The sequence below is a fragment of the Pristis pectinata genome, chromosome 5 (assembly GCF_009764475.1).
Source record: "Pristis pectinata isolate sPriPec2 chromosome 5, sPriPec2.1.pri, whole genome shotgun sequence".
NCBI lineage: Eukaryota > Metazoa > Chordata > Chondrichthyes > Rhinopristiformes > Pristidae > Pristis > Pristis pectinata.
The window spans coordinates 109,422,973-109,567,151 of NC_067409.1; the positions used below are offsets into that span (position 1 = coordinate 109,422,973).

The window sequence follows — 144,179 nt, forward strand, 5'->3', positions numbered from 1 at the left end:
CAAGTTCCTGGGAGTGACCATCACCACCAGCCTGTCCTGGTCAAATCACATAGATGCCATGGCCAAGAAAACTCACCAGTGCCTCTACTTCCTCAGGAGCTGAAGAAATTTCATTTGTCCCCCTTGACACTCACCAACTTTTATCCATGCACCATAGAAAGCATCCTATCTGGATGCATCACGGTTTGGTACAGCAACTGCTTTGTCCAGGACCACAAGAAACTGCAGAGAGTTGTGGACACAGCCTAGTGCATCACAGACACTAGCCTCCCCTCCTTGGACTCTGTCTATACCTCTTGCTGCCCTGGTGAAGCAGCCAGCATAATCAAAGACCCCACCCACCCGGGTCATTCTCTCTTCTCTCCTCTTCCATTGGGTAGAAGATACAGGAGCCTGAGCTCTCAACCTCACACTCTACCTTGTTATGACCTTGCACCTTATTGCACTGCACTTTCTCTGTAGCTGTGACACTTTACTCTGTACTGTTATTGTTTTTACCTGTACTACCTCAATGCACTCTGTACTAACTCAATGTAACTGCACTGTGTAATGAATTGATCTGTACAAACAGTATGTAAGTCAAGTTTTTCACCGTACCTCGGTACAAGTAACAATAGTATACCGATACCAATATGATGATGTACATACATCCCAATATCTAAATTGTACTTCAGATCTGAAGTACATAACCCTTGTAATTCAGGTGATTTTATTTTTTGTTTCAATTTAATTTACCCAGCTTCACTGATACCTTGCTGGATCGATGGATTTTGGTTTTGATTTTCCTTCAGTCCCCATTCTCTGTATATCAGTAAAGTCCTATAACCAAACCAACTATGGGGCTCTGGTCAGACACATTCTTGGAGGAGTCATCCATATCCTCCTGTTTCTAAGTACTTTATTCCCTGTTCTGTTGTTAGCTACCTAATGTGTTTATCACTGCATTGCACTGATCTACCCCATCCATTGGAAAGCAATTAAAATTTTAAAAAACTACAGGCAGGCACGGTAGTGTAGCAGTTAGCGTAAAGCTATTACAGTACCAGCGACCCAGGTTCAATTCCCGCCGCTGTCTGTAAGGAGTTTGTACATTCTCCCCGTGTCTGCGTGGGTTTCCTCTGGGTGCTCTGGTTTCCTCCCACATTTCAAAGACATACGGGTTAGGAAGTTGTGGGCATGTTATGTTGGCACCAGAAGCGTGGTGAAACTTGCGGGCTGCCCCCAGAACACTCTATGCAAAAGATGCATTTCATTGTGTGTTTCAATGTACATGTGACTAATAAAGAAAACTTATAAAAGAAATAGTGGGATCTTTTGTTTCCTGACGTATGTTTAGACAGTCCATGGGATCATTGGTGATCTTTTACCTCTACACTTTCTGCTCATCAAACGTATCCTTTGATTCCCTTAATATCCAGAAATATATTCATCTCAGTCTGAAATCTACTCAAGGACTAAGCCTCCAGAGCTCTTTTGAATAGATAATTCCATCACTGTGAATAAAATTAGTTCTCGATGTTCTAAATGTATTTTTCTCCAGTGTACTTGCAGCAGTGCAATGCAGACTGTCCTTAGTTTATGAAAAACTCCAGGACGATTGTAGGGAGCTGGGAATCCTGGCCTCACAACAACAGATTCCATTCTTGTTCACCCTCAAGGGCACATTAAGCAGGGATTGCTGGACACTAAAACTAAGCATGGAGCTCCCACTACCGTCCAAACCTGGAACAGCTACCTCTGCACAGTTTTCCTTGCACCCTGTGCCTGGGTGGCTTAACTGTTCAGTGCCTTTAAATAGCTCCAAAGATTTTATTTTAAATGTTTCTTTCCATTTCCCGAGGAAAACGTAATCTAACACTTCGTGGAGTGCTGAAGGCATTAATTTCAATAACGAAAAAGTGCTTACGAATATCACCTTAGCCAGTTTCATTTCTCTACCAAGCAAAGATTTTTTTTAAACTTCATTTCTTTTTATTTTTATATATAATGGATACTGCCCTCACTCCAACTGGGGATCGCCATTTGCTTCAGTAGTTCAATTTTTTTTAAGGAAGTGAATTATTTTGCATGAACAAGGTATTTTTCCTTTAGCAGTTTTTTCTTATTTTGGTTTACTGAATTGCTGCCGTGTCTCTGGCCTCTCTTGAACAGGTCCAACAATGAAAGACCAATCCTTCTAGCCACCAGTATTAAAGCAACTAGCAGGTACACATTTCGGTTACTGCTGTCCAGCCAATTATTCTACAACGATATGCATTTGATGCCTGCGACGCTGTAAAGTCCTGAGGTTCTTATTGGGAGCACAATCAGTCAAAGTTTTCAGTGAGCCAAAGGAAGTGACATTAAGTCTGATGACGAAAACCATTGTCAAAGAGACAAGATTTAAGCAGCACTGTTAAAAAGGAAGATGCAGATTGGGGTGGGAATTCCAGAGAGTGTCAAGATGAGTGCTGGGTGTAGTGGGAGGTGGTTGTTGAAGGAAGTTGGGGGTGCACAAATTGCTAAAGTATTGGTATTGGTTTATTATTGTCACTTGTACCGAGGTACAGTGAAAAACTTGTCTTGCATACTGATTGTACAGGTCAATTCATTACACAGTGCAGTTACATTGAGTTAGTACAGAGTGCCTTGAGGTAGTACGGGTAAAAACAATAACAGTACAAAGTGTCACAGCTACAGAGAAAGTGCAGTGCAATAAGGTGCAAGGTCACAAGGTAGATAATGAGGTCAGAGTCCATCTCATCGTATAAGGGAACGTTCAATAGTCTTATCACTGTGGAGTAGAAGCTGTCCTTGAGCCTGGTGGCAGATGCCCTCAGGCTCCTGTATCTTCTGCCTGATGGGAGAGGAGAAAAGAGAGAATGACCTGGGCGGGTGGGGTCTTTGATTATGCTGGCTGCTTCGCCAAGGCAGCGAGAGGTATGGACAGAGTCCATGGAGGGGAGGCTGGTTTCCGTGACGCGCTGGGCTGTGTCCACAACTCTCCAGTTTCTAGTGGTCCTGGGCAGACCAGTTGCCATACTAAGCTGTGATGCATCCAGATAGGATGCTTTTTACGGTGCATTGATAAAAATTGGTGAGTGTCGAAGGGGTCATACCAAATTTCTTTAGCCTCCTGAGGAAGTAGAGGCGCTGGTGAGCTTTCTGTTATTGTTGTACTACCTCAATGCACAAGTTTTTCAAAGTTGCAGGAATGCAGAGATCTTGTTGGTTTGCAGTACAGCAGAAGGTGTCAGAGTTTGGGGATGTGGGGATTGAAGACAGTAGACAAGTTATTTGCACACAGCAAATCATCGGTAAATTGGTTTATTATTGTCACATGTACCGAGGTACAATGAAAAACTTGTCTTGCATACCGTTCGTACAGGTCAATTCGTTACACAGTGCATTGAGGTAGTACAAGGGAAAACAATAACAGAATGCAGAATAAAGTGTTACAGTTACAGAGAAAGTGCAGTGCAGGCAGACAATAAGGTGCAAGGTCATAACGAGGTAGATTGTGAGGTCAAGAGTTCATCTACCATGCCCGTTCCGCGGCACGGTAGTGTAGCAATTAGAGTAACACTATTACAGCGCCAGTGACCCGGGTTCAATTCCCGCCACTGTCTGTAAGGAGTTTGTACGTTCTCCCTGTGTCTACCTGGGTTTCCTCCGGGTGCTCCGGTTTCCTCCCACATTCAGGTTAGGAACTGTGGGCAAGCTATGTTGGCGCCGGAAGAGTGGTGACACCTGCGGGGCTGCTCCCAGCACATTCTCAGTAATGCAAAAAGATGCATTTCACTGTGTTTTTCAATGTACATGTGATGAATAAATAAATACCTTATCTTATCGTATTTGCACACAGGGAGTCAATATAACTCACTGAACATAAGATTAATGGTCTGAATTAAGATATATGCTGCAGACTTTTGAATAGCTTTATGGATGGTGGAAATTAGGACACAAGATCTTAAGAAATCAGCGTAGATATGGCCCTTTGAGCCTGCCCCACCACTCATGAGGATTCTGGCTGATTTTATATCTCAATGCTACTTTCTGTGTCCATTGCTTCCCTTAATGCAGTTAAACTTTGCTATCAGACCATCTGAAAATCCTGATGTTTCCAAACTTTACAGATGGACAGAGACAGGCAACAGAAGTAGATGGTCTTGGTGTTGAGGTTGCAAACTACCTTGAATATCCTGAGTCTGCCGGCAGCGAGGGGAATGACATCAGAGAAAAGGGAATGAAGACGTGGTTTCGCTCCTTCCGATGCTTAATTGGAGAAACTGTTGGCTCAACAAGCAGTGGAGAGGCAGTGATGTGGGAGAGGGAAGTCAGGTCAGCACCCATGTGGAACCTGCCATTGTGTTTCTGCAATATGAACAACATCGGTCATGGACACACGAGAGAGACCGCAGATGCTGGAAATCTGGAGCAACACACAAAAAGCCGGAGGAACTCAACGGGTCAGGCAGCATCTGTGGAGGGAAGTGGACAGCCGACGTTTCGAGCTGAGACCCTTCATCAGGACGGGAAAGAAAGAGGGGAGATGGCTGGTATAAAAAGGTGGGGGGGGGGGGGGCGCGGGAGAGGAGAGAGCAAGAGCTGGCAGGTGATTGGTGGATCCAGGTGAGAGGGGGAGGGGGAGAGTGGGAATGATGTGAGAAGCCGGGAGGTGACAGGTGAACGTGACAAAGGGCCGAAGAAGATGGAATCTGATCGGAGAGGACACTGGACCATGGAATAAAGGGAAGGAGGTGAGGAGGGGAGCTGGCGGGAGGAATGTGTGGGGGGTGTGGTTACATGGTTATAGGAATACGATGATAAGGTGATGTGGGCATTGGTAATAACTTTTGCAAAACATGAACTCCTAGATAAAAGAGAAACAAAGGACTGTAGATGCTGGAATCTAGATGAAAAACAATATGATGCTCCACAGATGCTGCCTAGCCTGCTGAGTTCCTCCAGCATCGTAGTGTTTTTCATTCTTCATGAACTCTTGGATTATGGAGAGCAAAATGTAGTTAATCTCTCTCTCTGTCTCTCTCTCTTTTCCTACGTTGTTCTCTTTGGTTTCTGTGTACACCCCACTCAGACCTGTTCAACTTTGTTTCAAATGTCCAAATGATCAGAAATTAACAATAATCTTCCGAATAGCCAGAATCATTTAGAATCATTTGTGAAATGGAAGATATCTCATCAGTGCACCTTTGAGGTAGAGTTCGACGGAGACTAACTGAGTCACCTTTATTTTACCAACATTAAAGCCAAGCCCAGTACTGTCCTCGTCTGATATACATTAATATGTATTCACCTACCCCCAGTTGTAAGATCCTGAAACCACAGTATATCTCACTGCCTCAACCTCGATTATCAAGCTTAGCATAGGACAAGACTTAAACGGACAGCTAAGTGATTGGCAGCCTATTGAGGAGATGCTTTATCTTACAAGCTCCCCTAACCTGGAAAAGCTCATTGCAAAAATGGCCGGCTTCTCAGAACAAATATCCCTCAATAATTTTAATAAAACAAATTCATAGGATACCTATCAGTATATACTCTTTTTACATTTGTGATAGTAAGCTTGTTGATGTGTACTATCCATTTTTTTGCTGCAACCAACCTTCTTTACTGCCATTCCTGAATCATTTGTACACAAAGATTCTTTGTTAGTTGGCCTTTCAGTAAAAATTGGTACCCCACATATCATAATTGCGTGTTTCCCAGAAGGAACCAACTATGTTCATTTGCACTTTATGTAGGTACATAATTTTAATGACAATAATTTTTAAATTAGTGAAGTTCTAATTTGAGTTGAGAGCTTCAAGTTCCTAGAAGTGAACCTCACCAATAGCCTGTCCTGGTCCATTCACGTAGATGCCACGACCAAGAAAGCTCACCAGCACCTCCACTTCCTCAGGAGGCTAAAGAAATTTGGCATGTCCCCTTTGACTCTCACCAATTTTTATCGATGGCATCATAGAGTGCATCCTATCCAGATGCATCATGGCTTAGTATGCCAAATGCTCTGCCCGGGACCGCAAGAAACTGCAGAGAATTGTGGACACAGCTCAGCACATCACGGAAACCAGCCTCCCCTCCATGAACTCTGCCTATACTTCTCGCTGCCTCAGTAAAGCAGCCAGCATAATCAAATACCCCACCCACCCCAGACATTCCCTCTTCTCCCCCCTCCCATCAGGCAGAAGATACAAAAGCCTGAAAGCACGTACCACCAGGCTCAAGGACAGCTTCTGTCTCGCTGTTATAAGACTATTGAAAGGTTCCCTAGTCTGATAAGATGGTCTCTTGATCTCACAATTATACCTTATGACCTTGCACCTTATTGTCTACCTGCACTGCACTTTGTAGCTGTTACACTTTATTCTGCATTCTGTTATTATTTTACCTTGTACTATCTCAATGCACTGTGTAATGAATTGACCTGTATGAACGGTATGCAAGACAAGTTTTTCACCGTACCTCGGTACATGTGACAATAATAAATCAATTTACCAATTTAGTTGATAAAGGGTAATTGGGAGGAAAACAGGTTTGGAAAAGGGACCTTCTACAAAATACATTGAGGGTGAGTTTTTTTTATCCATTCAAGGATGTTGATGTTGTCTGCATTTATTCCTCGTTCCTAAAATTGCTCCTGAACTGTGCAGGCAGTTAAAAGCCAACCATGATGTTAAACCCAGTGTCATAATAGGTTGGACTGGGTAAGGGTGACGGATTTCCTTCTCAGAAGGTTATTGGTAAAAGAGATGGGATGTACTCAAAAACTTAGAAATTCCGCAGCACCAGGAACAGTGATTTAATTGTTCGACTGTGGTAACTACAGAGGGACCCGCTGCAGGAGAAATCATTGCCAGGGTTCCGAACCACTTCCAAATGAAGAGTGGACGTGAGACCATCTAACCGTTCTAGCCTATCCACCCATCATCAGATCATGGCTGATCACCTACCTCAGCATCACCTTCCACCACTGTCCCCAGAAAATGATTTGTATTTTGTATTTTGAATGAACACAATGGATGAAACTCTGGGCTAGAGAATTGCAAAGCATCACCACACAGCCCAGTGCGTCACGGAAACCAGCCTCTCTTCCTTGGACTCGGTCTTTACCTCTCACTGCCTTGGTGAAGCAGCCAGCAGAATCAACGACCCCACCCACCCGGGTCATTCTCTCTTCTCTCTTCCATCAGGTAGAATATACAGGAGACTGAGGGCACGTACCACCAGGCTCAAGGACAGCTTCTATCTCACAGTGATAAGGCTATTGAACGGGTCCCTTATACGATGAGATGGACTCTGACCTCACGATCTACCTTGTGGCCTTTGTACCTTATTGTCTACCTGCACTGCACTTTCTCTGTAGCTGTGACACTTTACTCTGTACTGTTATTGTTCTACCTGTACTACCTCAATGCACTCTGTACTAACTCAATGTAACTGCACTGTGTAATGAATTGACCTGTACGATCGGTATGCAAGACAAGTTTTTCACTGTACCTCGGTACAAGTGACAATAATAAACCAATACCAATACTTGATTCCAGTCCTTAAGTGTTTTGAAACTGTAACCCCGGTCCTGACTTCTCAGCCAGGGGAAAGTATCATTCCTGCATCCAGCATTCCCAGCTTGTCGAATTTTGTATGTTTCAATGAGATCTCTTCTCACTCTTCTAAACTTTAGAGAACACAGCCGGAGTCCTGATGCAGGGTTTCGACCCGAAACATCGACAATTCCTTTCCTCCCACAGATGCTGCTCGACCCGCTGAGTCCCTCCAGCACATTGTTTGTGGCTCCAGATTTCAGCATCTGCAGTCTCGTGTGTCTCCACAGCCCGAGTCTACTCAATTTCACCTCGTACAGCAAACCTGTCATCCCTGTCTCCAATCTAGTAAATCTTTGATACACTCTCTCAATGGTAGCTGCATCCTTTCTTAGACAAAGGGACCAAAACTACAGGTGTGGTCTCACTAAAGCTCTGTTCATTAAGACCTCCTTACTCCTGTATTCAGATCCTTACCTATTAAAGGCTGATGTGCCTTTCGTCCTTTTAATTGCTTGCTGCAGCTCTTCAGTGATATGTATACAAGGAACACCTGGGTTCCTTTGACTATCAACACCACCATTTAACAAAAATTATGATTTTTCTTTCAACTTCAGCAACGTCAAAGTGGATAATCTCACATCTTTCTCCTCATAACTTTTACCACTCAACAACTCCAAGGAAAATGCCAGAAGCAGTACTATCCACTATACATGTCCTTACTCAACCTCACAAAAGCCTTTAACTCCATCAGTTGGGAGGACAGTTAAATGTCTTTCTCAAATTCTGCAAAAATTCATCTCCATCTTAAGTTTGTTCCAAAGGGCACACAAACCATGATACTAACCAATTGAGCCAACCTCAATGAAGTTCGGTGTTAAGCAAGGCTGTGTCTCTTCCTTACACTTTTCTCAATCTTTCTCACTGCAATGCTGCACCTCCCTTCCAACAAACTTCCTGCAGGGGTGGAGCTAATCTTCAGAACTAATGGGAAACTTTTCTACCTGTGGTGACTGCACTCCAGAACCAAGGTTACCCAAACCTCAGTGGTTCAGCTGCAGTATGAAGACAACACTTGTATTTGTGCATGCCCAGAAGCGAAGCTCCATGCCATCATTAGCTTGTCCGCTGAAGCATACCAGGTTCAAGAACAGCTGCTTCCCTTCAACCATTCGGTTCTTGAACCAACTGGCAAAACCCAAAATACTACAGTTTAGCAACACTGTGACCACCTTGATCACTTTGCACTAAAATGGACTTTGTGCTTTTTTTGTTCTAATTGTGTTCTTTCTTGTAAAAATTGTGTATAATTTATGTTTTTCTTGTGAATGCTGCTTATCTGATGCTCTGTGCCTGTGATGTTGCTGCAAGTAAGTTTCTCATTGCACCTGTGCATACATGAATTTGTGCGATATAAACTCGACTTTGACTTTAACTTTGAATGGGCCTCAAGACAATGTCTGCAAATCAAAGGCCTTCCATCAACCTGTCCCCACCTCACCACAAAGGTTCTAGTGTGGGCAGGCACAGTAATGTAGCGGTTAGCCTAACGCTTTACAGCGCCAGCGACCTGGGTTCAATTCTGGCTGCTGTCTGTAAGGAGTTTGTACGTTCTCCCCGTGTCTGCGTGTTTTTCGTCCGGGTGCTCCGGTTTCCTCCCACATTCCAAAGATGTACAGGTTAGGAGCTGTGGGCATGCTATGTTGGTGCTGGAAGTGTGGCGACACTTGCGGGCTACCCCCAGAACACTCTACGCAAAAGATGCATTTCATTGTGTGTTTCGATGTACCTGTGACTAATAAAGATATCTTAAAGGTATCTTATCTTAGGATTCTGGAAAACCTGGACAACTTTCCTTTTCGCGGGAGCCACCTTCTAGTGAAGGTAGACATTAACGTTGAAAGTCATCACCAACGTTCAATGCACCAGCACAACCTTTGGTCAATTGAGGGAAAGGGTACTTGGGGATCAAGACCTCAGGTCTGTTACAAAACTCATGGTCAATGGGGCAGCAGTGATCCCTGCTGTCCTGTGTGCTTGAGACCTGGACTACCTGAAGCAAGCTCATTGAGGCTCTGGAAAGGAACTACTGATGCTCTCTCCGCAAAATCTTCTGAATTCACTGCAAGGAAAGGTGAACTAACATCAACGTCCTCTCCCAGGCCAACGTCCCCAGCACCGAGGCCCTAGTTACTCAGGCCATGGCACACCCACCCATCAGATAAGCAGCATTCACCAGTCTCCCACAACAGGCTCTCTACTTCACACTGTGTCATGGGAAGAGATTACCAGGCAAACAGAGGAAGAGGTTTAAGGACATGTTCAAAGCTCTTTGAAGTGGTAGCACAGTGGTGCAACTTGAAATGCTGGTATCTCCCAGCTCCAGCAACCCAACTACCATCCTGACTTCTGGTGCTGTGTGTGTGGAATTTGCACGTTCCACCTACCACTGTGTTCCTTTCCCCTGGGAGCTCCGGTTTCCTCGCATATCCCGAAGGTGTGCTGATTGGCTGGTTAACTGTCTACTGAAAACCATAGGTTGTAGGAGATTCAGGGCAGAGATGATGGGGACATGAGAGAGAGCGTGGAAATAAGTGGGGGGGGGGGGAGAACAGCCTTGCTCAATGAGCTGGCACAGGCATGATGGGCTGAATGGCCTCCTTCTAAGAGAGAATAGGAGAAATAAGAAATGCAATATCCCCACTGGCTTCTGGAATCTCTGACCCATGACAATCCAAAGTGGTGGAGGTTTCAGGATGGTGTTGAGAACCTCGACTTCTGTCTGCATCAGGAGCACACAGAAGCCCTGCATAAGCAACAGAGAGAACACACCAGCTCACAAGCTGCCTACCCACCTCAGGTACCCTCAGGCACCTCCTGATCCCATCTGTGGAAGTAGCTTGTCCTCATTCCCCACTGCAGATCCCCCCCAACCACCATACTGGAGTGGAAGCAAGCGTCCTCAATCCTAAGGAATTGCCCAAGAAGTAGAAGACATCTTACGTGTAGTTAAAGGCAGCCCCATATAAGTTTGCTTTGCACAAGTATCATGCTCAAAGGCCTTTTCTGCATTTGGGGCGGCACAGTAGTGTAGCGGTTAGCGTAACGCTTTACAGCACCAGTGACTCGGGTTCAATTCCAGCCACTGCCTGTAAGGAGTTAGTACACTCTCTCCGTGTCTGCGTGGGTTTCCTCCGGGTGCTCCGGTTTCCTTCCACGTTCCAAAAAGACGTACGGGTTAGGAAGTTGTGGGCGTGCTATGTTGGCGCTGGAAGTGTGGCGACACTTGCGGGCTGCCCCCAGAACACTCTACGCAAAAAGATGCATTTCACCGTGCGTTTCGATGTACATGTGACTAATAAAGAAATCTTATCTTATTGTGGAATGGGAACAATAATGAAGGTATGGTCTGGGTCCTGGGTTATCGGTAGAGGTGGATTGGGTTGGGATTGTGACCTGAAGAATCAGTGTTGGGGTTGGGCATGGAGGGTTCAGTTTGATGGTTGATAGAGGGAGGATGGGTTTGTGATATTGTTTGGAAAAGGTGGGCTACCTGGGTTAGTGATGTGGTAAGGGCCAGCACTGGACTCCATAGGCTGGATCATCTTCTGGCCGAGTCCCTTTGAAGCAGGCATTGTTTTGGCTGTGACGGTCTGCTTCCACATGAATGCCCCTCACCGGCGAGGCACATGTAAGTAAAGTTAGTGGAAGTGGTCCCCTGACAATGGGGTCTGTTCTGGCTCCTCTGTGATTCGCGTGGAGGACCCAGAAGCAAATTCACAGACTTTAAGATCAATGCCGCAGTTTTATAAAGAAATTCAACCAAAAACCACACATAAATATTGCACATTGAGGTTGAAGTGTCAAGCCATTCATTTTCCTTCTTCTAGACTGTTGGATTCGACTGTTTTAAGTAGTTTTTTAACATGTATAGTGTTTAATACGCCTCAAGTGCTAGGCCGCTTCCTAGCTTATTGGTTTGTCCATCAGGTCAATATGTGTTTTCTCATTGGTTGGTTTTGCCACAGGTATCTGATGGGGTTTCCTGATTGGACTATTGTTTTTGGAGTTGTAGATACAGCAGGAAACAGGCCCTTCAGCTCACTGAGTTGCATTGGTCATGAAGCACCTAACCAAACCCCATTCATCGTTATACCAGGGGCAATTTACAGTTGTCAATTAACCTACCAACTTGCAGTTCATAAGGATATAGGAGGAAACCAGAGCATCCAGAGGGAATTCACACTGTCATGGAGAGAACGTGCAAATTCCATGCAGATAGCACCAGAGGCCAGGATTGAACCTGGATCATTGGAGCTGTGAGACAGTGGATCTATAATCTGTGTTGCTGTGCTGCCCCAGGCATTTCACTGGAGTTTATCTTCTCTCTTATGTTTTTCTTCTTCTCTGTGTTGTGTTCCTATTTAAAAGCATGTGCACTAGTACTATCTTCCAGCTTTGACCAAGGCTCTGCTTCCAAAACGTTAAAAACAAAATGCTTCAAATGCTGGGAATCCAAAATAAAAAAAACAGAAAGAGCCGGGAGCACTCAACAGGTCGGGCAGTATCTATGGAAAAAGGGAAACGTGAATTAACCTTTCAGGCCATTAACTTGAGACATTGACCCATAAAGATAAATTGCCCCTTCTCTCCACAGATTAATATCCTGACTGCTTCCAGAGTTTCTGTGATTGTTTAGGATTTTTTTTTTGGCTTTTTATCTGTTGTATAAACTACGTGTTTTAGAAATTGAAGACTAATGATGAGAGCGATTGATTTGCTCTGGGTTTTTTTTTGAAGTCAACATTCATGACTGAGGCACTTGGCCAAAAATATTTAAACTGACTTAGCACCTGTTCGTGCTCGTGCTGTCAGCTCATTTGAACTCATCGGAGGGCAACGTGCTTCACATAGTTTCCTATAGGTCACAATTTTCCACTTTGTTGCACTTAACAGCTGGTACCCAGTCCTCTTCCTGCAAATAAGCTGCTGTACATCAATGTAACCCTGAGCCTCTCCCCTCCTCAGTAACTGCATTTTACAATCAGTCATATGACATTTAAAACGGGGACTCTGGCATACAACACCTTCCTAAGCTTTACACAAGAATACTCTCCGACATCCACCAGTTGGCTCTATATTCTGATTTTATTACAGTTCAAGGCCAACTGGTCAGAAGTTAATCTTCCTCACAGAACAGATTGAATCATTTCAAATGCATGTAAATTCATCATTTTTCCTGCAAGTTCTAGCATCTTTAGGTTAGTTGCTCAAACCTCTTATGCTCTGATGAGAATTCATTACCAGAGCACATTGGTCCAAATGCATTTAGATCATTTCTCTCATGATATAGATTTACTGGTAATTGTTCAATGTTATTTCACACACTCCCAGGATCTTATATCAATGTCAGCAATGAATCAAAAGACATAATATTAACCACTATAATGCATCATTGTGTATTACTGTTTTCTCTTTTCTCTGAATTTTGTCTCTTATTAAGATAAGGTAAGATATCTTTATTAGTCACATTGAAACACACAGTGAAATGCACCTTTTGCGTAGAGTGTTCTGGGGGCAGCCCACAAGTGTCACCACGCTTCCGGCGCCAACATAACATGCCTACAACCTCCTAACCCATACGTCTTTGAAATGTGGGAGGAATGGGAGCACACAGAGGAAACCCCCACGGACATGGGGAGAACATACAAACTCCTTACAGACAATAGCTGAATTGAACTCGGGTCGCTGGCGCTGTAATAGTGTTACGCTACCCTTACAATGATGAAGTCTATACCCGTTTATTAAACAATGCATTCCTGAAAACAGCATTGCTATACAACCCACAGATGTTGAAAGACCTGGATAGAGTGGACGTGGAGAGGGTGTTTCCAGTAGTGGGAGAGTCTAGGACCAGAGGGCACATCCTCAGAAAAGAAGGACGTCCTTTTAGAACAGAGATGAGGAGGAATTTCTATAACCAGAAGGTGGTGAGTCTGTGGAATTCATTGCACAGACGGCTGTGGAGGCCAAGTCATTGGGTATATTTAAAACGGAGGTTGATAGGTTCTTGATTAGTAAGAATGTCAAAGGTTACGAGGAGAATGGGGCTGAGACGGGAAAATAAATCAGCCGTGATCGAACAGCGGAGCAGACTCCATGGGCCGAATGGCCTAATTCTGTCCTACGTCTTATGGTCTTATAACAAAATACAAACTGCTGGAGGAACTCAGGCAGCGTCTGTGGAGGAGAAGGAATGGTCAACGTCCCAGGTTGAGACTCTGCACCAGGACTATGTTTTCCACTTTGCCTTCTGTGCCTGTTCACGAAGGATTAACTTTGAATGAGGAAACCCTGCTCCTGACACGCTGCTGCCAGCTTTCCCTTTGCCATGTGCACAGTACACAGGAGTTTTCCAGTCCGATCTACTTACGTAGCTTTGTGGACTAAACTTAGAAAACACCCAGTCTCTCATACTAATTAACTATTTCTGGACTATAGGTTGAGCATGGTGGTTTTAAATGGATTTCTTTTTTGTTTTCTAATTGCAATGTAAATATTCACTTAAATTATGTGAAATATTTTAATTGATGAATTAATTTTAAGTATTCAGTGGAGAGAGAGCAGGAATATTCATAAAGAATCAATTAAATATTTATCAGTTATTCTAGCTAATTTTCTTGAGACTTCTTTATGAAATTTGCATATTAGCAGTTGCAGTACAAGAAATTTACTGTAAACCTAATTAACATTGTGCCCAAAAATTATAAAGCTTCAATAGATCATATCTGAATTTTGAACTTTAAATCGAGGATAACACTATCACTTGTTCAGAATCTGTAATTATAGTCTTGTTTATAATGGCTCCCTTTGGGATAGAGTTAAGGTACTGACAGTTCCCTTCTCAATTATTTGTAACTGATATCAGATAATCTTTTTGCATGTTCCTTAGATTCAACAAGTCATGTTACAGAAAGAGATCATAAACTTTGTTGGGTCTGTGCAGGCTCTTTAAAAAAGCTGTCTGACTTAGTCCCATATTCCAGTTTTACCTCCTGAAAATCCTACAAGTCAATCCTCTTCAAATACCCGTGCAATTGCCCTTTGAAAATCACTGCCAAATCAAATTTCAGGTAGGCCATTTCAGGTAAGAATAACCCTCTTTTGAACCATATTTACAAAAGGGAAGAATCCCATTTGCTTTCTTAACTGTAACAACATTGTCCGCTATCTTCTAAGGATTCATGGGCAGCCATCCCAAGTGCCCTTTGCTTTAGAGACCACAAAAGTAATACCATTTAGATTAAACCTCCCAAATACCCCATTTCACACTCATCTACATAAAACTATACCTGCCATGCATCTGCTACTGTCCTGCTCACAACCTAACTCTAGTGCTAACACCTGCAAAATTCAAACTGTATTTCCTAAACCCAAGACCATCTTATAGTCACATAGGAAGGAAAGGAAGGTTCCTAAGAACAAGTCTCTGAGCACCCTTGTATATTATTAGAACCTCAAACATAGAACATTATAGTACAGTACAGGACCTTCGGCCCACAATATTGTGCCGACATTTTATCCTGCTCTAAGATCTATCTAACCCTTCCCTCCCACGTGGCCCCCCATTTCTCTACCATTCATGTGTCTACCTAAGAGTCTCTTAAATGTCCCTAATGTATCTGCCCCCACAACCTCTGCTGGCAGTGCGTTCCACACACCCACCACTCTCTGTGTAAAAAATCTTACCCCTGACACCCCCCTTATATCTTCCTCCAATCACCTTAAAATTATGTCCCCTCGTGTTAGCCGTTGTCACCCTGGGAAAAAGTCTCTGACTGTCCACTCGATCTATGCCTCTTATCATCTTGTACACCTCTATCAAGTCACCTCTCATCCTCCTTCTCTCCAAAGAGAAAAATATTCTCTTTAATAAATTAAATATATAAATTTAAAATATACAAATTCTCATAGAAAAATATATTATACTATCTTCTTCAGCACTTTATCATCTCCACCTATCATCTCCCAGCTTCTTACATCATTCCCACTTTCCCCCTCCCCCTCCTGCCTATCACCCCCCCACCCTTCATCTGGACTCACCCATCACCCACCAGCTCTTGCTCCACCCCCTCCCCCTACCCTTTTATACTGCTCGCTCCCCTCTTTCTTTCCAGTCCTGACGAAGGGTCTCAACCCGAAATGTCGGCTGTTCATTTCCCTCCACACATGCTGCCTGACCTGCTGAGTTCCTCCAGCATTTTGTGTGTGTTGCTCCAGATTCCAGCTTCTGCAGAATCTCTTGTGTTCCCCATTTATACTAATCCTATTTTATTCTCCTCACATTCCCATCAATTTCCCACCACCACCACGGCCAATTAATCCACTACTCATCACTTCCTTCAGATCTGGATGGAAGCCAGAGCGCCCGAGGAAAATTCACACAGTCATATAGAGAACCTGCAAACTCCGCGCAGACAGCACTGGAGGTCAGGATTGAACCTGAACTGCTGGATCTGTGAGGCAGCTGCTCTACCAGCTGTGCCACTGTGCCAGAACTTTAGGGTCAATTAGGGGAAAGGGAAGAAAAACCTTGTGGAGGTTGAGGGAGTGCCTGAGGTCTTGAGTGAATTCTTTAAATCCAAACTCATTTTCTTTTCAATACTTAATACATGAAATTTGCATATTGGCAGTTTCAATACAAGATATTTATTATAAACCAAATTAATAAATCAACGTTTCAGGAACAGCTTCTTCCCCTCCGCCATCAGATTTCTGAACGGTCCTTGAACCCATGAACACTGCCTCATTATTCCTTTTTTGCACTATTTATTTTTCTAACTTTTATGTAGTTATGTCTTGCACTGTACTGCTGCTGCAAAGCAACAAATTTCACGACATATGTCAGTGGTAATTAACCTGATTCTGATTCTGATTAATTTAGAGGCTGGACATCAAAGTTTTAATTGGTTCTTTTTGAATTTTGAACTTTAAATAGAGGATAACACTATTACTTGTTCTGAACCTGTAATTATCACCTTGTTTGTCATAGCTTCCTTTGGGATAGGGTTTAGGTGCTTACAGTTCCCTGGTCAATTATTTGTAACTGATATTAGAGAATCTTTTTGCAAGTTCCTTAGATCCAACAAGTTACATTGAAGAAGGAGGTCATTCACCTTGTTGGGTCTATGCTGGCTCTTTAAAAAGGCTGTCTGATTTAGTCCCACATTGCAGTTTTACCTCCTGAAAATCCTGCAAATTAATCCTCTTGAATTACTTGTCCAATTGCCCACTAGTCGTAAAGAAGAGGATGAGGGTAGCAGAGGTTTTGGCAAGAAAGAGGTATTAACTAGAGCAGCATCATTCAAAGACCTCCAGACAAGATGGAGTGTATCCTAGGCTGCTGGAGGAGGAACAACTCTGAGTGCATTATAAAGGTTCTGATTACAATTTTTCAATCTTCTCTAGAAATGGGAGTGGTGCCAGAGGACTGGAGGGGTGCAGACCCTGCCCAAAAAACTCAGAGAGCTAAGTTCAGATCCATCTCTCAAGAATGATAACAGATCATTATCAAGGACAAAGTTTATTGTTCACTGATGGATGCAAAATTTAATAAGGAATAACAAGCATAGATTTCTAAAGGCAAATCTTATTTTATTAACCTAATTGACTTATTTGATAAAGTGACTGAGAGGATTAATGAAGGCAATGCCATTCTCAGTTTATCCTCTGGTGCTTTTAACGTTATAGAGTTATACAGCATGGAAACAGGTCCTTCAGCCCAACTGGTCCATGCTGACCAAGATGCCCCATCCAATCTAGTCCCATTTGCCAGCATTTGGCCCATAACCTTCTAAACCTTTCCAATCCATGTACCTGTTCATCTGTCCTTTAAAAGTTACCTTGAAACTTTCAGCTCAATTTTTTTTTTCCACAGCTTGCTAGCAAATGGGAACTTAGCAAGTGTTGGGACCAGGTATTTACCTTCATAACAAACAAAAGTTAACAACTGCAAATGAAGCAGGGGATTGATAGAGAAGAAACGTGAAGTGGAGCTGAATTAGATGAGATTGACAGAACAATTAGAGGAATGAAGATAGAAAGTAAAATTATGAAACATTAAGTTAATGTAAATTTATCTTTTTACTACAGGCTACAACGAAATTAGACAAGAGAGGTTTTCTGGGAATGCATTAGCAATTACTGTGTTACTAAAAAGGTATCTGTGTTATTCAGCCCTGACTTTCAGCAGTTAGGTTATTGGAAAACGCCCAATTTTTTCAAAAATGATACATAAGCTAAGGGTGAGATACTGAGATACTGACTATGTGACGCAGAGAGTAGGGTATCATAAATCAGCTCGCAAGTCCGAGAGTTTTTAATTCCATAAATTTGCCAAGGTTCAGTGCTAAATTATTGGTATTGGTATTGGTTTATTACTGTTACCTGTACTGAGGTACAGTGAAAAACTTGTCTTTCATACCGTTTGTACAGATCAATTCTTTACACAGTGCATTGAGGTAGTACAGGGTAAGATCAATAACAAGGTGCACGGTCAAACAAGATCAAGAGTACATCTCATTGTACAAGGGAACTGTTCAATAGTCTTATCACCATGGGATAGAAGCTGTCCTTGAGCCTGGTGGTACATGCCCTCAGGCTCCTGTATCTTCTAGTTGGGATTTTATGGAGTGATGATGGTGAAGATGTCATTGTTTGCAGCCGTTATCATGCATAACTCTCAGTAAATTTTGGAAATCTGTACGTTATTGTCAGGTTTCATGCTAGGCAGCAAGCTGTACTCTGATGCAGGACTCCTGAGGGAAATGGAGATTAGGGCAATTGCCCAATACATTTATTATGAGATTGCTGGAGAAATTTATGTCAAGTTCAAGGAGCAACAAGGCATTGATTACAATGGAAAGGAATAGCTGCTGAGGTAAGAATCTGATCATTTTAAAAAAGACTATTGGATATATTATTAGCTTTAAAAAAAGCACCAAATTTTACGTATAAGTGTTAAGAATATTACTAAACTGAGACATCATTGAGGCAAAATTATGTCCACTGATAGGATGATCAGTAAACAGATGACATTGATTTCAGAAAACTGGCAAAAGATCCAAAGGGGAGATGAGGAAATGGTTTTGTATACAAGCTCCTACAATCTAGAACAAGATGCCTGAAAGAGAGATAAAAGTAAATTCAGTAGAAACTTCCAAAAAGAAATTTTGTACTGCTTAGAAAAAGAAAAGGTAATTGCAGAGCTTTGCGAAGATGTCAGGGATATGCAACTAATTTGATCAAAGGTCTATCGCATTTATGAATGATCTTTTGTTGTATTCAGTCTTGTCATAGCTCCACATAGTATGCTCCTAGCTTTTAAGCTATGTTCCTTCTTTCCCATCAATGACACGTCCGCAAAGCACTTTTGTCCCAAGTTAGTAGTGGGATGAGATTGGATGCTTAGTGAAGTTTATGGTGTCAACCAAGTGTACTCTGGAATACTTGAGCACCAATCCTCCTTAATGTAGCCATTAAAAATTCCTTGTTCCAGATAATTATTGTGAAATTAATTTGTTTTCTTTTAACTGTATAAATGTTCTTTCTTGATATAGTGTATAATGCCCTCATTGATCCACTACTTCCATTTACTTTCATAATTCATAAATACAAATGAGACTACAAAACACACTTCAGGTTTTTCAGGAGAGGCATATTTAATTTTCACTGATTATCTACTTAAGAGACCTTAATACAGAAGATTAATGGAGGAGTGGTAAAAATAATGATTTGCAAGTCAACAGCAACATGACAACCAGACTCAGGCAACTTCAACGTGGACCATTTTCCTTGTTGACATTCAGGAACTGGTATTCGAATGGAGGAACTGCCCACAGAGTAGTCAAGCAACAGCTTAACCTAAGTGTACTCATGGAAATGTATGAGCCAATATCCCAGACTCCTCCAATAGCCTCCCTGGGTGTGTTATAGCCCAACAATGGAGAGAATCCTGAAATGAGAGGAGTGTGGGATATTATTAAATGAAGTGGGGCCCCAGAAGTTCTCAGTGTTGAACATTCAGATAAAAATGTTGAGGGTTTCATGTTATTTGGCGTCTTCAAAAAGTCTCCACTCACGTTGATGTTCAGCACTCAGCTGTGTATCTTGACCTTGAGAAGCAGTTCACTGCCCTGACATGGCAGTCTCCTATCTATAACACTGAAGCCTTTACAGTGAATGATGTACATACAAATAAACAATTTAGGAGCAGGAGTAGGTTGTTTGGCACCTCAAGACTGCTCTGATATTTAATAAGATCATGGCTGATCAGATTGTGATCCAACTCCATATTTCTGTTTACGCACCCAATGTTTCACCCCCTTGCTTATCAAGTGTCTATCTACTTCTGCCTTAAAAATATTCAAAATCTCTACATCACTGCTCTGTCAGGAAGAGAGTTTCATGAAAAAAAATATTGCCTCATCTGTCTTAAACGGACAATCCTTTTTTTTAAAACAACATCTAGTTCTAGAATCTCCCACAAGAGCAAATATTCCCTTCACGTCGACCTTTCATAATCCCTCAGGTTCTTGTGTATTTCAGAGGATTGGAACCTGCATTTGTAATGATGGTGAAGCTAAGACTGCATTTGTTCCTCTGTAAAACAGAGCAGCTTCTGATATGTACCACACAGCAAAATCCAAGTTTTACTCTCAGTGATGCCTTGTTCTTTCACAGGTTGCATCACTGCAGTCTTTGCAGATGCACTCACTACAGAATCTGTGCTTTAATGTGAATTTTTACTTTTTGTGATTTATTTTCATTATTAAAAAACATTTGAAGAGTTGAATGTGGTTTAACTGAGTTTTTATCAAGGTACATAGAACACTACAGCACAGTACAGGCCCTTTGGCCTACAATGTTGTGCTGATATTTTATCCTGCTCTAAGATCTACCTAACCCTTCCCTCCCACATAGCCCTCTATTTTTCAGTCATTCATGTGTCTATCTAAGAGTCTCTTCAAAGTCCCTAATGTATCTGCCCCCACAACCTCTGCCGGCAGTGCGTTCCACACACGCACCACTCTCTGTGTAAAAAAACTTACCCCTGACATCCCCCTTGTACCTTCCTCCAATCACCTTAAAATTCTGTTAGCCATTGTCGCCCTGGGAAAAAGTCTCTGACTGTCCACTCGATCTATGCCTCTTATCATCTTGTACACCTCTATCAAGTCACCTCTCATCCTCCTTCTCTCCAAGGAGAAAAGCCCCAGCTCGCTCAACTTATTATGTACAAAGACAATTATTATTGAGCATTCTCTTTAAATTTATCTACGTGGATTATTATTTACTTTGAATAATAGTTAAAAATGCCATGGCTTTACAAATAATAAACTTGTCCATGTACTTCAAGTACTAACTAAACCTCATGTACCTATCCCCATCTTTCTTTCAGTTTGTGTAACATCTAAACACTGCAAAAATAAAGAACTTTATGAGGATTTTTAACATCAGCCTGAGACAGCGACAGAATCTTAGTTTTATGCAAAGATCTTCTATAGATTTTGCCAGGCTGCACACCGCAGTAGAAAAGGAGGAGAGTTTGCTTAATTTTTGGACAAGTTTTTCCTTGGTCAGTGGGTTTGCTGCCCTTCACTGATATGTTGTAGTCAATGAAGCCTGATGTTAGCAGTACAGTCAGGGCTCAGCTTTCTTGTCTTCTTGTGTGTGCTAACAATCGGTGACACATTTCCCTCCCAGTGGAGAAAGAAAAAAACCTCTCTCCATTTGCACAGCCTGACCTGTTGGAGATGTTCTGCATTTCACAGCTTTATGTTCCTTTCACTCCCTAACTGCTCTCATTCCATTTTGTTGGTACTGTGGTGTGACGTGCCTAAGGAGAGGAGAAAATAATGGTAGATCTGAATGGAATCGCAGACTGCAGTGGCATTATTCGAAGCTATTCAACCAATCTGCAGAATGCTGCAAAAGGGAACACCATTTTATACATGTCAGATTTAGAACTTGCATCTTTGACACAAAGGTCATTCATGACCAGTCAAATTTCTGGATTGGCTTGACTTGTCCTGGGGGGGATGCACCATAGAAAGCATCCTCTCTGGATGCATCACAGATTGGTATGACAACTGCCCTGCCCGGGACCGTAAGAAACTGCAGAGAGTTGTGGACACAGCCCAGTGCATCACGGAAACCAGACTCCCCTCCAAAGTATAGACTTTGTCTATACCTCTCGCTGCCTTAGTGAAGCAGCCAGCATAATCAAAGACACCACCCACCCGGGTCATTCTCTCTTCTCTCCTCTTCCATCAGGCAGAAGATACAGGAGCCTGAGGGCACGTACCACCAGGCTTAAGGACAGCTTCTGTCCCACTGTGATAAGACTATTGAACGGTTCCCTTATACGGAGAGATGGACTCTAGACCTCACAATCTACCTTGTTATGACCTTGCACCTTATTGTCTACCTGCACTGCACTTCCTTGTTGCCGTGACACTTTACTCTGTATTCTGTTATTGTTTTTACCCTGTACTACCTTAATGCACTGTGTAATGAATTGAACTGTACAAACAGTATGCGAGACAAGTTTCTCGCTGTACCTTGGTACAAGTGACAATAATGAATCAATACCAATGCCAATGATTACATTTGTGTTCCACTCTGGGAAACAATATCAAACGCACGTTGCTAAGCAGCCAAATTTCTAAGCCATCTTGATCAAGAAAAAAAGATGTGGTTGACTGGTAGAAATAATCTTCAGGGATAAATAGTTATGGGAAATTTTAGGTCAGTAATGTAAGAAATAGCCAGCAGGGGGAGTACTCAGTGATTGTAAAGAGCTATTTCATACCACAAAGGATTCAGCATGGTCACCGTTACATCAACAGCGAGGAAGGAAGCAGGGGATACCGGCCTTGGATTTTTGGTACAGGCCCAGTACTCTAGAAGTCATGTACTACATGACCATTATATTTAAATTAATTTCAATAACTCTATTAATTTGAAGCAGGCACTTGGGGTGAAAAAAAAACTTCCTGTTCTGTTGTAAAAGCCAAAGTGATTCACTGATGTTCTTCAGAGAGGGACCTGTTACCCGAATTCAAATGTGGCTTACATGCGAGTTCTATCCCATATCATGTGGCTGACTACTAATACATGTAGGGCACAATGGATGTAAACTAAATACTGCACATCAGTGTTGTCCATTATACAAGAAAAAAGAACAAACTTCAGGAGTTGGAAACTGTTTGAGAGTAACTTTGAAGAGCACAATTATAGTTGTTGACACTTAAGATCAATTCTAATTACAAAACAATATGCTGCATCTTTAGAAAGAGTTATTGATTTATTCAGCGATTCTGATCTGCCTCTTTAGTACAATATTAGTCTATATATCATTTTAACTGTCAAGTCCTCCTTGTAATTACTGTTCATACTGAAAGTAATATCCAATGGAGTTATAGTTTATAGTTTGCAAGGAAAAAGATCAAGAGACTGTAACATTAATTGCAGGATAGAAAATGCAGCATGGTAGGTTTTTATTATTCTTTATGCTGAGCTTAATTTAAAATTTTAAACCCATATTTGGCACTACAATAAGTTTTTCCACCTCCTGAAATGAATTGCCACACCTTATCTTACCTTTGATATTTATGGAGCTGACATTCCTTAACTTATATGATGAATTGAAGCATATGTTATGTTGCAGTTTCATCACAGATAGTTTTCTAATTCAAAATTTTCACTCTTAAAAGCTTTCTCCTAATGCACTTTGACACAACATTATAGTAAAAAAGCAGTTTTCATTTCTCACACCAACATTTTTGCCCTGGACCATTACACAATGTCTTGCAGGATCAAGATAAGACTTCAAATCTTGTGCATGCTGCAGCTATGTGGCCCTGCATTGATTCATAATCTTGCTTAAGTTTACACAGTGCACATGGGCAATCTAATGAAAAACAAATTCTTTATCAAATCTAAGAGGTGCTCAGAAAAAGGGAGAAAGTGTTTTGGCCTTTGTCTAATCCTGTGATGAAAGGGAAAAATGAAATGTTCTGTATGCCTCACCTTGTCAGGGCCCTCAGCAATTATCACCTTTTTCCACCATAAATCAGTATCTCCAACTCAAACTGGGGCTGTTCTTTATAACAGAACTGAATACAGATGCTGGTTCCCTATTGCACAAGTGTGCTGGTGTAAAACAGGTGAGCTCAGTGAAACTAACACCACAATTATTCCTTGAAGCAATGAGAATCTCACTGCACACCAATTATTTTTGTGATCATAGCCATTCAGGTCAAAGGAACATGTCACGTGTGGCCTTAGGAGGCATTAGCTATCAGACAGGCAGACGATTCAAAAGGGACACACATAGAGTGACTTATTCAACCTTAAGTTTGGCAATCTACCTCTCACTTTATATCCATTGATAAAGCTGTGGTCCATGCCCAACTCTTGTGTTTCACTCTAATCCAGGAGTAAATATAAAGTTTTCTCAGTTATCTTGTATGAACAAAAGGCCTGAAAGAATGACTATATGATCTGTTGCACAAATATTAGGAAATTGCCTCCTTCCGCCTGGAAATGTGCAAACTATCTATGTCAACATGCAAGTGGGATAAGTTGTAAATGTGACATTGTCTCACTGTTACTGTCTGAAACAGTATTAATCACAGTGGGATTATGATACCCATAAATGTCAACAGTGTCTCTGTTGATTTCCTTGTAGATCAGGTCCATATTCAATTCTTATAATGAAATGTTAAGAGGCTTTCAAATGAGCATAGATTATTTACACTCCTGGAAGCCTATAATTCAAATCATGCCTGATTTAAAATCATGCCTTTAATTTAAAATGCACATTATTGGCTCTAAAATATTATGGACATCCTGAGGTCATAAAAGGAGTTAAATAAATCCACAGTCTTTCTCTCCTTCTTAAAAAGCAAATGAGTTTTACACTTCTCCATTTTCATTTAGCAGACTGCATTGGTTAGCGACACAAGACATCTCCAGTTCCCATCAAATGGTGACTTAACCTGTCAAAGAGATGGATGTGCCTTATGGAACTTTAACTCTTAAAAGTTTAGGGTAAAGAAGTATTTCATATTTATCAGTGTTTATATTTGCCTAAATAAGTAATTTCAGACTGAGCACCATAGACCGAGGCAGTAAGTAAAGGTCAGTCAAATATAATAGCCTTAGCTTTAATGTAATTTGCACACAGACTTTCCCCAGCCATGTAATATTGGATAATTGCAATGCTTTAGGCATATCAGCTGAATAGATTCCATTAGCTTAACTGCCTGGGCTCTACTTCCTTAACTAGTTCTCTAATCAATTTCAAATGCAATCACATGTATTAGGAGACCGTAGCACAAGACAATTTCATTCTAGTGTCCATTGCATGATAAATAAGATGAGTTTTAACCTGTTCGTTTTTATTGGCATGTTCGATTAATTTGCTTATTTGGTTATTTCTGAAGCAGTTTAATAAACCATTCACAAACCTGTTGAACAGCCTTCACTGTAAACCGAATGGATCTATTTAAAATAAGATAAGATCTTTATTAATCACATGCACATCGAAACACACAGTGAAATGCATCCTTTGCGTAGAGTGTTCTGGGGGCAGCCCGCAAGTGTCGCCACGCTTCCGGCGCCAACATAGCATGCCCACAACTTCCTAACCTGTACGTCTTTGGAATGTGGGAGGAAACCGGAGCACCCGGAGGAAACCCACACAGACACAGGGAGAACGTACAAACTCCTTACAGACAGCGGCCGGAATTGAACCTGGGTCGCTGGTGCTGTAAAGCGTTACGCTAACCGCTACACTACCATGCCTGCCCTATTTGTTAAATAACTAAGCAGTTTTATTGGGGGCCAAGAGAAGTTTCTACAGTTGACAGATACAACTAAAAGTACTGTGTTACAGGACATAATTTATATTATGAAATTGTATTACCCTGGCAAAATCCACAACTAAATTAACTCAAAGAAATCCTTGAGATCAATTTATTTTCTTGAGAAATCGAAGTGAAGGGTTAAGGCCCAGAATATAATTACCACCAATGTAAGGGGATGAATCATGCCAACTGTGTTTGGCCGTTCCAATAAGACCTGCCAGAGTTCAGCCGTTTAAACTTCAGACATCCGCATGTACATTTTCAATGCAGGAGCCTGACTTTCTGACTGAGAAACAGCACTGTAATTGTCAACAAGCACTGTTGCTGCAGACACATGGAGGCCAACTTTAGAGTCTAGGTTGGCTGAGATTGTCCTGCATCAGATCCATTGTCATATAATCAGAATCAGATTTATTATCACAGACATGTGATGTGAATATATCATATGACATATATCTGAAACCCCTTTGGTCTGCAGAGAAGGAAGCAAAGGATTAAAATGGTATTTATTTTCAATTTACTCTAGTTTAACATTTTTATTATTTCAAAGTTTTTAACTATCTACTTTTATTTAAAAATAACTCATTATTAATTATTACTTCAGTTTTAATAATTGTCCCTGGATATTAAAAAAAACTTACTCTGTGGTGGCACTGCTGAGAACACTCCGTAAGTGAGGATTTGCTTCAGCCATAACTGGCCATTCTAAGTTGGCAGGCAATCACGGCATGAGGCCAGGACTTGTCCTTCCACAAAGATCCGATGAACATAGTCCTCAGAGACTCCACATCCTATCTTGCCCTGCCTGAATGATTCCCATGTTCAGAGATCCAGAGGCAGTCGTCACAGAAATTGGTGGGACAACCTTCAGGAAGCTCTCATGCTTGTTCCTTAATATCATCTACTACATTCGGTGCTCCAAGTGTGACCTCCTCTACCAAACGCAGACTAGGTGACCGTTTCGCAGAACACCTGCTCTCTGTCCGTAACCGTGATCTGCATCTCCCCGTTGCCAGTCACTTCAACTCCCCCTCCCACACTATCATTGATATGTCAGTCCTCGGCCTCCTCCACTGCCGGGAGAATTCCAAGCGCAAACTGGAGGAACAGCACCTCATTTTCCGTCTTGGAACCTTGCAGCCTAACGGCATGAACATTGAATTCTCCCACTTTAGGCAATCCCCACCTCCCTTCCCCACACACACACCCCCACCACCACGCTTCTTCTCTTCTTCCTTTTCCTAGCCCTTTTTTTTCCTCTCTCTTCTTACCTTTGCCCCATCCCCCGGTGGATCTGCTCTCCCCTCCTCCCCCGCACCTGCCTATCACTATCTCTTACCTGCATCTACCTATCACCACCCTGTGCCCACCCCGCCTCCCCTCTTTTGTCCACCTATCACTGCTCTGCTTTTCCCTCCTATATATCGGGCTTCCCCTTTTCCTATCTTCAGTCCTGAAGAAGGGTCCTGACCTGAAATGTCGACCACCTGCTTTTCTCCACGGATGCTGCCTGGCCTGCTGAGTTCCTCCAACATCATCGTGTTTTTCATCTAGATTCCAGCATCTGCAGTCCTTTGTTTCTCTAGTTCTCATGCTTGGGCTCCTTGGAGATCAAGGTGACAGTGAATCCCAGCATCCTGCTTGTTGGGCCATTCCAGCAGCAGCAGATCTCCACCCTATTTCTCAATTTGCTGTTCAGTGAAGCATGAGAGAGGTCACTGAGCTGCTGCTCTTTGAAGAGAATGATTTCATCACTGTGCGTCCATGGCTGCAGTGGGGACTGTGTCTTTAACGCCTGATATCCTTGAGTCCCCATCGGGCGTCACGCAGGTCATGTTTAACATTTCTTTCTGGGTGCAAAATATCTTAACGCCATTGTGCACTTGTTATTGACTAATCTTGCAATATTCAGAGGGAGAGTCAGATGAGGCAGCAGCACAATAGACAAGAATGTCTTAGTGCATTGGAAGTAGGTGGAATTTCTAGGCACTAGAAAAAAAAACACAGAAACCTCAGTGGAGAAGAGGGTTGGATGAGCTCACAACGATAGGGATGGGGGGATCATTGAAGGGTTTGGGAAACTGGATGAGCTCTGTAAAATGGAGCAGTGGTGCCTGCAGATCAGCGAGCACTGAAGTAGTGGATGAAAGGGGTTCAGTATGGGTTGGGGGCCTGATAGCTGAGAAGAAGAGGAGTCTTGTGACATCGATGAAGCTGAAAATAGACAGTCTAAGAGATGGTGTGATGGTATGCAGCTTAACACAGTATGGTATCAAGACTACAAACAGCCTGATCCAACTTCAGAAAATGATCTAGAAGTGGGATGGAGTCAGTGGTGAGAGAATAAAGACTGTGGTGAAACTGAAGTCAATGGGTTTAACCTTGCAGATGTTTAGGTGAGGGGAAAATTCAGTACATCCAATATCGGATGTCGGACAAAGAGCCTGACAATTTAGGGATAATGGAGGACTTGAGAAGAGAGGTGTTGAGGTAAAACTTGAGCTCATCGTCATAGCTGATAGTATGTTTTTGGATGACATCACCAAAGTGGTACCAGGTGGATTAGAAATGGGAGGAGCTCAAGAGTAGACCTCCCTTGGGGCAACAAAGGTTGAGGTTAAGGAAGAGAAGCCATTGCAGCTAATGGATAAAAATAGAACCAGGTGATTACTGTCTCACTTGGATGGACAATAGTAAAGAGGTGTTGGTGGTCATACTGTTCCCTTTTTAGTTATCTTTACAGAAAGTGTGGTCATCAGTGCAAGGCCAACCCTTGTCACTGAACAATCTGGCAAACTTCTACAGATGTACTGTTGAAAGTATCCTGACTGGTTGCATCATGGTCTGGGACGGCAATTCGAATGCACAGGAACGTAAGAAGCTGCAAGAGTAGTGGACTCTGCCCAATACATCACAGGCACATCCCTCCCCACCATCGGTAGTATCCACAGGAGGTGCTTCCTCAAGAAAGCAACATCTATCATCAGAGATGCCCACCATCCAGGCCATGCCATCTTCTCACAGCTGCCATCAGGCAGGAGGTACAGAAGCCTGAGGTCCCACACCACCAGGTTCAGGAACAACTATTTCCCTTCAACCATTCTGTTCTTGAATGAACTGACACAAACCTAATCACTACAGTTTAGCAACACTATGACCACTTTGATCACTTTGCATGAAAATAGACCTTGTATTTTTGTTCTAATTGTGTTCTTTCTTGTAAAGATTCTGTATAATTTATGTTTTTTCTTGTGAATGCTGCTTATCTGATGCTCTGTGCCTGTGATGCTGCTGCAAGTAAGTTTTTCATTGCACCTGTGCATACATGTACTTGTGCATATGGCAATAAACTCGACTGACTTTTTGAATTTGAACCCTTCATGCTCATCCTGAATTTCCTTTGAATAGGTGGTGAACTTTCTCCTGAAACGACTGCAGTCCGTGATAAACGATACTTCTGTAGTGCTGCCCAGGTTTTGATCCAGCACCAATGAATGACAATGAATTTCAGAGTCAAGATGGCGTGTTAGTTGGAGTGGAACATGGAAGTGATGGTGATCCATGGGCCAGATACCCTTTGTTCTTCTAAGCTGTTGAGATCATGACTTTATGAAACATAATTATTTTTGTAACACTTAATAATGATTATTTCATAATTGGATGTTTTCAGCCATTATAAATATAAGTATTATTCTATTAATATAATAAATACCCAAACATAATGCATGGAAACTGTAATAAAATTGAAGGTAGATTTTAAAGGGATAAGATAAGTTTGTTAAAACAATACAACATAATTGTAACTTTAAAGCATAAGTGTCCATCACATGAAACTTCACACTGCAACGTTACCCAGGCTGCTGTACTTACTTCAGGGGCTGGTTGCTGTAAAATTAATCTATTCATAAAATGTGCCATCCCTGAGGGATTTCATAGACCTCAATTATTTCCCTCTGAGTCGTGGCAATGTTGCACTGTCTTTGTGCTTATCTTCACTGGTTTATATGCTTTCAAGATCCACATTGTACTTACCATGTCCAAGGTCGATAAGCTCCCACGGGCACCTGACTTTTAGGCTCTTTGAAATGGATACAACAAAATGAAAATTTATCTTTTTTGGGCCACTCTGTCATCTACTGGCAAACCTTCCGTCTTCATGACAATAAATGATCAATTTCAGTAAAATAATGATATCAAACTTTGTACAAAGTGTTATATAAAATAGGCCCAAGATGAGAATACAGTAATACAAATGGGAAAAAGAATTGGTAATGGTAGGTAATAGATAAAGCTCAATGAGGAAAGAATTAAACCAGCAACAAACTCATTTATTTGTGACGTTTACATGAATGGTGACTTCGAACGCACCACAAAGATATATTCATTGACAATAGCTAAAAATGCATTTAAAACAGGAGAAAGTGTACGAAACCTTCCCCACAATAACACCCTCCCCACCCTGGCGTTGTGTATAAATGTTTGGACGTACCATTAGAATGTAGAGGTACGCTTCCAGGGTTTTAGAAGTATTACCAAATGACCACACACCATTAACCTCAGCAAGCTTTGCTTTCAGATGCCTCACTACACCCACTGTTATTCAAAAAAAAAGACCTGCATGTTGCACCTTTCACAACCTCTGGATATCCTAAGGTGCTTTAAAGCCCATGCAAACTATTGAAGTGTGCTCACTGTTCTAATGTAAGCCAAATCAGCAAGGCCCTACATGAAGCTACATCATGATCAGACAATCCAGCCTAATCCTTCAGTACCACCCTCTTCAACTAAGGAGCATTGAAGTAGAATGTGTGGGAAGAGTTCCATGTGAGATGTTTGGCAGAAACACAATACAATTAAAGGTCTCCTTTCATACTCTCAGATCCTATCATCTGGTGATAGCAAGCTGATTCAAGTAAGTTAGGCGTCACTTAATCATGTTCTTACCCAGATATGAGAATCTCTGTGAAAAAAAATAAATTAGTGATTTGGACAAAGGAAACGTCCACACATTTACAAAAAGCTGTTCCAACATAGTGCAAGATCCTTGCTAGTGCCACTAGTCCCTGAATGTGTAGCTGTTAGGGAGGTGGGAGCTTCAGGTTTCAGTAAAACCAGCAGTGGGAAGACCTGGGATTTAGTCAACCTTGCGCGCCACTGGTTTTAAAGAGATCTTTCACCTTGCATGACCCCTGAAATAACTAATGAATCATTCATATCATTTCTTTACTTTGGTATTAGTATTGGTATTGGTTTATTATTGTCACTTGTACCAAAGTACAGTGAAAAACTTGTCTTGCATACCGTTTGTACAGATCAATTCATTACACAGTGCATTGAGATAGTACAAGGTAAAAACAATAACAAAATACAGAGTAAAGTGTCACAGCTACAGGGAAGTGCATTGCAGGTAGACAATAAGGTGCAAGGTCAAACAAGGTAGATTGTGAGGTCAAGAGTCCATCTCATTGTATAAGAGAACTGTTCAATAGTCTTATCACAGTGGGATAGAAGCTGTCCTTGAGCCTGGTGGTATGTGCCCTCAGGCTCCTGTATCTTCTGCCTGATGGGAGAGGAGAGAAGAGAGAATGTCTGGGGTGGGGGGCTCTTTGATTATGCTGGCTGCTTCACCAAGGCAGCGAGAGGTATAGGCAGAGTCCATGCAGGGGAGGCTGGTTTCCGTGACGTGCTGGGCTATGTCCACAACTTTCTGCAGTTTCTCGCGGTCCCGGGGAGAGCAGTTGCCATACCAAGCCATGAAGCATCCAGAGAGGATGCTTTCTATGGTGCATCGATAAAAGTTGGTGAGTGTCAAAGGGGACATGCCAAATTTACATGCCTTATACTTTTCATAAAAGGCTAATGATTTTAAGCCTGCCTTAATTCCTAGCTGGCCTGAGAAGAAGGTGGAACTTCTCCCTGAACTGCTACAATCTTTGTGGTGATGGTGCTCCTTGAAGGGTTATAAGTAGTGAACGCTAGGTTAAGTTTTAACTACTAAATTTTATGTGGTTAATGAACACTGTGGAAATCGTACTCTGTTGTTCTTGGAATATTTGTTCTTGGTTCTGCATAGTGGTTTTACACAAATGTTGACCACTGTGTGGAGATATAGAGTACTTTTAATAACTGGTAAAAGACTCTTGATACATTATTATACTTAGACACTGTGGTTTAGCTGTAAGTAACTGCCTTCAGTATAGTTCCACTCACGCAAGCAGCAACATGGAAGAATCCACAGACATTACACTGAGCAAGACATACAAGCTTCCTGACATTTCCCTTCCCAATTACAATTCAATCTGCTGTTTGTTCCATCAGCTGCTGGGCAGCAAGAGAGACGTACATGCTCAAGGAAAATGTGATCATAAGGGAAGTGTACTTGGTTCCTTAGGTGAGACAGTGCAGAACAAAAGAGGAGAACCTCAAAAATGGAGCTGTCATTCAGAAGTGAGGTCAGGAAGCCCCAATTTACACAGACTGAAGTGGCAAATTAGGAAGTCTCTGCTCTGAAAGGTAGTTGATTCTGGGTCAAATGGAAAATAGTTAGGTCATGTGGGTCAATGGAGTTAAGATAGACATTCATCAGTCAGGGCATTGAGTATAGAAGTTGAGACATTATGTTGTAGTTGTATTAGTCGTTGGTGAGGCAACACTTGGACAGTGTTGGTCACCCTGTTATAGAAAAGATGTGGTTAAACTGGAAAGAGTGCAGAAAAGATTTACGAGGATGTTGCCAGGATGAGAAGGCCTGAGTTCTAGGGGGAGGTTGGCCAGGCTGGGTCTTTATTCGTTGGAACTTAAGAGAATGAGGGGCAACGTTATAGAAATGTTTAAAATTATAAGGGGCATAGATAAGGTGGACAGTAACAGTCTTTTCCCTAGGGTAGCGGAGTCCAAAACTAGGGGGCATAGGTTTAGGGTGAGAGGGGAAAGGTTTAAAGGGGACCTGAGGGGCAACTTTTTCACGCAGAGGGTGGTGAGTATATGGAACGAGCTGCCAGAGGAAGTGGGTGAGGCAGGTACAATGGTATGAGTTAAGAAGCACTTGGATAGGTACATGGAGGGGCGGGGCTTAGAGGGATATGGGCCGAACACAGGAAATTGGGACTAGCTGGGTGGGGACTGTGGTTGGCATGGACTGGTTGGGCTGAAAGGTCTGTATCTGTGCTGTATTGCTCAATGACTCAGTCATTGGGCTCCATATAGTTAGATTCAGCTGCTACGCACGGTACGGTAGCGGTAGGCACAGTACGGCATGGTAGTGTAACACTATTACAGCGCCAGTGACCCGGGTTCAATTCCAGCCACTGTCTGTAAGGAGTCTGTACGTTCTCCCCGTGTCTGCATGGGTTTCCTCTGGGTGCTCCGGTTTCCTCCCACATTCCAAAGGCGTAAGGGTTAGGAAGTTGTGGGTGTGCTATGTTGGCGCCGGAAGCGTGGCGACCCTTGCAGGCTGCCCCCAGAACACTCTACGCAAAAAAAGATGCATTTCACTGTGTGTTTCAATGTACATGTGACTGATAAAGATATCCCTTATACTTCCACAATCAGAGTATTAACAGAAACAGAGTCTGCATCAAGAAGACCGTTGGGATTATCCAGCACTACTGTTAATGTGTGTTTCTGTGTCCTCTGTGGTGGTCATTTGTGGTACGTTGTGTAACGTTGTTCTGCAAAGGAGATCGTGGAGTGCACGACACCGTCCTGGGATGAGTGACTTGTGTGATGGCTGATATGACAGAAATGGCACCTGTGGCCAGATCTGTTTGGCAGCAATTCACTGAAGACCATTTCAGCATCAACAGAGTGGATTAAAATCCTGAATCAAGATTAGATTTGGGAGTTCTCTGGTCAAAGCCTGAGGGGTGGTCCCACAGCCCCCCCCCTCCCTACGCCAGCGTTCCCCAACTCTTCCTCCCCTGGATGGCTTCTTCTATAACTTTGTGTGGGAAAGGCCATTCACTAAATAAATCACGGAATAATGTGTATGTTTTAGTAACCGAAACACACAAACAAAATCCCATGCATTTTGGCATCATACTTAAAGGCTATCTGAGCCAGACCATTAAGACATGCTTTTGCTAATATTTGTTCAAATAGAGTAGAGGGCAGGCACGGTAGTGTAGTGGTTAGCGTAACGCTATTACAGCGCCAGTGACCCGGGTTCAATTCTGGCTGCTGTCTGTAAGGAGTTTGTACGTTCTCCCCGTGTCTGCGTGGGTTTCCTCCGGGTGCTCCGGTTTCCTCCCACATTCCAAAGACATATGGGTTAGGAAGTTGTGGGCATGCTATATTGGTGCCGGAAGCGTGGCGACACTTGCGGGCTGCCCCCAGAACATTTTACACAAAAGATGAATTGCACTGTGTGTTTCGATGTACATGTGACTAATAAAGATATCTTATGTGAACACCTTACTCATGATGGCACAACTGTAGGCAGAGTCATAAGCAGAGGGTATGCCAAACACCTGCTTCATTGCTTCAGTCCTGGTTACTGTACCTCAACAAAGCTTCTGCTTTGCAATAGCATCCTGATGCACTTCTTGTCTTATGAAAAATGTTTTGGCATTGTTTGTGTGATTGGGACTGTAGCAACATTTGAAATAATATCCACCACCTACAAAATACCTGTTGTTTACTGCTGCCTGGCTGAGTATCATTTTTATTTCTTGTGTTGGTGCCAGGTTCTATTTTAAGGGTAAACCAGTCACTGACTCCCACAGGCTCTGTGCATCCTCTTGTGTATTGTTTCTCTTATGACGTAAACACATTTCGCAAACATTGGCTTCCCTTCATTACAATCTCATGTAAATCAATCCTGATGAATTCTCTGAAGAATTGGACATAATACAGCACCAGGGATTGAATGAGAAACTATTGTAGCCAACAAAAATAGCACAAAATTTCAGTTTCCACTTACTCTTCCGGATACTGCGAATTTGTCACAGAAATTGAGACTCCACAGTACAAACTTTAGAGATAGACTCCACAGTAAAAACTTCAGGGATCAAAAGTCCAGAGTACAATATATAGGGCTCAAACCCAATGTACAAACTCCAGGTGCATTGGATGTTTAACCTTATGTCATGAGGCTTTTTGGGGTTTGGGGTCAAATGTTGGGGAGTCCAAGGGATACTCACTTCCTCATATACCTTAGATCTGGCACCTCTGATGGGTCTACAATTCTACAGACTACATTGCTCCAAATAAATTCATCTTCTGAGCTGATAGCTATATCTTGACTAGTTCACCAAGCAATTCATCTCCAATTGGAAGCACTATATACTTTCAAAGGTAAACTACAATGTGTAAGGATGTGTCCAAGGAACAGCTTAGCATGCTGCCTATAAGGTATGATCCCATGAGGATGGATGTGTCAGGCTGTTGCTAGAGCAGTCTGTGAAGTAGCTCTCTCAATACAGAGACCAAACCTCAGGACTTGCAAGGTCAACTGGGCTGAATGCAGTGTCCAAATGACGTGCCCAAATTGATTCCAGGTCGTCAATTCAGTTTCATTCTTATTCAGTTTTAACACAGCAATTATTATAAAACTGAACATCTGCTAGAACATTTCCGATATCAGTTAGCAGCCCGGAGTCTAGGGTCAAAATAGGCCAGACCAGGTAAGGTTGGCTGTTCTCAACCCCAGGCATGAGTGAACCAGATAGATTTTATGACAATCCACTAGTTTCATCGTTTCAATCCATAGTTTTACTGAGCCAAGATTTTTATTTAAATTCCTGATGATTTTTATTAAATAAATTTAATTTTCACAGCCGCTACAGTGGGATTTAAACTCATACTCCTGGATTATTAGTCCAGGTCATTGAGATAGTGGAAAGTCTAATAATTAAGCCACTAAATCACTGTACCCACATTATGAAATTGTGAGAGACTATCTTTATTAAAATTCTTCCAGCAACTGCTGCTGACTGTACACAGAATTACGGAATAATGCCCAAGGGAGATTTGGTGCAAGATAAGATAAGATTTCTTTAATAGTCACATGTACAGTACATCGAAACACACAGTGAAATGCACCTTTTTGTATAGAGTGTTCTGGGGGGCAGCCCGCAAGTGTCGCCACGCTTCCGGCGCCAAAGTAGCACGCCCACAACTTCCTAACCTGTACGTCTTTGGAATGTGGGAGGAAACCGGAGCCTCCAGAGGAAACCCGTGCAGATACAGGGAGAACGTACAAACTCCTTACAGACAGCGGCCGGAATTGAACCCGGGTCACTGGCGCTGTAATAGCGTTACACTAACCGCTACACTGCCATGATCAGTGCACATATCATGCTTTACCTAAGTGGGGGCTTCACCCATGCTAAACAAATCAGCTCTCAGCAAATCATCAACAAACTTAAAATCAACCAAACCACTGCTTACTACAATTGTACAGAGCCTTGATGAGACCATACCTGAGTATTCTGTGTAGCTTTGGTCTCATTCTCACAGGCAGAGTGCAATAATGGTTTACCAGACTGAATTCTGGGTTGGCAGGACTGTCAGATGAGATTGAGTAGATTAGCCTGTATTCACTAGAGTTTAGAAGAAGGAGAGATCTTATTGAAATACATAAACTTCTGACAGGGCTCAAAAGGCAGAGAGGATGTTTCCCCCAGCTGGGGCAATCTAGAACCAGTGATCACAGTCTCAGGACGTGGTCGAGAGATTTAGGACTGAGATGAGGAGAAATTTCCTCACTCATGCAGTAGTCAACCGGTGGAATTGTCTGCCACAGAAAGCAGTGGAGGTCAAGTCACTGAATGTATTTAAGGAGATGGATGGATTTGTAGATACAAAAGATATCAAGGGTTTGGGGTGAAAGTGAGAATATCAGTCATGAACGTACTCAATGTCGGACCAGCCGGAAAGGGCTGTATGACTTACTCCTTCTCCTATTTTTTTTAATGCCTTCTCTGTTTCTACTGCTCTGCGTGCAGCCTAGTCAGCCTCCAGAATCATTACTGAAGTGCTATCGGTGGGCGGTCTGGGAGTCCACCTGTCACCTGCCTTTGCGCTGACAGGAAATGCAGTGGTTCTGAACTGCCAATTATCTGTACATCGTTTCCATCACACTGTTGAACAATGTGAACTGGTTCAAAGCCTCACCACTGTCCACGACATCCCGAGCAGGATGCCTTCTTTTGTAATTCTCTATGGCATTATTGTCTGTATGTCACTGATCATCTAGGTCCTAGAGAAGGCCTTGCAGCATAAGGTTTTACTGAAGGGAAGTAAGCTATCTTTTCCAAAATGTGGAATGCAGTGAAAAGCACTACTAGTGATTCAGCTGCGTGTCTGAAAGGTAAATGTTAATTAGGACGCCCAGGATAACTTTCTTGGAATAGTTTTACCAAGCTAAAGGACAGCTTCTATCCCACTGTTATAAGACTATGGAATGGTCCCCTAGTACAATAAGATGGTCTCTTGATCTCACAATCTACCTCATTATGACCTTGCACCTTATTGTCTGCCTGCACTGCATTTTCTCTGTAACTGTAACACTTTATTCTGCATTCTGTTATTGTTTTTCCTTGTACTGTCTCAATGCACTGTGTAATGAATTGATCTGTATGGGATAAAATATCTTTATTAGTCACATGTACATCGAAACACGCAGTGAAATGCATCTTTTGCATAGAGTGTTCCGGGGGCAGCCTGCAAGTGTCGCCACGCTTCTGGCGCCAACATAACATGCCCACAACTTCCTAACCCGTACATCTTTGGAATGTGGGAGGAAACCGGAGCACCCAGAGAAAACCCACGCAGACACGGGGAGAACGTACAAACTCCTTACAGACAGTGGCCAGAATTGAACCCAGGTCGCTGGCGCTGTAATAGCATTATGCTAACCGCTACGCTACTGTGTGATTGTGCATCATTCCTCCTGCACCTGCAACTAACACTCGAAATATCCCACACCCATCAAACAGTGTAAGAGAATAGAAATACAAGATGAAGCCAACACTATACTCTGGCATGGGACATTTTGATGAATGTCAAATGAACACCTACTTTGCCTATGTTCAGATTTAAATGCAGTGTGTCCTTTTCTACTGTGCTGTGCAGTATGCAAGCCAAGTTTTTCACTGTACCTTGGTACATGTGACAATAATAAACCAATTTACCAATTTATTTACCAATTTTACCAATTTCACGGGGTAATGAGTTTAATGTCTCAACCAAAAGATAGTGTCTGATAATGAAGTACTCTCTCAATATTGCACTCAAGTGTCAGCCTAGATATTTGTAGTCAGGGGGATTTGAATTACCTTCTGACAATGAGGAAAGAGCATCACTTATTGAGCCACAGCCAACAAAATACACAAGCCTTATCCTGTGGTTCAGACACTAATTATTTATTCCAGAGGAGATTCTGTTCTTACACAGACAAACACATACTTCAAGTATAATAGCTAAGGGATTAATTTAAAATGGCATCACAAAGTGAAAAATCAAATGAGAGCTTCCTTCTCCATTGAGTGAAAATTAACTGTCCTAAACAAGAATTAGTCCCTCATATAAGTAAAAGAAATTCCTAAGATTATGCACCAATGGTCATTTCCAATCGGCGGAGCAATACAATCTGCCTTCCCTAAGTCCCTTCCCAGGACATACTGTTGGAACTCTGGTAACGAGACACTCAGTCTGAAATTCATCTCTTTCAAAGGAGCAAATTGCCTGTATAGGTATGGCAGACAATGGCAGCTCATCTAATAATGTCAGTGAGACCCAAGTCCTCCCCTCTGGGGTGCACACTACCTCTGTAGCTCCCATTAGGGATGGATGTTTTATTTGTAACAGTACCTGCAAAACGAAGTCTTTCATGTATTCCATTCAACAGTTGAATGAGCAGCACATCAGGCAGCAACTCAATTACGCTCTTTTTTTTATTGATGCTTATCATAAGTTCCAGTATCTTGGACATGCGAGGTACATAAAATGTAACAATATTTTCTGTAAAAGAAGCATTCATTCTTAAACCTACTTTGTCCTTCTTACTATATACATTTCATGTGGCAGACTTTTATCTATCAATTGCCAGTTTATTGCTTGTGACATCCACATCTCATGCATTTTATCTAACTGGTGTACTGCCTCAGTGGGTTGGATCCAGCTCCGAGTGCAAGGCATTCATTTTCTGATATATGACACCTAAATGAAAATGCTAGTGAAGGGTGGAAGGAGATGATTGTGCATCATTTCTCCTGCACCCGCAACTAGCACTCTAAATATCCCAAACCCATCAAAAAGTGTAAGAGAATAGAAATACAAGGTGAAAGGAGATGGTTGCCAATACTATACTCTGGCATGGGACATTTTGATGAATGTCAAATGAACACCTTCTTTGCCTATGTTCAGATTTAAATGCTGTGTGTCCTTTTCTACATCTGCCACCACCTGTATTCAACCAAAGATTGAACCTTTTCTATGTATCACGTGATACAGTCCAGATTCAGCTGTGAGCTGTCATTGGTTCATTTGGTAGATTTCTAGCATTGGTAGTTGGTAGTGGGGAGAGACATCGAAACATTAGACAAGATTGGGCACTAGTCATGTCTCTCAAGGACACAGACCTTATTGGGTGGCAGCTGATCCACAGCATTCAAGGCACAGAAGAGTGCTGTTGTGATTGTAGCCGCTGTATATAATCTTCATGCAAATGCAGTAAATAGAGTTTCACAGTTTGGTAACTGAATTCTTGACATTTTACTGTATTATCACAATACAAGGACTCAGTCGGTTTTCTCCTTGAGTAAACATAGGTATAAAACTACAGTAGTCTTTAACAGTGCATAGTTGAGGTATGGTAGTACTGACTCCAGTCTCTTGAGGAACAATATCTCATCATTTATATTTCTGCCTGAGATTTGTGAATTGACATGGATAAACAGTCTTCAGACATGACATCCAAAAAAGTAAATATAGGTATGTGTATACTTCGATAGTCTTGGGGAAAAGCAAACATCATCCTTTTTGCAGCTTTGTTGTTGGTGTTGATTTTAAGACAAAATGCAATGGTCCTAATTCTCATCCAGACAATCACTTGAAATAAATCTGACTATCTAAGAGCCTTTCAGCTGCTGGTTATAGTTGTACTGAACGGAAGCTGAGTTTGGCATCCCATTTCTGTTGGTTCTGTGAAGCACCAGATGAACATATTGTATTGCAGCGAGATGTATTCCAGCAGCCATGTCTTTGATTCATGTGAAATAGCGACAGCTCGTGGAGTCAATGTAACAATATGAAGTGCACTTCAATTCTCCATAAGACCTAAAGATAAGATAAGATATCTTTATTAATCACATGTACATCGAAACACACAGTGAAATGCATCTTTTTGTGTAGAGTGTTCTGGGGGCAGCCCGCAAAGTGTCACCACGTTTCCGGCGCCAACATAGCATGCCCACAACTTCCTAACCCATACGTCTTTGGAATGTGGGAGGAAACCGGAGCACCTGGAGGAAACCCACGCAGACATGGGGAGAACATACAAACTTCTTACAGACAGTGGCCGAATTTGAACCCCGATCGCTGGCACTGTAAAGCGTTACACTAACCGCTACACTACCGTGCCTGCCCAGCAAACACAAAGAAGGATTGTACAACAATGGAGTTCATACAAAAAAAAACTCAGTTGGACAATGAAATACTCAGCTGGTATCCATCATTAAAGAGCAAACATTAAATGGAAAGGATTAAAAGAAAACTCATAAGTGCATGAACTGTGAATTAATGGATTGTGCTTAAACTGCACAGTTGATCCAACTGTATATAAAGAGAAATGAAGAAAGAATAATCCTTTGCCTGTGACCTTTTATCAGAGGAGTAGTGAAATAATATTCTCATCATTTATGGGCACCAGCCTTGCAGACCTTCAGTTGGGTCTATGGCAGAGGTCTAGTTACAGGTCTCCTAACTAAAGATATTCCTCATTGCAGGTTCTTACACAAGAGGAAAAAGTACAATGCAGGGGCTTATTGAAAGAAATCTCTGGGTAAAAAGACTAAGCACACATGTTCCATTTCAAAGCTCATTAAGAAACTTGATTCATGCTCCCTTCAGGATGTCCGTCACTGTGGAGGTCATCATTGAGACCTTTTGGTGAACTTACCCAGGAAGGTAGCTGTTGCAGGTTTGGTAACCAAAATCTTTGCCATCACATTCTTCAAGTCCAATTTGCAGATATCCATCTCCACAATAGGCTTGCTTGCAGTCTGCAACAACACAGTAACAGAGTCACTAAATCATTAGAATATTACACATTGAAAGACCTGGAAGGTACAAATATATTTCCAGTGTGTTGCATTTAAAAATACACAGACCTAGAAACTGTGTTGTCGCATGCAATGTGTCATGCACAACAAGATCCAACTTAAATAAAATAACAATCACAAAGGAAAACCGAGAACCAAAGTCTGCAAAATATTTCTGGACCCTCAGTGCGTGTTAACACAAGGGCATGGTGGTGTCTAAGGACAGCTGCCTGAAACGATCCAGACTGGGAGGTCCAGCACTGTGAACCTGCCTTGGGGAGGACCTCTTAAGCAAAACACCTGTAACCGTTCTTTCTCGGGACCCCTTTGGTTCCCTGCTGATTGCGAGCTTAAATCTCACTGCTGTACTCTCCACCAATCTTTGGCTCCATACACTCTATGCTCCCTCTCTACTGATCTCTCTCTGCAACACCACCCCCCCCCCCACCCAAATAAATCTTTGCTCCATTCTCTCTCACCAATCCCTGGTCCAAACCTCTCCATCCTCACCATTTTGTAGCCTGACTCTCTCCAACCATTGCCCACCACCCCCTGTTCTCTAGTCTGACTCTCTCTACCACCCACTAATCTATAACCTGCCCTTTCCAAGCCCCTTTTGTTTGCTAACCCACTCCAGTGACCACCCCACTAAACAACTCTTGCCGGACCCTGCCCACTTCTTCTGATTGCAAGTCTTCGACAGCTGCTGATCGATAACCTGATCCATCACCCTGACCTCTAACTTGACCTACAGCAGCCAATTTAAGCTCCCTTTCCCAAAGCAACGCTTGAGGTCCCTACATCCTGTAGCTGTCTCCTGACCCTCCCCAATCCCAGACATCGTGACTCCCATCCCTCCACTTTCCCAAGACTTACAGGTGGACCTGCAGCTTACCAGTTTGCTTCACTCATTCCACCATGAAGGAAGGACTTTGAGCAAACAAGCTGTGCAAGGGCGATCCTGAGGCACACAATATCTTGTTATGGGGCCTTGTAGCTGTGGACCCTTGAACAAGGATACCCCTGTGTCTCTATTCACTGGAAAATTAATATACCTTTCCAGTTGCCATACAATTTCTAGCCCCCCCATTTCTTTTTAATTCAAATGACCATCCCCACATCTACCCCCCATCAGGTTCTCCCTTTCCCCTTATAGTTGGCTGGCATGGATCCAAGAAGCAGATGGCAATCTTCAGTTAGCTCAATTTGATTTAAATGTTTGAATATGTTAGGGCCCATGTTCCCACCTATCCTTAGAGTCATACAGCACAGAAAAAGGCCCTTCGGCCCAACTGGTCCATGCTGACCAAGATGCTCCATCCAAGCTATTCCCGTTTGCCATTGTTTGGCCCAAAGTGCCAGTGTTTGGTCAAAGTGTTGCCCTTCTGGGAAATAAAAAATTCTAGCTCAAAAAAAAATAGTTTCATTTTGTTGCTTTGGGATTTCTGACTCAGTTTTACTGACAAGGGGGCAGAATCTGACTTGCATCCGGGATGTTTCAGGCCAAGTAGTTCATTACGCTCAGACTTTGCTCAGCTGCCTCTTCATCTTCTCAGTGTCCAGCTTGCGAGATGGTGAAGAGCAAAGAGGTCTGAAGGAGGCAGTGCTGTCAGTTGTTCAAAACCCCCACTGGCCCCGGCTTGACAGAAGCCACGAGGGAAAGCTGAGAATTACACCGAAGCCTCCTCTTTACTTTTTTAGGACACACTCATCTCAATTATAATATCAAATTAGGAACTTTTGGCGACTAATCCTTGGTTCAAACTAAGGATCCAGTCATCTGACCTTCCTGCCTCACAGATCTCCAGTGCCAAGCCTTGAAAGGGGACAGGTCTGCATCAAGGTGTCCCTGAGCTACAGGACAGGAAATAAAGGCAATGCCAGGACTGGACAGGATGGGCCAGTTCACGTTTGTTCTTCACGTCCTGTGGCTCCGCCTGTGGGTTCAACAAAATCATCCTTATCCAGCTTCATTTTTACATTGTTGAATACAGTATTTAAAAAAAGAATGTGCAAGTTTTTATTTCAAATGAATGATTTGGGGAATAGTTTTGTTTTACATAAACTTCATTAGGAACAGGCCCTTCTGGCCCAATGAGCCCGCGCCGCCCAATTACACCCCTATTAACCTACTAACCCGTCCGTCTTTGGAATGTGGGAGGAAACCGGAGAACCTGGAGGAAACCCACGCGGTCGTGGGGAGAACATTCAAACTCCTCACAGGGAACGTACACAATCCTTACCGAACATACAAATCTTCACAGAGAACGTACGGACTCCTTACCGAACATACAAATCCTCCCAGAGAACGTACAGACTCCTTACAGTTACATTGGGCGTTAGCTGACTTACGTATACAGCTGTCAGTGACAATCTTGTTACTGTCATCACATTCTTCGCCATTTTCTACTTGAACTATTCCATCTCCACAAAATCCTGCGGGATGTCGAGGCATTTGCTGGACAGGCGAGATCTATATGGAAGTAAAGTACACAAATTGGGATTGTTATGGGCAGTGTTTTTCTGTAGAGGTTTGGTTGGCTCCAGGAGGAGGGAGTGGGGTTCACGGGTCTTGTGTTATAGCTGACAGAAAGTCACAAAATCTCATCTGACAAAATCACAGTGAATCTTAAACCTAAACAACGAAGAAGACACAAGAACAAACAACCATATTTCTTGATTAAAGAGATGTGCTTGAAGCAGCTTAGATTTGGAAGGGACAGAGGGAGGTGCCAGGTTTGGGACTTGGTTGATTGAAGGCCCAGCTGAGGCAAGGGGATTTAAGTAATCACCTGGGAGAGGGTTGTAGTTTACTATGGCCAAGAAAGCACATCAGCCCCTCTACTTCCTCAGAAGGCTAAGAAAATTTGGCATGTCCCCATTGACTCTCACTAATTTTTTATAGATGCACAATAGAAAGCATCATATCCAGATGCACCAAAGCTTGGTATGGCAACTGCTCTGCCCGAGACCACGAGAAACTGCAGAGAGTTGTGGACACAGCTCAGTCCATCACAAAGGCCAGCTTCCCCTCCACGGACTCTGCCTACACTTCCCACTGTCTCGGGAAAGCAGCCAACATAATCAAAGACCCCTCCCAGCCCAGACATTCTTTTTTTTCTCCCCCCTTCCATCGGGCAAAAGACACAATACCAATACCAAAAGCTGCAAACAGAAGGATATTAGGTGGAGACTTGGCTTTAACTGTTGAAGTTCACTGTTACATTGTATTGACACAAAATCATTGCAATAAACATGAAAAGTAAGCGCAGGAAGGTGATGTATTTTCCAATTACACTGTTAATTACATTGCCCTCTAAATTCTTGGGCAAAAGATCAAAGGAGTCAAAATCTCACTACCTGAACTGGCAACCACCCCACTGTGTCCCGGAAGTACAATGACCTTTGATCTTTTCGGAAGGCTAGCACATTTTCGGTGTTCAACTTCTTCAGCTCTTCTTCACTATCTACAACAAATATCTGAAAGGAAAAAGGAAATCCTGCTCACTTTTATCATTTCCTCGTTACAATATTTTTAAGCAGTTCAGGATGGATGCAGTCTGCTTGAAAGAAGTAGAAAGAGCATTTAAAAAAATACATTCAGTTTTTATAGATAGGGCTCTAATCTAATATATTGGATACGTATTACAATATTTATGCACCAGCATAATTTGTGGCAGTAAATTATTCAGTTTAGTTCAATGCTTTTTAAAAGCATATTCCTTGGTCTTTGATGAATAAAACGAATTACTCTCCTATCTTTACCTTCTGTACCGTATTCATCAGATAGACACACCTCAACATCAGCACTATCTAGTGATGTGCATGCGAGTCCGTAAACACATACATGGAAAATGCATTTCACACAGAGTTTTAATTGAAGGCTTGGATCGAGCTGCACCGTCAAATATTTTTGCAATATAAGATTAGGATTTATGCTTTAAAAGTATACTTACTGCTGGGACTTGTGGAGGATTGATCAGAGGTGGGAGTTCATTATATGATGGGTTGCCTACTGTTTGAGGAAGATTGCAGTAACATCTTCCTGCTGGCCCTGGGAGTCCTCTTTCACCCTTTGGTCCAACCATGAAGTGGCCTTTAAATGAAAAAAGAAGTCAGTTAATATTTAATAATGGAAAGAAAAATGAAGGGAGGGAAGATAAGAAAGACTGAACTGACATGAAGAAAGAGACAGATAGAAAGGTAAAGGAAAATGTATCGCAAAACTTACCATTTTTAAAATCTCCAATTAAAACCTAAAGAAATGATACTCCACATTGGACATTGTCATTTTTTGGTGCCTGTGAGGTTACATATCTGGAACATAGAACATTAGAGCAGAGTACAGGCCCTTCGGCCCACGATGTTGTGCCGACATTTTGTCCTGCTCGAAGATCTATCGAACCCTTCCCTCCCACATGGCCCCCCATTTCTCTATCATTCATGTGTCTATCTAAGAGCCTCTTGTTTAGTATTAATCTGTATTCAAACAAATAAGGCACATTTCTGTGGTGAGCTTAACTTGGAGCCACTGTGCAAACTCAAAACATCCAATGTGTTTCAAGGGTGAGGTCGACAACAGCTAACTGTATGAGTCAGCTGGGCAGCAATTTGTAGGAGTGCAGATTTTCAGCATCTGCAGTCTTTTATTTTGTTTTTCTTTCAGCAATTTGTAGATATTTGAGTTTAATTTAATGCCTCTTGTTGTAGCAATTCTGTTATCATGAGTCTCACCATTATTTTTACAGGAAAACAAGGACCAATACATTCTCATTCCTTTAAACAAGAGTACGTCCCCATTCAAAGGTTTCTCACCTGATCCAGATCTCCCAGGAGGGCCAGGGAGACCAGTTGGTCCTGGTGGACCTGAAGGTCCCATAACTCCAGCTGGACCAATGTCCCCTTTTAGTCCCTAAGAGTTAAAGCAAAGCAAGTTACCTGAATGCAGACACAACAGACCTTCAGGAATACGTTTAAATTTAAATGCACATGATAAATCCCCTTGAAATAATATCAAACTTTAAACTTCTGTTTTTAACATGTGCTTTTGTTTTCTATTTTCTTCAATATCATCACAACATGGCATGTATTAGGGATTTCGGCATGGACTGGTTGGGCTGAAGGGCCTGTATCTGTGCTGTATTGCTCAATGACTCTGTGTGACTTTGGAAGACTCCACTCTTGGTGTGAAGGCACAGTAGAAATGATTGTGGGCTGGAAACGGTAGTACAGGCACGGTAGTGTAGCAGTTAGCATAACACTATTACAGCGTCAGCAACCCGGGTTCAATTCCCACCGCTGTCTGTAAGGAGTTTGTACGTTCTCCCCGTGTGTCTGCGCGGGTTTCCTCCCACATTCCAAAGACGTACAGGTTAGCAAGTTGTAGGCATGCTATGTTGGCGCCGGAAGCGTGGTGACACTTGCGGACTGCCCCCAGAACACACTACGCAAAAACGATGCATTTCACTGTGTGTTTCAATGTCCACGTGACTAATAAAGATATCTCTCATAAAGATATCTCTTAAAGATATCTCTTAAATAAAGCGACAGCTCAAATGCACCAAACATGCTTGGTACTGGTGTAAAATACTCCTGATCCTGTGCTGATTTTTGGGATCTAAACACACAAGAAAAAACAGAATGGATGATTACATTCAACTTTGGGGAATCACCAGAAACCTTATCATAAGTAATTTAATTCTGAGTGTGCAGTGATCATATTGATCCTCACAGTTTGCTGGGACATTTGTTACTCATGTATATGGAATGGCTCAGAAAGAGCAAGGTGGCCACATCAATGATGCCAACTCATCGCAACATATAAGAGATGAAAGGTCTTGAGTCTGCAAGTGATTTCTATAAAGAGATCTTGGCTAACTCTGCATACAGGTTGTTAGACTTTTTTATGTTCTCTACATCTCACCAGTTGGCTAAAAGAAAGACATCTACATGTCACTCAAAAAGAAAGTATGTAATTATTGTACACATATACAAGCCAAAGTTCACTACACATAAGGGGTCAACCATGGGCGGCACAGTAGCATAGCAGTTAGCGCAACGCTAGTACAGCGCCAGCGATCGGAGTTCGATTCCTGTCACTGTCTGTAAGGAGTTTGTACTTTCTCCCGTGTCTGCGTGGGTTTCCTCCGGGTGCTCCGGTTTCCTCCCACATTGCAAAGATGTACAGGTAGGTTAATTGGGTTTAAAATGGGCGGCATGGTCTCATTGGGCCGGAAGGGCCTGTTACCACGTTGTAAATAAAATTTAAAAAAAATTAATATTAACCACATGCAGTACAAATGTTGGAACACTTTAAATTAATTCACTTTTATTTTGCACACTCCCCTAATATATTTTCATAGACCAGGAAACCAAGCACAGCTTTCTGAAAGGCAAACAAAGTAGCTGACATGAGCTAATTACTGTAAGTGTCTGCATGCTTCCTACAGTATGAAGATTAACTGGAGTGATGGCCTTTCTTGTGACCGGTAGTGCCTTGTGGACAAACGTACCACATTTTCGTAGATCAGAGTGGTGTGCACCTGATTAGTTACAACTTCCAAATGACCCCATGATTGCCATAGATCATTTTGGAACCTCGACAAGCCAGCAGTTGTGAGAGAGCTGCTGCCTGGTATCGAGGCAAATGCTGCGCTCACTGTGTCATCTGTTTGATCCTTGCCACCTGTTGTTCCACTGTTATGCATCCACTTTCAGCTGACACACCATGGCTTTAGGATGGTAAGCCTCTCTGTATTATTCACCTTGTTCTTTCCTCTGTAGATAATTAAATTCACTAACATCAGATCTGACCAGAAATTAAATGTCCCTCTTTAAAATTGACACAGAATGATATACCCCTTTGATCAAACATAACGGCTCTGGCTCCGTGGGCTTATCCCACTGAACTTTTCCAGGTGCAGGGACCTTTATGTTCATCTTTCCACAAGGCTATGCCTATGGAAACTGAAATTCTTGAAGATGGTGGTCACTGTCATCAATGCAGTCCCATTCTGAGTCGCAGAGCCATGCCTGGATTGCTCTGCATGGAATGGTCAAGGCCAGAGTTTTCCTTAACTCTATTACATCTGACTTCTTCCAGGTAGTAGCAGCAGGCACCACAGCATACTCGTTACATGCACATCCTGGATCCTACTCCCCACGGGACGTCCAATGCCTTTATCTGAGCTGGTGGTTTCAAGTGTCAAATCAAATGACAAGTTGTCATCCCCTCCTTTGCTTTCAGTGTTCAGTGAGTGCTCAGTGAGTCCTTGGTTATCTGAAAGATGGCAGGCCCACAGCTAGGGCAATGGTGAAGGGAAGAACCCTTCAACCATTCAGTTCTTGAACCACCCAGCAAAACCCTAATCCCAAAACCCAAAACCCTACAGTTTAGCAACACTGTGACCACTCTGATCACTTTGCACTAAAATGGACTTTTTTTTGTTTTAATTGTGTTTATTTCTTGTAAAAATTGTGTACAATTTATGTTTAATTTATGTTTTGCATGTGAATGCTGCTTATGTGCCTATGATGCTGCTGCAAGTAAGCTTTTCATTGCACCTGTGCACACATGGACTTGAGCATGTCACAATAAACTTGACTTTAAACTTTAAAGTAAGAGGTTACTGCTTACACCATTTGTATCTTGTGCAGATTAAGCTGAGGTACCTCTCTGCCAGTTATCACCAGTTTGCTCCCTTGTAGGCTGCTGCATCAATTGACAGCGTCCCCAGCTGCTGCTCTCTGTAAGTGTGTGTGTGTGTGTGTGTGTGTGTGTGTGTGTGTGTCTTTGTGTGTCTTTGTGTGTGTGCGTGTACTTGTATGTATATGTGTGTGTGTGCATGTGTCTGTCTGTCTTTATGTCTGTGTATGCGTGTGTGTGTGTGCGTGCGTGCGTGCGTGTGTGTGTGTGTGGCTTACGTCAAATGATGCTTGTCATTCAATAAAAAAACTTGTTTGGTTCTGGTTGGAAAATACAATCACAATAACGAGAAGGGAATCATAAATTTTGGGTGCAGTTTGGGTAAACCATGCATTGTGAAGCCAGCACACGTTCTTTGGCAGGGTCCATTTTAACTCCACTGTGCCTTTCAATGAACACTTCATGTTCAAAGCAATCTGAATGGACTGCTTTGTGTGTAACACATTTTCATTTAAATTAGCACATTGAAAAAACTTTCATTTTAAAATAGCTATTGGTGCTTAAAATCTCTTTTGCCCCTTTCTTATTTCCCCCAGCTTTATTCTTTTCTTGGTTATCCCTGGAAGGAAGAAATGAGAAATGTAATACAACACCAAGGAAACATGGGAGGATATGGCATCACTAACTATAACAGGTTGAAGCTCTGGCTCCAGACAGCTGAAGACTAAATCATGCCAAAAAAGTTATTTTTGCCTACAAATCTGTCAAAAACATCTTTGCCATAAATAAAATATGGAAATAGAAATTCAGTAACCTTTTTCTTGAACAGGTATTATAAAATTAGACTATGGCAAGAATCTAACAGCACATGCTGCAATGGAATACCGAGTCCAGATGCTGACTTAGTTGTACAGTTATTAGCTCATGGTTTAAAATAGATATAGGAACTTTCTTGCTCCTGAATTAGTGAAAGCATTAGTCAACCATGCAAACATTGTGCTCCTATATTAAGGAGTCAATTAGCATTCAGAAACTCCAACAGGAAATATACTGGGCTTTGACAAGACCTACATGGGGTAATGGTCTTCCAATAATACCAAAGAATTTATTTTTGACCATTTATAACTCAACTGCTCTGGACCCAAAATGAGTTGATGAATAGCAAGAGCCCCATTGTTTTTGATGGATATAGTTGCTCAAAAATTGTTCAAATGGACAACATTGCTGAGGAAAACTATCTATCCAGCAGAGATCTAAATTCAAATCAGTTGACAAATATCAACTCATAATATCAGTCAACATGCTATTATTTAAAGAATCAGTGTTTCCTGTGAATTCTGAACCATTGCCATACTATATTTTAATAATAATGACCAGCAGCTTTTGAATTAAAGAGAGGAATTGTGTTAACCCAACAGGAGAATTCTGAATAAGCTAAAATATAAAAAGGGACCTTAAACCTATTTCTTCACTCAGTCAAATCAAACTAGGAGAAACACTGCAATAACGTAGTCCATCTGGAGGAAGGCAGAATATAGAAAGATTGCAGCATATGATAAGGTAATTTAATCCACTGTGTTAGTGCCATCTCTTTGATTGAGATGCTTAAAACATCTATTGCGAGTGCCCTGTTCTTTCTTCCTAACCCTCTGCTTCAAATATTTATTCTGTTGTCACATGGTCTCAGGTATAATATTAAATTTCATAATCAAAGACCCCACCCACCCGGGTCATTCTCTCTTCTCCCCTCTCCCATCAGGCAGAAGATACAGAAACCTGAGGGCACATACCACCAGGCTCAAGGACAGCTTCTATCCCACGGTGAGAAGACTATTGAACAGTTCCCTTATATGATGAGATGGACTCTTGACCTCACAATCGACCTTGTTATGACCTTGCACCTTATTGTCTACCTGCAATGCACTTCCCTGTAGCTGTGACACTTTACTCTGTATTCTGTTATTGTTTTTACCCTGTACTACCTCAATGCACTGTGTAATGAATTAACCTGTACGATTGGTATGAAAGACAAGTTTTTCACTGTACCTTGGTACAAGTAACAATAATAAACCAATACCAAAATTGATAATCATAGTCATGGAGTCAAACAACAGACCCCTTGGCCACTGTGTGAACAGCCACCTAGCAATACTAATTCCAATGTCCAGCACTCATCCTGAATCCTTCAAGGCTGTGGCTCTTCAACTGCTCATCTAAACACGTCTTAAATTAGTTCATGTCCTTGCCACCCCGTCATGCAGTGCATTCCAGATTTCAACCACCCCGTGTGAAAGATTCTTCCTCAAATCTGACCTCTTACTTAAACCTATGCTCTCAAAAAAATCATTTTTCTCTATTCACCTAGGAAAGATTCTTCACAATTTAAAGCAAACTTCAGCCAAATTTTTTTGTTGGCTCTGCGGCAGTGCAAGGAGTCCCAATCAAGCCACTTCACACTGCAATAGCTCCTCATCATTAACATTATCCTTGTGTTTTTGTTGAATACAATCTACAGTTTATCTTTTCCACAATTAAATTTCAAAAGCTGTACACTGTCTATTGCTAACTCTTTATTCTTGTATTCTCTATCTCTATTTATAGAACCCAGAATGTTACTGGGTTTATTAATGTTTTTGTTCACAATCTTTCAATTTAAATTTTTATAAAGCAAAGAAGTAGGTTCTCAGCCACAGCACAGTTATGCACAATGCTTCTCCCTGCAACTTGAATAATCCTTCTGAGATAGAACATCGAACAGTACAGCAAAATACAGTCCCTTCAGCCCATAATGTTGTGCCGACCTTTAAACCTCGCTTAAGACTATCTAACCCCTTCCCCCCACATATCCCTCTATTTTAAATTCCTCCATATGCTTATCTAGTAATCTCTTGAATTTGTCCAATGTACCTGCCTCCACCACCACCCCAGGCAGTGCATTCCATGCCCCAACCACTCTCTGGGTAAAAAACCTTCCTCTGATATCTCCCTTGAACTTCCCACCCATTACTTTAAAGCCATGCCCTCTTGTATTGAGCACTGGTGCCCCGGGAAAGAGGTGCTGGCTGTCCACTCTATCTATTCCTCTTAATATTTTGTACACCTCTATCATTTCTCCTCTCATCCTCCATCTCTCCAAAGAGTAAAGCCCTAGCTCCCTTAGACTCTCCCCATAATGCATACTCTCTGAACCAGGCAGCATCCTGGTAAATCTCCTCCGCACCCTTTCCAATGCTTCCACATCCTTCCTATAATGAGGCGACCAGAACTGGACACAGTACTCTAAGTGTGGTCTAACCAGAGTTTTATAGAGCTGCATCATTACCTTGCATTCCACATACCCACCACACTCTGTGTAAAAAACTTACCTCTGACATCCCCCTTATACCTTCCTCCAATCACCTTAAAATTATGCCCCCTCGTGTTAGCCATTTTTGCCCTGGGAAAAAGTCTCTGACTGTCCACTCGATCTATGCCTCTTATCATCTTGTACACAAAATGATGAGATCTGAGAAATTAACTTTCATTGGGGTTTTAAATACAGTAATTTGCACAAACACTTTTCCCCACTGATTAATTAAAAAGAGATGGTCTGAGATTTGAGATCTGTATTGTCTAGGATTTTGCAGATGGTACCAAATTGAGAATTAACAGATGATGCCTCAACGTGACTATAATGCATAAATAAACTTCTTAATGTGCTTGAAGAATTAGGGCTGAGCCTAATAGCACAATGGGTATTAGCATGAAACAGAATTAAATTAAATCAATCTATGTCCTAAATCAGGTCCAGAGGGAAGGAGGATTTGGGTAACATAGAGGCAATATAGAACATTACAGCACAGTACAGGCCCTTCAGCCCACGATGTTGTGCTGACATTTTATCCTGCTCTAAGATCTATCGAACCCTTCCCTCCCACATAACTCCCCATTTCTCTATCATTCATGTGTCTATCTAAGAGTCTCTTAAATGTCCCTAATGTATTTGCCCCCACAACCTCTGCTGGCAGTGTGTTCCACGCACCCACCACTCTGTGTAAAAAAACTTACCCCTGACACCCCCCTTATACCTTCCTCCAGTCACCTTAAAATTATGTCCCCTCGTGTTAGCCATTGTCACCCTTGGAAAAAGTCTCTGACTGTCCACTCAATCTATGCCTCTTATCATCTTGTACACAAAATGATAGGGTAGGGGCAATGGAGAGGAAATGAATTGCAATGTCCATGACCCAAATAAAGTTCTTGCTTCCTGGTCTTGTGTGCCAGGAGTCCAATTTACCAATTAAATCAAAACATGCTACTGGCTACAGTGGTGACAGTTACATTCATGAATGAAATGCTAAGTCCTAGACTGCATTAGGAAAGATCCCGTATGAGTGAAGGTGCACGCACATTCAGGGTCAATCTGGTGCATTCAGAAAACAGATAATAGTGTTGTTAGAAAGTATGGGATGGATGAAGGCCAAAAGAGAACTATCTTGGTTAGAGAGCCACCTAAAGTGTGTCTCACTCCATAAGTAGTGATGTCAAGTGACTCCAGTGAATGGATTAGCAATGTTTGAGGCAGCTGGCAGTATATTGCATGCGATTTTCAATACACATAGACCTAGGAATTTCACAGTGTGGTATAATCATCCCAGAGCTTAAGATGTTCATTCAAGTTCCTTTGCTCACTATTTTATTCACTCATATGGGTTAACAACTATATATGTAAGAGCCATAAGGTTATAAGAGCTGAGGATTTCCTCTTCCCTGATAATAACTCGGATTACCTCATTGCAAAAGGCCTAAAGGAGGTGAATTTTTTAAAATGCATTCTGGAGAGTGTGTTTTGAGCCAGTATGTAGATAGCACTGGCCCTGATCTTGTGGAAGGAAGTTGAAGTGACACTAGGTGAGCATTTCGGGGAGAGTGAACATAACTCTGTAACTTTTAAGATTGTTATGGAAAGGGATGAACGTAGTCTGGAAATTGAAGTCATAAATTGCAGGGAAGGATGATTTCAAAATCATGAGGCAGGGCCTGGCAAAAATAAATTGGAAACAGCTACGTGCAGGTAAATCCGTACCTAACAAGTGGTAATCTTTTAAATATAAAATAATGAAAGGACAGGTAAGGCGTTCCTGTAAGGGTGAAAAGTAAGCGAGACAAGTCCAGGGAAATCCTAAATGTCAAAGGATATTAAAGGTTTGATAAAGGAAAGAAGAGAAATGAATGGCAGGTATAGAGTACTGGAAACAGTTGGGGACAGGCACGGTAGTGTAGCGGTTAGTGTAACGCTTTACAGCGCCAGCGACCCGGGTTCAATTCCGGCCTCTGTCTGTAAGGAATTTGTATGTTCTCCCCGTGTCTGCGTGGGTTTCCTCCGGGTGCTCCAGTTTCCTCCCACATTCCAAAGACGTACGGGTTAGGAAGCTGTGGGCGTGCTACGTTGGCGCCGGAAGCGTGGCAACACTTGCGGGCTGCCCCCAGAACACTCTACGCAAAAGATGTATTTCACTGTGTGTTTTGATGTATATGTGACTAATAAAGAAATCTTATCTTATCTTTGGGAGTACAGAACGAGTAAGGGGATTCAAAATAACACTGGTTGACACGATTAAGGAAAATCCCAAGACATTTTATAAGTATATTACAGCAGGAGGGCAACAAGAGAGAGACAGGGGACCTTTGGGAACCAAAAGGGCAACCTGTGCATGGAGCTGGAGGATGTAGCTAAGGTCTTAAATAAAAAAGGAGCACGTATTAGATGTCTTAGTGGCCATAAAGGTAGATAAATCCCCAGAGTTTGATGAGATCTCTCCCAGGCTGCTATGAAAGGCGAGGGGCAGGAGAATGCTGAGGGCAAGGGTAGCAGGTACACGCCAACACCACCACCTGCAGGTTCCCCTCCAAGCTGCACACCATCCTGACTTGGAAATATATCACAGGTCCACCATCATCACTGTAACTCCTCTCCAACAGCACTTTGGAGATACCATCAGAAGGACTGCTGTGGTTTAAGGCAGCAGCTCATCACCACTTTCTTAAAGGTAATTAGGAATGTCCCTCCTCAAAAAATGAGTAAGTAAAAAAATGGCATACTTATTTGAACATTCTCCCACAGTGTTGCAGTTAGAAATTATATAATGCTACAACAAGACTGGCTTCCAAAGGAACGTCTCAAAGGCAAAGTTATTGGGAGAACCTCAAAATTTACTGATTGAGAAAGTTCATCCACGATCCCACCTCAATAAAGGATAATGACACTGCTTCCAGTGAGAATGTTAAATGGACTCAAAAATGTTTTAAAATAGTACAAACAGTAATTTCACATTGATATTAAAAGCAATTATCACACTCCTGTTCACCCTCTCTCCCCCCACATTTCCTCATTTAAAGCAAGGGGCTGTAGCGTATTTAGTCAAATAGTATACACAGCATTAATACTTCCATTACTCAAATCTTTGTGCTGATCTGCAGACACAAAGACCTTCCCTCTGATTCCACATGACCAGACCACACTGTACGCATTGCATTGTGTTGGAATTCTCAGCAAGCTGTCTGGTGGTGAACTCCTCCACTATTTAAAAGGTGTGACCTCATTCACAGCAACAATTCAACGAGAGAAATGACAGCTGCCTTGTATCTGCCAAGTTTGGACTGTAAATTGAGAATGTATTCAATACTTTCACGGTTAGGTCTGTTTTACACAAGATATTACCTTTGCAGGTCATTTTAAATCCATCCCAATAATGGGTGATGTTTAGTTTAATAGCTCTCATCAAGTTCATTGCTCACTGAGTTGAAATCAAAACATCACACATCAACTCTTATGGTGGCCTTAACTCATCTACAACTCATCAGCCCTGGGTTTTCCATTTTACTGCAACCTACAGAACATTAGTACTCATGCTTGGCATCATTTATAGAGTCATAGAACAATACAGCATGGATACAGGCCCTTCGGCCCAACCAGTCCATGCCGACCACAGTGGCCACCCAGCTAGTTTCAATTTCCTGCGTTTGGCCCATATCCCTCCAAGCCCCTCCCCTCCATGTACCTATCCAAGTGCTTCTTAAATGATACCGTTCTACCTGCCTCACCCACTTCCTCTGGCCACTCGTTCCATATACTCACCACCCTCTGCGTGAAGAAGTTGCCCCTCAGGTACCTTTTAAATCTTTCCCCTCTCACCCTAAATCTATGCCCCCTAGTTTTGGACTCCCCTACCCTAGAGAAAAGACTGTTATCATCCACCTTATCTATGCCTAAACATTTCTATAAGATTGCCCCTCAGTCCCCTACATTCCAAGGAATAAAGACCCAGCCTGGCCAACCTCTCCCTATAACTCAGGCCCTCGAGTCCTGGTAACATCCTCGTAAATCTTCTCTGCACTCTTTCCAGTTTAACCACGTCTTTCCTATAACCGGGTGACCAAAACTGTACACAATACTCCATGTGCAGCCTCACCAATGACTTATACAGCTGCAACATAATGTCCCAACTCCTATACTCAATGCCCTATCTAATATCCATCCCACTCTTCAAATTTGACAGTATTCCATGCTATGATCCTTAGCTTTCCATATTTCACAATGAAGAAACCAACCAAGGAATGCAACCTAATGCAATGTGTTCCTCATGGCTTCATGCTGGACCAAATGGTGCTTTTATTATTACGTCTGAAATGGATCCCTCCCACGACCTATTTGTCCCACTGCCATCTGGCAAGCGGTACCGGAGCATCCGGGCCAGAACTACTAGACTGTAAAACAGCTTTTTCCCCCAGGCTGTCAGGCTCCTGAATACCCTGGAAGCAGTTTCAGACAAATGCCGCGTCAAAAGCCCTGGTTTGCACAATGGCGCATAGGAATTTTGGCTGCTGCTGAACATGTTTATACGTTTAGTGCAACTCACTGAGTTCTGTATTTTCTTTGTCCAACTCGGTTTTGCACTCACCCTGCACTAATTTTGTATTCTGTATATATTGTTTTTTGCATTATTTGTACTTGCACAATTTTTCTGTCTGCGTTTATTGTATGCCCTCTGTTCTATGTATGTCCTCTGTTGTGTGAGTCTGGGGGAAACATTTTGTTCCTCCACGTGTTTTTATAGCATATGGGTGACTGACAATAAAGTATAACTTGACTTGACTTGAACTTGACTTGACTTGATGGAGTAAGGGCTTTACATCTGGACACTTTTTAAATAAGCCCTAACATTTGTTTGGAAGAAGCAGCTTGCCATTCTGTCCTGGTGAATACCTGTCTGGTAATTCTTAATGGGTCACACAACAATACACCGTGAACCACCATTCCAAATCTAACAGGAAAAAAAGAGTATAACAGATCAAAAGGAAAATAGCTCTTACAGTTTTTCCTCTCTTTCCAGGTCTACCAACAGGTCCTCTGTATCCAGGGGCTCCAGATACTCCCTTTGGACCCATTTCTCCCTTAAAAAAAAGATATAATTTGTCAATGTTAGGTGTTCATAGAGTGGAACGGCACATAAATAGGCCCTTTGGCCCCTCTTGTCCATGCTGTAAAACGTCATTGTTACATTATTATTATCCTGATACAAATACGCAGTGTTATAAAATCTTTGTATTAGTTTGAATTTTTAAAAAAAATTTCCATTAATGATTCTGAACTACTCCTATTTTACTGGTATCATGCTATTAATGAAACTCTTCACATTTGAGGCTTTGGAAACTCTTCACATTTGAGGCTTTGGAAACTCTTCACATTTGAGAATCTGGAAGAGTTCATTTTTGGTGCCAGAGATATCATTGGGCAGTTATTAAGACTTACCAAGCAGTTGAAAATTCCCTTCATGGTACTGGACAAGCTCGGACGTTTTCTGAAGATCACATGAGTGCAGTGAACTCAGGGCCCTTCCACATGTTACAATGTTGGGTCTCTGGATGAGATAAAGTTACTGCAAAGTTTCCAGAGGATCAGGGCAATTTCAGCAGTAGCTTCCTGATTTCAAGGTTTATGTGCTCATGTGAGATGATTGGAAGCTGTTGCCTGATTTACTATTCAATCAGCAGTGAGGACTGAGTGTTTCACTGCTATTTTTGCCTCAAAATCTGGGCCACGGTGGTAATTTCATCCTATGTGATGCTATAATTTTCCTACCACAGATGTTAAAGTAACCATTCTGTAATTAATCAGACTAGGTCTATATGCTCTTTTAAACTGGATACTGCAGTGGCCACATCCACAGTCTATGGAGCAAAGGGATATAATTTCCAAGGCATGATCAATATCTTCCTTCGCCTCTCTCAGGATTTATCCTAACAGGCACTTTTTATCTTCCTTTAGCCTTTCACTGACATCTGAAATTCAGCTTCTAATGAACAATGAAAAGTACATATTAAATGAGTCTGTCATTTCTTGATCTTCATTAATAAATTGACAGTGCTCTCTCCTCAGAGGTTCCATACCACTTTATGAGCTCTCTTTTCACTGAGAAACGTGCATAATGCTTCATCTCATTTAATGTTTATTTAACGTTTCCCTAATTCTGCCTTTTAGCTTTCTTTAATTTTCTCCCAATGTCTGGCCAACATTTTTCCTTTACCTGAAAGCACCAGAAAGAGATTAACATAGTATTTATGCTTCTGTTTGTACATCTCGGATAAAAGAGCAGTACTTTTGCTAATGCAAAAGAATAAATATTGCAGCTGAAAGTTATTAATTGGCTCCGTCTTGCCTTGGATATCTCTGAAGGTAGTGGCCTAGAAATTCTATTGTGTAGCAGAACATCGATATAAATTACACGGCTGAAATCAAATGAAAAAACTCCTGTAGCAAATCAGGAACTTACTGCAACGCCCACTGTTTTTCTTTCTGGATCCTCCACCGAGGCACAGCATCATACAGACTGTCATTCAACACTGTGTCATGTATTCCTGTTCATCACTTATGTGGCTTTTCATTGCACAAGTGCAGCCTATGGATAGTGTGGGTAGTGGATAAAAAGAAAGGCCTCAATGACACTTCTGAGGCCTGTTCCAGCTTTAATTAAAGGGGGCCTGTATCTTATGCCTTGCGATGCATTTCCCCTCAGCCCAATCATGCCCAAATCTCATCCTCCCACTATCAATGGATGGCTGTCCCCATTCCTTACCCCTTCAGTTGTAAGCACGACCCTCCCACTTGACTCCATTCGCGACCTCCCTCTTACCTCAATGACCCAACCTGACATTCCAGATCCCGCTTTACTGCCTGACACTCTGACAGTCTTCTCACGTGAAGGCTCTGAAGTTCATATGCATGAGTGGCTTTACTTGGAAAGGCTTTTCAATGTAGGAAGAATGCAAAACCTGAGCTGAGATACATAATGACTCGGGCCTTGCGTGCTTTAGAATTTGACAGTGCCAGGTCCTCAGGAAAAACATTCACTGGTGCACTGCACACTACTGAATGTACATACCTTTCCATTTGTTGACGTTCTCAGCCTATAAGATGATCTGCCTTTCTGTCATGTCACAACTTCTGTCTTTTGCAACCTTCCTCTCGCTCTCTCACACACCCCATTCTGTGCACTCAATATTACAGGTATCAGTTTTATTCCCAAACATTAAAGATACCATCCTCTTCCATCCTCCTTTGCTGTGTTAAATCCATTCTAAACTGCCAGAGTTTTTTTTAATCCTTAAACTTGTGTATACTCTTATGTTCCTTCCTCTTAATCACCCAATCACTTCACAGTATCTCCTGACCGTTCAGACTGCATTGATCCTTCCTCTGAAATTCACAAGAGCCTAATTGTGCCAAAGTTAAACCAGAACAGGCCGTGTACAAGTTGGCAGGAGGTTGAGGGCAAGGCCAGTTTATGTGAATGGTGGAAGGGGGCAGGAGGGTGAAGATAATTTAACAGCATGTATTGTTGATCTGCTTGTGTTATGTCTCCAATAGCATGTTGTTATTTTTAATAAAGTCCTCCCCATCTCATTCTATGAGTTCACGCTGAGCTATGATATATGATGTCTTTAAGTTGTTTATTCTCCACCTTGGCAACCTATCGTGACAAGGAGCCTCAAAATGCTTACAATTACTGTGTTACCATTAGATAGCACTAGATGGTGCTGAGCCACTAACATCCTTCCCTCTGTGTTTGTTTACAAGTGTTCTGATTCCAACATTCAATACAATGGAGAGTACATACTCCTTGTATTCCAAGGAATCCAATGTAAGATTGTGTGCTTGCTGTCTAATTTAAATTACATTTTAACATAAGCTGCATTGCTTTCAACATAAAATTTCAACACACGTTTTCAGTCTAACAACACATACACATGCACTGAGTAAGTGAGATGTTTCGGTTGATGAACAGTTCTTCTGGATTTGGTTCTCATTGGTTGCTGTCCATTGTGGCCTGGTTGAGTTGCCGGGTGCTTGTTCCATTGCAGGGGTTGTAGTGCATCCTCTTTTCACTCTTCTTTGGCTTCAGGCTCCTAAACTTCCTCCGCAATCTTCCTTAGATGACGCCTATTCCTGTGGAACTTCCCTCAGTTTTTATTCCATGGTCCACTGTCCTCTCCAATCAGATTCCATCTTCTTCAGCCCTTTATCAATTCCACCTGTCATCTCCCAGCTTCTTACATCATTCCTCCTCTCTCCCCCTCCCCCATCTGCCTATCACCCCCCCCTCACCTGGATCCACCTATCAACCGCCAGCTCTTGCTCCACCCCTTCCCCCCACCTTTTTATACCGGCCATCTCCCCTCTTTCTTTCCAGTCCTGATGAAGGGTCTCAACCCGAAACATTGACTGTCCATTTCCCTCCAAGAGATGCTGCCTGACCCGCTGCGTTCCTCCCAGCATTTTGTGTGTTGCTCAGTCTTCACCTCTGTGATTTCAATTTTACCTTGATGCCACATTCAGTCAAAAGCTGCCTTTATACCAAGTGCAAGAACTCTCAGCTCCACGTTGGCATTCAGCTCTTTCAACATGTTTGGAACCAGGCTGTGAAGGGACTTAGATCCAAGTGGTCCTGGCAAAACCCAGACTGAACCTTGGTCAACAAATTGTTGGTTAGTAAGTGCCATAGCACTGTTGATGACACCTATCATCACGTTGGTGATGATTGAGAGTGGATTGATTGAGAAGTAAATACTTGGTTTGGACTTATCTTTCCATATACAATACTTCCTTGATAACATGTGAATTAAATTAGCTAAAGACTGGCTTCTTTGGATCTCGGGAGGAAGCCATGGTGGATCATCCACCCGGCATCCTAGCTGAACATGATTACAAATGCTTCAGCCTTATTTTACCATTACATGCTGGGCCCTACTACTTCTGTGGACATAGATGTTCTTGAAGCCTCTTCCTCCTTTGAGCTGCTTAATTTCCCCAAACCACTCGCAATTAGTGTGGCAAGAATGCAGAACTTTGATTTCACAAGATCACAAGATCACAAGACAAGGGAGCAGAAGCAGGCCGTTCGGCCCATCGAGTCTGCTCCAAGGAAAGGGAAATAGAAATGAGAAATGGGGAATGGGGGAAGAAGAAGAAGAAAAAAAAAACTATTCTAATCCCAATTTCAGGCCTTATCCCCATATCCCTTGATATCCTGACTATTTAGATATCTATCTATCTCCTCCTTGAACGCCCCCACTGATCTGGCTTCCACTGCTGTACGTGGCAAGGAGTTCCACAGATTCACCATCCTCTGGCTAAAGAAATTTTTCCTCATCTCTGTTTTGAAACTGTACCCTCTAATTCTAAGATTGTGCCCTCTGGTCCTGGACTCACCCACCAAGGGAAACAGCCTAGCCACATTTACTCTGTCCTTTCCTATCAATATTTTAAATGTCGCTATGAGGTCCCCTCTCATTCTTCTGTACTCCAGCGAGTACAGTCCAAGAGCCAACAAACGCTCCTCATACTTAAGCCCTTTCATTCCTGGAATCATCCTCGTAAATCTCCTCTGAACCCTCTCCAACGTCAACACATCCTTACTAAGATGTGGGGCCCAAAACGGCGCACAATATTCCAAATGAGGCCTCACTAGTGCCCCGTAGAGCCTCATTAACACTTCCTTACTTTTATACACTATACCTCTCGAAATGAATGCCAACATAGCATTCGCTTTCTTTACCACCAATCCGACCTGGTGGTTAACCTTTAAGGTATCCTGCACGAGTACCCCCAAGTCCCTTTGTACTTCCGTGCTTTGGATTTTTTCCTAGATAATAATCTGCCCGCTTATTTCTGCTTCCAAAGTGTACAACTGCACATTTCCCTACATTGAATCTCATCTGCCATTTCCTTGCCCATTCTCCTAAACTGTCTAGGTCCCTCTGCAACCTTCCTATCTCTTCAATACTCCCTACTCCTCCCCCTATCTTGGTGTCATCCGCAAACTTAGCCACGAAACCATTTATTCCATCATCCAAATCGTTAATGTACAAGGTAAAAAGGAGCGGTCCCAACACCGACCCCTGCGGCACACCACTAGTAACCGGTAACCAACCAGAACGAGATCCTTTTATTTCCACTCTTTGCTTCCTGTCAACCAGCCAATGCTCCGCCCATTCTGTTATCCTACCCGTAATTCCATGACCTCTCATCTTATTAATCAGTCTCTTGTGAGGCACCTTATCAAAGGCCTTTTGAAAGTCTAAATACACAACATCTACCGCCTCTCCCTTATCCACCTTGCCTGTGATTTCTTCAAAAAACTCCAATAGGTTGGTCAGGCAGGATCTTCCCTTCACAAAACCATGTTGGCTAGGACCTATCCTGCCCTGCGCCTCTAGGTATTCCGTAACCCCGTCTTTGAGGATAGATTCCAATAACTTTCCCACCACTGACGTCAGACTAATAGGTCTGTAATTTCCTTTATGCTGCCTCCCTCCTTTCTTATACAACGGAACTACATTTGCGACCCTCCAGTCCTCCGGAACCACACCTGAATCTATCGATTTCTGGAAAATAATCGCCAATGCCTCCGCTATCTCTAAAGCCACCTCCTTCAGAACCCGGGGACGCACCTCATCCGGTCCGGGAGACTTATCAGTCTTTAGTCCATTTAGTTTTCCTAGTACCTTCTCCCTAGTAATTTTAACTGAACTCAATTCCATTTCGTGAGACTCCTGACTAACCAGCACATTGCTGATGTCCTCCACGGTGAAGACCGATGCAAAATATTCATTCAATTCCTCTGCCATCTCTCTATCGTCCATTATAATAGCTCCTGCACCGTTATCAATTGGTCCTATATCAACCCGTGTCTCTTTTACACCTTATGTATTTAAAAAAACTCTTAGTATCCTTTCGAATGTTATCCGCCAACTTCCTTTCATAATTCCTCTTTTCTTTCCTAATGACCTTCTTAGTTTCTCTCTGCAGGTTTCTAAAAGCTTCCCAGTCCTCTGTTTTGCCACTAATTTTCGCTTCTTTGTACGTCGCCCCTTTTGCTTTTATTTTAGCCTTCACCTCTCTCGTTATCCACATTTGTGCCTTTTTTCCATTAAAAACCTTTTTTTTTCTTGGAATATATCTATCCTGCAATTTCCTTATTTCCTGTAGAAATTCCTTCCATTTCTCCTCTGCCGTCCCTCCAGCCAGCTTACTCTTCCAATCAATTAGGGCCAACTCCCCTCTCATACCATTGTAATTTCCTTTGTTCCACTGAAATATCGATACACCAGTTACCAGTTTCTCCTTCTCAAACTTGAAACTGAACTCAATCATATTGTGATCACTGGTTCCCAGTGGTTCCTTTACCTTTAGTTCCCTAATCACCTCCGGTTCATTACACAGCACCCAATCCAAAACAGCCGATCCCCTGGTGGGCTCTTCAACAAGTTGCTCTAGAAAAACATCCCTTAGACATTCCACAAACTCCCTCTCCTGAGTACTACCACCATTCTGGATTTCCCAGTCCACCTTCATGTTAAAATCCCCCATAATTATCTTCACATTGTCACGCTGGCATGCTTTTTCTATCTCAAACTGCAACTTATTGTCCACTTCCTGACTGCTATTAGGGGGCCTATATATGACTGCTACCATTGTCCTTTTACCCTTGCTATTCCTTAGCTCCACCCACAAGGATTCCACCTCCTCTGACCCAATATCCTTCCTTTCTATCGATTTTATATCACTACTAACCATCATGGCCACACCTCCCCCTCTGCCTACCCGCCTATCCTTCCTATACACTGTGTACCCCTGGACATTCAGTTCCCAATCACATCCATCATAAAGCCATGACTCGGTGATTGCCACAATGTCGTATTTATTAACCTGTAGTTGTGCCACTAGGTCATCTACCTTATTCCTAATGCTACGTGCATTTAAATACAGTACGTTTAGTCCGGTATCTGCTATTAATTTTTTTGTACTTCTATTGTTCAGCAGATTATCCTGGCTTTCCACCTGTCTATCCTTCTTACCATCTTCACTACATACTACCTTAGACATGTTCCTATATACCTCATCCCCTATCCTAACATTCTGTATCCTAACATCCTGACTTGTTGTACTTCTATTATTCAGCAAATTATCCTGACTTCTCACTTGCCTGTCCTTCTTGCCATCCTCATTGGACTTGTTTCTATAAACTCCCTCCTTTACCTTAGCATCTTGTAACCTAACATCCTGGTTTCCATCCCCCTGCCAGATCAGTTTAAACCCTCCCCTACAACTAAATCAAACATTCCCGCCAAGATATTGGAACCTCTGGAGTTTAGGTCCAACCCATCCTTAGCGAATAGGTCATGCCTCCCCCAAAAAAGGTCCCAATTATCCAAAAATCTGAAGCCCTGCCCCCTGCACCAGTCACTCAGCCACGCATTCATCTGCCAGAGCTTTCTATTCTTCCTATCATTGACACGTGGCACAGGTAGTAATCCTGAGATTACTACCCTTGAGGTCCTACTTCTCAACCTTCTCCCCAATGCCTTGTATTCCTCCTTCAGGACCTCTTCTCTTTTTCTACCTATGTTATTGGTACCTACATGTACCAAGACTTCTGGCTGCTCACCCTCTCCCCTCAGAATATTCTGGACCCGGTCCGTGATATCCCGTACCCTGGCACCAGGGAGGCAACACACCATCCGAGACTCATTGTTGCTATCACAGAATCTGCTATCCGTACCCCTTACTATAGAATCCACAATAACCACTGCATTTCGCTTCCTCCGCTGGACCACAGTACCAGGCATGGTGCCAAGGTCCCGGTTGCTGAGGTCTTCCTCTATCAGGTCATCCTCTCCAACCGAATCTAAAATGAGATATCGGTTTTTGAGGGGGACCGCCACAGAGGTGCTGTCTACAAACTCTTTATAACTCCTATCTATTTCCTGCTCGCTCTCCCTAACCAACCGAAGGTCATCGAGCTGCAGCTCCAGACTCTCAATCCGTTCCTTGAGGAGCCGCATCTCGGTGCCCTTTGCGCAGATGTAGTTATCGGGGAGTCTGGTAGTCTCCCAGGGTCCCCACATCTGACACTCCAAACATAAGACCAACCCCAGATGCATCTTGCTGAATACCACTGAGTTCAACAAATAAACTAATAACTTACCCCCTCTCTATTAGTCTTGCCTCTTTCCCGCTCTCGCCGAAGCCCGTTGAGCCAAAGCCTAATCCACTCTGCTCCCTCTCACTCAGCTGCCCGCTCCGACGCTGCCCACTAGATATGTTGGTCTGCTATTTAAATCGCCCGCGCGCTGCCGAGTGACGTCACGCGCCTGCGCAGTCACTCGCCGCTATCCCGAGCGCTAGAAAGAAAAATAAAATTGCTCCTCATTAATTTCTGGCACTCTCCACTCTCTGGTCACTGGAAAGAAAAACTGAAGGTAACCCTCCGACTTTTAAATCGCCCGCGCGCTGCCGAGTGACGTCACGCGCCTGCGCAGTCACTCGCCGCTATCCCGAACGCTAGAAAGAAAAAAAAATCGCTCCTCGTTAATTTCCGGCACTCTCCGCTCTCTGGTCGCTGGAAAGATCACCTAGCTCTGTCTACTGGTTGCAGCTTTTACTGTTTAGCATGCATGTAGCCCCATGTTACAGCTTTAATTGTTTGGCACCTCATTCTTAGATTCCTAGTACTGTTACTAGCGTGCCTTTCTACACTGTATTGAATCAGGTTTAATCACTTGGCTCAATTGTGATGAAAGAGTGAGGGATATGCCAGGTCATGAGGTTATGGTGGTGCACATTTAGAAACATAGAAATATAGAAAACCTACAGCACAATTCAGGCCCTTTGGCCCACAAAGCTGTGCCGAACATGTCCCTACCCTAGAAATTACTAAGCTTACCCATAACCCATGTACCTATCCAAAAGTCTCTTAAAAGACCCTATCGTATCCGCCTCCACCACCGTTGCCGGCAGCTCATTCCACGCACTCACCATTCTCTGAGTAAAAAACTTACCCCTGACATCTCTTCTATATCTACTCCCCAGCACCTTAAACCTATGTCCTCTTGTGGCAACGATTTCAGCCCCGGGGAAAAGTCTCTGACTATCTACCCGATCAATGCCTCTCATCATCTTATATACCTCTATCAGGTCCCCCCTCATCCTCCGTCGCTCCAAGGAGAAAAGCCCGAATTCCCTCAACCTGCTTTCATAAGGCATGCTCTGCAATCCAGGCAGCATCCTTGTAAATCTCCTCTGCACCCTTTCTAATGGCTTCCACATCCTTCCTGTAGTGAGGCGACCAGAACTGAGCACAGTACTCCAAGTGGGGTCCTATATAGCTCCTAAATTCAATTCCCCGATTGATGAAGGACAATACACCATATGCCTTCTTAACCACAGAGTCAACCTGTGCAGCTGCTTTGAGCGTCCTATGGACTCGGACCCCAAGATCCCTCTGATCCTCCACACTGCCAAGAGTCCTACTATTAATACTATACTCTGCCACCATATTTGACCTACCAAAATGAACCACTTCACAGTTACCTGGGTTGAACTGCATCTGCCACTTCTCAGCCCAACTTTGCATCCTATCTATGTCCCTCTGTAACCTCTGACAGCCCTCCAAACTATCCGCAACACCCCCAACCTCCGTGTCATCCGCAAACTTACTAACCCACCCCTCCACTTCCTCATCCAGGTCGTTTATAAAAATCACAAAGAATAAGGGTCCCAGGACAGATCCCTGAGGTACACCACTGGTCTCCGACCTCCATGCAGAATACAACCCTTTCTACTGCTACCCTGTGCCTCATGGATATCCAATTCTGAGCTGGCAGATCTGTGCTGAGTCTGTTACATCTGGCATGATAGTCGTGCCACAGAACACAACAGCGAGTGTCCTTAATATGAAGGCGGAACCTTCCCGCCCCCAAGGACTGTGTGATGTCACTCCTACCAATGCTGTTTTGGCATATAACAATGCTGTTAGGGCTGTCAGAGGTTACAGCGGGACATAGATAGGATGCAAAGTTGGGCTGAGAAGTGGCAGATGCAGTTCAACCCAGGTAACTGTGAAGTGGTTCATTTTGGTAGGTCAAATATGGTGGCAGAATATAGTATTAATGATAGGACTCTTGGCAGTGTGGAGGATCAGAGGGATCGTGAGGTCTGAGTCCATTGGACGCTCAAAGCAGCTGCACAGGTTGGCTCTGTGGAGGCATACGGTGTATTGTCCTTCATCAATCGGGGAATTGAATTTAGGAGCTGAGAGGTATTGTTGCATCTGCAACAGGTAGATTGGTAAAGATCCCACAGGTCAACTCATTCATTGTCTGCTGCAGTTCTTCAGGACTTGGCCAGCTGAGTCAATTCTGGTGCTAATCATGGTGATTGACATTGAAGCCTTCCATCAAGAGTACCCATCCCTCTGCCACCTTCTCTGCAACTGAAACTTTCTCTCTTTCCCAGTTCTGATGAAGAGACTTTGACCTAAAACATGAACTCTGTTTCTCTTCCTCCAACAGCTGCCTGACTTCCTGCATATTTCAAGCATTTTCTGTTTTATACACAACTTCCAGAATCTACAGTTTTGTTGATTTTCATTTACACTGTTGTTATTCTTTCCTTCTGTAGGATGACAAATTTAAGTTGCTTGCTACGCAACTCATGAATTCTGACTTTGGACATTTCTGAGATCTTAGACTTTGTGAGATCCAAGTCCGTTTCTCCTAATAGATCTTTCCTCAATCCTTCTTCTCGAATTTTGTATGTAACCTTATCCCAAGTCAGTGAGTCCCTCAGATTTTCAAAGTTACAATTTGCAGCCAGCAACTTCTGTGCAATCCAGTATATGTCAAACATCTCATTATTCATTGGATAACTCCCGAACAACCTGAGTCTCCACACAGTCTCTTTGCATGATAGGTTGAAGTGATTCTCAAAATGTTTGAGATTCTCCTTCAGTATCTCATCGGTAGGTCTGACTGTTCTGGAGATCCCGCTGGCTTGGTCATTAAGGACAACTTTGCTTTTGTTTTCTTCGCTTTATGAGCCATTGATAAAGAAATAAAGTCCTCCTTTCAATGTTTCCACACACTTGCCCATAAATGCAGCTGCTGAAGTGGTTTCATCAACTATATCCAGAACCAAACGGCGAAACCCTAATCGCCACAGGTCAGCAACATTATGATCAGATTGCTCTAAAATGGACTTGTTTTTTTTTGTTCTAGTTGTGTTCTTTCTTGTAAAAATTGTATATAATTTATTTCATTTATGTTTTTCTTGTGAATGCTGCTCATATGATGCTATGCGCCTGTGATGCTGCTGCAAGTAAGTTTTTCATTGTACCTGTGCACACATGGACTTGTGCATATGACAATAAACTCGACTTGACAACTATATAGGCCAATGGTGTACAATCTAATGAAAGACAAATCAAGATGGGTGTTTCCATTCACTTTCCCATGCATCACAATCAGATAAATCTTATTTATTATCCAGTCATACAACAACCACAATCCTATTTCAAGCAGATGAATCAAATCTGTCTCATTTAGGCCTCACTGTGCACCCTCTCTCTCCTACAGTCATCTGAACATTGCTTCTCAAAACCAAGTCAGTGTCACCACAAGTCAAAATTACTTGTGCACCTTCCTTATAACACCATATTGTATTATGCTGTCACCAGTGGCTTCATTGAAGTACCCTTTACCAAGTTCTGTGAATGCTCAGCGAGTCACTCTATGAGATTTGGTGGTCTTTCAACTTGGCAACACACCCTGACCTCTGTCCTCAAGGTGTTGATGAGTACAGTTTTAGTATCATAAGATAATACATCACATACAGGTGGTGATAAAGGGTTTGGTGCACAGGTTGTCTATGTGTATGGAGGGTGGGAGGGGATGAGGGGCACAGGTTGTCTATGTGTATGGAGGGTGGGAGGGGATGAGGGGCACAGGTTGTCTATGTGTATGGAGGGTGGTGGGAGGGGACAAGAGGCACAGGTTGTATATGTTGATGCAGAATAAAGATGCTTTCACAGTGCAATCATTATTCTCTGCCAACCAAAACCTTTCAAAGCCAGAAGAGATTCATTAGCCACACATCAATGCCAATATGATATATGCACAGAAAGGACTATTGCAGCACTTTTGGAGGTGTTAACTGAACATAACTTAATTTACTAAAAGCAACCAAGCATGAAGATTAATTCCTATTTTATCCTTTTCCCAGAGCTGCAGTGAAGTGCCTGCCCAGCACACCAGCCAATAAAGCAGCAGAACCAAGAGCAGAGTTATCTGAATGGATATCAATAGTGAGGCATTAAACAGCTGGAATCTTGCAGGAAGTCAGAGCCACTGAAGAGTCATCAATATTCATTAAGGCTGGAATACTGCAGACAAAGAGAGGTCACATTTACTGACAAAATGCCAGCAGCTCTGGAGGAATGAATTAGGGGAAATGTGTACACACTTACTGGACTGAAGAGCACCCACCTTGCTAAATAGCACCTATGTACAGTGCAGCAAACAAAGCAGGCAGTTAAAGAATAAACATTGTGTCCAGAAAATGGTACTAGGCCCAAGGAAACCTGTGCAAGCGGTTACACGTCACGAGCACCTGCCACGGGCTGATGTATAAGAAAATATCTCTGCAGACATCTTAATCCTGAAGAAACAAAGTAACAGATCAGGATTGTCAAGGCTCTGTCTGCAGCATCTGTGGACTTTATTGTTGCTTGCACGATGACTTTTGATCTGCCAAGCTTCAAGATGTGGTGTTTACACTATTCGGTTTCTTATTTACCCTTTACAACATTTGCTGGGATACAGTAGTGACCCCATTTGGAAACAGGTCTACATCATGTATATAATTTATTAGCTTTGCAACTTGGTCATTTTCCATGCAAGTTAATATTATGTTGGCAATAGCAAACTTACAAGAATGGCACAGAGAAAAAATATGACAAGGATTAAATGAGTAGGAACAATGTGGCCTTTGGCACGCTGACCTCGACAATTATTGTGCACCTTTTACAAGCTTCTATTTTTCTTGGAAATTACTTATTGTCTTTACTGGCAGTAGTCAAAATGCATAAATGCTGTAGTTTCCTTTGCTTCATTTATTCTCTTACATTTGATTATTATTTTCTATTTTGGATCTTAATCAATCACCTTCACAGTTGTTAGTTTCTGCTACTTTATGTCACTATATTTGCAGGATGTGATGCATTTACATGCTACGGCCTTAGGTACAACAGTAGTGCAGCAGGACGGCACAATAGTTTAACAGTTAGCATGACGCTATTACAGTGCCAGTGACCCGGGTTCAATTCCTGCCGCTGTTTGTAAGGAGTTTGTACGTCCTCTCCGTGTCTGCGTGGGTTTCTTCCGGGTGCTCCGGTTTCCTCCCACATTCCAAAGACGTACGGGTTAGGAGCTGTGGCCGTGCTGTGTTGGTGCCGGGTGCGTGGCGACACTTGCAGGTTGCCCCCCAGCACATTCTCAGCAATGCAAAAAGATGCATTTCACTGTGTGTTTCAATGTACATGTGACTAATAAATAAATATCTTATATCTTTTTTCATTCTTTTCATGTCACATATAAATCATGGTACCAGCAAAGACAATTTGAACTGAACCGTGCTAAACTATTCTCTCTTTCATTTTTTTGCTTAGTACTTACTTTTTGTCCCAGTATTCCTGGAAGACCCATAACACCCTGAATTATAAAGGAGATTCAGAGGATCAGTCATCTGGTCAGAGAAGTTTCCAATATTTACAGTTCTATTTCTTAAGTCTCATCACATTCCATACTGTATGATAAAGGTATAATAAATAAAAAAAATTAACATTCCTGTAATTAACCCCATAGTTTACAAATATAATTATTTGACAATGATTCTTACCATTTCTCCTTTGATTCCTTGTTGTCCCTTTTCACCCATTACACCCTGCAAAAAACATACTTTGTTAGAATTGTAACTTGTCCTTTGCAGAGAAAAGACAACCATAACTAACAAATAATAACCTGAAAGTGATGCACATTTACTTCCTCTTTTCTTGATGGTTTTCTCCTCAGCGGTCCTGAAGATGCCAACTGCACAAAAGACACCTTCCAAAGAAACCATGACTTAAGCCTGAGCCTTCATGTTAATAAATTCTGTCCTCACCCAAACCCCCCTGCCTTCAGGAGGTAGTTAGAGAAAATAGCACATGGGTCCTGAAATATTTGTCCCAAGAAAGGGAAGCCTGTTCTGACCACATCAGCAATAGTGTCCTCCTGCACAGCCCAGAGCCTGTTCAGCTCAGATACATTATAGTTAGTCATTCATCTGAAGTATTATAAGATTAGCTTTATAAAATTATAAGGTTAGCGGGCATGGTAGTGTAGCAGTTAGCATAAAACTACTAAAGCGCCAGCGACCCGGGTTCAATTCCCACTGCTGCCTGTAAGGAGTTTGTACATTCTCCCCGTGACTGCGTGGGTTTCCTCCGGGTGCTCCGGTTTCCTCCCACATTCTAAAGACATATGGGTAGGTTAATTTGGTGGTTTAAAATGGTCTGCGCAGACTCGTTGGGCCGGAAGGGCCTGTTACCATGCTGTAAATAAAAAAAATTTTTAAAAATTTAAAAGCTGCATGGGTTTCCTCCGGGTGCTCCGGTTTCCTCCCACATTCCAAAGACTTATGGGTTAGGAAGTTGTGGGCGTGCTATATTTGCACAGGAAGCGTGGCGACACTTGCGGGCTGCCCCCAGAATACTCTACGCAAAAAAAAATGCATTTCACGGTGTGTTTCAATGTACATGTGACTAATAAATAAATCTCATCTTATGGGTCTTTAGTAACTTACTAACCTTATCGCCTTTTTGTCCCATCAAACCCTAGAAAAACAGAACAAAAATCCAATGAATTATCTTATCTTCAGTCAAGGGAGAAGAATTCATGTGATTTCTTATGGTTGCTTTCTTCCAGGTCTGCATTGGGATACACAGATATTTTCCTGAGACATCCACCCAACAAAATCTTAGCCATCTTAGTCTTAAAAGTTTTTCATTGACCCAATCCCCCTAGTGTCATGTGTGTGTGTGTGTGTGTGTGTGTGTGAGAGAGAGTGAGGGAGATTTTTAGACTGTCTTTCTGTGAAGCTGTACTTCGCTCCAATTTTAGCATTATGCTCTGAGTTCTTTTTCTAACTTCTACCAGAGAAAATGATCTTCCTGCAGCTACCCAACTGAATCCTTCTTCCTTCCCCCTTTCCCCCTTTTTCCTCTTAACACTCAACCAATGTACAACTCTTCCAATAGAACAATTTCTTTTTCTGAGCATTTGTTTTTGTTAATAATCACTTCAGCCTTATTGCACAGAAAAGATTGTGCAATTTTGTTTTACATCAGGAATAGGAGCAGGAGGAGGCCATCCGGCCCATCGAGCCTGCTCCACCATTCAATAAGATCATGGCTGATCTGGCCGTGGAATCAGATCCACCTACCTGCCTTTTCCCCATAACCCTTAATTCCCCTACTATGCAAAAATCTATCCAACTGTGTCTTAAATATATTTAATGAAGTAGCCTCCACTGCTTCCCTGGGCAGAGAATTCCACCAATTCACTACTCTCTGGGAAAAGGAGTTTCTCCTCATCTCCGTCCTAAATCTATTCCCCTGAATCTTACGGCTATGTTTAACTTTGCAGATGCTGGAAATCTGAAAGAAAAACAGAAATGCTGGAAACAATCAGCAGGTCAAATAAACTAATTACATTCATTTCTGAAAATAGGTTATTTTCAGATTTTCAAAATAATAATATAAACTGCAAATGAAGTATTGCAGTTGAAGAGATTATAAGTGAACAGTAACACTGTAACAGGACAGATTTTACTCCCAATGTCAAAATTTCATTCATGCTCGTAAATCTTTTTGTGTGAGGTTTATCATTGTTCAAGGACATAGAGCACCCTGACAACTGGAGTCAACAACGACAGCACAAAAACGGACTAAAACAAACATACTCAACTCCATCCCCCATGCTAACTTGAAACTGTATTATATAAATAGTAAAACAGCACAGTCATTTGAAAGTTGTAAGCTACTCGCTTGGATTAGAACTCTGTAATCCCTCCAAAGAAATTTAAAAAGAAACACTTTAGTATTTTCCCACTGCTCTTGTAGAAATAATAATATCATATTCTTCATTGTGACGGTAACAAAAGCAGTTTTGAGATATTATTAAGCCAATTTTGGTCTCATCAGAAAATGTCTGATTGATGACATTCTCATTAGATGCAATGAATGTGCTCTGACTAACCATACCTACAATTCCTGTAAAGAGGGATATTTTAATCAGCATGCATCTGCTTTGCCCATACATATAGAAACAACTCGATCTCAATTTTGACCATAGGAACAAGTCGTCTTTTCCCACTGCATGCACTATAGATAGATTCCCACACCATGGAGATGCCATTTAGATGTGTTAAATGTAAAATTACTGGGAGTTACCATACCTGTCTCGAAAGAACAGCATATAATGCTGCATAGTTATGAGACTGAAACCAGCTGATTTTCTGCTTGTCACCTGTGGAAGGTTGTAGAGTGGATTGGGGAGCAACGACACTAAACCGAGCAAGGTCATTGACAAATACATTGACTGACTGAAAGATAAATGAGATATACTTCCCTATTGCTCATTAATGGAAGCAGCAGTGTACAGTTTATATTACTGGATTATTAATCTGGATGTCTGGAGTAGTGAGCTGGAGACACAAGTTCAAATCTCATAAACTCACTGTGAAATTTAAATTCAGTTAATTAAATAGTCCAGAATAGCACGCTGGGGTCTGTAAAAATGGCCCGGAATCAAACAGATTGTCTTAAAATCCCAATTAATTCACCACTTTAAAATATTCGTTCACTGGAAGAGATGCCACCAACTATTCCTTATTTCCTTTGAGATGGGGATGGTGAATTGGCTTCTCAAACCTCTATTCCAATTAATGAAGTGTCTACAAAAGTGCTTTTGGAAAGGGAGTTCCAGGATTTAAACCTAGCCGTGATGAAGGGGCAGCAATATGTTTCCAAGTCAGAATGTCACACAATCTAGAGAGGAACTTGCAAGTAGTACTGTTCCAATGTCCTGCTTGGTGAGCTTGCCTAGTGCTACTGAGATCACCTGGGAGAATAACTGTAGAGCAATCTGTAGATGGTACACACAGATGCCATAATGCAATGGTGGTGGAAGGAGTGAATGTTTGAATGTGTGGTGTGGTGGATGGCGTACCAATTAGTAGACTACTCTGTCTTGAATGGTGTAACACTTCTTGTGAGTTGTTGGAGCAGCACTCATCCAGACAACACCTATAAATGTTGGAGAGACTTCAGAGGTCAGATGGGTCCTTTATGTTTCTTGTCAGTAGAGACATGGAGAGGGTGTTGATAGTGGGAAACATGGCCATGGTTATGCCATTGAAATTCAACACTTAGATTCTCTCTCGTCGGAGATTGTCATTTGTGAAGTGAAAATGTTACTTGCCACTTACCACTCCTTGTTGTCTAGGTCTTGCTACCTGCAGGCATGAATGTGCTCATTTTGTGATAAGTTGCAAATAGAATTGAACATTGTGCAATCATTGGTGTACATCCCCATATCTAACCTTGTGTCAGAAGGGTCATTGATGAAGCAGCTGAAGAAGGTTGCTTCCCTGAGGAACTCTTGCAGTAATGTCCAGAGCTCAGGGCTGGCATGATTGACCTTCCATAACCACAACCCTTTTTGTGAGATGTGACTCCAGCTTATGTCTTCCCCTGGATTTCCACTGATCTTTAGGAAAGGAAGTCTGTTCAGACTGGTCACAGCAATGTGATTGACATGTAATTATCCTGGAAAATGGCCTAGCAAACAACTCAGTTGTTCCAAACTGCTACAACAAAACATAATACAAATGGACTAACTGGGATCAACCGAAGCATTGGATTCGGACATGGTAAAGGCCTGTAAAGCCCTGTCGATCGTGCAAAGTTAGGAGTTGGTACCACAGATCCCACAGTCTGACACAGACATACTCCCAATACCTACCTTTTGGCCAACAGATGATTCATTCATGATCCCCGAATGTGTTCAGTTCCGCTGCCTGTCTGACCCATGGAATGTGGTGGCAAGGTGAGAATGGCTCTGAAGGTCCTCAAAAATTACCTCTGATCACCATAATGCCTCATGGGGCAAGGAAACCTCCTACGGACTATCATCGGTCATGTTCTGCCAAGATATGAATCAATACCCTTCCTTGTTAAACACCATTTGGAGGTAGCACTGGCGGGTAGCAAGGATGTCAGACTTTACTGACAGGGTCCTGAAGTGTATAACAATTAGAACAGGGCTCACAGCTGGTGATAAAAAAGCAACAGAAGGGGAAAACCTCCAATCCTGTAAAAGGGTCTCAACCCAAGACATCGACCATCCCTTTGCCTCTGCAGATGCCGGTTGACCCACTGAGTTCTTCCAGCTGTTTAATTGTTGCTCCAAGGGAAAATCTACTTCATCTCATCCTCACCATTCTATATCCCAGGAGCAACTGTCCATGCAAGTCTGGGAAGCAAGGACCAAAGCACAGACCAAGTAACATCTCAACTCTGGAAACAACTTCTAAAATATGTAGCTCAGTGAGGTAGGTTCATAACAGGTCTGCCAGCTCAAAATCAGGCATCCATTAGCACCAGAATCCATCAGCAGCAGCAGAATTATCTTCCATCACAATCTGTGAAGTCATTTTCTCTCATTACCATGACACAGTACTAATCTTGGCTCATCGAGTACAAAAGAGCAACAGGGAGCAACAATAAGCCTTTTGGCTTCAAAAGGCAGAAGCCTTTTCATATTCATGCTAAACAGTGGATGCAACATTCTATGAGAACAGCTAGGTGATCCCACAATCAATGGATCAGATGAAAACTCCTGTCATAGTGGGCAGCGTAATGCTATTACAGCGCCAGCGACCTGGGTTCAATTCCGGCCGCTGTCTGTAAGGATTTTGTACGTTCTCCCCGTGGCTGCATGAGTTTCCTCCGGGTGCACCGGTTTCCTCCCACATTCCAAAGACGTACGGGTTAGGAAGTTGTGGGCATGCTATGTTGGTGCCAGAAGTGTGGCGACACTTGCGGGCTGCCCCCAGAACACTCTATGCAAAAGATGCATTTCACTGTGTGTTTTGATGTACATGTGACTAATAAAGATATCTCATCTTATCTTATATTGATCCATGAAATGTGGTGGACAATTAAATAACCAATAAAAAGAAGGGCCTCCCTGAACAGCCCCATCAATGATGACAGAACTCAATAATGAAGAGCAAGAGACTAAGGCTAAAACATTTCCAAAGCTCTTCAGCCAGGAGTACCAAATGGACAATACATCTCAGTTTCCTACTAAGCCAGTCTTTAGACAATTTAATTCATCCCACATGCTCTGAGAAAAAAATGGCTGAATGCATTGCATGGGCCCCAGCCAATTCAGGAGAGAAGGGCAGAAGACTTGTCCTTCTGAAATAGCCAAGTCTCCAGGTAAGCTGTTCCACAGAAGATGCTTACTGATGATTGTGCAATGTTTAATTCCATTCAAAGCTCCACAGGTAACAAAGCAGCCCATGGCCACGAGCAGGAAAATCTTTGCCACGTGTGTTCTTCAACTGACTGTCTCTCACCGACTGTGAGTTGGCTGTCGCCATTATTCAGGACATAATTGTTCTTGTCCTTACCTGCTTTTGGAATCACAGTATTTATGTGGCTCGTTATAAAAACATTCTGGCTCCAAGAACAGGTCAATGGGATGGAATACTCTCCAGTTGCTGGATGAGTGCAACTTCAACAAAGCTCAAGAATGTTAACATCATCCTGAACAAATCAGCTACCTGGACTGACAACCAAGATACCATCCAATGCATTCACATCCCCCACTACCAATTCATGGTGCACCATTTTCAAGATGCACTGCGGCAGCTCAGAGCTTCTAATACATTCCTCATTATTTTCCAATCTCGACACCAGGGATAGGGATTATCACTAGCTCTAATTTTCTCTCTAAATTACTCATTATCTGAGTTTGGAAATATATTGCCTTTCCTTCAATGCTACTGGGTCAAAATTCCAGGCCCCTTACCCAACGGTACAATGGGGGTATCTTATGGGAGGATGTGCAAAAACTGCAGCAGTTCAAGGCAGCGCACTACCACCTACTTAAAGTCAATTAGGGATGGAAATTAAATGCTGACCTTGCCAGAAATACATTCTGCCTGAGAATAATGAACAATAAAAAACTTGCCTTGTACCTCTGTGCTGGTGCTTCACTGAAGATGGAGTTCTCATTGTAGTTAGATAAAATGCATGAATAATTTTCAGGCTACAGTTGCCACTTGTTATTTAAGATAACAAGAATCAGCAAAATATAGCAAACTTAGTTATGTCTGTATTTGAGCAGACCTGCTAGAAATGTTATAACCAAATGAAGCTCTTCTTTAACTGCAACTTCCAATACAATTTAAATTGCATTGACTGATAAAATGTTGTCCTTCCAGTATCCAAAAACTAGTAGAAACAATTCAAGGCTAGGAGAAAAGTGCCTCATTATGCAGAGGATTTATTCTCTACCCTGAAAAATGCTTTGTTAGTATATGTTATACATAAAGGTATAATCTGGTTCACAGAGAGTAACAGCTTGAGTGGTCTTTTGCAATGAAAATGAAAGAAAAATCTTCGTAATAATCACATCAGCGGCGTCCCACCTGACAGCAAAATAAATCTAATGTCCTCTCCTACACAACCAGGCTTAATTCCAAAATGATGCATTCACTTGAGGTTTGATTTCTTTCAATTAGTGGGTGGCAAGCTAAGCATCCTGGCACAAGATATACTCAAGAAGTGAATAATACAAACCTTGGGCCCCATTGGTCCTCGAGCACCTGGCAATCCTGTTAATCCAATATCACCCATTTCACCCTTAAAATAAGAAACAGAATTAGTCATTGTAAATTAGCCTAACTTTTGAATTGAAATTAAACAGAGACTGACCAACATACCCAGGGGACTGCAAAATATAATTCACTGCAAAGTCTGTTCTTGCTTTGTAATAATAAAGTGATATTATCTTCAGTTGAAAAGTAATTGGTAAGCACTTATTGTCTTCAAAATTGTGATGCCATTACGTAAGCGGCATTGAAGTGCAGTAAACTGCCACAATCCTGGTTCCAGGATTTGGACTGTTAAACATTACAAGTCTGGCACTTATTCGCTGGAATTAGCCAGTGGGCCAACTAATTTACGTGATTGGGCAATATACAGATAATTTTGCAGAACTGCCGTTACTGAATGAGCATCAACAGGTAGCTTGCTCATCCTGATGGACGGCACTGGGGATAGTGGAAGGAGGATGATTCAGCTCTTCTGTCCCATTGAGATGGAACCAAGATCTTAATAGGATGAAGCCAAACCCCAGAAGGTTTTTGTGGTGCCCAGACAATCACTCATGATATAACTCCACCCCCACTGCTATCCCTTGTTACACCATTTGGAAACAGCACAGTATTTAACTGATCCTTTATTCATAGTAATCAATAACGTTAGCTTATGGTCATGGTATTTTACTGCCTCCACATGAACTGTAAATGAACAGGTGACTGCTTTCATCAACAAGAAGGTCTCTCCATTAGGAGGATAATGCACTCAATCACCTTCTGTACTCAGCACACAACAGTGAAAAACTGCATAAAATACAGTGGGTGGAATAGTGACAGATCTGGTCGAACTGCTGCCTCACACCTCCAGCGACCTGGGTTCAATGCCGACCCCTGCTGCTGCCTGTGTGGAGTTTGCATTGTTCTCCATATGACTCCATGGGTTTCCTTCCGCATACCAAAGATGTGTGCAGGATGGTAGTTTGACTGTCCGCTGTAAATTCCCCCTGGTGTGTAGATGACTGGGAGGATCTAGGAGGAGTTGATGGGAATATGAGGAGAATAAAATGGGATTGGTGTGGCAGGAGTATACTTGATGGCTGGCATGGACTCAATGGGCTGAAGGGCCAGCTTCCATGCTGAATGACTCTATGACTATCTGGAATAACAAACGGTCAGCACTGATTCAGTGCCAAGCCTCTGCTGTTGTAGTTTATGATGCCGTCAGACACTTTGGCTTAAATTACAGCTTTATAATCCACCTTTCATCTAAAGGTCAACATTTAACAGACAGAATGAATTTGAAAAGTGGCATTGCAGCTGTGTTGTAGCGCCTCAGAAAACGATGAGGTCACAGCCATTGAAAAGGTCAGCTGCTCAGCAATGAACTCAAAAAAAGGTTCCCAGGGAGTCCAAATTATATTTTTAAACTTTTCCATTTTGGCCAAAGATCCAGTCAGCTGTTTGTCAAAGAGCACTTGAAATTAGACTTCTTGGCTGAATGAGTTTGATTGTTTTGTAAACAAATACACTTGTTGGATTAACCGGACTGATAATTTGGGTTTAACATTTTGTCTGGCCTTCATAAGTCTAGGAGGAAGGCAATATTTACACGTGTGTGTTGCCATGAGTCTACCTCAACATGAGAAACGAGCATCCCTTACCTTGGGCCCAATTGGTCCCGGAGATCCGACTGAGCCTGGCATCCCACGGGGGCCTGGTAAACCTGTACTGCCCTTGGAGGTAAACATTTACAGATCAGTCCCATCTCTTTATTTGACAGAAAAGTCAGTAAAACAGATACATTAAAAGCTTCTTGATCGCACGATCTTTTTTTGAATCAGCCACAAAAAATACAGTAATAGTTGGCTCTGCCAGAGCATGTATTTACTCAGAGTACATTCATACATCCAGTAATTCACTTCCACTTGTTGTTAGGCAAAGAGAGCGAAGCATTCTATTGTTAATGCAGTGGAGCACAAATCAAACAGTTTCATGGTAAAAGCACCAATGGAACAAGATGTCAGAGGAAGTGGTTGAGGCAGGTACAATGGTATCATTTGAGAAGCACTTGGATAGGCATATGGAGGGGCGGGGCTTAGAGGGATATGGGCCTAAAGCAGGAAATTGGGACTAGCTGGGTGGGCACCGTGGTCGGCATGGACTGGTTGGGCTGAAGGGCCTGTATCCGTGCTGTATTGCTCTATGACTCTGTGCCCTGGGCACTGAGACACGAGGATTCGAAGTCTGAAGGTCGTGCAGAAAAAAAAGCAGGAAGACTGGTTCTTAGAAACTCAATTAGATTGCACCTTTTATACAAATAGTGAACAGCTAAAATAAATGTGCACCATTTTTTCAAACTAAAAGTATGTGAAAATGAAATATGGAGTAATACCAATGATTTAACTTTCTAAGTCACTTCACTTTACGAATTAGAAGGCAAGGGGGGAGTGACTTTGCTATCAGCAATGCAATGTTGAGCATTTTTTCTGTGAGATCGCATGCAGTCTCCAATCATAGAGGGACTGCAGAAACCAGTGAAAAGTTTTGTTCTACACCTGGTCCTTACTTTTCTTCCTGGTCTTCCAATTTCTCCCTGAAAGGGACAGAAACACACTCGATTGATATCTGTTTCTTGCCGAGTTTGCAAAATGATGGCTATGATTAGTTTATGTCACTTACAATGTAAACCACAAATTATGGGCTCAGCAAATTTGGGTTGGGCAATCACACACACTTACATTTGCTCCTTTTGGTCCCATAATCCCTTGAATTCCTCGTGGACCCTGTTGGTGCAACAAAGGTTAATGGCAAATTTCAAACATTATAATTGTGTGTATATAGATCATAGGAACAGTACAGCAGAGAAACAGGTCCTTTGACCCCCAATGTCTGGGCTGACCATGATGCCAATTTAAAATGCACATCTTCCTGCAAAATGAGTCGAATTTAATTATAACCAAGGCTTTTTACTTCTTTTTTGATGTCTGAGAATTTTTCAGTCTGATTAACTACTTTGACTGCTCAATGACTTCACTGCTCCCAGACTGATTTAAATTTATATTGGAAGATAACGATTTCACACAACCCACTAAATGTCTGTGTGTAGCATTTTTCCAAGGCCAGTAGCATCTCTTCAAACTTGAATGCAAAATCTGGACCATTAGTAATTATCCTGTTAGCCCCCATGAACTTATGAGAAAAATCAATTCAGAATCAGGTTTATTATCACTGACTTATATGACATGTAATTTGTTGTTTTGCAGCCACAGTACAGTGCAATTGGATGTTTCAGCAGCTGGGCATTTACCTGGCACAGCCAAAATGCACTACAGTTACTCAACTGGACTACTCCAATGCACGTCCCAAACTTGTGACATTTACCATCAAGGACCAAGGTAGCAGGTGCATGGGAACACCATCACCTACTTATTCCCCTCCAAGTCACAAACCACCTGACTTGGAAGTACATTGACATCCTTCATCATCACTGGGTCTACAATCTGAAACTTCCTTCCCAAAAGCACAAAAGAAATACCTTCATCAGAAGGAGTGCAGCAGTTCGAGAAGGTATTTCTCAACCACATTTTCAAGGACAATTAAGGATAGGCAATAGTTTTGCTTGCAACATCCAGATCCCAATAAATGGATAAATAGACAATAAATTAACTCATTTACAAAATTTACAAACTAGAGTAGTCTGTGAGTAATAACTGGACTCAGGTGGCAGAACTCAAGGCCTTGTCCCTGATGGCTTTTAGACAACTTACTGATGTCAAAACATTTTTAAACTGATCAGAAACATTCAAAATCAATATTTATGTAATTTTAAACAAACTAAATTGTTAAAAAACAGTTAGGGGAATATAAACTGATTAAAAACTTTAAGATTCAATGAAATTAATAAAAAAACAAACCATTTTACTTGAACTTAGCATTTGGATCCCATTCAAATGAATGGGGCTGCTCTTCATATGCTAGCCATTCCTCATGTTAACCTGAGAGACCAGATGCAAAATACAGTTCGCCGGTATCTGACCTCCACCTTCCCCGATGTCTGCACTACAGTGCATAGCCATGGACGTAAGGCACGGTCTGACATGTGAAGAACACCATAGTAGCTATTCTCCATGGAACTGCTGGCAAAAGCTAATTATGTTTCAGGCCATTTCCTCTATTAAACTAATGGCCTGAGGATAGTTATACAAATATGTTACTCACCAAAACTGATTTCTATTCTTATGGATTATATTATTTTTAAAATTGATTTTTATTGAATTTAGATTATTGGAAGTTATTGTGGAGACTAGTTAATCTCCTGATGTGTTAAGGGAAAAAATAATGATTTCTAATACAGTGGTTTATTCAATCACTATTATTTTATCTTTTTGACTGATATTATGTTTTAAGAGCTATAGCTTTTCCCTTATGTTTTCATCCATATTTATTTTAGTTTTTAAAAAATGGCAATTAGATTTTTCTGTTACAATTTATTTTGGTACTTGTTGAAGAACTCCTATGTAAAATAAATACAGGTAACACTGGACATATCCATAATGTAACTGCAACAAAGACAATCTTCAACAATTAATATCCAGTTTAGAAAGATGCTTTCATATCAGATCTTATCAAATGGCAGAGGATTAGAAGCAAGCTATACAATTATAATGGGACTGCAGTTAGATGAATTAGATTAGGTTAGGTTGGATATTTTGCAGAATAAAATCACTTTACAGCTGAAAAAGAGATGGGGATAAAGGGACTTGCAAACATACAAATTAAAAGCAGGAGTTAACCACTTGGCTCCCCAAACCTGTTCTGCTTCTTACTATTATCGCTTAAGCTCAACTTCACATGCCTGTCCATGCGTGGTAATCTTTCACCCTCTTGCGGATCAGGAAACTATCTACCTCTGCCTTAAAAATAGTCAAATACTCTGCTCCTAGCTCCTCTTCCACACTCCCCCCAAACACCATTTTTAGGACTTCTACATATTCTTAAGACTCTGAGAGAAAATAAATTCCCTCATCTCTGCCTTAAATAGGCAACCCCTTATTTTCAAACGAAGGCTCCTAGTTTAGATTCTCCACCAAGAGAAAACATCCTTTCCACATCCAATCTACCAAAATGCCTCAGTGATCTTACACGCTTGAATCAAGTCCCTTCTCACTGTTCTAAACTCCAGTGAATACAAGCCTGGTCTGTTCAACCTTTCCTCAGGAGGTAACATTCCCAGTCCAGGTATTAGTCTCATAAAAATAAAAACAGAAAACTCTGGAACCACTCAACACATCAGTCAACATTTATGGAGTAAGAAACAGAGTTAATGTTTCAGGTCAACGCAGAGTCTCAATCCAAAACGTTGACTATCCCTTTCCCTCCACGGATGCTGCCCGACGTGCTGAGTCCCCCCAGCAGATTTTTTTTTCGCTCTCTACCTTTATATTCATTTCTCCCAGCAATAACCAGTAATATCCACCAGCACACCAGTTCTTTAGCAAATCATGCACTGGAGCACCCAGATCTCTTTGCACCTCAGAGGTCTACAACCTCTCACCATTTAGGTAACATGCTTCTTTGTTATGTTTCCAGCAGAGCGGAAAATTGGCATTGTTTTATTACTCCATTTGCCAAATCTTTGTCTTCTCACTTAAGTGTGCATCACCTTAGAGCCATTAAATTCAGTCAAACTATTTTAATTTCACTATGGTTCATTTATATTGCATGGGCTGAGCTAAAATTGGTTCCTAATATTTGAGACAGAGCCACCTGGAAGGCAGTGTGTGGATTTGCTAAGGAATGCCTAACCACCAGATTAACATAGCTGCATTTTAACTGAACGCTATGTGGGAAATGGTCTTTGTCAAATCTAATAATTGTCTCAGGGTGTAGTTAGTTGGATACGTAGAGGCAAAACAGTGGAAACAGTACATCTTGAGTTTCAAAAGGCAATTTAGTGAAACCAAAAGGTCATTACATAAAGGCTCACAACTTGAGCAATAATAGATGATAGATGATTGGTTACTGGACAGAAACCAAAGAGTAGAAATGAACAGGTTTTTCAGAGATTACTGGTGGGGTGCCTCACAGCTTGTTATTACACTTTCAGCTATTTATAATCTATATTAGTGACTTAGTCGGATAGACACAAGCTTGCTGATAATGCAAGGCTAAATGTAACAGTGAGCTGTGAGAAGGACACAATGAGTCTAAGAGGTTATAGACTTTGTGATTTGGTAGAAAATAGAAGATGGAAGACTAGAAGATTATACAGTGCTACATGATTGACAGCTCCACAAATGTATCTTTATCGCTACTATTTTTGGGGTATTTTTACTGAGTGTTTCTTAGTGTGAGTTACATGTCAGTGTGATATTTGTTATGTCAGAATGTATTGAATTACGTCACTGCACATGCAATGTTCTTGAGAAAACTAGACTATCCTGTCCCAGGTGTAACTCGAGTGTGGCATTCCTAGAGCAGCTAAATCTCCACAAAGAAGCACCAGATTGTGAGCATGTTCCAGCTTTTAAGGATTCATATATTTTACCCTTCCGTTCCTTCCCCCCATCAAGACACTGAATGTTTCCCCCACCCATGGATCTCCCCATCTCCCCAGTCAGCACAGTGTTCCCAAGGCCTCTGATGAGCCCCCAATCTCCATTGACCCTGCCCTCTCCCCACCTCTTACCTGATTATCAACCCAATCGGAACTGCATGCTTCCCTCTTCCCTCCCATCTCCAGCAATGTATTTGATCACATTGGACCTACAACTGTCCAGCGCACCAACAAGGGCGCACCAGAATTTCGAGACAGAAGCATAATGTGGGAAAGCATGAGGCTATTCACCTTGGCAAGAAGAATGGAAACTACAGTAACACCAGTAAAATGATAATAAATGTACAGAGGGAGCAACAATAAAATGCTGGAGGAAATCAGTGCATCAACAGACCAGCTGAGTTTCTCTAGCAAGTTGTTTCTTGCTCTGGATTCCAGATTCTGCCATCTCTTGTGTCTCCAGTGTACAGAGAGATCTTAGTGAGCTGGTTCCGGAAACAAAAAAAGTTAACATAATGGTACAACAGACAATTAAAGGCAGCAAATCATGTGTTGGCATTTACTGTGGAAGGGCTGGAATATAAATCTTTCTGAAATTATAAGCAGCTTTGGTGAAAGTGCTGTGTGCAGTTTTTGTTTTCTTACCTAAGGAAGGAGATACATAAGTTGAAGGTAGTGCAACATGGATTTACTGGAATTATTCCTGAAATGAGGGAGCTTTACAATGCGGACAGATTGAGTAAAGTTTGCTAATTTTCATTGGAGTTTAGAAGAATGAGAGGGAATTTCTTTGAAACATACAAAAGGAGTGATGGGATAGTTCTGGGAAAGCTGTTTTCTCCAGGGTAGATCTGGAACTAGGAGACACAATCTCACAGTAAGGGATTTCTCCTTTAGAATTGAAATGTCTGCACCAAGGGGGTTGTAAATCTTGGGAATTTTCCACCCTTGAGGGTTGTGAATGCTCCAATAGTATATTCAAGTTTACTTTCAGCAGGATGTCAGGTAAGGGAATCAAAGGAAATGGGGATGAGGTAAAAAACGTAGATTGGAGGTAAAGAGTCAGTCATGATCTTATTGAATGGATGAGCAGGCTCAAGGGGCAGTATGGCTGGTTTCTGTTGCTACTTCTTCTGACAGATTTAACAGAGAAGTGGACCACTACTGGTGTAACTATTACAGCTTGTTCGTGAAGTTAATTTGTAATGGATATAGCCATAATGAATACCTGACATAGATGTTCTTGATACATTTTCAAATAGAAATTTAATAGAATGAAAATACAATTTTCAATCATTGCAATTCAATAATAAAACCTATGGGAATTCAGCAAGCAGGGAAGCAGACGTACAATGTAAATGAAAAGGTGCCTGTGAGATATAAAACTAAAATGCTCCAACATCATCACTGGTAGGTGAGCATAATTACAATCTAAAGCAATAATTTTTTATTATAAAAGCAGAAAAGCAAAGATTGCACTATTGGAGACACAAGAGAGTCTGCAGATGCTGGAAATCTGGAGCAACACACAAAGTGCTGGAGGAACTCGGCGGGTCAGGCAGGATCGATGGAGGGAAATGGACAGTCAACGTTTCGGGTCGGGACCCTTCATTGGGACTGCAAAGAGGGGAGATAGCCAGTATAAAAAGATGGGGGGAGGGGGTGGAGCAAGAGCTGGCAGATGATAGGTGGATGCAGGTGAGAGGAGGATGATTGGCAGATGGGGGAGAGGGAGAGTGGGCAGGCACAGTAGTGTAGTGGTTAGCACAACGCTATTACAGTGCCAGCAACCCAGGTTCAATTCCAGCCGCTGTCTGTAAGGAGTTTGTATGCTCTCCCCATGTCTGTGTGGGTTTCCTCCGGGTGCTCTGGTTTCCTCCCGCATTCCAAAGGTGTACAAGTTAGGAAGTTGTGGCAATGCCATGTTGGCGCCAGAAGCATAGTGACACTTGCGGGCTGCCCCCAGAACACTCTACGCAAAAGATCCATTTCAGTGTGTGTTTCAATGTACATGTGATGAATAAAGATATCTTATGTAAGAAGCTGGGAGGTGATCATTGGAAGTGACAGGTGGACAGATTGCACCATTGTCTGAATAGTTCAACAATCCATTATTAAACAGTGAAGCAGTTGCCCTAAAAATATCAACAACAAACTTAACTGGGTTTCAATTGTTTACAGACACATATTTCTTACAAATAAATAAGCACAGAAAACTCATATTTTACAAAAATATAAATAAGCAGGCAAAAATGACTTTTTTCTCACATGAGCTTGGCATCAAAAGAAATGTCTATTTGGGAATTCTACTTTGGGACGTAATTCATGATGTTTACGCACCTGACTTTAATCAGTGGACAAATAGTACTTATACCTTGATGAAAAACACAATGATGCTGGAGGAACTCAGCAGACCAGGCAGTACTTGTCTATTGAATGGTATCTCTAGTACTTATACCTTTCAAGGTTAGCGGAGAAGTTTGTCCTGATTCACAAATTCTAAAGACGTGAGACATTTGGCCATAGGTCGTTCTCAACTTTGAGACTTCTGGCTCCATTGATTTCAAAAGAACAGAATGTGTGAAGCCTGCTGTTCTCATGTGCATTTACTGCTAGTGACCCAGAATGGAAAGCCCCCCCCCCAATGGATTCATCAGACATATTTGTTTTCAGAAGACCACTATTTATTATCAATGCTAGTTGATACTGATAAATACATTTTTTGTTGTGCCAATCAGATGCAAATACTCCCAGTGAACATCAAATTGTCTCCCAATAGTAATTTCTGCTACTACAAAAAGAGACAGACTTATTAGTCATTGTATCATGAAATAGTTCCTCTGCAGATGTGTCCTTAAGGAATACTGTATAATACTGACTAAGTGTATTTACCAGTAAATTATATTCAACTAGTTTTAAGCTCGAATCAAACTTGGGGCTTCTGCACTTTGGCAACTTGAGAGCTTCCAGTCCTACAGTTTGATTGCTCACTTCAGCACAATACACAAAATGTGGACCGAGTCTTCCTTTATCTACCTGTATAATCCAAATATAACTGACCCCTTCACATCTATTGAGGCACAAAAGCACATTTGCAGTTGGCTGACATTTTTTTGGTTTATTCAGTAAGATTAATCCAAGGGAGATAGCAAAGATATAAAGGAAAGCAATGGATCCTTAGGGAGAAATATGGAGGTGGTTGGCATGAGCTGTGGGTTGCTGAGTATGGATGAAATCAAATGGATGTGCTTTGGGTTACTTTAAAATAATGCAAATTTAGACAAAAAATTTATATTCAAATGATTTCTTTCATCCCAAACTGTCTATTAATCTTACCTGGGGACCTATGGGTCCAGGAGGACCAATTATACCTGTTATGTTACATGAAGATTCATTTGACTTTATTTCCAAGGGTGAGTTCTTCAAATTTACTTCTTCCTGAGGAAAGCAAAATCAAGAAAAAAGTCATACGTTGTTATTCCAAATAAATTAGTTATTTCAAAAGATGTTCAGGTAGTATAAAGGACTCACCATTCTCATTTGAATTTAGCTCATTGGTCAGCCCAATGACATGCAATGCAAAATTACTTCCAAATATCATGAGTCTCAAAAGAAGACCTGAGGACAGAGCATTATATTACAGAACCAGGCCACATTGGATCATCTGGGCACAGTGCACAAAGTAAAATCAAGTGTGCACTTTAAGACCCCGGAGCAAAGCCAGTCAACTATCTAACTGTTTTAATTAATGAACAAAAATTTGGAGAAACCTTATGAGCACACAATGCTTGCTGGAATTTTCCCAGGAAATTCAGCAGCCCAAGTACAATAATAACCCACCAATTACAGTCTGTGATATCAGACTCCACCAACTTGAAAATAGTAGGGGAGATACAAGGTAATTAAAGAGTAAGTTAGGTGATCAGTCATTGATTCATGGTGTCTGGCTTTCCAAGGTATGTGACTAAACAGCTCTTAGAAACAAAATGTTTAGTGATTCCAGTTCTACAGTAATCATAAGAAAATGATTTGGATAAACTCTCTCCTGACTAAAATTTGGCTTAGTGTACAGACATATTTCGAACTAATTCCTGACAGGGTATATCAGAATCCTGAACAGGAAATCCAGCTTAAACAGATGGAGGTTTCAATAGACAATCCACACAATTGAGATAGCTCAGTTGATTACTACACTGTCCAGACCGTAAAATCAAATGCTACTCTGTGCTGAGTTATCTCTTGCCTGGATCAAATATCCTTCTCATTGAAAACTATCCTGCACACACGTGAAGACAGAACATGGATGTGAATGTCTCATGGAACCGTTCCCAACGAAGGAAGGACATGAAAAATGTAATGAGGGGGAAAAGCAATGGCAAACTTCCTCTCAGAAAAAAAGACAAATCTCAAAAGATTGTTTAGTCTGTACAGACTTCAATTTGGCAATAGCATCAACTTGGCAATATAAACCACTGAATACATATATTAAACATGAAGCAGTTATATATTTCAGCTGATAGAGATATTGAAATTATTTAAAATCCCAATAACACATCACCAAACACTACCTGCTTTTTTATTGATGGACTCTTGACCTCACAATCTACCTCATCATGGCCTTGCACCTTATTTTCTGCCTGCACTGCACTTGCTCTGTGACACTATATTCTGCATTCTATTACTGCTTTTCCCTTGTACTGATGTGATGAAACAATCTGTATGGATGGGTTGCAAAACAGTTTTTCACTGTACCTCGGTACATATGACAATAATAAACCAATTTACTTCCTCCCCTCACCCGCCTCACAGACCACCTCCCTATACTTTACTCAACCACCCCTATCTTTTACTCAACCACCTCTCCACATTTTCCCCTAGATGTGTAGTTGCTCCTAGACTATTAGATCTTTAATTCCTTCCATTTCTTATGAACAGACCTAATATGTTGCCTGTTTCTCTATCTGCTGCCCTTAGAGCATCTGCAGTTTGTCTTTCATATTTACAGCATCAGCAGTCATTTACTTTTATTACAGTTATTCACTTTTATTTAACTGTGCCAAATCTGACTTGTACGAATATTCCTGAATTTACCCCAGGAAATGCCCCATGATCCTGCAAAGTAACAGTTAAAGGGACTTGTACTGAGAGGATTTTTTGTGGAATTGTGGCATACTAACATTTAGTGTTCGCATATTTCTTCTTTCCTCTACCTTGATTGATCTGGCAACATAGGTACCAACAAAATATCTGAACAGCAAAAAGCTGCAGATGCTGAAAATCTGAAAACAAACCCAGAAAATGCCAAAAATACTCAGCAGGTCAGATGAACGGCCCTTAATCTGGCAAGTTAATTTTGTTTCTCTCCCTGTGGATGCTGCCTGATTTGCAGAGTATTTTCTGCAGTTCTAGTTTTATGTCAAAGAAAAGTAAAGCAAAATAATTCTGGGTCAGGATCAGGATGGATAAACTGTCGTTGTACAGATTGTTTTGTATTCTGAATACTTTGTTATTAAAATTTGTTGTGGGTGATCTCTTCAGCAGTTATTTTAATGAGATATGAGTTCTTGATGAAAATTCTAACAGCATTTCAATGCTCAAGCTAACAGTGTAGCTGGGGGCAGTCGAGCATCATGCAATGATAGTAGAGCGGATATGTCACCAAGGAACTTGACGGTACTCACAAGACTTTTGTTTTCCCTGAAGACGGGTGGCGGAAACATCGGGGGTGGCGGAGGGGTCAGAAGACAGCATTTGTTAATGCTTCCGTTTTTGTGTTCCACTGGTGCCAATGCTACATTGCAAAGAAAATATAATTAAACAGCATCTTACTGGGGTTAACGTTACAACTCAATACTCCTCAATTTAAGGAACAACAAATTCAAGAATTTGAACAAAGCAATGCAAGCAAGCAACATAAATTTTAATGCCTATCTTGTCCTGATCAATAAGTAGTCATGCTAAGTCAACTCGATTATACAACACAGCAGTAGAAGTCTTCAAATTAGTATTGATCCATATAAAATCATGGATTTATCCACTATTCGGAATATTCAATTACATTTATATGTAAAATTGACAAGCTAATTTTCTGATAATTAAGTCTTGAAGTTTGAGGATTAAGGGCCATCGTTATTTTTGTTCAAGTCTGCTTGGTGAACCATTTCGAAAACATGAAGTGGAGATAAGCGGCGGTGACAGGCTGCCATGAGTGTCCACCCATCATAACTGCAGGGATTATTGTTTAGAGAAATTCAATCCTCTGGTTCACACTTTGCACATTTCAATGTCACTGGCTTCAATTTCCACTGTAGTGCAACTTGGAACCCACATTTGCAATGAAATTAACTAGACTGGGCACATCAGTGCTCAAGAGAAGATCAGAAACTCATTGAGTGACTCATCTCCTGCCATCCCAAAGCCTTTCCACCAGTTGCAAGGCAAATATCAGGAATGTGATGGAATACTCTCCACTTGCCTGGGTAAGTATAGCTCCAAAAACACTCAAGAAGTTCAACTCCATCCAGAACAAAGAAGCATGCTCGAATGGTGCCTCAGTCATGACATTAGACACACTGCAATTACTCACCAAGGCTTCTTAGAATAGATCCCTGAAATCCATAGCCTTTACCATCTGCAAGATAGGAGCAGCAGGGGCATGGAACATTACCGTGTCCTCCATATTATGGTGACTGGGGAGAGGTTTACAGCTACTTAATTGCCCCTAAGGCAAATTCCTGGAAAGCCCAATGATAACCATGGGTGGGCTATAAATGCTGGCCCTGTTGACAACTTTTTGCAGATAAAAATGCGTATTACATCTTCTACCCCCACCCACCTACTATCCCCCTCTCACCTGAACTCACCTATCACCTGCATGTGTTCCTCCCCCTCCCCTCCCCCCACCTTCTTATTCTGGCTACTGCCCTCTTCCTTTCCAGTCCTGATGAAGGGTTTCGGCCTGAAACATCGACTGGATGCTGCCTGACCTGCTGAGTTCCTCCAGCACTTTCTGTGTATTGCTCCGGATTCCAGCATCTGCAGAATTTGTGTGTTTGTGATATACAATTGTATCAGTCGCATTTCCAAAAGAGAAAATCCCTTGATTTATGTAAGTTTTAAAATTACTTATGTAGCAACTGGGATCAGGATATTTACTTTTTTCTCAAAACGATATACTTCTACAGGTATTAATTTAAAAAAGCAGAAAGGGAATAGAAACTGCTTGGAATACTCAGCAGATAAGGCAGCATCTGTGATTAACATTTCATACCAATGGCCTTTCACCAGAAACAAGGAATCATATTTTCAATGGAACTAACAGGACCAGACACATACCTAACAAATACAAGGTCAGAAACTTATCAACCTGAAACGTTACTTTGTCTCTCCACAAATGCAGCCTGATGTGTTGCGTATTTCCAGTATTTTTCATTTTAATTTCAGATTTCCAGCATCTGCAATTTCTTTTATTCTCAGAAACCATACCCTTGGGAAATGTCCAATTCCTAGGCGTAAATGTTATAACAAAAGTGGAAATCTGATCCAGTGATTCATAACCTCTTACATTTCAGTTCAGGAGTTCCAAGATTTAGGCAGAGCATAGAAGAAGATCTGCACCTACAAAACATACACTCAAAGAGCATGGTCAATCCCCTGTTTATCAGGGATAATGAGACAGAGGTCCTGATAAAAATATAAAGGGGTTTTGGAGTTAAAGTGAGTGAAAGTTCATGGATGAAACCCAGAAGTTAAGCAAGTTGGAATCTGTCATCACAATTCAATTGTAATTCATTTCATTTTTTGGTTTTTGAACCTACAAGCTACATAGCAGATGTAGTGTGTGATATACATACGATCTCAGCTGCATTTAAAGTTACAGTGCAGAAATAAAACCTGGAGATGTTACAGAAGAACATAAAACATTGAAGTAGGAGTAGGCTATTCTGCCTCATGCACCTGCTTTGTAATTCAATAAGATCGTGGTTGATCTTTCACCTCAATGCCATTTTGCTGTGGTGGCCACATACCCCTTGATTCCTTTAATATCTAAAAGACTATCAATCACTCAACAACTGAGCTGCCACAGCCCCCAGAGGAAGAAACTTTTTCTCACCTCTGTCCTGAGCGAACAACCCCTTAATTTGAAACTGAGACCTCTGGTTCTGGACATCCCAACCAGGAGAAAATCAACTTTGCATCTACCCTATCAAACCTTCTAAGGGCTTTGTATGTTTCAATTAAACCACCTCTCATTCTTCTGAACTCGGGAAAGTATTTGATCAGTTGGTGAACATAGTTTAGTTCAATCTTTCAATTGACAGAGATTAATTTGAACATCATTGTATTAAATTTTAGTTTATCTCAGAAGTTTTATGCTTTCACAATTAATTTCATTTTCTCACACATCTTTGTGTAACAGGTGGGATTATGTAATTCATTTTTTTAATACAACCTAACACACATTTCCAAAATGAATCCAATTGTACACTACTAATACTATGATTATATGAACGTCAGAACCCAACAGGAACTAACATTGGTTTATTATTGTCACGTGTACCCAAAATACAGTGAAAGATTTTGTTTGCGTGCCATCCGGGCAGATCATGCACATTGAGGTAGTAAAACAAAACAGATTGCAGAATATAGTGTAGAGGCTCTAGAAAAGTGCAGTGCAGGTAAACAAATAAAGTGCAAGACCCAAGATGAGGTAGATTAGGAGATCAAGAATTCATCTTTAGTGTACGAGAAGTCCATTCAAGAGTCTGATAACAGGAGGATAGAAGCTGCCCTCGAGTCTGGTGAAACGTACTTTCAAGCTTTTGTATCTTCTGCCCGACAGAAGAGGACAGAAGACAGAATGACTGTGGTGGGAGGGGTCGTTGATTATGTGGGCTGCTTTCCCGAAGCAGCAGAGTCAATGGAGGACAGGCTGGTTTTTGTGATAGACTGGGCTGCATTCACAACTCTCTGCAATTTCTTGTAGTCTCAGGCAGAACATTTGCCGTACCAAGCTGTGACGTATCCAATAGAATGCTTTCTCTGGTCCATCTGTAAAAATTGGTAACAGTCATGGGAGACGTGCCAAATTTCTTTGCCCTTCTGGGGGAGTAGAAGTGTTGGTGTGCTTCTTGGCCATAGCGTCAATGTGGCTGGTCCAGGACAAATTATTGGTGATATTTCTACCTAGAAACTTGAAGCTCTCAACCATCTCCACCTCAGCACCACTGATACAGACAGGGGCAGGTATTCCACTCCGCTTCCTGAAGTCAATGGCCAGCTGCTTTGCTTATATTGAGGGAGAGGCCATTAAAATGTGTGGGATTTGACAATGTAAAATACCAGTGGCTGAAAAAAGGCTGGATTCAACAGTTTGTTTTGATGAAAGGTTTCACTTCAGTCGTGTTTTGTAACAATAAGTTTTGCGGGAACTTTGAAGAAATAATTGAAGTCAATATTCAGAAACAGGAATTTATTCCACACTCACAGGAAACTTTCATTGTCCATTAATAGACATTGACAGGAAGAGTCATTTACACTTTACAGGGTTTCTGTTGTACGGATGGATTATTTCTTAATTTTCCGAGTTGTGTTGATATAATGGCAGGTACTTTGGCATTGACACAATTTCAGAATATCTACTCCACTGTGCGCATCGGTTAATTATATTGGTCCCAGGTTACGGCAGGGCTCCATTCTGGTGAACTGTTCGTTACATGAACAGTTTGCAAGTTGGAACCAAGTTCACTGGTGGCAGAAGATGCCTGCAGCCACACAGCGGCTGGCAAAACCAATCTGCTGTCTCTCAAATGTTCATTCATATGTACAGGCTGTATTGAAGCTGGGCATTTATAGGCTGGGGAGGACCTGTAGCTGGACCACATAGGAGTGAAATCAAGGAACAATTTTCAGGAGTGTCTATACGCAACTCATTCTCTCAAAAGGCTGTGATGCTGGATTAATTTTTCAAGACTGAAATCAATGGATCTTCATTTGAAGGATATCATGAGATATCAAATGAACATAGATAAATTGGAATTGAGTTAAAGATCAGCTATGATCTAAATGAATAATGGAACAAGTCTACAATGTTCATTCCACTCTGAAAGTAGTTTCACATTATTACCTCATCATAAATGAAAACCTTTGTTGCTTGTTGCTTCAGTTTTGTAAGTGGTTAGTCTGTCAGCATTGTCAGGTATTACAATGTGATTTGGTTGCATAATGCAGATCCACATTAATAAAAATGTTAGTACAGTTGATACAGTTCATCCCCCAGATGTGGATTCCGGTAGTGTAGCGGTCAGCGCAACACTATTACAGCACCAGCGACCCGGATTCAATTCCAGCCGCTGTCTGTCAGGAGTTTATACGTTCTCCCCGTGTCTGCGTGGGTTTCCTCCGGGTGCTCCGGTTTCCTCCCACATTCCAAAGAGGTACGGGTTAGGAAGTTGTGGGCGTGCTATGTTGGTGCCGGAAGCGTGGCGACACTTGCAGGCTGCCCCCAGAACACTTGACACAAAAAATGTATTTCACTGTGTGTTTCGATGTACATGTGACTAATAAAGAAATCTTATCTTAAAATATTTTTATTTCATTATAAGAAAGATGTGGAAGCTTTAGAAAGGGTGCAGAGGAGATTTACCAGAATGCCACCTGGATTAGAGAACATGTCTTATGAGGAAAGGTTGAGCGAGCTAGGGCTTTTCTCTTTGGAGCGATGGAGGATGAGAGGCGACTTGATAGAGGTGTATAGGATTATGAGGGGCATAGATAGAGTGGACAGCCAGCGCCTTTTCCCCAGGGCGGCAATGGCCAATACCAGAGGACATCTGTTTAAGGTCAGAGGAGTAAAGTTTAGGGGAGATGTCAGAGGTAGGTTTTTGTTCACATAGAGTACCTGGAGCGCACTGCCAGGGGTGGTGTTAGAGGCTGATACAATAGGGACGTTTAAAAGACCCTTAGATAGGCACATGGAAGAAAGTAAAATGGAGGGTTATGGGCTGTGTAGGAGGGAAGGGTTAGATTGATCAGGGAGTAGGTGTTTATATAGGTCAGCACAACATCATGGGCCAAAGGGCTGTACTGTTCTATGTTCTATGTTACATCTCTAATGCTACCAGGTATTTTTCACCAAAATCTAAAGTTGAAATGTTTCCTTGGATATGAACTTTCCTTGAGTCTTCCTGCAACATAACAGGAGGACAGCAAATGTGGTCCCCCGCTTTTACAAGAAGGGTAGCAGGGAATAGTATAGTAATTACAGACCTGTGAGCCTTACATCAGTAGCAGGGAAGTTATTGGAAAAAAGTTCTGAAGGACGGGATTAAAGATCACTTGGAAAGGCCAGAACTGATCAGAAATAGCCAGCATGGCTTTGTCAAGGGCAGATCCTGTCTGAACAATCTAAATTAACTTTTTGAAGAGAGAACAAAGTTTATTGATGAGGGCAGTGCAGTATATACAGTTCACAGGGACTTCAGTGAGGCCTTTAGAACATAAAACATAGAACAATTACAGCACAATTCAGGCCCTTTGGCCCACAAAGCTGTGCCAAACATGTCCCTACCCTAGAAATTACTAGCCTTACCCATAGCCCTCAGCTCCAGATACCTATCTAATAGTCTCTTGAAAGACCCTATCGTATCAGCCTCCACCACCATTTCCGGCAGCCCATTCCACGCACTCACCACTCTCTGAGTAAAAAACTTACCCCTGACATCTCCTCTATATCTACTCCCCAGCACCTTAAACCTATGTCCTCTTGTGGCCACCATTTCCCCCCTGGGGAAAACCCGATCAATACCTCTCAACATCTTATACACTTCTATCATGTCCCCCCTCATCCTCCGTCTCTCCAAGGAGAAAAGGCCGAGTTCCCTCAACCTGCTTACATAAGGCATGCTCCGCATTCCAGGCAGCATCCTTGTAAATCTCCTCTGCACCCTGACAAGGTCCCACATGGATCACTGGCCCAAAAGATGAGGGCCCATGGGTGAATTGGATCCAAACTTGGCTTGGCAATAGGAGACAGAGGGTGATAGTAGAGAGTTGTTTTTGTGATTGGATGCCTGTGAGTAGTGGTGTTATACAGTGATCAGTGCTCAGACCCTTGCTGTTTGTAACATACATGAATGACTTGGATGTGAACATAGGAGGCACGATCAGCAAGTTCGCAGATGGCATGAAGATTGATGGAGTTCTTGACAGAGTGGAGGGTTGTCTTAGACTACAGGGTGATGTTGATTCAATGGTGAAATGGGCTGAGAAATGGCAGATGGAGTTTAATCCAGATGAATGTGAGGTGATGCATTTTGGGAGTACTAATGAGCAGGGTCCTAGGGAGTATTGAGGAACAGAGGTACGAGTCCAAAGAAACTTTAAAGTGACTATTAAAGGTAGATAATGTGGTTAAGGCAGCACGGGGGATGTTGCCCTTCAATAACTGGGGCATTGAATACAAGAGCAGGGAGGTTATGCTCCAACATTACAAAACATTGATCAGACCTCAGATGGAGTACTGTGTACAGTTCTGGTCACCCACACTGTAGGAGGGATGTGAGAGTGCTGAGAAAGTGCAGAGGTGATTCACCAGGATGTTGCCTGGAATGGAGCAGTTCAGTTATGAGGGGAGATTGGATAAGTTGGGTCTGTTCTCCCTGGAGCAAAGGAGGTTAAGAGGTGAATAAAATCGTGAGAAGTATACATAGGGTAGACTGCAGAAAACTATTCCCTATATCAGAGGTAGATAAAACTTGAGGACAAAGATTTAGGGTAAGGGCAAGAGACTAGAGGGATCTGAGGGGACCTTCTTCACCCAGAGAGTATGAGTACCTGGAACACACTGGCTGAGAAAGTAGTGGAACAGAGACGCTGACAGCATTTAAGAATTGTCTACATGAGCACCTGAATCTCCTCGGCACAGATGACTATGGGGCAAGTACTTGAAGATGGGATTAATTACAGATGGGTCCTCATGGACATGGTGCTGGCTTTCTTCAATGCTGTATGACTCTATGAATCTATGAAACATGCCAGAAAGTTGATTTTCTCCCTCTGCTGAAACTAATGATGTTATTTACCTTACATGTGTAATGAACAGAGAGGATACAAGCTGCTACATAGTGGAAAATAAATGGAATGGGAAAATGCAAATAAAATTACATACACAGAGAAGTGTTGTACACTACTGCAGGTAAGGTGATGACTTACTGATTTCCAATTCAGGGTACAAGTTGACTGATGGAGAACTGTGCAGTGAAATGTGAGAGGCTGCAGGTTATCTTAATACAATAGTGATCTATTTTCTGGATCGATATTGCAAATGAAAATTGAGCAGCCAGGCATAACTGAAAGAGAGGGCTGAAAATATAATTAAGGTCATGAATTTCTGCTCGGCCTACAATGTGAACTAAAACAGGAAAGAGACATTAAATAATTTTGGTGTTTATCAGTTGACTAACCGACTATTAACCCGGAACTTTAATAAGCTGTGAGGGATATTATTCTGTCAATGGACAGAAGACGCTTAGGCACAGAAAGAACTCCTCATAGACATGTGTCAGATTCACTGGAAGGATACAAGGGACACCCATCTCAAATTGAGCTCATGATATCTTTGAGGAACCTCACCAATCAGGCAGAGGAGAGCCACATGACCATCAGGTTGAATGCTGAAAATCTGCTTCATGCGGCTTTCCAGGTCTGGAGATTCTCTTGAGAACTTGCCTACTCCAGAATCACTGTTAAGCCCCAAATGCTCCCCAATATTTTACAGTCAGAAGGACTGCAAGTGGTGAACAATGTAGCTGCTCTTTGGATAAGATGAATATAGAGGAGTATGAAAAGGATTAAGCAGTCTGTTCCAATCACTCCCTCCCTTTACACTAAAAAGTCGTTCAGTTGTGTAGCCACTTCAAGCCCAATATATCCCATGACCTGACATTCTTCATTAGATTTAGATATCTTTATTAGTCACATGTACATTGAAACACACAGTGAAATACGTCTTTTGTATGTGTTCTGGGGGCAGCCCGTAAGTGTCGCCACGCTTCCGGCGCCAACATAGCATGCCCACAAATTCCTGACTCGTACGTCTTTGGAACATGGGAGGAAACCAGAGCACCCGGAGGAAACCCACGCAGACACGGGGAGAACGTACAAACTCCTTACAGACAGTGGCCGGAATTGAACCCGGGTCGCTGGCGCTGTAATAGCGTTATGCTAACCGCTGCACTACCGTGCCTGTCCATTAGGCTCAAGAAGTGACACTCAAGGTGCAATAATGGGCAAGATACAGAACAAGGTGGCAGAGCAGATAATGGTGCTGCATCAAAACACCAGCAACACAGGCTTGATCCTGATCTCCGGTGCTCTCTGTGTGGAGTTTGCATGTTCTCCCTGTGACTCTGTGGGCTTCGCTTGGCAATTTTGGTTTCCTTCCACGTCCCAAAGAAGTGCTGACTTGTAGGTTTTATATGGCTATTGTAAATTACCCTTTGTGATGGTGGGAGAATCTGATGGTGGAGGAAGAGAGGCAGGGTGTTAAATGGGCAATAAGGAAAAATAGTTATAGGAAGATGAGAGAACTAGTATGTATTCAATGGGTCGAATGGACTCCTATATAAGAAACTATGCAAACTAATGCTGTTTGGTCTGTTGTTTATAGGTTAACAATATAACCTTCATTAGGTATCCATTTCTTTGTGAAATACAATTTCTTGGCAGTATGTTTCCTTCTGTTTCTAATGGCGAATCCTGTCTGGTTCAGCAGAGGGAGAGGCAAACCATTCACATCCTGACCCTGTCGGCTGAGGCGATTTTGGCCACACCTCTGCGTTTCACAGCCCATGATGACCCGGGCAAAAATTATTCTACCTCCCCTATGCAAGTAGGAGATGCTCTTTGGTGACACTGAAAGGCCTGGATGGAGTGGATGTGGAGAGGATGTTTCCATCAGTGGGAGAGTCTAGGATCCGAGGGCACCGCCTCAGAATAAAGGGACGTCCCTTTAAAACTGAGATGAGGAGGAATTTCTTCAGCTCGAGGGTGGTGAACCTGTGGGATTTGTTGCCACAGAGGGCTGTGGAGGCCAAGTCATCAGGTGTATTTAAGGTAGAGATTGATAGGTTCTAGATTGGTAAAGGGGTTAAGGGTTACACGGAGAAGGCAGGAGAATGGGGTTGAAAAAAAAATCAGCCATGATTGAATGGTGGAGCAGACTCGATGGGCTGAATGGTCTAATTCTGCTCCTGTATCTTATCGTCTTATGTCACTTATTGGCCAGAAAAGCAACAGGCAAGAAATGGAAAAGCTTTAAGTCAATTTTCCGTTTCCATGGTCCCCTTCAACATCATCCCTTTTGTGGTATATTGTCACTTCACTTCAATCCCTTTGTTGCAGACCAGGAAGGTGAGTAAAGCCATGGTTAAGCTCTCTGTTATTGTGTCCAAGGTAGCAGATGTCCCCTGTACAGCCTTAGCCTGCATGGACTCCTGCCTAGAGGTCCATCGTGGTAACTACTCCTTCACGGGCAGGCAACCATAATTCTCTGCGACACCATTCGTCAAGAAACTGGATTTGGACTCATCCATCCTTTCTAACATGGTCCACAATATGCATGGCACATCAGTCAGTTCTTGGCTAAACTGTTGAAGCATAACTAGCATCTCACTTCTCCATGACATCCCCAGAATTCAGTATTCAAGCTACTGAGACACAAGAGATTCTGCAGAAGCTGGAATCTGGAGCAACACACACAAAATGCTGGTGGAACTCAGCAGGTCAGGCAGCATCTACGGAGGGAAATAAACAGTCGACGTTTCGGGTCGAGACCCTTCATCGGGACAAGCTATTGAGCTGAGCTCGAAGAAAACTCCACCCCTTCACAAACCAGTGCTCCTCTCCACACAGCATACCCACTGCCCCAACGCCCTTCCCCCAGAAACTGTTGTGGGCCCTCCAAAGCTGTCTCATTCACTGCTGACTACTCATTGTGAGGTGTGAATCACCAAATGGAACACCCACTAATTTTCCAAATTTTGAGTGTCCATTTTGGTGCAAGCCAAGGGGATAGGACGGATCATCCCAATGGACATCCTGTGACACTCTCTACAAGATTAAAACAAACAATATGATTTCTTCATAGCAGGGCACAATTTTTTCTATCACCAACTCAGGCTTCCCATGATTCTGTCACTGATGAAATAAAGTCATTGTGTGTGTAAAAGATCACTGTAATTTTGTTACTAGTTATATGCCTTTCCCTTTTCCACTCAGCTTTGATGAACGTAGACACACCATTTATTTTCATTGCCTTCTTTGCATTTTTGACTAGATTATTCCTGGACTGCCTACTCCTATTTCTCATGTTCTTGAGTTCTTGAAGTGAATATAACCAGCAACTAACATAGTGACATACTTTGCGGCATTTGGAATGTGCTGAAGGTCCTGATGCCAAGAATAAATCATTGTGTTATTAAAAGCAGAGTCCTGAATGCAGAATATGGGGGAAGTTGAGGCTGTGGAGCAAGCACCAAAGCATGTACCCATGTCTCTCTCTGTTCTTTGTTTCTCGAGTGTTGTACATGTCCGCAAAACCTGAGCTGACAGGAGGGAGCCATGAGCCTTTACTTTTGTGGAAACATACTCTGTGGAACGGGTCCATGGGATTCTTATACATCCCTGCTCTCCGTTTTAAATTAAAACTTTTCACCCCACTACTAGTCAGCACACATTCCATGCAACAAGGTCAGAAAGATTTAAGACTGAAGTCTGATCACAACAGTGTATTAACATTTCTGGCTGCATTGAGCTAAGGCATAGTTGCTTCTTCAACCATGAATACTGAAGCATAATTGTGTTGCAGGTAAATTGGCTGCTTCTGGTTCTATTGCTCCTGAATGCACTTGGATATACTATCCAGGGCCATGGGCAAGAGATACCTTCATACTTGTTTACAATCCAAGACTTCCTTTCTGAAAACAAAGATCTTGCAGTATGAAATGCTGTTTCCTGCAGTAGACAAAAATCACAGTGTTGCACAGGCCTTGGTGGACAGGACCAAACTGTCAACGTTTGTTTCACGTGTGAGTCGATTGGGCTATTTACTTTCATTGATTTATTTAGTTAAGAGATTCATACTGCATCTTGAGTTTATTCTCAGTAATTTATCTGTTCTTGGAGTCGTTTCAACACAAGCTAATTGGCCACTGTAAATTGCTCCTAGTGTGTGGGTGAGTCATAGAATCTGGGGGGAGTTGGAGGCAATGAAGAAAAAATGGAATTAATGTAGGATTGGTGTAAATGGGTGCTTGATGGCCAGTGTGGACTCAGCTGCAGGAGATGGCAGGTGCTGGAATCTAGAGCAACACACAAGATGCTGGAGGAACTTGGTGGGTCAGTCAGCATCTGTGGAGGGAAGTGGACAGTTGACATTTCAAGACCCTATTTCCATGCTGTCTCTCTCTATGACTCTACTAATTAAGTCCAGTGAAACAAATGACACTAAATAGGTAAAGCATATTTGAATAGCAATTGCAGATTGTAGAGTCCCAATATCACTGAGTAGTATCATCTCTACAAGTCAATACAGACTTTACCTCACTATGGGTCAAATGGTACAGACAAAACACATTTTTGCATTGAAATGACCAACTAATTAGTCTAATGTATAACTTCAACATCACAAGGATTCTCTGTTGCCATAGCAAAATCTACTTTTATGTGAAGTCTCTAATTCTACTACAAACAAGGTCTGGTACAGCAATTTGAATGCACAGGTACGTAAAAAGTTGCAGAGAGTAGTGGACTCTGCCCGATAATCAGGGGCACATCCCTCCCCACCATCGGTAATATCTACAGGAGGCGCTGCCTCAAGTAGGCAACGTCCATCATCAGAGATCCCCACTATCTGGGCCATGCCATCTTCTCACAGCTACCATCAGGCAGGAGGTGCAGAAGTCTGAACTCCCACACCACCAGGTTCAGGAACAGTTTCTTCCCTTCAACCATTTGGTTCTTGAACCAACCAGCAAAACCCTAACCGCTACAGTTTAGCAACACTATAATCACTTTGCATTAAAATGCATTTTGTTTTGTTCTAATTGTGTTCTTTCTTGTAAAAATAGTGTACAATTTATGTTTTTCTTGTGAATGCTGCTTATTTATGCAATGTTCCTGTGATGCTGCTGCAAGTAAGTTTTTCATCGTACCTCTGCATACATGTACTTGTGCAAATGACAATAAACTTGACTTGAAACAAGATATAATCAGATTATGGGTGACTGTTAGGAGAAATAAATGTTTTTCTCTCTGTATGCTGAGGCTCTCTGTGACATCACAAACTATTGGCCACCTACTGAACCCCGGCCTTTAGCTTAAACCCAAGTCCCTGACACATTCCTATTGTTTCATGTTACGTATTCGGTCCTTAATGGTAATGGTGCATGAGATACTGTAGAGAATGTCCTATGTGGAAATGCACAGTTTAACATGTAAGTCGAAGAACAATAAAAATAGGCTTAGTTAATGAAAAACACGATGATGCTGGAGGAACTCAACAGGCCAGGCAGCATCCGTGGAGAAAAGCAGGCGGTCAACGTTTCGGGTCAGGACCCTTCTTCAGGACTGAAGATGGGATAAGGGGAAGCCCAATATATAGGAGGGAAAAGCAGAGCGGTGATAGGTGGACAAAAGAGGGGAGGCGGGGTGGGCACAGGGTGGTGATAGGTAGATGCAGGTAAGAGATAGTGATGGGCAGGTGCGGGGGAGGAGGGGAGAGCAGATCCACCAAAGGATGGGTCAAGGGTAAGGAGAGAGAAAAAAGGGCTACCCATCACCACCCTGCACCCACCCCACCTCCCCGCTTCCGTCCACCTATCACTGACCTGCTTTTCCCTCCTATATATTGGGCTTCCCTTTTTCCTATCTTCAGTCCTGAAGAAGGGTCCTGACCCAAAACGCTGACCGCCTGCTTTTCTCCACGGATGCTGCCTGGCCTGCTGAGTTACTCCAGCATCATCGTGTTTTTCATCCAGATTCCAGCATCTGCAGTCCTTTGTTTCTCTGGGCCTAGTTAATTATTTCATTTACTAGCATTAACATTACTTGCAGTGAGATGCAATAGTTAACCTTTGTCCTAAACTGCTGTCCATCTCACCGCCATCCCCCCCCTCCACCCCATTCCTGCTTGTCAACACATAACCAAGGCAACTAGCGGCAGGTGTCACTTACAATGAATACAAGTGATGAGCCTTATGAGAAGCATCAGAAAAAATGAGTGGTTGTGTTGCAGAACATTTAGCTGCTTTACAAAATGCAACTAAGACAAATCTTCATTGTAACTATGCATAACAATTTGGCTCATTTGTTCTACCACACGTAATTTTTTGAACTGTATGTCTGGGTAGCAATGTATTATAGTGCAATAAGGCAACAGATACAATATTGTAATTTGTCTGAGCAAATAATAGTGTTCCACTGGCTCATTGGCAACACTCCCTAAACAGCGTGACCGGATCTTTCCTATCAGAATTTAAATATATACTTGGAGACTCAACAATTGGGTAACTTCTGCCTTTTTCTGAATTGACTTACATTCCCTTGCAGTCTCCTTCCCTGAAGTTCTTTGGCTTTGGCACAGATGTGGCTCCACAAATCCCAGCTAACTTCCAGTATCAGTGTTCATGCTACCTCTGTGAAACTAGACAGCATCTTTGAATGATGTTCCATCTGATAAAACTGATCCAGTGCAATCTGATTGCACAAACTTCTAGCAAGGAGATAATGGCAGGATCAGAGATCTTTGTTGTTCTTCTCCTCACACCAACACCAAGGCACATTGTTGCAATATTGCTATGGCTTAGGTCAACCAACACAGTACAGATCAGAGATACAAGAGGCTGCAGATGCTAAAATCTGGAGCAAAAAAAACCAAACTGCTGGAGGAACTCAGCTGGTCATAGAACATAGAACATTAGAGTACAGTACAGGCCCTTCGGCCCACAATGTTGTGCTGACATTTTATCCTGCTCTAATATCTATCTAACCCTTCCCTCCCACATAGCCCTCCATTTCTCTGTCATTCACGTCAGGCAACGTCTGTAGAGGGAAATGGACAGTCGACATTTCAGGTCGAGATCCTTCATCTGGACGGAAGGGACGGAATGAAGACCATTCCAGATGAAGGATCTTGACCCGAAATGTTGACTGTCCATTTCCCTCCACAGATGCTGCCTGACCTGCTGAGTTCCTCCAGCAGCTTTTTTGCTTCAGTACAGATCAGAGATCAAAATGGAGCATTACCTTGTACAGTCAATGTATTTACCAGCTTAATCAGGAAGTGTACTTCAATGTCAATACTCATTAAAGGCTCTGGTTTAGTAGAAGAGTTTCAGAAGACAGACATAGCAAATATTATAGTTAGTGCAAACATTGCCTTCTCATCTTGTACCAAACAATGTACAACTCATCATATCATTGCACAGTTGTAGCCAAATAATCTGTAATATATTTACAATTTTAGAATTTACTTTTACATGGATAGGGCTAGAATTCTAGAACACTTCCCTTCATCAGGCTTTTTCTCTTATTATTGCATCGACCAGTCCACTGACTCAAAGCAGTCACCTGGAAGCTCATCTGTTTCCTCAGACCAGCACTGCACGACTCTCTGTACCGGATCCTCCCGTTTCAGTTTCTGTTTGTATGCAGGGAGGAGGAGCACAGTCTGGTGGTCTGATTTACCAAAGTGAGGGTGAGGGGTGGCTCGGAAGGCATCTTTGATGGTTGTATAGCAATGTTCAAGGGTGTTAGGGCCCCTGGTTAGTCGGGTCTCAGCGTTGGAAGCTCCGGTGGGGTCTGAGAGTCAGGTCTCGGCGATGGGATTTCCATGGGGCTGTCTCTTCACCCTGCATACTACTGGTTTTACCTATACTACCTCAATGCACTCTGTACTAACTCAATGTAACTGCACTGTGTAATGAATTGACCTGTACGATCGGTATGCAAGACAAGTTTTTCACTGTGCCTCGGTACAAGTGACAATAATAAACCAATACCAATCGTCAATATGCTCAAAAGTTGTTATGGATGCTGAAAACAAATCCTGATGTATAATCATAGAACAAAGAGCAGCACAGCGCAGGAACAGGCCCTTCTGCCCACAACATCTGTGCTGACGATGATGCCAATCCAAACTAATCCCATGATTGTATTACGTATAATCCTGGAATTGTTGTATACTACAGCACAGAAAAAGACAAATTGGCCCATCAATTCTGTGCAGCATTTTTTAAAAAAAAGTAATTAAGTTAGTTCCGCAGCCTTGCTCTTTTACAAATCCTGCACTTGTTCCTCCTTCACGATTATCTAAGTTCCTTTAGAAGACTTTTGTTGAATTCCTTCCTGAGACAGTACCAGTCAGGGTCTTGTGAATCCTGACCACACACTGCATCAGAAAGTTTCCTCTGTGTAGCCTCTGAGCCTTTTGCTCCAATCGTCTTTGGTCTGTGACCTCTGGTTAAAGACCATTCAGTTTTTGAAAATGTTTTGGATTCATGTATATTCTGTAGGAGTTCAAACATTTCCGTCAAACCCCCTTTCAGCCTTCGCCGCTCTGAGGAAAACACCTCAGTTTATCCATATAACTGTAAATCTCAACCCTCAAACGTTCTATCAAATCTCTGCTCCCTCTGCAAAGTCTTTACGACGGTCCTAAAGTATGGTGTCCAGAGCCCACAGGATTTTCATGCAAAGACACAAATGGGCGTTTATATATTTCTGGCAATTCTCACCAATGCTGCGATTTATTCAACCACCCTTTCCATTTACTGTTTGGTTAACTTGTCCTATCACTTTCAAAGTTGTTTGCATGAGCATTCCCAGGCCGTTCTATTTTTGCACTAAAACTGTACCCTTTCGTTTTGTCGTCTCTTGTCAGCCTCCCTATCAAATAAATGCTTTCGTAGCACTACATTGAAAATAAATGACAGAGCGTTGGTGACTCTGTAGACAAAACACTAGACAAACAACATGTCCTGTAATCGTCCGCATCCGTTGGTGCGATTTGCTTTACATATACCCCTGTTCTTTGATCCCTCGGAACTGGACCGGCCAAGTACAACCTCTTGTTTTAATATTTTTTCTTGAATTGAACATGCATGCAATATCAGGTCACACCGCACAAAATATTGCAAAACTCTACACGGGCCAAGTATTTAATAATCTCAATGGATGGTTTAATAATCTCAGTGGATGGCCTAATAATGTCAGTGGCTGTTCTATTATAAAATAATCTTTAATGGAATTATGTATCACTTTAACTGCCCTGTGAAACATCTGCTGCACAACCGTTCCATCCGAACTGGTGTTCAAACTAAATGGGTTCTTTGACAACTTCGCAGTTGTTGTGTTCTATAACTCGCTTAGTCGCGTCTAATTTGCGGTGGTTCCCAAGACAACATCCGCAAACAATTGGAAATGGTTCTTATGAAGTCTTGCTGGCTGACCAAGTTATTTCAGGAGACCTGACTGAATATGTGATATGTACGGAGCTAGCTGATGTTTACCCTCTCACATCCGATTGGATCCGATAGCAATAAGGAAGAGACCCGTTGTATTTTTAGAAAGACTTTACGTTTGAACCCTTGTCCTCTCTCCTGGTGGAACGACCGAAATGGAATGAACGTAAAGACACGCGGCCAGTTTACAACATTAGAAATCTAACACTGGGCCATGCAAATGTTCTAACCTCTTGACACTCGCCAGGTCAGTCGTCCGGTAGGGCCAAATTTCCCCGCATTTATTAGGACAATCTCAGCCGAATTCGGGGTGTTGGTATGCATTTTACACTACAGCTGCAAGCAAAAGATGTTAGGGTGGCGGATTTAACAATGCGCCATACCTGCTTGCAATGAAAACGCTTTGTCCGAGAAGGTAGATTCGGCCAGCCCATGGTAGGAAAAAAACTGCAGCAAAAGTCCTAAAACGATCGGCAACATCCCGGCTCGGCTACTGACGCTGGAGTCGCTGTTGCCTTTTGAAGAAGAATGCCAAGCATTTCCTATTAAATCTTTTCCTTACCGCACACCGGCTATATTTAACCAGAAAATAATCAGCTGCTTTTACAACACAAGCCCCATCGCGGATATTAGACACTGGCATCGCACATTATTGCTAGAACGTGATCAATATACGTGATCTGTCAGGCAGCGTGCATACTTGAACAGCCCGACCCTCAGCTCGGGAAAAGGGCAGTGCATTCACGGCCCACGTTTCACTGCAGTTTGTCAGTTGCGATATTGATCACTTCAGGCTCGGGAGGTGTCTTTGGCAGAACACGCGACAGTAGCTTTAGTTTAACTTTATGACTTCCAGTAATCTTCCCCCTCCCTCCCGCCACACACACTCACACACCCCGACCTCCCCACTCCATCTACTCAAAATTTCGATCAAATCGCCTCCTGCTCTCAAACTGAAAATGTAACACTTGAAATTGTGCAGCTTCCATTTTTTTGGCCGTCACTTTTGGGCGAAAAGTTGCCAATTTTCGAAGGAGCAATGAATTTATTTTTTTAAAAAATCCTAATCACCAGCAATAAAAATAGCAGATCAAATGCCGGCCTCTTAACACCAACCCCGGTATATTATGAATCCTAACTCCCATACAAACAGCATGTAGTAACAACCTCAATGGCTGCACCTCCCTTTTCACCCCTCTTAATAATCGATGTCACTCACATGAACAACCCTAAAGACAGCATCCCTATTGACCCTGGTCCCGTTGCAGATGTCACTTCTACTAACATTATCCCCAATACATACCATAATCCATGGTATGTATTGGGGATAATGGTAACATAACCCATCCCCAATAAAAAAAACATATTCACCCTGTTAATCCTAACCCCAGTACAGAAGGGCCTCTTGATCTATCTCCCGGAGCACACAAAATGCCACTGTTACTCATGCTGAAGCGTGGTTTCTGCTCCAATACAAGACTACTGAATTATCGTCAAGCCTGGGCTCTCGCCGCTTCTTCACAAAGGGAAGCCTTTTTGATACACGCGTTATCTCGAATTCTTGTGTTGGCGTTCAGCTTTAATTCCTTTCGTTCAACATCGCACAGAATGAAGGATTTCAAATCCCTCACACAACTTCTGAGATTGCTAGGGCATGCATTTACGATTCCGCGCACTAATCCCAGGAGCATCGAGCTAGCTGGCGATTCTCGATTCAAACGAAACATTTGATTAAAATTGGAATCAGCAAACTATAGAGAGGTTTAAAAATCTCAGGCAATTATTTTGTGGATCGTTTCTTTCTGACTTACCTTGTTTGGATCATTTAATTCTGAGGGGCTCCGACTGTAAACTCGGTGCCAGAGCAATTCACCCTCTACTGACGCATGTGGCCGAGACGGCTTTCAAACGGGAGGGGAATTATTCCGCTCTCCAGGTGATTAGGACAATATCAAGTGCGATTTTCATGTATTTTCTCTGCCTTGGTTTTGTTTTGAACCCCTCTTTTTCTATTTTCTTGAAGCCAGAGAAAGGAATACGATGCAGAAGTGCCTCAAGTCGACCGGCGTCCCTCAAGAGGTGGCACCCACTTTTGGTATCGACAAGAGATCAAGAAAATAATGTCTCAGCACCTTGGCAGATCGCGTTGCATCCTCCCCGCTGCCAATCGAATCAGCTGCCCTAAAACAGCAGCAACGACAGCCTGCATTAATATCACCCCGTTATCGGGAGGGGGAAGATCCCACACCTAAGTCCACAGGGATAGTTGTAAAGATACTGCTGTAATAAGAAACCCCCGTCATTACCCTTCAGTACCTTGCCTTGACAAAGCCTCAGTGAAGCAGTAAGTATGTAAAGGAGAAGAATCGTTCTTATCACGGTGGGTCAATCGGGTCCGCAATGGAACACGGGTAACATGCTTATTGATCTGCTCGATCAAGTTACAATCAGATTTAGTAAACCTCGCAGCTTTATTCTTGAATTAATAGCTATGCAATTAAAGAGAGAGCTATTCTTCAGTATGTACAGTAGACACTAATACATTTCTAGACAAGTGGAAGTTTAATCAATCTTTTTCTCTTTCATTAAGTGTTCCATTCAATTAATGAAAACTCCAGACAAAACTGAATTCCAAGAAGCTTTCACAAATAACTCCGAAAAGGAATGATTGCTTTACCAAACGTACAGTGATCAAATTAGCACCCGGGCTGGACGTCAACACCGCAGCACTCCGCATGCAAGCAGAATTGTCAGCAAAAGACGTTTGTTAAATCCGGAATATTTTGCGCCGATTACAATATCTGGGACCTTAGATTTAAGTATTAGGTTTTCAACATGGGCCGCAATTTCAGCGGCCAGTGTTGACGATTTGTTAATAATTTTACTTTGCGGCGAGCATTGCTGTTACCAATACAAAGAAACACCGCCTTCGGGATCTATTCCAGCTATTGATATAAATTCTAATTTCAAAATTTCCCGCGGGGAATGCTTGAATTTAACCGGACGCCTTTCGTAGAATCTGAAGACCCCAAAATGCTTCACGGACCATTTCGAGTGGCATTCTGCCAATTTACACACTGCGAGTTGACACAGATTCAATAACCGGATAAATGTTGCCCGAGGAAAACTCCCCTGTAGTTCTGTTTTGAAATTATGTTGTGGCTGCAAACATAAACAGCTGAGACAACAGCCGTGGTCTCCATTTAACGTCTGGTCAGAATTCAGCAAAGAATACCCACATAATTGATCAAGGAAAGCGGAGGTGGAATATCGGAATAATCTGAGCAGAAGCAAATGGTAAAAACTTCTACAGACATGTAAAAAGGAAACGATGAAGAAAAGTTAACCTGGTTCCTTCCCAACAGAGACAGGGGAAAGGATGTTGGGAAACTGGAAATTGCAGATCAGTTCATCACATTTTGGAGTCCGTCATCACAAAACTTCCTGGAAAACAGGTTTTGAGTGAATGAAGAGTGGATAAAACAAAAACACACTATTGGAGACATTTAGTGGGACTGAAAGTCAATAGATCCTTGGGATTGGATGACCTGCATCCCAAGGTTTTGAAGGGGTTGATTACCTGGATGGTGTCACCTCCAAAATTCCATAGATCCTAGGAATTGGAAGGTAGCAAAAATAATTCTGCATTTTAAGAAAAGAACTATGGACCAGTTAACCTGACATCAGTGGTTGGGCAATCGAGGTTGGGGTTTGAAATACTACAATCTGTCATTAATTAAGTGGCAGCAATGTACTGAGAAGACAATAGGATTGAGCAGATTCAACATGGATTTTGGAGAACCATACAGCACAAAGCAGGCCCTTCGGCCCACCATGTTGTGCCATCCATCAAACCACCCTCACACTACCTAACCCCTTCCTCCCGCATATCCCCCCATCCCACACTCCTCCATATGCCTATCCAACAAGCTCTTGAACCTGTCCAATGTATCTGCCTCCACCACCACCCCAGGCAGTGTATTCCATGCACCAACCACTCTCTGGGTGAAAAACCTCCCCCTGACATCTCCCCTGAACCTCCCACCCATAACCTTAAAGCCATGCCCTCTCGTCTTGAGCATTGGTGCCCTGGGAAGGAGGCACTGACTCTCTACTCTATCTATTCTCTCAATATTTTATATACCTCTATCATGTCTCCTCTCATCCTCCTCCTTTCCAGTGAATAAAGCCCTAGCACCTTAAGCCTCTCCTCATATTCAATACTCTCCAATCCAGGCAGCATCTGGGTAAATCTCCTCTGCACCCTCTCCAATGCCTCCACATCCTTCCTATAATGAGGCGACCAGAACTGAACACAGTACTCTAAGTGTGGCCTAACTAGAGTTTTGTAAAGCTGCATCATCACCTCGCAGCTCTTAAACTGAATCCCGTGACTCATGAAAGCCAACATCCCTTTGGCCTTCTTAACTGCTCTTTCCACCTGTGAGGCAACTTTCAATGAACTGTGAATATGAACCCCCAGATCCCTCTGCTCCTCCACACTGCCAAGTACCTTGCCATCTACCCAGTACTCTGCCCTGGAGTTTGTCCTTCCAAAGTGTACCACCTCACACTTCTCCGGATTGAACTCCATCTGCCGCTTGTCAGCCCAGCTCTGCATCCTAGCCCAGCTCTGCATCCTATTTTTGAACGACCATTTTTGAGACTATAGCCAACAGAATAGATCAGGGGGAACCAATGAATGTGGTGTATCTGGACTTTCAGGAGGTCTCTGATGCAAGGGATTATTATACAAATATAGAGCACATGGGATGGGTGTGGAGTGAAGATTGGTTGACAGAGTTAAACAGTGAGAAGCAAGAAACAGACCATTTTCTGATTTGCTGACCAGTGAAACTTCTCAGGACTGTTCTGAAGTCTCAGCTGTTCACAATCAATGTCAATGATTTGGTTGAGGGGACAGTTTGACGAATGTAATAATTGGGTGGAAATGTAAGTAGTGAGGCTTCAATGAGATATGGAAAGGCAAGGTCATAGAAGAAAGAATATCATGTGGAAAAATGTGAGGTCATCCACTTTGCTCCATCTGACTGATCAGATCAAGGACGTACTTCACCTGAATAGTAAAGGTTCACGAGGTCATTGCCAGGAGTGGAGAATAAGGGAGGATTAGGTGGGGTAGACTTCCTTTCTTTGGAACAGAGAAGCTGAGGGGATTAAACAAAAGCATATGAAATTATCAAATACAAACACATAGGAAGATCCTACTTCCCTCAGTGGAAAAGGCAGCAGCAAAACTGGGACAGACTTAAAGTAATTGGTTGAAGGGCATCTACTGAGGAAAATTTTTACCTAGAGAGTTTTGGGGGGTCTGGCATTGAGAGTATGAATCTTCAACATTTTTTAGAAGTACTTGGATGGACACTTGATATACTATAATTTAGAGGGCTCTGGAATAAAACTTGGGAAGTGGGATTAGGTAGGATAATTGTATTGGTTTACTCTTGTCACATGTACCGAGGTACAGTGAAAAACTTTGTTTTGCACGCCATCCATACAGATCATTTCATCACATCAGTGTATTGAGGTAGTACAAGGGAAAACAATAATAGAGTACAGAATAAAGTGTTACAGTTACAGAGGAAGTGCAGTGCAGGCAGACAATAAGGTGCAAGGCCATAACGAGGTAGATTGTGAGGTGAAGAGTCCATTCTTATTGTACTGTTCAATAGTCTTATAACAGTGGGGTAGAAGCTGTCCTTGAGCCTGGTGGTACGTGCTTTCAGGCTCTTGTATCTTCTGCCTGTTGGGAGATTGCATCCAGCATGGAGATGATGTGCAAAAACCTCTTACATTAGAATAATATTGTTGATCCCTTGAATAAAACTTTTACACAATTGCAAATCTTTTATCCTTCTCACTGCTTAGTCAGAGATTAACATGAGGCTGACTGAGGTGAGGAGTTGTCCATTAGCATCTGCCTTTTCTGTGCAGGAGGGTCATTCCAACTCTTCCTAAACATCACAAACAAAGCTCTGCGTGAAGTGGCTCTTACCCAATGGTTCTATAGGGTCACGAGCAGAAGTTATGAATGCTGGAGTTCCCCATCTTTCCCATTTACAATAGCACAGCAAACCTAAGGAGCTTTTAATCCTACTAACGCTAACACAGGATTTGTAAGGTTTATGACCAGAATTGCTCAGTCAGTTTATTTTCTCCAGGTGACCCTTACAAACGAGCAGGTAGTGCATAATGCGTCACCAGATAACTCTGTAACAAGTAAGCACCACTCAGACTAGTCCAGAATCTGACTGATAGTCTATATACTTAACTACTACACTGCCAAATGCTTTATTATTAGAAAATCAAACTTCTCAATATTCACTGCAAAACAATCCATGCAGCATATCAGTACTCAGGGTGAACGTGATGTGAAGAAGTTTTGACTCTAAGAATTCACAGTTTAGCATTAGTTCAATTAATTCCATGTGTGTTCATGGTTGTTTTATAAGATAAGATATCTTTATTAGTCACACGTACATCAAAACGCACAGTGAAATGCATCTTTTGCGTAGAGTGTTCTGGGGGCAGCCCGCAAGTGTCGCCACGCTTCCGGTGCCAACATAGCATGCCCACAGCTTCCTAACCCATACGTCTTTGGACTGTGGGAGGAAACCCACACCGACATGGGGAGAACGTACAAACTCCTTACAGACAGCAGCCGGAATTGAACCCGGGTGACTGGCGCTGTAATAGCGTTACACTAACTGCCTCACTACCGTGCCTGTCCCTAAAAGAACAAAAGAGAACGCCGTATACATAGCTCCAACGAGTATTACATTTTATAAACCAACCCATTTCCATCTACACTCAGTATGTAAGTAAAAAGAGTTAAAATTCTTTCCTGTGGTTTGTTCCTTGTTTTTATTACAAACCTCACAGTGCATCACGTATAGATTATATTTACAACAGGTGGCAGCATGGAAACAATTTCAAATGCAGCTGTTCTTTCGGTAAGAAAAACACGGAGTTAATGTCGCAGGTGTTTGATTAAAACTACAGAAAGGATGGAAGACTAACGAATAGCAGTAAAATTATGGAGGTGATTACGACTGTGATTGGTTTTCCCACAATTATTATTATTGTTTATTATTGTCACATGTACCGAGGTACAGTGAAAAACTTGTCTTACATACCGTTCATACAGATCAATTCATTACACAGTGCATTGAGGTAGTGCAAGGTAAAACAATAACAGAATGCAGAATAATGTGTTACCGTTACAGAGAAAGTGCAGTGCAGGTAGACAATAAGGTGCAAGGTCAATTGTGAGGTCAAGAGTCCATCTTATCGTACGAGGGGACTGTTCAATAGTCTTAGAACAATGTGATAGAAGCTGTTTTTGAGCTTGTTGGTACGTGCTTTCAGGCTTTTGTACCTTTGATGGGATGGGGGAGAAGAGAGTATAATTGTATGTTAAATGAGAAAGTAGTTCAACAAAGAAAAGTGGGTCAGACAGCATCTAAGGAATGAGAAATGGAGATAGCATTTCAGTCTATGACCTTAATTGGTTAGTTCTTTGTCTTGTGCTCAGCTTTTTGGTTCTATCTAAACTAATCGCAGAGGAGAATGCTAACACTGTTGCCTACCCATAGATTACATTTAGGAGAGTGTTAGTTCATTTTTTCATTTCTCTGTAAATATCTACTCGGGTATGGTAGTGTAGCAATTACCGTAATGCTATTACAGCGCCAGCAACCCGGGTTCAATACCGGCCGCTGTCTGTAAGGAGTTTGTACGTTCTCCCTGTGTCTGTGTGGGTTTCCTCCGGGTGCTCCGGTTTCCTCCCACATTCCAAAGATGTACAGGTTAGGAAGTTGTGGGCATGCTATGTTGGCGCCAGAAGCGTGGCGACACTTGCGGGCTGCCCCCCAGAACAATCTACGCAAAAGATGCATTTCACTGTGTGTTTCGATGTACATGTGACTAATAAAGAAATCTTATCTTACTCTCATGAATTTGGTCAGTCAGGCCTAGTATTATTCTGCTGACAACTTGCTGAAGAAATTATTCTTCATGGCAACAATTCCTCTTTTAAGGAAAAAAATGTAAATCCTTCTTGATAGATTCCAATGTTCCAACAAAAAATATATTGAGGAATGATTACTGGAGGTGAAGTTATGCTGACAAAAGTTCATTTCAAAGACATATACAAGTCCCTTACCTACAGAAATGGGAGAATTTATTTTAGAAACAAATAAACGGCACAGCAATTAAACAAATACTTTGGTCCTACCTTCATGGAAGAGCAGACAAGTAACATTCCAGAAATGCTTGGAGGCATGGTGGCTAATGAAAAGGAGGAATTAAAAGGAATTCGTAATAGTGGAAAAAAAAGTGCTAAAGAAGCTAATAGGAGTGAAAGATGGTAAATTCTCAGAGCCAGATTATTACTTCACAGCACAAGAGACCAGGTTTCAATCCTGACCTTGAGTGCTGTCTGCGTGCAGTTTACAATTGTGAAGTCCCACACCACCAGGCTCAAGAACAGCTGCTTCCCTTCAACCATTCGGTTCTTGAACCAACCGGCCAAATCCTAATCACTACAGTTTCGCAACACTATGACCACTTTGATGGACTTTGTTTTTTTGTTCTAATTGTATTCCTTTTTGTAAAAATTGTGTATAATTTATGTTTAATTTATATTTTCTTGTCAATGCTGCTTATATGATGCTATATGCTGCTGCAAGTAAGTTTTTCATTTCACCTGTGCAAACATGTACTTGCGTGTATGACAGTAAACTCGACTTTTTGACTTTCTCCCTGTGACTGTGTGGGTTTCCTCCAGGAGCTCTAATTTTCTTCCACATCCCAAAGACACAGAGGTTGGTAGGTTGGTAGTACAACTGCCCCCAGTATGTAGATGAATTTTAGAATATGGGGATGAGAATATGGGAAAATTAGAAAATGGGGTTAACATAGGATTAGTGTAAATGGGTGTTTGATGAGCTGGAAGGCCTGTTTTGTGTTGTATCTCTCTTTGAGTGCCAAAGGAGGTAGCCACAGAAACAGTGGATGAATAGGTTGTCATCTTCCAAAATTCGAGATAATGGGACAGTTCCTGGAGATTGGCGGGTAGCAAATGTAACTCTGCATTTAAACAAGGAGGGAGAGAATAAACAGGGAACTACAGGCCAATTAGCTTAAGATCAATAGTAATGAACGCACTAGAGTGATAAAGGAGGTGATTACAGGAGACTTTGATAACATCAAGGGTTTTAGACAAAACTAAAATGGATTTATGAAAGGGAAATTGTGTCTGTCAAACCTGCTGCAGTTTTTGAGGAAGGAACTGGTAGAATAGATTGGGGAGAACTTATAAATGCAATGTATTTGGATGTTCAGAAGGCCTTTGATAAAGTCTCATGAAAGAGATTAGTGTGCTAAATTAAAACACACGGGATTGGGGGTAATATACTATCATGGACTGGAAAGGTTTAAGGGCATAGGTCTAAGGTGAGAGGGGAAAGATTTAAAAGGGATCTGATAGGCAACATTTTCACACAGAGGGTGGTGGGTATATGGAACGAGCTGCCAGGGGAAGTGGCAGAGGCGGGTGCAATTATAACTTTTAAGAAACATTTAGACAGGGACATGGATAGGAAAGGGTTTGAGGGATATGGGCCAAATGGGAAGTGGGACTAGCTCAAGTAGACAACTTGGTTGGCAAGATTGAGTTGGGAGAAAGGGCCTGTTTTTGTGCTGTAGAACTCGATGGGTCTTTTTCAGGGTTCAGGCAGTGACTAGAGGGGTAGGACAGCATCAGTGCTCGGCCCCAGATATTGACCATATATATTCAATCATTTGGTTGAGGCAACTGAATGCAAGATCTCAAAGTTAGCCAAGGATGTGAAACTGGATGGGACTGTGAGTTGTGTGGAGGATTAGAAAAAGGGCTTCAAGGTGCCTTTGACAAACTGGATGAGTGGACAAATATATGGCAGATACAATATGGCGTAGCTCTGTGAAGCTATCCACTTTTGTATGTGAAAGACAAAGTATTAGTTAGATGGTGACAGATTGGGAAGTGTTGATGTTCTTTGACACTGTGGTGTCCTTGCACACAAGTCACTGAAATCTAACAAATAGATGCAGCTATCAATCAGGAAGGCAAATGGTACATTAGCCTTCATTGCAAGAGGATTTGAATACAGGAGTAAAGATGCTTTTCTGCAATTACACAAAGCCAGGGTAAGACTGAACTGGATACATTGTGTATATACGTTACTGTACCAATATACTTTCCAGAGAGGAGACCAATCAAAGCTGACCAGACCAACTCCTGGGAGGGTATGACTATGATATGAGACCATATTAGTCAACTAGGCCTATATTCAGTAGTGTTTGGGAGAATGTTAGGAGATATAATTGAAATGTACAATATTCTGACAGTACTTAAAATGTTGGATGCAAAGATGAGATTTCTGCTGGCTCAAGGGTCTAGAACCAAGAGTCACATCCTCAGAATGTGGGGTAAATTGTCCAGTTCTGAGATGAGAAGTTTCTTCAATCAGGAGCAGGTGAAGCATTTTCTACCACAAAGGACTGTGGAAGCCAAGTCACTGAATATGTCTGAGGAGAAGATAGATTTCTGGACATTAAAAGGCATCATGGGATTTGGGGACAGTGGAAATATGCTACTGAGATAGACATTCAGTCATGATTGCAAGCTCAAAGGGCCAAACTAGCTGACAGTTGCTCCTGTTTTTTCATGCTTTTATAATGAAAACCAGCCAGGCAAGGTAGTGTAGCAGTTAACGTAACGCTTTACAGCACCAGCGACCTGGGTTCAATTCCGGTCACTCTCTGTATGGAGCTCGTATGTTCTCCCCATGTCTGCATGGGTTTCCTCCGGTTGCTCCGGTTTCCTCCCACCTTCCAAAGGTTAGGAAGTTGTGGGCATGCTATGTTGGCGCCGAAACGTGGCAACACTTGCCAGCTGCCCCCAGGACACTCGACATAAAAAGATGCATTTCACTGTGTGTTTCGATGTACATGTGACTAATAAAGATATCTAATGGAACCAACAGAATATGTCCCAATCATGGTCTTCCCATTAGAGGATTACAACACTAATGTGTTTTTACAGCCTCAGGGACAAAGACAGTTTTTCTACTGAGAAATTTCCTATAAGTTGCCCACCATTTAAATGTTAGAGTGATTTTACCGATCAGTCCACAAGGGTCCTTGTTAACTGCATGTAGTTAAGGATGATCTTTATGGCCAAGCAGGGCAGCTAACACACATGATCTGGGGCGATCTGTATGTCTGTCATGTGTCACAGATGGTGCTGTGAAAAGTTGAAGTCTGCAAGCGGAGACACAAGCGATTCTGCAGCTGCTGGAATCTGGAGCAACACACACAAAATGCTGGAGGAACTCAGCAGGTCAGGCAGCATCCATGGAGGGAAATAAACAGTCGAGACCCTTCATCAGGACTGATTCCTGGTCCCTCCACTCTATCATGCTCCAAGGTGTGTCCTCGGGCTGTTTGGTTTCATCACAGCACAACTGCTTGCTCCCCCAATTGGAACAGAGCGGTTCAACAGTTGTCTAGCACAAGGAGCAGAGAATTCTCTGCATGTTAAAAGGCAAAAGGTGCAACTGTATGCGGCGGTTGGGGGCAAGGAGTTGAAGATGGACTTGACCCTCGCAAGTTAAAATATGTTGGTGAAGGCTTTTCAATGAATGGGGGGAGACCAAATGGTGCACGTTTGAACATATTATACAGCTAACCCCACAGAAACTTCGGGTCTTCAGTTCAGTAGGGTCATTCTCCCCCTCCCCCATCCCTCCCCATCCCCACCCACCCATCCATCCACCCACCCACCCTCCCCCCGCACCCACCCACCCATCCTCCTCCCCCCCCCATCCACCCACCCTCCCCCCCCACCCATCCTCCCCCCGCACCCACCCACCCATCCATCCTCCCCCCCCCACCCACCCACCCATCCATCCTCCCCCCCCCACCCACCCACCCATCCATCCTCCCCCCCCACCCACCCATCCATCCTCCCCCCCCCCCACCCACCCATCCATCCTCCCCCCCCCCACCCACCCACCCACCCATCCATCCTCCCCCCCCCCACCCACCCACCCATCCATCCTCCCCCCCCCACCCACCCACCCATCCATCCTCCCCCCCCACCCACCCACCCATCCATCCTCCCCCCCCCACCCACCCACCCATCCATCCTCCCCCCCCCACCCACCCACCCATCCATCCTCCCCCCCCACCCACCCACCCATCCATCCATTCTCCAGCCAGCTCTCGCTCCCACCCTTTTATCCTGGCCATCTCCCCTCTTTCTTTCCAGCCCCGATAAAGGGTCTCGACCCGAAATATCATTTCCCTCCATTGATGCTGCCTGACCCGTTGAGTTCCTCCAGCGTTTTGTGTGTTGCTCTGACTTCTTATTACGACTCAGAATTCATCCTCTAATCAATGGAACTTTTATAACTTGTATTAATCACCGGAGACTGGGATAAATCTATTGAGGTCCCAGATGTGAATTGTCTACGTGACTGGGCAATATGACACCAGCTGTATCTAATACCTCTTTAAGTGTTGAACCATTGAATCGAAGTTCAAATGCTTACTGCCATCTGTTGGTATGATCTTAAACTGACAGAACTGCTGCCGAGTAACAGCTGGGTCCATTCAGAAAATGGACGGGTTGTTGCCAACAGGGCAGCAGAAATTCAAGAAAAGAAAGGAAAGAATGGATTATTAATCTTGATTTTTAATCTGAATCATGTGTTCGTCGGGGTGCAACATGCAACAGATGAAAAACACGATGCTGCCGGAGGAAATCAGCAGGCCAGGCATCATCCGTGGAGAAAAGCAGGTGGTCAACGTTTGGGTCAGGACCTTTCTTCAGGACTCCTGCAACAGACTTCCGACAGTTTATACATTGCATAGCCTTTCTCCCATATCTCCCTAGAACAGACAAACCCCATTCGGCCCATCAAGTCTGTGTTAGTTCATAGTGCAATACCATTCACCCACTATTTTCCCCTGTAACCGATTCTCATTAATTCCACTATCCAGTTAAACTAGGGGCAAATTACAGCGGCCGATTAACCCGGCTTTAGAACGTGAGAGGAATCCCACAAGGTAAAAGAGAGACAAAAAAAGAGACACCAAAAAAAAAATCTGCAGATGCTGGAGTGATACACAAAAAGTGCTGGAGGAACTCAGCAGGTCAGGCAGCATCTACAGGTCACAGAGAGAACGCCGCACCAGCGGTCGGGACTGAACCTGGGCGACCCAACTCAACCAGCTCCACCACTGATGGGAACTGGGAGTCAAACAAAAAAAGCCTACGTTTATTGAGGAGAGAATGTCCAGGACAGGGTTGAACTCCCAAGCCTGCTTCTTCATGCTTAATGTGACCATTGGCTCCAGCTCCACTTTCCTGGCGGATCCCCATAACTTCCAAATGTCCGCCTCTTCTGCAATATACAAAATGACTCGGGTCTCTGGGATAGACGATTCCAAGCATCAACAACCCTCCGAGAGAAGAAATCATCTGTCTTAAACCAGCATGCTTTCGTCATGAGACTGTGCACCCTAGTTCTGGATATCCCCATCAGGAGAAACGTCCTCCTTTGATATGTTCATACTACCTGAAGTTTGAACTCCAATTCATCAGTTCTGGGCTAAAGTTACTTAAGCGGCAGTTTGCTGCTTTGGATCTGACTGCAGCTGTAGTATATCATCTGCTCTGCCAATTCCAACCTCATTATTCAATTAGTTCCTTGAAGTTATCCAGTCAGCTTTTTAGGTTTTTTTTTCAAGTACAGTTAATAATTTTGTTAAAGATTCCAATTTTAATTGCACTCTCTGTTCTAAGTTGTAATTTAGACCAAATTCCTAAAGAGAGGGGAAGACAAGATACTGTGCTCACCGGCCAATCACTTGCTTCCGTTCATGTGACGTCACACGATCTTTTTCAAACTCCTGGGTTACCTCAGCCTCCTGTTCCCCGGGGTAAGTCTAGGCTTTAAACCTGAGCTGCAGTTTTATTATTTCTCAGACTGTGGCACTTTGTTTCACACCTCTTTGTCGTTCCGCTGTAGCTCCCAGGTGGTTTGGGTCAGCAAAGACCCAGTCTTTACTCGTAGGGACGGTTGCTGCACTCCAGTTCTTCCTGGAATGAGAGTGGGGGAAATAAATTAAAAGTTGAGGCTCTTCTGACTCAAACCTTGTCAACCTGGCATTTGCAATCTGAATTATGTCCTTTAACCGATGTTTCATTACTCAGGGGAACACTGAGATATGAGGATTCCATGGTCTCCAAACATGGTAACATTAAAAAAAGACTCAGCAGTTCAGGCTGTAGTTGAGGAGAAAAACAGCTGACGGTTTGGGCTGATGAACCTTCTGGTGTGAGATTGACCTGATATGTTAACTCTTGCTTCTTTCCCCATGAATGCTGCCTGATTTACTGAGTATTTCCATCATTTTCTATCTGTATTAGTTTAGTGAATTGAAATCCTGGAATGGGTAAGAATCCAGTACCAATGCTAATCTCTCCTGCCACCCCCGCCCCATTTTTTTACCATGGTAGCACATTGGGTGTGTATGTAAGTTTAAGAACCACATTGTTGTACCAGTCAATGCTGTTACTTGATTATTGTTCATAATAAAGGATCTTTGGTTAGAAGCTCTCTACCTTTGATGTGTCTTAGTAAACACCAATATTGAAGAATGTGTTGGTTTCGGTATTGGTTTATTATTGTCACTTGTACTGAGGTACAGTGAAAAGCTTGTTTTACAAACCGATCAATTTACAGGTCAATTCATTACACAGTGCAGTTACATTGAATTAGTACAGAGTGCATTGATGTAGTACAGGTAAGAACAATAACAGTACAAAGTAAAGTGTCACAGCTACAGAGAAAGTGCAGTGCTATAAGGTGCGAAGTCACAACAAGGTAGATCGTGAGGTCATAGTCCATCTCACTGTATAAGGGAACTGTTCAATAGTCTTATCACAGTGGAGTAGAAGCTGTCCTTAAGTCTGGTGGTACGTGCCCTCAGGCTCCTGTATCTTGAATATCCTGTACAGCTGAGCATTGATCATGAGCAAAAAATATCCAAACTGCTGGAGGAACTCAGCGGGTTAGGCAACATCTGTAGAGGGAAATGGACTGATCCAGACGAGGGGGCTTTACCTTCTGCTTCGACTGTCCACTCCCCCCCCCACAGATGCTGCCTGACCCGCTGAGTTCCTCCAGGAGTTTGTTTTGTGCATCAGATTCCAGCATCTGCCGTCTCTTGTGTCTACGTTGATGACGAGTTTGAGATATCTGAGGAGACGGGAAGGTAGTGGGTGAGTGTGAGGGGTTCTCGAGATGGAGCAAAAATGATGGCAGGTGAAATGGAAAAGTGTGAGAGTTAGAACCACGTACTCCGTGGGGAAATGTTCCTGAGAGCAAATGTGTCCTAGAGAAGGGCAGAAAACAGAGAGGATCAGTATGTGAAAAGAGGAAGGTAATGCCAATTCTGGTAGTAGGACCAGAGGTGCATGAAATGCTAGTGGATTTATAAGTGCCAACATCGTGGGGAAGGTCACAAATGAGAACACTCATCTCTGTGGCCGGATTGTGTATCTGAGGTCATCGTGGGAAGTTAGGAAAGAAATTGCAGGGGACCTGGCAGAGATATTTGCATCCTCCTCAGCCAGAGGGGCTGCAAGAACAAGCCAGGTAACTACAGGCCACTGAGCCTAAGATCAGTGGTGGGAAAGTTACTGGTGGGGATTCTGAGGGACAGGATCTACCAGCATTTGGAAAGGCAAGGACTGATAAGGGATAGTCAGCGTGACTTTGTGCATGGGAAATCGTGTCTCACAAACTTGATTGAGTTTTTGGTATTGGTTTATTATTGTCACTTGTACCGAGGTACAGTGAAAAACTTGCATACCGTTTGTACAGACCAATTCATTACAACAGTGCACTGAGGTAGTACAGGGTAAAAACAATAACAGAATACAGAGTAAAGTGTCACAGCTACAGACAATAAGGTGCAAGGTCAAACAAGGTAGATTGTGAGGTCAGAGTCCATCTCATCGTATAAGTCTTATCACAGTGGGATAGAAGCTGTCCTTGATCCTGGTGGTATGTGCCCTCAGGCTCCTGTATCTTCTGCCTGATAGGAGAGGAGAGAAGAGAGGATGACCTGGGTGGGTGGGGTCTTTGATTACGCTGGCTGCTTCACCAAGGCAGTGAGAGGTATAGACAAAGTCCATGGAGAGGAGGCTGGTGTCCGTGACGTGCTGGGCTGTGTCCACAACTCTCTGCAGTTTCTTGCGGTCCTGGGCAGAGCAGTTGCCATACCAAGCCATGATGCATCCAGATAGGATGCTTTCTATGGAGCAGCAATAAAAGTCGGTGAGTGTCAAAGGGGACATGCCAAATTTCTTTAGCCTCCTGAGGAACTTTCTTGGCTGTGGTGTCTATGTGGTTGGACCAGGACAGGCTATTGATGATGTTCACTCCTAGGAACTTGAAGCTCTCAGCCCTCTCTATCTCAGCACCATTGATGTAGACAGGTGCATGGACACCCGTCCCCTTTCCTGAAGTCAATGACCAGCTCTTTTGTTTTGCTGACATTGAGGGAAAGGTTGTTGTCATGACACCATGTCACTTTTGAAGAGATAACGAAGAAGATTGATGAGGGCAGGGTAGTAGACATTGCCTGCATGGATTTTAGCAAGTTCTGCATGGTAGGATTGATCTGGAAGGTTAGATCACATGGTATCCAGGGTGATCTAGCCAATTGGATACAACATTGGCTTGGTGGAAGGAGACAGAGGGTGGTAGTGGAGGGTTGATTTTCAGATTGGAGACCTGTGACCAGTGGTGTGCCGCAGGTGTCGGTGCTGGGTCTACTGTTGATTGTTATATAAAGGATTTGGATGACAATGTTGTTAACATCATTGGTTTAATTTGCAGATGACATAAGGAGGTGGTGCAGTGGTCAGTAAAGAAGGTTATCTAAGGTTACAACGGGATCCAGATGAACTGGGGAAATGAGTCAAGGAGTGGTGGATGCAATTTAACTCGGACAAGTGCGAGGTGTTGCATTTTTGTAAATTAAACTGGGGCAGGACTTGCACAGTGAATAGTAGGGCCCAGGAGAGTGTTGTAGAACAGAGAGACCTAGGGGTACAGGTACGTAGTTCTCTGAAAGTGGTGGTACAGGTAGAAAGGGTGGTGAAGAAGGGGTTTGGCACACTTGCCTTCATCGTTCAGGGCACTGAGTACAGGAGTTGGGGCGTCATGTTGCAACGGTACAAGTCGTTGGTGAGACCACACTTGGAGTATTGTCAGCAGTTCTGGTCACCCAGCTATAGGAAGGATGTCATTTAAGCTGGAAAGGGTGCAGGAAAGATTCACGAGGATGTTACCGGGACTGGAAGGTTTAAGTGATAAGGAGAAGCTGGATAGGCTTGGACTATTTTCCCTGGAGCATAGGAGGCTGAGGGGTGACTTTATAGAGGTTTATAAAATCATGAGAGGCATAGGTAAGCTGGATGGTCACAGTGCTTTTCCCAGAGTAGGGGAGTATAAAACGAGAGAGCATAGATTTAAAGTGGGGGGGGGGGGATTTAAAAGGGACCCGAGGAGAAACTCTTTCAGACCGAGGGTGGTGAGTGTGTGGAACGAGCTACCAGAGAAAGCTGTAGAGACAGTTACAGTTACAATGTTTAAAAGACATTTGGAGAGGATAGGAAATGGTTAGAGGGATATGAGCCAAACACAGGCAAATAGGAACAGCTTGGGTAGACACCTTGGTCGGTATGGACGAGTTGGGCTGAAGGTCCTGCTTCCACGCTGTTATTACTCTGTGGATTCTATGTCATACAGTATAGAAATGGGCCATTCGGCCCAATTCATGCAGGCTGACCACAATGCCTATCTGTGCTAATCCCATTTGCCTGCATGAGGCCCGTATTCCTCTACTCCTTTCCTGAGAAGGATCTGTCCAAATGCTTTTTAAATGTTGTAATTGTATATGCCTCTGGCAGCTTGTTCCGTATACTCGCCACCCTGTGTGTGTGTGTGTGTGTGTGTGGGGGGGGGGGGGGGGGGGGTGCTCTTACTGCTCGATCTCCTTTTAACTTTCTCCCTTCTCACCTTAAATGAATACCGTCCAGTTTTAGACACCACCTTTGGAAAAAGACTCTATCTGTCCTGTCTGTGCCCCTCATAATTTTATGAAGCTCCATACGGTCACCCCTCAGTCTCCTCTGCTCCAGTGAGAATAAACCCGGCCTATCTCATCTCTCCTTATGAGCAAACCCCTCCATTCCAGGCAACATCCTGCTGAATCTCTCCTGCACTCTTTCTAATGCTACCACATCCTTTCTGTAGTGTGGCTCCAACTTTTAAACTCAGTTCCTCAACCTATGAAGGGAAGCACACCAAATACTTTCTTCACTACCCTATCCACCTGTGTTACTATTTTCAGGGATCTATGAACTTACACCCTAAGATCCGTCTGTACATCAACACTCCTGAGGTCCTTGCCATTTACTGTGTATGTCCTGTTTGTATTTGATGTCCCAAAACGCATTATCTCTCAATTTTCTGGATTAAATTCTATCTGCCACTGCTCCATCCAAACTTTCCAACTGATCTGTGTCCCTTTGTATCCTTTCACAATATTCTTTGCTATCTACTACTCCTCTGACTGTTATGTTACCAGCAAACTTACTAGTCATTTGACCTACATTCTCATCCAAGTCATTTAAATATATGATAAACAACAATGGTCCCAGCACCAATCCCTGCAGTACACCACTGGTTACAGACTTCCTGTCAGACAAACACCCCCCGACTCTTATCCTCTGTCTCCTATCTCCAAGCCAATTTTGGATCCAGTTTGCCAACATACCTTGGATCCCATGTGCCCTAAACTTCTGGACCAGCTTCCAGTGTGGGACTTTGTCAAAAGCCTTACTTTAGTCCATGCAAATCAGAATCGAGTTTATTATCACTGACGTATGTCATGAAATTTGTTGTTCTTGCGGCGACAGTACAGTGCAAGACATAAAGAATACTAACTCATTAACTGCTACAGTAAGTGCATATACATCGTTTTCAAGATGGTTACAAGTATCTCAAACTTGGGTAACACCAATTTCTAACTTGTTTCCGTTGCATTCTGTGCTTTTACTTCACATCACAACCCACTTTGGATCTCCGTAGGCACTGGGCATTTTTTAATTTCCCTGCTAACACTCTGAAAGCTAGTAGTTTGCTGTCTCAGACCCCTCCTCTCCTGAATGGTTTCCAGTGCCCCTAACTCAGCCATCACTGTTCTCAGCTCTTTTGCCACAAAGCAGACATCATTACTCAATTATGGGATCTTCAGATTCCCTAACTTGTCTTCATAGAGCAACACAATCCTCCATCAAGGCACCTAATCTATTTTAATCTGAGCCTGGGTCAGGCCGGGTACCAGCTCCGTGAACATCAGGCATGTTGTGGACACCACACCCTTTTCCAGATTCCGCTGAGCCTCTTCCACCACAGCTGCACCATCCGACTTGACTAAAACAGCAGCCCTACGACACCACATGTTAAGCTTCTTATCTTTCAGCTCCCCAGTGGATTGTAGCAAAGGTATAGCCAATGTCCTACCAATCTGGTGAACTGGCTGTTTTGCATTATCTGAACAAATTACAGAGTCCACTTCAAATTGCTCATTACTGAGGACCACAAACACTCACATCATTGCGAAAAAGGAAGATCATTATCTCTATGACATCCAAGACTCAAGGATAGTTGCTTGCTCCAGGTGGAAACTAAGAGAATCGATGAAGTCAGGGTGGTAGACATGAAGGCAAGAGAACATACACCAGTCTTCATTGAGGTGTCAGCGGTGGAAAGAACGAACAGCTTCAACTTCTTGGGCGTGAACATCTCAGAGGATCTATCTTGGGCCCAATACATTGATTCAATCACAAAAAAGGCGCGCCGGTGGCTCTACTTTGTTAGGAGTTTGAGGAGATTTTGCATGTCACCAAAGACTCTTGTAAATTTCTACAGCTGTACGGTGGAGAGCATTTTGACTGGTTGCATCACTGCCTGGTATGGAGACTCCAATGTGCATGATCAAAAGAGGCTGCAGAGGGTTGTAGACTCAGCCAACTCCATCATGGGCACAACCTTCCCCACCATTGAGGACATCTTCAAGAGGCGGTGCCTCAAGAAGGCAGCATTCATCATTAAGGACCCTCACGACTCGGGACATGCCCTCTTCACATTACTACCGTCGGGGAGAAGGTTCAGGAGCCTGAAGAACCACACTCAACAATTCAGGAACAGCTTTTTCCCCTCTGCCATCAGATCTCTGAACGGTCCATGAACACTACCTCATTATTCCTCTTTTGCACTATTATTTATTTTTGTAACTTATAGCAAGACTGAGAGGTTTCAGTTGACGTTGAGAAATGCATGTGATAAGCTGTGTTCATAGAGGTATACCACTTTAATACACAATGTGAAATTTGTTATCTGGAGCTTTTGGAGAAATCATTTCTTAGGTTTATTAGTATCGGGGTGCATATTTTAAATTGTTAAGTGTACAGTTGTAATTTAATTGACGTGATCTCAGATGACATATCTCAAATAACGATGAGTTGGAGTACAGGAAGGAGATAGAGAGCTTAGTGACATGGTGTCATGACAACAACCTTTCCCTCAATGTCAACAAAACAAAAGAGCTGGTCATTCACTTCAGGAAGGGGGGGGGGTGTACATGCACCTGTCTACATCAATGGTGCTGAGGTCAAGGGGGTTGAGAGCTTCAAGTTCCTAGGAGTGAACATCGACAATAGCCTGTCCTGGTCCAACCACGTAGACGCCACGGCCAAGAAAGCTCACCAGCGCCTCTCCTTCCTCAGGAGGCTAAAGAAATTTGGCATGTCCCCTTTGACACTCACCAACTTTTATCGATGCACCATAAAAAGCATCCTATCTGGATGTGTCACAGCTTGGTATGGAAACTGCTTGGCCTGGGACCGTAAGAAACTGCAGAGAGTTGTGGATACAGCCCAGCACGTCACAGAAACCAGCCTCCCCTCCATGGACTCTGTCTATACCTCTCGCTGCCTTGGTGCAGCAGCTAACATAATCATAGTCATTTTCTCTTCTCTCCTCTCCCATCAGGCAGGAGATACAGGAGCCTGAGGGCAAATACGACCAGGCTCAAGGACAGCTTCTATCCCATTGTTATAAGACTATTGAATAGTTCCCTTATACGATGAGATGGACTCTTGACCTCATAATCTACCTTGTTATGACCTTGCTACCTGCACTGCACTTCCTCTGTAGCTGTGACACTTTACTCTGTACTCTGTTATTGTTTTTACCCTGTACTACCTCAATGCACTATGTAATGAATTAACTTAGAAACATAGAAAACCTACAGCACATACAGGCCCTTCGGCCCACAAAGTTGTGCTGAACATGTCCCTACATTAGAAATTACTAGGCTTACCCATAGCCCTCTATCTTTCTGTACAAACGGTATGCAAGACAAGTTTTTCACTGTAACTCAGTACAAGTGACAATAATAAACTGATATCAATACCAAAAAGTAGATTTGTGGGTAGGTATCTTTTTATAGTTTTTGACTGTATAAACCTGTAAATTTGTTACTTGTATAACTTGTGTGGATAATGAAATATATACACAGTACGTGAAGATAAAACTGTGTAATACATTAGGTGTGTATGCACATGTAAAACTACGTGGTTGGAATTTTAATAATTGTTATCTCAGCCAATGCTGTTAGCAGAGTGTTATTTGTCATCAAGAAAGGATGTTTGCTTGAAGGCTTGATTCTGTTTACTTCCATTATAAATAGAAATATTAAGCAGCAGGACACAGTGTAGAAGGAGTTAGTACAGGAAAGTGGGATTGATAGAAAAGATCAGCTATGATTTTAGTGAATGGTGAACAAGAACAAAGGATTGAATAGGCTAACCCTTTCTCCTAGGCTCTTCTGTAAATTTATCCAAGAGCTTCTCCCACATTGGGGCTTCTGCTGGCAAGGTTAAGCCTTCCACCCAAACAGTTTCTGCTAAGTGGAGGGAGTAACTTCTGGCCGAAGGATATGTGTCAGGTGGATGGGCTTAAGTTGCACCCCATGTTACCTGATTTTCTTTATTAAATGGAGGCTTTGACATCTAGGACAAAAATGTTAGAGCCCATGGCATCAAAGACAGGTTGGCAAATTGGATCCATAATTGGCATGGTATTAGGAGGCAGAGGATAGTGGTGGAGGGTTGCTTTTCTAATTGGAAGTCTGTGACCAGTGATTACCACAAGGATCAGTGCTGAGATCTTAGATGTTTGTATATCACCTGCATACTTGCTGATCATACCTCAACTTCAAGTTATTAAGTTGACGTCTGATCAGTAACTATGCAGGTGGTACAAAAATTGGCAGTGTTGTAGATAGTGAGGAAGGTTGTCTAACGCTACAGCATGATATCGGTCAGCTGGAAATCTGGATAGAGCAATGGCACTTGTCAAACCTGATTGTGATGCATTTTGGGAGGACAAACAAGGGTAGGACATGCGTCGTAAATGGTAGGGCCCTGGGGAGCGTCGATGAACAGAGGGGCCCTGGGGTACAGGTTCATAGGTCCCAGAAAATATTAGTTAGGCCACAGCTGGAGCTTTGTGTGCAGTTCTGGACGCCACAATGTGACTGTGCTGGAGAGAGTGCAGAGGTGATTCAGTGGGATATTGTCTGGATTGGATCATTTTAGATATAAGGAGAGACTGTGTAGGCTGGGTTTGTTTTCCCTAGAGAGGTGGAAGCTGAGGGGTGGCCTGATAGAGGTATATAAGATTATTAGGGGGATAGATAGGATAGATGGTAATTCTTTCTCCTGTTGGAGGCGGTAGTCATCTATGACAAGAGAGCATTGGTTTAAGGTGAGAGGGAGGAGATATGGTTGATGGGCGGGATCTGTGGGGAATTTTTTCACACAGTGGGCAGTTGGAGTCTGGAATATGCTGCCTGAAGTGGTGGTGTATTGGTTTATTTATTGTCACTTGTACCGAGGTACAGTGAAAAACTTGCGTACTGGTCATACAGGTCAATTCATTACACAGTGCAGTTACATTGAGTTAGTACAGAGTGCATTGAGGTAGTACAGGTAAAGACAATAACAGTACAGAGTAAAGTGTTACAGCTATGGAGAAAGTGCAGTGTAATAAGGTGCAAGGCCACAACAAGGTAGATTGTGAGGTCAGAGTCCATCTCACTGTATAAGGGAACTGTTCAATAGTCTTATCATAGTGAGATAGAAGCTCTCCTTGAGCCTGGTGCTATGTGCCCTCAGGCTCCTGTATCCCCTACCTGATGGGAGAGGGGAGAAGAGAGAATGATCCGGGTGGGTGGGGTCTTTGATTATGAAGGTAGGAGGTAGTAGGATGATGGAGGTAGGTATTCTTACAACATTTAAGAAACATCTCGACAAGTATTTGAATTGCCAGGGCATTGAAGGTTATGGAGCTAATGGGAGTCAATGGGATTTGATAGACGGGTACAGTGGGCAGCCTGGATATGGTGGGCTGAAGGGCCTGCTTCTGTGCTGTACAACTCTGTAGCCAAAGGTGGCAGAGTTTTCTCTCTGCTACTTGGGGATAAAGCATGGCCTGGGCTGAATACGTAGAAGGCAATCAGCTGAGGAAGATCTGATTGGCTTCATTTGGCTTTCTCGCCAGGGAAAGAGTATCAGCAATCCCCGCGTGGAAACTGTGTTTCCCACACAGCCAGCATTGCTCTTTCTGCTCCAATGCCTTATCCCATGCTGCAACATAATCATCTGCCCCAGAGTGTTCTACCATCATAAGCACCTTTTTGGGAGAAGTATTTATCCTGGCGTTGCTTCAAGCCACTTAGTTTGTATTGAACTATCAGAATTTTGCACAAGATTCTCCCACGGGAGGAGATATTTTAATCTTGCTTTGGCCCACTCACCCTTAGTCACTAGCCTGGGTTAAAATGATTTGACAGATGAATTATTGCTAACTTGTGAGAAAATCTGTAGCCTGCCAAAAAGAACATTAAAAGAAGTAAGAAATAAGCTTTAGTATGTGGAATGGAGGAACTTTTGAGTGGTAATTTCCATCTAAATGAATTATTCTTTAATTGTCCTCTGAAACTGTCTGTAGCTGCTTTTTGCTTGATTATTTTCCCAACTTTTTTCCATTTTCACACATGGTATTCTCCCAAGATTGGACCAAGTGCAGAGGGTGAATGATGTGGGGTTCCATCTCCCCAGAAGGGGAGCTGTGCTGTAGTGCGCATAGGTGAGGATTGTGATAACGCCAGGTTCTGGATGAAAGCTGGTAGATTTATCAAACCAATTTTCAATGCACTTGAAAACCTGCCTGTCTTCAATGGCTAGGAACATGGAGACGCCTGATGCAACTTGACAGAGGGCTTTGCTCAGAGCTTGGAGCCTTTCCTTTTCAGCAGTGGAATGGGTGATCACCTCCAATACATACTTGCGGAACCAACCATGATTGACAGCCAATGTCTTGGCTTCCATTGTAGTACTAGGAGCAGCCACACGATATCTGTAGTGGATGCTTAGAGTGCTCCAATCATAGATCTGGGAAGTGCTGCTTTAAAGGTGCTTCCGGGGCATTTCAACACTTGCAATCTGCCATCCAATAGCATATCATGGCTGCTAAGCTATCGGCCAAAGAGAATGGCAGTGGCTCTTTGCTGATCTCAAGTTGGGATCAAGGCATCCTGCTGCCACTTCCTGCCTGTGTCCAGGGGCTGTCAGCCAGCCCAAGCCAGAATGGTGCACTCTGCAGCTAGGTTTTCAGGACCTGGAGGTCACCTTACAAGGCCATCTTCAGGCACTTCCACTGCATCCACCAGTCGTGCTGTGGGAAAGCACCTGTTGGGAGCACCAGGGCAGGCAAAGGCACTAAGACCGTACAGGAGGGATATTTGTTAATTGATATCACGTGGTTTAGTTCATAAATTTGTCTTGGAATGTGTATTCTGTGCTTGCGTTGTGGAAAACTGTGTGACAAAATGGTGGGTGATGAGGTACGGTAAGGAGTATGAACCTGTTTATGAATGGGTACTGGGGGCTACAATAACTGGTTGGACTCATTACTGATTGATTCCTGCAGATCCTGGACAGAAAGAAGGATTTGCAGCTTCCCTTCATTACTTTTTTAATCTCTTCCTTGTCCATTTCCTCCTCCCTCAGCCAATCTCTTCGCTGCCACTTCCTTTCTCCGCTTTCTCCGCTTTCCCTCTGCATCCTCCACTTGAGCAATCTCCATCGCATAAGATCTCTTTATTAGTCACATATACATCGAAACACTCAGTGAAATGCATCTCTTACATAGAGTGTTCTGGGGGCAGCCCGCAAGTGTCGCCAGGCTTCCGGCGCCAACATAGATGCTCACAACTTCCTAACCTGTACGTCTTTGGAACGTGGGAGGAAACCCACGCAGACACGGGGAGAGCGTACAAACTCCTTACAGACAGCAGCGGGAATTGAACCCGGGTCGCTGGCGCTGTAAAGTGTTACGCTAACCGCTACACTACCGCGCCTGCTTCCTTTGTTTCCTTTTCACCTCTGCTTCCTTTGATGCCTCTGCTGCCTCATCTGGCACCTTTCTTCCAGTGGATCTTCCCCTTCCATTGCTCTCGAAGCACCAATCTCCTCCTCCTCTGCTGCCATCCTTACCTCATCCTCCCTCAGACTCGCCCCTCCTCCAACTCCACATTCTTTTTTTTTGCAGCTTTTCCCAGTTCTGCTGCCTGTTTCTCCGTACGCTGCCTCCCTTTTCTGCCCAATGCCGCAGCCTCCAGCACCTCTCCCTCCTTCTACCTATCCTATGGGGAACTTGCTAATCCTCACAAAGCTTTGCCTTTCCTCTGCTTGCCTTTGTCTAGCACAGGGGAGTTAGGCAAGGTTGTCTGTCTCAGTATTGACAGGCTTGGTTACCTGCCTTTTGCACCAGCAGCTTACAGTAAACTGAGCTATTACTCGTAGCAATTTAAAGGAACTAATTTGGAGGCAATTCATAGCCACCAGCAGACATTTACTCCTAAGAAAGTCAATTGCTCTGCTCTTGAGGTTGGGTGTGCCTATTCCCAGTGAACAGTTGATGCGTCATGCATTTGATATGTCTGAAACCCACGCAGGGGAATTGTTCCCTTAATATTGTCTCCACGTGCAGCCTGACACTGATCATCCTTCTACCTAACATTAATCATCTACATCCAGAAATGCATTCATATAGGTCCAACAAATTGTAGTGGGGTAAATGACTGGATAATGGCTTTTTTTTTATTTGTTTCTATAAATTTGGCTGAAATAAAGTTTTTTTTTCAGAATCAGGTTTATTATCACTGACTTGTATGCCATGAAATTTGTTCTTTTGCAGCAGCAGTACAGTGCAAAGACAAAAATTACTATGAATTACGAAATAAGTAAACAGTACAAAAAAAAGGAATAATGGGGTAGTGTCCATGTGTTCATGGACCATTCAGAAATCTGATGGTGGAGGGGAAGAAACTGTTCCTGAATCGTTGAGTGTGGGTCTTCAGGCTCCTGTACCTCCTCCACCGATAAGAAAAGATATGATTTCTTTATTAGTCACATGTACATTGAAACACACAGTGAAATGCATCTTTTTGCGTAGTGTTCTGGGGGCAGCCCGCAAGTGTCACCACGCTTCCGGCACCGACATAGCATGTCCACAACTTCCTAACCCGTACGTCTTTGGAATGTGGGAGGAAACCGGAGCACCCGGAGGAAACCCGCGCAGACACAGGGAGAATGTACAAACTCCTTATAGACAGCGGCCAGAATTGAACCCGGGTCGCTGGTGCTGTAACAGCGTTACGCTAACCGCTACACTACCGTGCCTGAAGAGGGCATGTCCTGGATGGTGAGGTTTTAATGAAAACATAATTAATTCTTTACTTTTCCTGCCTTTGCATTTAGATCATCTTATCTGACATGGTGACTGTTGAACTCAATTACATAAAATTGACCTGCTACCATTGTTCATTCTGGAAGAACAGGAATGCTCTTTTTCTCTGACTAAAGCAATAGATGGCCAATGGAATTTTCTGGTAAGTCATTCCAAATGTTTATTGCCCTTTGCATTAGTTATGCTTCAGATTCCTATTTTACTTTACTGAAGATTTTAAATATACCACAAGTTTGTGCACTTTTCTTCAATGTGAATAATTCATACAGAGCAAATTGCACCCTGTTTTTCTATTGCAAACCAATACTTAATTCTTTATAACTGTGCACTTGACTGACTATTTCAATATTTTTTTCCATGATATCGGCACAACACAGAACTGATTAGCTCCTTTAAGTGTATCTGGGCTAACTTTGTGAAAATGTTATCTTCACAAAAGTTATATCTGCTGGGCTTTAATATTATTTCTGGAAATGTTTCACATAAGATGATAATAGCACATGCCTTTTAATTCATTATTGCTTTATTTCAATAATGTAATTAAAATTTGTTAATGACTGAATAATTTATGTTTTCCAATTTCTGGATTTTCTTTCAGAAACAGCTTTGCATTATCAGTACAATTTTTGCAGCTTTTTTTCTTTTTAGTGAGAATGCTAGAAACATTGGTTAATGTATCTTCCTTCTTAGCTAGTTGCCTCCTTATAGGTTGTGCCAAAGAGTAACGTCTCCAATGTTGTGATGGTCTGTCTTATATAAATCACAGAGTGCAAACACACATGGAGCAATCACGGTGTGCCGAGGCCAGTACTTGTGTTGTGCAGGCACGTTACCATTTCCCTCCAGTTGCACTGTTGTTTTGGTGCAAGTAGCCAAGACTTTGTGTAATCAGCAAAGACTGTGGAATTTAAAATGAAAATTACTCTCAACGCAGATCAAGTGTCCACAGCCTTACCATGTTAATTCAGACAACCTCTTGCGAAAAGCCAGCCCCTCCTGCAAAACTGGCCACACTCCTCCGATGGGTAATCACAGATGGGATATTCTGCTTTTTGCAGTGAGGAGGTTCTGAACGATACATTGGCTCTTTTGGGTGCAAGAACACCATTGGGCATAATTTTGAAAGTCATAGAATCTATTTTTTAAAAATAAAAAATAATAACAAGGAACAGACTATTGCATCCCAAAGTAATTAGTAATCTGTATATTTGAAGGTCACTTTTGGCAATTTAAAGCCATGTAACTCACAGGTGGTAATATGATATAGAGATTTAAAAATGTTTTTGATTAAACCCATGTTGACTGTGTTATTAATAACAAAAACATCACTTAAATATGTTGAGGAATATTTTTTAAATCAACATTTAAAAGCAATGCCTGGCTATGCTGTTAATGACAGATTTTGAAGGCATGGTAGTGTTGCGGTTAGTGTAACACTGTTACAGCACCAGCGACCCAGGTTCAATTCCTGCCGCTGTCTGTAAGGAGTTTGTACATTCTCTCTGTGTCTGCATGGGTTTCCTCCGGGTCCTCTGGTTTCTCCCACATTCCAAAGACGTACAGGTTAGGAAGTTGTGGGCATGCTAGGTTGGCGCTGGAAGCGTGGCGACACTTGTGGGCTGCCCCCAGAACACTCTACGAAAAGTTGCATGTCACTGTGTGTTTCGATGTACATGTGACTAATAAAGATATCTCATATATCTTATTTTGCATTCAGGAATACTCAAATAAGTTTGTATAGAAACTCAAGGAGGGGAACTAAATACATTTCCTAACACTAGTTCAATTTTGAGTGCAATTTGCGGCTCAATCGCTGATTGCATCAAATCCAGTGACCCAGAACCCCTTCATAGATCGATTTTTATGGCACATTGGACTGGATTGTGTGACTGTTGCTGAAGGTTTTGATTGGAATTGTTAGATGGCAATGAATATTCTGGGGGCAGCTCGCAAGTGTTGCTACGCTTCCGGCGCCCAGATAGCATGCCCACAACTTCCTAACCTGTACGTCTTTGGAATGTGGGAGGAAACCACGCAGACACGGGGAGAATGTACAAACTCCTTACAGACAGCGGCCAGAATTGAACTTGGGTTGCTGGCGCTGTAATAGCGTTACGCTAACCGCTACACTACTGTGCCTGCCCCTGGACGAAGATAATCTGGTTTATTATTCTCAGTGTAGCCATCTTCGAGAAAGCGCATCCTCAGAAGAAGGATTGCTTATGGCTACTTTCAAACAGGAAACTGAGCTAAAACTTCACCAACATAAATTCTACTTGGAGGACCAACATAACTTCAGTTGGTCTTCCAAGTAGAAATTCCAAGTAGCGGATTATCTATTGTCTTTAACTGTGGTAATCTTAGTCCTGTGGGGAAAATTTACTCTAAACAATATTTATAATTGCCTTGAAGGATCAAAGAAAACAATATGGTGATTAGCAGCAGTTTATGAAACCACTTCTTTTGGAATTCTGTGGTGATCCTCATTATTCTGTAACAACTGAACTGCTCAGAGAATCTTCTAAGATGTATTTTCTCCTTTTTGTTAATGTGCAACCTTTAAAATTGCTAAAGTCATTTCAGGGAATTTTCCTCTGAATCCTTAGAGGAAAAGCTACACTGAAACTTGACCAACTTTTCATCTCTCAGCAGCAGCTTGTTGATTGTACTAACCCTTTGACGTTCTTGGAAATTTCAGCAAAGAAGTTTGGCAAATCTCCTGAATTACTCATAAGTCAACTAATTTATTCTATGTTCTCAGGCATTCTGTTAGCTTTCCTAATTACTTGCAATACCTACATACTAGCCTTTTGTAAACCATGCACTGGAACACCCAGTTTCCTCTGTGATACTGGAGGTTTTCAGTTACCCCAATGTTGCAAAAGAGCAATAAAGGGAAGGGCTTCCTGAAATTAGATCGGGGAATTTCTTTCAGTATGCTTTTGATCCCTGGAGGCATTGTCCGATGCAGTTTTGAGGAATAAGGTGGAGCACTTGTCAGTGTGAGAATGCTTAGTTGGGAATGATAATCAGATGAACGGACCTCTCGTATACACTAAAAGATGAACTCTTGATCTCCCAATCTACCTCGTCGTGGCCCTTGCACTTTATTTATCTACTTGCATTGCACTTTCTCTGTAACTGCAACGTTATATTCTGCATTTTGTTTTTCTCTTTACTGCCTTGATGTAGTCTGCATGATCTGTCTGGTTGGCATGCAAACAAAATCTTTTCATGGTATCTAGGTGCATTTGACAATAAACCAATAATAATAAGGTTTAGATCAACGATAGAGAGGGACAAGTGCAAATATAAAGTAGAAACTTCTAAATTGGAGGAGAGCTAACTCCAAAGGGATGAGAAGGGATCTGGCCAAGATAACATGGAACAAAATGGTGAGGTAAAACTGTAACAGAAGGAAGGGATGTTTCTGGGGAAAGATAAGGGAACAAATGTCAGAACTTTCTGGATGGTGAAGGAGAGGGGGAAGATGACGAAAGGAGAAGGGAAGGTGAATGATGAATGTTATTTGAATAACTCCAGCGAGGAACAAGCTGAATGTGGTAGGCTAAGAGGAGAAGGGATGAGGAGAATAAGGTGGACCTAAAGGAAAGATGATAAGTGAGAGGCAGTCAACGTAAAAGGGAATTCTAAAGTCTTTGATAGGCACATGAATAATAGGTGGCTAGTGAAGGGGCAAGGCTGGTTAGTGATTTATGAGTTGTCAAAGGATGTAGTTGGAGCACTAAATTATTTCTTTGTATTGGTCTTTGCTAAGGGAGAGGTGCTGCCAAAATCTCAGTAGCCAGGGCGATAGTGGAGTAGGGTTAAAATTGCTAAGAACGTGCTTCAAGAAAAGGCTGGTTATTTTTAAACAAGTTAGCTACTCTGGGAGGAGTATATTCCAGCTTGCCTATTGAGGTGGGGGTCGAGGTTACAGGATGGTCTGCCATAATCATCCAATCCTCCCAAGATACAGGGCAGGTGCCAGAGGGAAGGAGAACTGAAAAACTTGTAAAACGACTATTAAAAAGGGTTGAAAGAATGTATCAGACAACAATAGGCCAGTTAGTTTAAACTTAGTGGTGGGGATTCTTTTTGAAATGATAATTGGGGGAAAAATTAATACCCATGAGGAACTAATTTGAATTGTGAAGTAACTGAGAAAGACAAATCATGTTTGACTTGCTTGGTTATACTTCTTGATGAGGTCGCAGATGTAACGGAGACGGCTAATGTAGTAGATATTGTTTATTTCTATGGTCAGAAGTAAAGATGTTAGCTGATGACGATGTCAGTCGAGGATTGCACACTATTCAACTCCATTCATAGTTCCTCAGCAAATAAAGCCGTCCATGCTTGCATACGGGAAGATCCGGACATTGGCTGATGAGTGGAAGGTGACCTTTGTGCTGCAGAAGTACCAGGCTATAGCATCTCCAATAAGAGAAAGTTTCACGACCTTTCCTTAACATTCAGTGGCATTTCTGTTACTGGATTCCACAATCATCATTGACTAGCATCCCAAGTAGACCAACTAGGTAATAATGGTGATTACAAGATCTGGTCAGACACTGCGTATTCTTCAAGGAGTAGTCACCTCCTGCCACCCAAAGCTTTCTCACTCTCCGCAAGGTACAAGTTGGGAATGTCTTCACTTGCTTGAGTAAGTGACACCCAAGAAGGCCAAGACCATCCAGGACAATTTAGCCCACTTGATTTGTGTCACATCCATCATCCTAATTCCAAACATCTTTCCCCTCATCACACTAAATATTTATTCCCTTTACCAATGGCTGTTAAATGTACCATCTACAAAATGCACTGAAGTCTAGGCTACCCCAATAGCATGTCCCAAACATGCAGTGTTTACCAGCAAGAAAATCGAGTGTTTTGGCTGTATGGGAACTTATCACTTGTGCATTACGCTCCAAGTCACACATCCCCCTGATTTGGAAGTATATCACCATTCCTCCATTGTCCCTAGATTTAAATCTGGGCAGTGTGGGAGGCACTCACCAGAAAACACACAGTGGTCCATGAAGTTGGCTCAGAACTACCTCAAGGGCAAATTGACACGCCAATAAATGGTGTCTTTGCATGTGATGCTCAGATCCCAAAAATATGAATAAATAATGGATTTTTTGGAAGACTTGTTAAGAAACTTTAAGGCCTGTAGAATTGGAGCTTCAGTAGCAGTGTAGATACAAAACTGGCTAAAAGCCAGAAATCACAGATTAGTCATAAATGGTTGATTCTCAGATTGGAGATTGGTGTTCCCCACATGTTGGTGCAGGGAACATACTTTTTTGAAAAATGCTAATAATTGAAGTGTGAGTGTGTGTGGGTATAATTTACAAATGACACAAACTTTGCAAGTCTGATAAAATGAGGAGGATTGTAATAGAATGCAAGAAGACATTGACTGACTTAACATACAGACAAGTGACGGATGAAATTTAATGCAGAGAAGTGTGAAGTGATTCGCTTTGGCAGAAGAACAAGGAAAGACAATAGGATATTGACTGAATGGCACAGTTCTAAAAAGTAAGCATGCTCGAAAGGACCTGAGGTTTTGTGCGTTACACTTCGAAAATAGCAAGCAATGTTGATAAAATGGTCAGTAAAGTATGGGATCATAAATAGAAGAATCAAGTCCAAAGGCAGGAAAGTTAAGTTCAACCTGTAGGGAACATGGTAATGTCATATTGTGTTCAATTCTCTCACTATAGGCAGGATGTGAAGATTGTACAGAGGCATAGTTCCCTTTGGAGTAAAGGTTGTGAGAAGATCTGGCAAAGGTGTAGAAGTTCATCACTAATTTAGATGGGGTTAGTAGAGCGAGGCTGTAGCACTAATGGATAGTTTAAGAACCAGGAGCACAGATTTAAAGAATAGAGTGGAAATGTGAGGGAAAATCTCTTTTATGTGGAGAGCAGTTACGATCACGAACTCACTTGTGTGTCAATCAGAGCTTTTAAAAGGGAATTGGATGAGCACTCCAGGGAAAATATTTTGCCAAGCTGTGGGAGAGAGCAGGAGAATATAACTGACGGAACTGCTACACAAGGATATGGCATATACTGTATTTCAATAAATGGGAATAAATGGAACACTCTCAGGTTGGTGGGCTGTGATTGGTGAGGTGCCCTAGGGATTGGTGTTTGGCCTCAATTATTCACAATCTCAATCAACAATTTAGCTGAGGATACCAAATGTTTGCTGATAGTACAAAATTAGGTGTAATTGTAAGTAGGGAGGAGGAGGATGTAAAGTTTCAAGGGAAGATAGGCTGAATTGGCAAGGACATGGCAGGTGAATTATAATGTGGAAGAATGTGCAGTCATCCACTTGCATAAAACAGAAACGGAGAAGAATTTTTATATGGTGACCAAATGGAAAACGTTGATGTTCAAAGCAACCGTGGTGTACACAACTCATTGAAAGCTAACGTGAAGAATTAGGAACCTACAATGAGAGATTTGAGTACTGTAGTAAAGATGTTTTACTGCAAATATATAGAGCTAGGGTAAGACTGCACCTGGAGTATTGTGTTCAGTTTTGGTCACTTTACCTAAAAGAAAATATAATTGCCATCGAGGGAATGCAACAAAGATTCACTTGACTTGCTCCTTGAAAGATGGGTTTGCCATGTGAGTAGACTATTATCTAGAGTTTAGAAGAATGAGCACTGATCTCATTGAAACTTACAAAATCTTACAGTGTCTGACAGGGTAGATGCAGGGAGGGTATTTCCTCTGGCTGAGCAGTGCAGAGCTATGGGCACAATAAAGGGTACACCATGGACTGAGACAAGAAGAAATTCTTCGGTGTAGAGACTGGCAAACTTTGGAATTCTTCACTCCTGAGGGCTGTGGAAGCCTGGACACTCACTAAAAACAGAGCAATAAATTTCTGGATATTAAAAACACCAAGGGATATGGGAATGAAGCAGGGAAGCAAAATTGAGGAAGAAGATCAGCCATGATCTTGATGATTGGTAGAGCATGCACAAAGGGCCAGATGGTCAACTTCTGCTGCTGCTTCTTTTGTGATGTAGCAATTTTATGAGTCATAGAACATAGAACATTACAGCACAGTACAGGCCCTTCGACCCACAATGTTGTGCTGATATTTTATCCTGTTCTAAGTTCTATCTAACCCTTCCCTCCCACATAGCCCCTATTTCTCTATCATTCATGTGTCTATCTAGAGTCTCTTAATGTTCTTGATGCATCTGCCCCCACAACCTCTGCCGGCAGTGCGTTCCACGCACCCACCACTCTCTGTGTGAAGAACTTACCCCTGACATCCCCCCTATACCTTCCTCCAATCACCTTAAAATTATGTCCCCTTGTGTTAGTCATTGTTGCCCTGGGAAAGAGTCTCTGACTGTCCACTTGATCTATGCCTCTTATCATCTTGTACACCTCTATCAAGTCAGTTGATGTTTTGGGTCGAGACCCTTCTGATGATTCAGGACTGATGAAGGGTCTCGACCAGAAATGTCGACTGTTCATTTTCCCTCCATAGGTGCTGCCTGATCTGCTGAGTTCCTCCAGCATTTTGTGTGTGTTGCTCCAGATTTCCAGCATCTGCAATCTTTTTTGTGTCTCTGTTGTGTTCTGCAATTTTAATGGTGTTGATCGCTACAGGGAGGTGAATTGACCATCTTTTAGAACATAAGGAGCAAGGGTAGACCACTTATCCTGTCAAACCTGCCCTGCCATTCAGTATGATCCTGGCTGTTCTGCCCCAGGCCTCTTCTCCTCTATTCCAGTTACCCTCTCCCTCAAGTCCTTGATATTCAAAAATGTATTTACCTTCTCTTTAATTCCCCCCAATGATCCAGCCTCCACAACCCCCTGGGGTTGAGAAATTCAGAGACTGGCAACCCTTGTTGGAGATGCTTGTTGCTGACACCAATATGCCGCAAATAATACTTGCCACATGTGTCCACGGTACACAGGTCTTGCTGCATGTAGGCACGGACTGCTTCGTTACCTAATGAGTTATGAATTGCTACCCTCAATCCCTTATCCCAACCAAACCAAGTCATCTACTGGATTTTTGTTTTCTTCTCCAACAGGTAAGAACTAGGAGGAAAAAATTCCACTTTGTCTCTTTAGGTCTGCTCTGCCATTCATCAAGATTATGGCTCATCTTTCCTCAAATGGTACAGCTGTCATCCCTAGAACCAGTCTAGTGTAGGAGAAACAAAGGACTTCAGATGCTGGAATCTAGATGAAAAACACTATGATGTTCAATGGAAGAAAACTTCTTCATAGTGGGCATCCTTGAAGAGACTGGAAGATAACTTCTTCAAAGTTGGCATCCTGAAGAAGGGTCCTGACCCGAAACGTTAACTGCCTGCTTTTCTCCATGAATGCTGCCAGGCCTGCTGAGTTCCTCCAGCATCATCGTGTTTTTCACCAGTCTAGTGTACCTTTGCAGTACTCCCTCTATGTATATTTTTTTACATAAGCATGCCAAAACTGTACACAATAATGCAGCTGAAAGTAAACAAAACTGCAGATGCTAGAAATTTAAAATGTGTCCTGTGCAGTTTTGAAACAAACCAACCTAGGAATCTGAAATCTTGCATGTAAGTTAGGTTTAGCATACACACTTAGTTTTTCTAAAAACCCCATAGGAGACCCTCTATGGCCGAAAGGGAGCCTAGTTTTAATTTTCCCTATTGAAACTTGATGAGATTTTTTACCAGACCCATTTTTGAGGTACTAAATATTTGAGTGGGTGTGACCGAAGTACTTTGGGCAACTTGAACCTCAAAGAGAAACTGGAAATTTGTACACGGGTTTCTTCGTGAGACCATTTAAACTGGTTAGATGAATGAATCTGAAAGAGAGAAGTTTAGTAAGATGTGAAAGACGTGCCTTAGACACTGTCACAGAGGCTGTTTACAAAGACCAAGGAATCATATTTTTCTTGAATGTTTCTGGTGGAATGGGAAAAACTTTCCTCAATTTACTTTGGTTGAAGTTCAAAGATAAAACATGATTGGCCTGGTTATGGCACCTTCAGGTATTGCTTCAACACATTTGACGGGAGGGGGGGAGGGGGAGCTGCACATTCAGCTTTTAAACTCAATTTAAATTTGACAAAAGATAAGAGATAAGATACCTTTTATTAGTCACATGTACATTGAAACACAGAGTGAAATGCATCTTTTATGAAGAGTGTTCTGGGGGCAGCCCGCAAGCGGAGACTCCAAGATGTAACATTGGTTGGGGAACTGCAAAGGAAAAAGAATTTTAGAAGCCTGTAAACTCATTGTCTGGGATGAATATACAATGGCTTAGAAACCAGCCACTAGCATTAGATCAAATGTTGCAAGAGATAGCTGGAGATTTTCATCAAATGCTATCAGTAATTCCATGAGGTGCTAAAGCATATGAATTCAATATTTATGATCATATACCTGGGAGAATGTTAAATACGATTGGTTTGATGAAAAACATTCACCTGAATTGTTACGTCACTTCATGATCTGAGGCAAGCTGATTTCCCAAATGTCATTCAACACTATTTGAATGACCAGTGGTTGTGTGAAAGAGCGATTTTAGCACTAAAAAATGATTTTGATGCAGGCTATGAATAAAGACCTTCTTTTGAAGCTTCCCAGACAACCTGTAGAATATAAATCTATTGACAGTGTGACAGATATTGATGAGGCTGTACATATTCCTGCTGATTTTTTACTCTCTGTCACCACCTGGTGTGCCATCATATAATCCTGAAGCTCCAATCATGCTTCAGTTTCTTTATTTGAATCCACCAACACTATGAAATGACACAAGGTTTTCAGTTCAAAAATTACTACCGTGTATGTAATTGAGGCAACAATAATGACTGGTAATTTAATCTACCCTTTCAATTCAAGTGACTGTAGTTCCCTGTTCAATTTAGTTTTGCAAAGAGCATTAACAAGGCGGACGGGCAATCACTAAAAGTCGTTGGCCGTAACCACAAAACTGAATACTTTTCCCATGGTCATCGATATGTTAGTTGCTCAAAAGACTGAGATAATAATAATCTGTACATTTTTACACCAAATTCAAAGGAAAGGAAATGGTAGTTTAGCAGTTAGCATAACACTTTACAGCGCCAGCAACCCGGGTTCAATTCCGGCCACTGTCAGTAAGGAGCTTGTACATTCTCTCCGTGTCTGTGTGGGTTTCCTCCGGGTGCTCCGGTTTGCTCCCATATTCCAAAGACGTACAAGTTAGGAAGTTGTGGGCATGTTGGTGCCGGAAACGTGGTGACACTTGTGGGCTGCCCGCAGAACACGTGACGCAAAAAGATGCATTTCACTGTGTGTTTCAATGTACATGTGACTAATAAAGATATCTAGTGC

The 144,179-nt window shown here is 42.4% G+C and overlaps 1 protein-coding gene across 1 annotated transcript; it reads right to left on the reverse strand.

Moving 5' to 3' along the window:
• Positions 1-38,387: 38,387 nt before the first annotated feature.
• Positions 38,388-107,308, reverse strand: colq (collagen-like tail subunit (single strand of homotrimer) of asymmetric acetylcholinesterase). Its single transcript, XM_052016628.1, is given in 18 exon segments — positions 38,388-39,757; positions 40,599-40,701; positions 43,093-43,213; positions 44,101-44,220; positions 44,697-44,836; positions 45,556-45,652; positions 56,738-56,818; positions 70,436-70,471; positions 70,659-70,703; positions 71,608-71,634; positions 77,674-77,736; positions 79,355-79,426; positions 80,260-80,286; positions 80,432-80,476; positions 87,586-87,687; positions 89,931-90,040; positions 107,153-107,266; positions 107,269-107,308. Coding segments are annotated over 18 exon segments (1,413 nt in total). The 3' UTR covers positions 38,388-39,687.
• Between the last annotated feature and the right edge of the window lie 36,871 nt (positions 107,309-144,179).